The sequence below is a fragment of the Cololabis saira genome, chromosome 3 (assembly GCF_033807715.1).
Source record: "Cololabis saira isolate AMF1-May2022 chromosome 3, fColSai1.1, whole genome shotgun sequence".
In the NCBI taxonomy this organism is placed as follows: Eukaryota; Metazoa; Chordata; class Actinopteri; order Beloniformes; family Belonidae; genus Cololabis; species Cololabis saira.
The window spans coordinates 32,484,344-32,628,522 of record NC_084589.1 but is presented as its reverse complement, the minus strand read 5'-3'; the positions used below and the strand labels follow the sequence as shown (position 1 = coordinate 32,628,522).

The 144,179-nt window shown below is 38.9% G+C and overlaps 5 protein-coding genes across 5 annotated transcripts in view; 3 read left to right on the top strand and 2 right to left on the bottom strand.

Annotated features, from left to right (window-relative positions):
• The window catches only part of rspo1 (R-spondin 1), a 17,630-nt gene extending 5,833 nt beyond the window's left edge, over positions 1-11,797 (bottom strand). Inside the window, exons 1-5 of the mRNA XM_061718479.1 lie at positions 11,347-11,797; positions 6,610-7,247; positions 4,457-4,651; positions 1,924-2,067; positions 1,084-1,308 (exon numbers count right to left, since the gene is read on the bottom strand). Of these exons, the coding sequence (XP_061574463.1) occupies positions 1,084-1,308; positions 1,924-2,067; positions 4,457-4,651; positions 6,610-6,706 (661 nt within the window). The 5' untranslated portion in view covers positions 6,707-7,247; positions 11,347-11,797. The remainder of the gene's footprint in view (positions 1-1,083; positions 1,309-1,923; positions 2,068-4,456; positions 4,652-6,609; positions 7,248-11,346) is intronic.
• Positions 11,798-62,216: 50,419 nt separating this feature from the next.
• gnl2 (G protein nucleolar 2) lies at positions 62,217-80,484 on the top strand. Its single transcript, XM_061717275.1, has 16 exons — positions 62,217-62,408; positions 63,821-63,905; positions 64,017-64,111; positions 65,858-65,997; positions 67,193-67,377; positions 67,491-67,557; positions 69,747-69,905; positions 70,019-70,132; positions 74,095-74,223; positions 75,703-75,807; positions 76,767-76,925; positions 78,535-78,642; positions 78,760-79,229; positions 79,617-79,696; positions 79,826-79,905; positions 79,995-80,484. Exons 1-16 carry the CDS (start codon positions 62,345-62,347, stop codon positions 80,136-80,138), a joined length of 2,184 nt encoding a protein of 727 aa, XP_061573259.1. The 5' UTR covers positions 62,217-62,344; the 3' UTR covers positions 80,139-80,484.
• On the bottom strand, positions 80,054-84,712 carry dnali1 (dynein, axonemal, light intermediate chain 1). Its single transcript, XM_061717276.1, has 6 exons — positions 84,632-84,712; positions 82,882-83,015; positions 81,361-81,530; positions 81,027-81,205; positions 80,717-80,881; positions 80,054-80,609 (listed from the first exon to the last, which is right to left on the bottom strand). The coding sequence occupies exons 1-6, from the start codon at positions 84,710-84,712 to the stop codon at positions 80,577-80,579; spliced, it is 762 nt and encodes a 253-aa protein (XP_061573260.1). The 3' UTR covers positions 80,054-80,576.
• Positions 84,713-89,518: 4,806 nt separating this feature from the next.
• Positions 89,519-94,907, top strand: snip1 (Smad nuclear interacting protein). The gene is made up of 4 exons (XM_061717274.1): positions 89,519-89,803; positions 91,465-91,588; positions 93,545-94,098; positions 94,177-94,907. The coding sequence occupies exons 1-4, from the start codon at positions 89,658-89,660 to the stop codon at positions 94,433-94,435; spliced, it is 1,083 nt and encodes a 360-aa protein (XP_061573258.1). The 5' UTR covers positions 89,519-89,657; the 3' UTR covers positions 94,436-94,907.
• Positions 94,908-104,946: 10,039 nt separating this feature from the next.
• si:ch211-1i11.3 (mitogen-activated protein kinase kinase kinase 5) lies at positions 104,947-134,856 on the top strand. The gene is made up of 28 exons (XM_061717273.1): positions 104,947-105,388; positions 106,866-107,005; positions 107,535-107,722; positions 107,885-108,053; positions 108,931-109,037; positions 109,176-109,346; positions 109,560-109,672; positions 111,119-111,278; positions 111,424-111,574; positions 112,955-113,059; positions 113,250-113,299; positions 113,870-113,965; positions 121,751-121,835; positions 122,106-122,239; positions 123,459-123,586; positions 123,949-124,085; positions 124,181-124,286; positions 124,384-124,541; positions 127,369-127,570; positions 127,849-128,017; positions 128,382-128,547; positions 129,635-129,820; positions 129,910-130,015; positions 130,497-130,743; positions 130,958-131,070; positions 133,840-133,937; positions 134,044-134,120; positions 134,276-134,856. The coding sequence occupies exons 1-28, from the start codon at positions 105,034-105,036 to the stop codon at positions 134,370-134,372; spliced, it is 4,014 nt and encodes a 1,337-aa protein (XP_061573257.1). The 5' UTR covers positions 104,947-105,033; the 3' UTR covers positions 134,373-134,856.
• The last annotated feature ends 9,323 nt before the right edge of the window (positions 134,857-144,179 follow it).

The following is a 144,179-nucleotide window of genomic DNA, read 5'->3' as shown; positions in this document are numbered from 1 at the left end:
TGTCATACAGTATGTTGCAACATCTGCACCGTTGCCAGCAGTGTGCAAATATTGTTATGCAATGCTGCTGCTGCTGCGGCCGAAATCCCCTAAGCGTGCCACTGTCCAATAAAGACTGTAAATGGCTCGCATTTACAGATCTCCTGGCCCCCGTATAAAAAAGTACGCTTCTTGTTCTGGTGAAAATTGGGGGATTATGCAAAATAAATAGATATGTGAGGGAATTTAGATAACAACTAATTTGCTAATGGGTTTTAATTACTAATGATTCTATTGGAGTTCAAGTGAACTAATCACATAATATGAATTTAAAGTGTTAAACAGCTCTTCTATTTTCCTGTATTTATCCAGGCACCACTGCTGATAAATGTTTTATTTCTTTACCTCACCACTCAGGACCAAAATTTAAGAGCAAATGATCACGAACATTGTTGTTTTTGCTGCACTTTTCATTTAACTGGCCCTGCAGCACTTTGCCAGATTTGTCATTTAATGGCCTCCGCTACGAATGAGGCCAAGAGCGACTAATAAACTGTTGTGAAAGTTGATAATGGCCACTGACTGGTGCGAATGACTGTTAACCTGCTGGAGAGCAAACTGCTGTGTGGGTGAAGAAAGTCCAAGCAAACATGTCACGGCCGTGTAAACCTCCCGCTTCAGTGGTCTTCAGAACAAATAGCTTTTTCTGAGCTCTGATCCCAGGCCAGCTTCGCAACGCTTAATGTCCGCCCTTCATCTGCTTGGCTGGTGGATGAAGTTTATTGCTTAGATGTGGTAACGTCAAGCGATTCTGTATCCTCCCGTGTGCTCCGCCAAACCAAACCCAACCAACACACTCCAGGTCACAGACACACTCATGGGAATGTAAGCCTTTGAATATTGAGTAATTGGTCCATCGATCATCATATTAACCATGGAGGATCTTCCCAAAACACATGCATCTTCTTTTTGTTCACGTATCTGAACAATCACACCTCAAAGCAAAGCCTCAAACAACTTGTGGTTTATTTGCTTGTTTTAAACAATAGTCTCTATCAGCTATTATTTTCTCTTTAGTGAATCTGCGATTTGCATTCGTTTTACCTTTCGCACACGGCGTCTTTGGCACAGAGCACTTCCTCCTCTCGGTCTCTGGAGCGCAGGACTGTGTGGGTGTAAATGCAGAGGAAGGGTCCGGCCCCGGGGTCTGTGGAACGGGTACACGGACCCGGGACTGGGAGCCTTTCTTAAATCCACAGGTTTTGTTCTTCTTCATACAGGAACTCCACGGGCTCCACTCTCCCAGTTCACACTCCGAAGCACGCTGACCTGGTACAGGAAAGAAAAATAATCCAAAATAAGAATATATACACAGACAACTGAGGTGCTGGATGAATGGTCCACAGCTTCAGCATGCCACGGCCTCTTTATACTGTTTCCCTTTTTCACAGCTCCATAGGTTTGTGCTTGCGGATGGGCTGGTTCAATTTCAAAGGAGCCAAATGAACCACTAAAATACTTTATAAGGTGTTATGCCTTTAGGAGTCTGGAGAGTTTCATTCTTAATGCTGTAGTTTCTAACCACAACAGAAAAGCCAAAGGGATTCTGTTATTTTTCCAACGAGTGCACTTCCCGTCTTCTAAAACAAACAACCAGAAGTATAACGCTGATAAAATGAAGTGATAAGTGGAGTTTACATAAGCCGATCAGCCATAACAATATGACCAAAGATGGGTAGCGTGACTAAACACTGCTCATCGTGTCACGCCGCAATGTTCTTGCCAGGAAACGCTGCATCTGGGCAAGAAAGCATGACTTTATACATGGCATAACTTTGTCAGTTACCTCCACATTTATTCATACAGGGTCCAGATGACTTATTGCCAATATACCAGTTGCAGAAACATCCTTGGAAGGTCAATAGGAGGTTAAAGATCACTCACCGACACACTCCATGGTCTCGTTGGCAGTGAGTTGACCTGGGGGGCAGCTGACATAACATCGTCCACTGTGTGAATACAGGCCCTCCTTGCATTTTGTGCAAAAATTGCGATTGAAACATGCTTCACAATTGTCTATTTTACATTCTGAAAAACAAGGGAAAGACAAAAGGAAAGCAGGATCAAAATCAGTTTCTGTTCCTCAGATTTTATGACATAAACAAAGGCCTGACTAATCCTATAATGGAATATTCACTTTCCTCGATCAGAGTTCTGGAGCGATAGGGCAAAAGGAATTAAGTTTTCATTTCCAGTGTGAGCTTTATTAGTGATTAAACAATACAGCGTTTATGCAAAAAGGAGCCGCAGTCGTCTTTTAAAAACGCATGCGCCGGAGGCCTCTTTTTAGGCGTGTGATTGAGTACAGCCTGAACTCTCTTGGAGCTGTGGATTTCTCAAGAGTGGGTTTCTCCACACCTCAAACTCATTATAATCTCTGTCTTGAATCACAAACATCTTGAAATATGGTTAATTACAAACACCAAATGATACAAAACAGATATCTTAAAGGACTCCCAAAAGCTTAAATTTCATCATTAAAGACAGCTCCATATTCGCATAATTCATCACATGTGGCAGAAACTGAGGTGGAAATGTGTGTTTGTGCTTCAGTGTGGGAAACGTATTCACATCTATACTTCCTGCATTTATGTGCGCTAAACTTAATAGTGTCTACTCTGTAACTGGTCTGGTGCCAAGGTCAAAAATGATTTAACACTGGATCCCTCTGTGGGATCCTAGCATTCCTGTCTCTTGCTCCTAATTACAATTTTTAAGCTCTTGACAGCTAAATTTGACAGCGTTGATGTTTGTATCCATACACTGCAAGTAAAATGTTGCTAACAAGATGTTGCGGGATGACATGTATAAATACAGATGATTGGATAATAACACAGGTTAGCCACCGAAATGCTCTGAAAAGAAGTTACTGGTGAAATTCAAACTGCTTTGAAACAAACTGGGGCAGCGAATGAATGCTGAGAAAAGACACTAAAAATCAATTTCAATTAAATTCTGCTGATTCACCCTTGTCTAAATATAAATACCCAAAATGTGAAAATATTGCATAATTTAAGAAGTGTTATATGTTTTATGTGGACTTGTAGGATAGACATACTGTACACGGTGGGAAAAATGGGTTTAAATATTCAAAGATGATTGATAGGATTCAGTTGGATGAGAGGTTGTTGTGTCGCTTGATTTTGTTTCATGACCTTTTTACACCAGGATATACTTCTTTGTTGTGAGGACAAGGCGTATGAATGAATGTAATCGATCTCATCCAGTTTCTCAAAGTACCGCTGGCTGATGCTGGAATTTAGTTTCTCCTGGTACAATACCTTTCCTTGCAATCGTCACAAGATTTTGCTCAGTGTCGCAAAAATCAAACGAGGAACTCTTGTTTACTTGTATGGTGCGTTTTTTTGGTGTCTCTGTTTCTTCCTAGAATGTAACACCTGGTTGAAAGGGGGGGGAGGTCCATGTACACCTCAATTATCTAAATTAATGGCTTCCATTATTTATCTACTTCTTTTAATCTGATCAAAGCTGCTTGGAGACCATGATATAGATCATTTGTCCCAAAATGTGCGTTAAAATAAGAAAAATACTAAATCAAAGCCCAACAAATATGCCTTGTGGCCTCAGATGAACCCTGCACATGAGTGCCAAATGAAAAACACAGACATCCTCTCAAAAACCAGACAAATAACAACACATTAGAAATGTTTTTGTTGGGATTCTGCTCCAATCCTTATTTCTGCCCACACATAAGAGAAAACAGACAACAGACCAAGTTGCTGACACTTTTTGCCAAAAAGCACAGGACTCGTGCCACCAGAAAAAAAAAACAAAGTTTGTCAACTAACATAAAAGTGGCCACTACTTTGCACGGCTTCCAAATGAGCCAAACCTGGCGACCCATAATGAAGACCATTTCAGAGCTTGCATCCCCGCTGCGTAGTTAATATTTTGCTGCATTTTGTACTTTCAGTGGGTTAAGTAGCCACAAATTGAAGATGCCTGCTACTACGTAAAGACGAGAACATAAATTTACAGAGGAAAATTGATTCCGGGACAAATAGCAAAGACTTACGACGTCTCCCGTTGCTTTTAATCTTGCATTACACTATTTCCTGCCTGCTGTTTTGGACAATAATTTCTTGTGATCAAAACTTTCAGCAGATGGAAATAAGATACCAACTGTGTAGCAGACTGATAAAACTGATTTTGATGTTTTTTCTTTTTGCCAGTAGGTTGTTTGTGAGTTCCAGCGCTTCCATGAGAGATGTTACAGTCAGCAAACTTGTTTTTTGAGAGAAAAAAGTCAGTTGTACCCACTGTCATTGAAAGTTTATGTGCTGGTTAGAGTTGGAGCTCATTAATAACCACGACTACCGCAGGGTCATTCAACTCACTCACGCTTTCTGCGCCAGTTTCAATGGAAAAAAAAACAATATCATAAAATAAAACTTACGGGTGCATCGGTTATTGCCTTCAGGGTTCCTCATGCCGAAGTACCCCATAGGACAGGAGGCAAGACACACCCCAATCTGACGGATGTCATTGCGCTCCAGGAAGATGAAGAGCTTGGGTTTACATTTAATGCAGCCGTTGTACTCAGAGCATCGGTCACAGCCTTTGGGGCAAGATGGTGGCCCCTCAGTACTAACTGCGGAAACATAAGGTAAACAGAGAGAAAGGAACAGCCACAGTGAGGTAGGTAACAGAAAAACAAGGTATACCGTTGCTTAAAAAAAAAAAAAATTGCTTCCAACCACATATGAATTTTTAAGAGGAAACTAAAATAGGAGTTTTGCCTCTAAAAAGACAGTATTTTGTTCCTATTTTCACTGGAAGTCATAATCAAGCTAGCACTTTAACATTCAAATAAACAGTTAAAGGTTGCAGCATAATTTCTACAGTGTTTAGCTGGCTAAACATCTTTGTTTGAGCATTCACTCTTTGTTTACTTCCAACTGGTTGCGAGAGATCCTTAACAGGTTTTCTTGTGGAGAAACCTGGATAATTGTGGCTGGCAGTCGACCAAGAGTCATTCAGATTCAGGCGACTAAGATCAGGGTCAGACGGCTGCAACAGTGACGGACACGGTTGCAGTGAGGGCGGAGGAAGAGCTTTTATTTCAAGGTAAACCTGCAAACGCCGTCGTGAAAATGTTCCACACTTTCACATTTCCCTTTTCTGATCCCGGGCTCTGACACCAAATCCAATTCCACCGTCCCCCAAAACAAAATAAAGTAAAAAGGAGGCACACACCAGCAGTGATCTAAATAGTTTCTAGGAAATGTGTGTTAAAATGCACGTCCACTTCCTGGAAACTTGACCGAGACAAAAGCAACAGCCATCCGAGTTGGTTTACAGTCCTGTGTTCCATCAGCGCTGAATACAAATATACTCACACAGCAATCAATCTGGCGTCCGGCCTCTTACAGATAAGTCAGGAGGTAAAGGCATTAAAAAGACTCTTCCGTGAACAGATTACTCCACATTTGAGTAATAGTAACCAGCAGTAATGAGAACCAGCTCTTATTGCTCACCATCATGAATCACGAAACCATTTTTCACAATAGAGAACGTGATGCTGTAAACTGTTTTTAAAGAGTTTGTGATGTTGGAAACATAAGAACTATCTCCATGCTTCACTCCTTGATGTTAGCATGAAGCCGAATTCATACAGAGAGAAGAGAAAGCCAGAAGGAATGAGTATGAAATACTCATCAGGTAATCAATTACACTTAAGATGTAGAAGCTGTAAATTCAGACACAAATTAGCGCAGCATTGAGCATTGCTTTTTTTTGTTGGGGGGGGGGGGCTGACACTGCCTGCAGGAGTCGAATATGACCCAAATACTTCTGTCTCCATTACAGTGACACAAGATTAACGATGATAGCATCACTGAGCATTTCTGTATGTGCTGTAAAACTCCTGGATCTCTGATCTCGGTACCTGTTCTCTCCCAGTGTGTGTGATTTTAATAGAACCACATCTGTTACTGCGGCCAGACATGGTATTATTTGAATCCTGGCTCGGGGAGGTTGAGGCCAGTGTTGGCAGTGACTGAAAGCTCCTTGTGTGTATAGAAAGAATTATTTCAGAGCTGACAGAAACATCAGCGCTGAGGCTCTGAGGCCGGAGATATACTGCGAGTCGACCTCAGCACTGTCTTTGTGGTTGCGTGAGGTCAGAAAAATGCTTACAATAATATCAGCAGCATGATCCAAGTAAGAACTTAAACCTGTCAGGTATATGCCATATTATTGCACATAAAGAGCGGCGTTTTAAGAGCAAATGCATTAAAAGAAAAAAAAAAAAGGACTGTAAATAACCTTAATGCTCGTAAAGGTTTTACATACACGGGAATGAGACATAATCTCAAAAAAGGAAGAAAGATGAGCCAATCCGAGGGAAACACTGAACCTAGCATAACCCGCCTTGGAAAAACAAATAGGAATGATGGGAAACAAAACAAAATGTTATCTTTAATTTGCTTGTTAAATGTTTATAAGACGTCCACCACAGTGACTCAGACCGCAGAAATGAAAAGCAGCACTGCGAGCGATGGAAGGAAAAAAGAAGGAACAAGACAAATGAACAAAGTGCGAACTCACCCCGTCTCTGCCTTCTCGCCTTGGAGAGTTTGAGAACGTCGCTGTGACCCATGGAGCTGAGAAAGATCATTGTCAGCGCCACCAATCCCAGCTGCATAGTCCCTGCTGCCTTCCAGGCAATGCAAGTTCCCCCCCCGGCAACCAGATGGAACAGGTGGGGGGGTTCCCCTTCCTCTTGCGGGACAGGTGGATCCCTCTGCTGCTGATACTGATCCCTCGACTTCTCCCGCTGCACTTCTCTCCCGCTGCCTGTGTCTGTGTGTCTGTCCCTCCCCTCTCTGTGTCTTCCTAGACTGTTACTCGTCTCTAGAAGTCTGGGTAGCGGAGTGTGATGCTGTGATTGCACATCTGAACAAGTCGGAGGCACAGGAAGTCATTGTGCTGCCGGTGGCGCGAGCAAAGGGAGTAAACCTGGGAGGGGGGGGGGCGAGGGGGGTGTCGCAGGGTTGTGCAGTGAAGAGGAGGTGTGTTGAAGTTCTTCTGGGTCAACCCATGAAGCTCGGCAAGGGCTGGAAGGCACGTACGGGCCGCGTTGTTGTGTTGCTTGCGAGTCCTCGCAAAGATGTACGACGTTGAAGCAGCAGCCTTCAACGGATAATCACTCGCAACTTCAGATTTCTGCACGATGACACGGTGATCTACCGAGATAAAAAGGTCAAGGAAGAGAAAAAAGAAAGTTGACATGGTTTGCATCAAGGCTTTTACAAGGGAGATAAAGATGCCAAACTGAAACTATCATGGAATCAGCGCAAAGATGTACAGTAAAGATATTTCTTCACTTTCTTGCTGATAGTTTGAGAAACAGCTCAACACCTCTGACATGAACATCAGACTGATATAAATGTTATTCCGTTTGCCCAAATCAAAACTAGGAACAGTCTAAGTAACTGTTCCAGCTCCATGAAATGGTGAGGAAATGTGTCTGATATCACTGTTAAGGCTCACTCATGGGCACTTTTTTCTTTTCTTTAAATCCTACAAAAAAAGTCTTGTTGAAATGACAAGTTAGAGTCTTTTGTGAGATTTATTAGCCACTTATTGGTCAGGCGTAGGAATTCCCTCGGGTCTGCTAGTTAATTTACATCCTCATAGTTATAAAACTCCTCCAGATTACTGCACCTGGCAAAGAAAAAGCCCCAAACTACCCCCTTTTATAAAGATTTCAAGTATAATCTTTATACGATTTAACCTATTATTAAACATTAACTCAGCCATTACGCAGCTTTATTTTTGTCAAGTTAAAGAACTCCTACAAAAAGCCCCATCACCATACAAACTTAAATGTCAGTAAGAAATTAAATAATAGTAGGATCTATATTTTCCAAGATTTTTTTATCCAAGTTGAAGAGCATGCTAATGTGCGGTCAACAAGTTTAACCAGTGACATAAATTCTTTCCAAATGTGACAATGAAATGCAACTTTGCCCAAAAATGACATTTACTGTGGTATGATGCATACTTATACCCTTTGACATCCAAGGCTTCTGTAATCATGACTAGCTAAATTAAATGATCAGTTACATAACAAGGAAAACCAAATACCACAAAGGCTTCATGGCATTTCATGTCGACTAATTGAGCCTGTTCATTCTTTAGAAATACAGCGACTTGTCTAGGAAAAGCAACACAAGCTCAGACCGAAGCCTTTTGTCATATTTGGTGCGGAGATCTTTTTTAGATACTGTCATGCGCTGCCTGTATTTACAGCGCCTGTGTGAAAAGGACACACAGAACATGTTTGTATCTGAGCAATGGGAGGTCCTCCCTCGCAGCTCCAAAAAGAAAAATAGAACCATATTTGGCTGTTGAGTTGGTTGTGGCTCTGAATCACTCTGAGAACAATGCCATTTGGTGTTTCTAAACACTAAAAACAACTGCTACAATTGCATTCTCTGCTAAAATCAATCCATCCATTTTTCTATACCCACTTTTTGCTGTTCAGGATCACAGGGGGAGGTGGGGGGGAGTCGGGGCTGGAGCCTGTCCCGACTTCAAGCATAAATCCAAACGGATAAAAAAAATAATGTCAGATTTCAACACATTTCTCTTAACTCAGCTGGAGGGAGCCAGAATGTCATGGGGATGAGAATCCGGCACACAAGCACTATACTCACAACAGCTAACTTTGAATAATGTTGCCATTCCTTTCATATATATATATATATATATATATATATATATATATATATATATATATATATATATATATATATATATATATATATATATATATATATATATATATATAAAATTGTATTTTTTTTTGTATTCATTTATCTATTTATAGCTAAAAGTAAAAAAAAAACACTGCCGGAGCTAACTGGTTCCCAGTTGACGTTACATACAAAGTAAGAAAAGATTATTATTACAAAGTCGTGCTTAATCAATGAGAATGTCGTTACTGTAACTCTGACATCTGCTGAAGCCTTAATGAATGAAGAAAGTTACTGACTTTGGCTTTCCTAGTTCTGAAGATAAGAGCCAAAGTACAGTTCTTTTGAATTATTTGTAACTGCGTTAATCTTAAGCTTTAAAAAAAGAAGGGAAAAAAATGAATGACGCACATTCCCCCTGGAAGACTGGCACAGCCAGTCTTCTTCAGCACCTGTTTGTCTCTTGAATAAATGCCGATTCGATAACAGGACACGCAAAGTCTCTGGATCTGTCAGAGCCCAACCTTTCCAGCATTCAGTAACTTCAGATATGTGCCAGAGTCTTTCATAACCCAGCACTGCTGCAGCTCTGTGATACCTGCTGAAAGCCCACTGTGGACCATGTGCTCACACACAGTGGAAAGGTAGCAAGCAGAGCTGGACAAGCAGTCAGAGGAAGGCTGTTATCTTTTCTTAGTCCATCTACAATAGCAATATCTGTCCTGCAACAACAATAATTTCACCAGGCATCTGCCGGGGCAACCTGTGGGTTCTAAAAGTTATCCGTTTCCTAATTCATTTTAATTTCGTCTTTCCTCGCCAGTGAGCCACATCCAGCTGAGCCCAATGAAACTCAGCCCCGCTCATAAAAAAATCACAAGATTAAATTGCCTCCTTTGTAAGAGATAAGTTTAATTTATCAATTATTCAGATACTGAAAAGGAGCTCCCACTCTGGGGATTTGTTGAACTTGAAAAGGTGCGACAACTCTTGAGCTCAGAGCTGCAGATGTCTGGCGATAAACTTTATGCCCGTAACTAAACCATCTGCCATATCCAAGAGCTGAAAAAAGATTATCCATGTATATAACGCAACCCAAATTACTTCAGAAGGTTATGGAAAGGTGATGATAGTTGAATTTGTCATAATAAGTCGGAAAGGATCGGGCTGAGGTTTTATTCATGTCATGGCGTCTTTTTCCTCAGTTATTAACAACCGTGTTGCTGGAGGGCAGCATTCCCTCTTGTTATCTGCTACAATATAACAAGTTCAAATTCATCATGCATTCTTGGTTCAATTATATCTGTGCTAGCTGCCAAATGGTTATCAAAAGTACAATTATTACTTTGAAATTAGCACATTTTGCCCACAAAAAATGTATTTGCTTATATTATGAAATTGTAATATATATAATATAATATAATATAATATAATATAATATATCTATATATCTATATATCTATATATCTATATATATATATATATATATATATATATATATATATATATATATATATATATATATACATAATGCATGAAAAGGGTATTAAAATGAGTAGTCAGTGAGCTGATACGGCACAGCTCAGAGAGAAGAGCGCAGGTCAGTTTTCCCACAGAGACTTGCACATCATGCTAAATTACTGCCATGCTGGATTACACTGAGCTGCATCACACTGTTCTCCTGGCAGAAGGACAATCAGTTAAAGACTTCCACCTGTCCCCAGCCGAGCATCTCTGATGTTCACACTGTCCTGCTGCTTTTCTTAATCTCTTCCACTCTCTAACAAATCTACAGTGTGGAGGCCCAGAGGCAGAAGCGGGGCTCTGTTATATCTGTGCCTGTCTGCTCAAATAGAAACAAAATAACCAAATTAAAGTTAGTGGAAAAAATATTAAAAACTTGCATTTATATAGCCTGTATGTACAACTAGGTGTTAATACAATATATCAACAGGTGTATTTGTCATATATTGTTCGTTTTGTCTCAAAGTTTTGACATTTACACGTTCGATAGCCTGGCCCAGTTTTCTCTTTAGCATTTCTGAAGTGTTGTGTGTGCGTTGTATGTGCGTGTGTGTGTGTGTGTGTGTGTGTGTGTGTGTGTGTGTGTGTGGTGCGTGGGTATACACGTGTGTGTATATATATATATATATATATATATATATATATATATATATATATATATATATATATATATATATATATATATATATATATATATATATATATATATATATACATATATAGATAAATATACGTATATATACACACATATATATAAATAAGTATATATATATATATATATATATATATATATATATATAAATAAATACAGTGCAGTTCGTTTTAACCCCCGTTTTATTTTTGTATTTTAATTCTTACAACTTATAAATCATGAAAAAAAATGTTACAGATAAAGATCGGTGCCTAGTAATTCTACTGACTATTTAAAAAAAGAATAATAAATAATATAAAGAATATCACTCGCTAAAAACAACAACATCAACAATAATAATTCTCTTAATTACAGTTATTTCATTTTTTGTTAAGTTAAAGATTAAAAAAAAAAAAGCCATCGACTCACCTCCACATGAGAGTAGGTGAATAAAGCTGATCATTAAACAGTCGCTGCGCAGTTTCCTTTTTTATAAGGAGAAATCCGTTACATGTTTGGTTACATAGAACTCCTCCTACAGGATGCCCCCATGCAACTCTTCTCTTCTCATCTTTTAAACATTTTTATGATCCGCCACAGGAACGCTGCAACTCCCTACACGTAAGGATGCGCAAGTCAGAAAATGTGCGACGCATTAAAGCTGAGTTCGTCCGACACAGATGACACACTGGGAATAAAACTATATAGATGCAGCTGTATATTCCGGAGAAATTGGTCCCTCTGACTTCTTCTCCTCGTCCTCTTCAGCCGGGGACGGCTGCTGCCTCTGAATGTCGATGCGCCTTTTCAAGTCCACATTAGGACTCGAACTGCATCCAACTTAAGAAAGTAGCAATAAAGCCCTGACATTTGCATCCAAACTCCAGCACAGCCAGAGGGCATTGCTGGCCACACCCCTCCATACATTTTCACTGAGAGACCAAAAACCTGTGCTGGACTTGACTGCAGACGCGCTGAGAAAGAGCGCATTCACATCTGATACACTTTGACGGTATTTGGACGAGACCGTTCCTTGTTTCAGATCCTGAATTAGACCGTGATGAATGTAAAAAGGTGAGACCACAGGGATATCAATATGGATGCTTAAGGATGGTATTATCATAAAGCAAACACAGAAACCATCAGTCATATTTATTTCATCAGCATGTAATGTAATAAAACTCAATTGTATTTAGAGAAAAAAGTTAAAATTATATAAAACTCAATTGTATTTAGAGAAAAAAGTTAAAATTATATATATATATATATATATATATATATATATATATATATATATATATATATATATATACATATATATATATATATATATATATATATATGTATATATATGTATACATATATATGTATATAGAAATATTGATATAGATATTCTATATATATATAGATATATATATATATATAGATATATATATATAGATATCTATATATAGTAATATAGAGTACCCCGAGGTAATTAAAGAAATAAATAGATGGATAAACAGCTAAATTGACATATTAAACTCAGTTTAGGTAGGTGCATCTAATCACTTTGGAGTATCAGATCAATCCTAATTTCCTCATTATTCGACAGGGACCCATAAACAAGAATCCTTGGAAGCTCGTTTCGAGTGACGTTCCTTGTTTTGAGATGGGGACATTTATCAACTGTGTTACCACTAGAAGGACTACTGCACAAACACGTCCACTTACACTTATTCTGCTGATGGATTTATCTTGAGAACTAAGCTGCAGTGGAGGATGTTTGTTTTTTTGTCCTGTCGCCAAGAGATTAAAAGTGCTTGAAACCTGAAAAAAACAGCACATCACTTAATCTTTATGATGGCCAGGGATGCAGTTATGGAAACGGGGATGATAAGACGTAAACGAACTCACTCATGTGTATTATTGTTACAGGTATGAACGGATCCACAGTTTTTGAAACCCAGTGTGTTCTGGTGAATCGAATGTGCTGTTTCTAAAGTACCCCTTCAAGATCTGCTGTAGCAACAGAAGAAATAACTCTATATAGGATTAATGATGCAACGGTTGTACATTAAGAATATTAGTGACAGCCAGCGCTTTTTAAATGTCCAATTAGTCTTTATTGTGAACCGATTTTTTTGAACCACTTTGACTGCCCATTAAGTCAGGAGGACAGAGACTGCCAAGAGAAGGTCCGGGGGAGCCCTAAAACAGAGCCAGACAGTCTTTTGTATCCATTGTAAAACGCTTATGCATGAAAATATTGCAAAGACAACTTTATTGAGGTCATAATTTCTGTCATACCCTAAAAGCCAAGGGTAGTTATGCGTGATGTATTTCCTCCAGGGTAGACTGCAGAGCAGCCAGTTTTAAGAGCATCATGGGGATGAAATGATGACTAATGATAGGTTTATGACCCCTTCATTGTGACTGAGCAGGGTAGGGAGAACGTCAGTAAAAAGATATAAAAACCATCCTCATTTCCATCAACCAAAGGCAAACATGATTCCATCATCTCAAAAACTGTACACCAGGGAGAGCTGTTTTTTAAACCATACAATATATTTTGCAGTCAATCATTTAGAATAAACATTACACAGTTTGTCCCGTGATGGACTGGAGACTTGTCCAGGATGTGCCACATCTCTCAGATTGAGAGTTCCTTTCAGAAGGCAATGCAAATATAAAATGGGATATGTTTATCCTTTTTGAAGCAAAAAAGTAAAAAAAAGCCAGAAAACCAGTGAAATGCAGTCATTTTGTTTGTTTTTTTCCCTTAAGGGTAATGTGTACATCAAGTATTAGGAAGCCAATGCCAGTACTCGGTTCAAATAAGCAAGACCGCCAATCCAAACAGTAAATCAGACAATTGGTGTTGCATTTACTTTTGACATTGCTGATTTGTGGATAAAATGTCTTAATTTGTGTGAGGTTGTTGTTGTTCTTGTTGTTTTTGTTTGGGACAGAAGCCCAAGCCTCTCATACACCTCAGGCGGTAGGTAGCTAGAGTATAGTAAGAGTGTTGTTGTCTGACTCAATTTAAGAAGTTTGATGACCCTTGTTGACATTAATAACCAAATCTGTTCCCATCCAACCACCCATGGATATGCTGTACTCCAAGAATGTGAAGCTGCCTGTCATCCTCCAGGGTCTGAAGAGCACAAGGTATTACACTAACCACCACGTGTGACCAATTAATCAAAGAAATCTTTGATGCCTTAGATGCCACTTCACCAAAAACTATGTTTGGTTAACCTTGTCCAGAGGTGGTGTTGCTTCGTCCGGGCTTGCTGCCGTCTTGAACGGACCATCACACAGTGGAAATGCGTATCGTGGTCAGACAAATCAGTATTTCAGAGCTTTCCTGGAAGAGATGGATGTCATGTGTTCCAGACCCTTGACCACAAGGACCACTCCGACTCTTATCACCGACAATCCCAAAAGCCAGGTTCTTTGATGGCATGAGGTCGTATCGGTGCCCTTAGCAAACATCATGAACACTTTTGTGACGGAGCATTAATGCAGAAAAGTATGTTGACATTTTACTAAAACATAAGCCTTGCCTACAAGAAGAATTTTTTTTCCAGGGACATCTTTGCACTTTTCAACAAGACAATCCATAACTACACTCTGCTCACTTTACTTTACAACGGCATGACTGAGGAAGAGGAAGAGGAAGGTATGTGTCTCGGACCGACCCGCCTGCAGTCGCGATCTGTCCCCAATGGAGAAGTTTGAAATGAAAAATGTGAAATTCACAACCCTGTACTATTGTCCACCTGTGTTAGCAGGAGGTACGGGACAAAATAACAACCAAAAAGTTCCCTTGCTTGGTATCCTCAGTGCCACAAATGTGTTGCAGATCAGAAATGAAAACGTAAATGTGTATAACTAAATGAAACATCTAGAGGAGTTCAGGGGGGAAAAAACATTAAATATGTTGGGTTTGTAAGGACAGAAAAGCAATAAAAGTCCAAATGTATTTAAGAAGTGCTGCATTTTTTTTATTTGCAAACGTTTTAAACTTTTGGGTTGTATAACTGAAGTACTCTATGTTCTTTTCAATGTAGTATACATCATCAACATCCAACTTTTCATCACCTCTTCATGCTCTTTGAAGCTCAGAAATGTGGTGCATTAGTACATAAAACAGTCAGTACCACCTGTCACCAGCTGTCTTAATGCATCAAAATGATAGCCTAGAAGCATTTTATGTTTTGCAAATGAGTACTGTTTTCTATCTTTGAAGAAAAAATAATCAGATAGGCCAAATTTTGGTGGTGGCATGGTTATTTGGGGTTATTTGTAGCCGTGAGAAGATTCTTGGCTTAACTGTCAATTGGACCATTGTGTGTGTGTGTGTGTGTATGTGTGTGTGTGTGTGTGTGCGTGTGTTTGTGTGTGTTTCTTTTTTTTTTTCTCTCTCCAGGGTGCTTCTGTTACGTTTCATCACCCAAACTCCTGTGAGCTTGATAAGTTATTCAAAATATGTAGAGATAAGCATGACAGGTTGTTTGTTCCCATGTGCTGGTTGCTCTGAGACTGGCGAGCTGTCAAAGGTGCCCTCTTACCAGGGTTGGGGTGCGGCAGGTGTGAACAGAGATGTATATACATCATTTGGGGAATAATCTTTACTGATATGTTTATTGGATGCCATGAAAGTGGTGGAGAAAGGGTAGACATTAGCATCAGCTGACACTTACATTGTAGCATGTGCATAAAGTGTTGGATCCTAATATTTATTACATATGGGGCATAATTATGACATGATGTGATGTTGAAGGAGACAGTTCTGACTAAATTACTTTTGACTCAGTGACTGAGCAGATGCTCTCCACAGCTGGGCCCATTCACTTCTGTTGCAGCTGCCGGGCCTCTTTACAATACAAAGATGCCAAATACAAAATGGTGAGAGTTTAACAGTCATGACTAAACATTCATACCTCTAAAAGGCCTTTAAAGAATTTAGAGAACAATAATGGGTTCAGAGTCAGAACAGACAGAAAAGAAAAGAAAAGAAACTTTGTTCAGAACTGTAGTCTGTTTGTCTGCTTTTCTCTGCTATTGTGTCCACTCTATTGGAGTGTCAGAAGTGCTAAAACAAAAATAGAGCACAGAATTTTTGTACTTGACAAACAGCAGAAAACAGAAGTCTATGATTATACGTTGGAAATTCAAAATAAGAGAGTTTAATTACTGTTCGGCAACCTTATTTCATCTTTTAAGCAAGCAAAGAAATATATCCTGAACTGATGCCTGTTGTTTATGGTAGCACCAGTCTTTGTGTCTAACTTCTCTTGGTGAAATGCAGATGCACTGGTGCCTCCTGGGAGCACACAGACCGTTTGTGTTGATGGATGTAAGACTAAATATTGTAACCCAAGATCTTCAAACATTGCTGTGTTTGCAGATCGAGAACACATCTGTGATTTCACTCCGCATTTACATGGGGAGGACCATATGTGGATGAAACGGTGTCATGCTGCTAATGATGATTCGGAAACAAGATAGCCGTGTTTGTCATTTTGCGTAGATGATTGCAGTTATACCCACCCAAGAAATATAGACATGCTTCCTTTTTTCAGCTCAGAAGTAGACAGAAAAATATATCAAATATATCACCGGCTTTTGCTTTCTTTGGACGAAGGAAGAATTAATATTTGTTAATATGTCAATTTAACTGGTAATAAAATCCAGTGACTTTTCTCTTTTTTTTATTCTTTATATTTTCCAATTATTTCGAGAGTATTTTTCCCACTATTTAAAAAAGCAGCGACGGGAAGAAAAGTATCCAACTCAGTAGTTCGGTAGTTACTGTATGTCTGTATAGTTCACATCAAATCTATTATTTTAAGAATTTATTGAAAACTGACGGATGAATTTATGAAAGGTGTATAATTATTTCTGGATCACGCAGAGTTTGTTTTTTGTTGTTTTTTTTACAGGAAGTATTTTCAACTTACTGTTATAAATTATACTTATTTGAGTCGTATTTTATAACTAAAACATTTTTGAAAGGAAGCATTTTGCATGTAATTCTATGAGTTTGGTTTTAATCATATTTCTCCATTTAAACTACAGTCTATACTGTAATCCTACATCTGAAACTCTTTCATAGCTATGTTTACTGAAGAAGCAGACTTTTTCATTTTAGGGCCTGCAAAACCGTTATAGCCATCTTAGCAGAAATAAACAATATGCACACGGCGATTTATCAAGTGAATTTGTTCAACATTAACATTAAGAATACTTAAATAAAAGCCATCCTGTCAAGTGAACAGAAGATATATGTGTCTCAAATGTTATGGGAAGCCTTTTCTTTGAAACTCTTCCCACTACTTGAAAATAGAGATTGATCACACTTGAAACAACGAGCCAGGAGCGTTAACTGCAGCCAACATGTGTTTGCCATATTGGTCCTCAAATGAGCAACCGGAATATCACCTTATTTTTGTACACGCAAGCCATGTGGTTCCTTTGAAAGGATTTGCGATGTCAATCAGGCTTTAGTTTTTTACATGTGAGCCCACATACTGTGCATACTTTAATCACTCTGAAAGCCAATAAATGGTCATCATTTTCCATTTTGATCACATCCTCGCTTGAGAAATGTCAAATTCATATTGTGAAATTTTAAATAAGACGACTTTAAATTCTAGTCACAAGTGTTACAATTTCATGTCTTTCTCCATTTAAACACAAGAGGTCAGAACACGATACTGGCACACTAAATGTGCAAAAGAGCTCTTTGATATTGGGGGAAAAAAATACTTTGAAGACCTTTTATTTTATAAAAGAAGTCTTATGTATTTCAAATTCCCTTTTTGGAATATCTTCTCGAATAACAAAAATATTTTGTATTATTCTCACACAATGTGAAGCAGGTGAGCCGCATGTTCTGAAATTTCTTCCAAGATAAAGTCCCAAAGTAAACAAATTGAATTCTACTCACCACATAGGAAATCCAAATCGTCATCTGTTGTCTGATCTTGGTCCATATGATTTGAGTTACAGTGAAGACGGTAAAAGTAAGTTTTATTTTCAAGGCATGACCTAATGTTAGAGACAGTCTCGTATTATGAAGACTTCAGGCATTTGATCAATGGCTCAGAAAGTAAAACAGGCCTGCTGTGTGTTGAGGAAAATAACTTGGCTGCAACAGATCTTTCAGTCCAGATGTGAAAACTTATACTTTGTCAATATTCTGCTGAAACTTATTAATACTGCTTCTTTTTTGTTTTGTATGTTGTAATTGCTCGTAAACTAACTGGATATATGACCTTGGCGGCTTTAAACAATAGCAAAACCATATTCAGTATTTGTACTTCGTAATAGCTTCTCTGTATAGTGTTGTCCTTAAACTTAATTGTAACGCCGTCCTTGGATATCTGACGGAAAGCAATAAGATGATGAACATAATGTGCAAAGTAAAATCCAGTGTCTCCAAACCTTAATATAATCTGGAAGAAAGTAATTAAATCCAAGTTATGTGTTGGTAAAATTTATTTAGTCTGCCATATTGAGACAATACAACCAGTAGAGTTAGGAAATCAACTAGGCATGTACAGTTTTACAGCTACAACAGTTAAAAGTAAATTAGCGATTATTTGAATCCATGTAGAAAGAAAGGAATCACTTGAAATAACGCTTTTTGTCTCCTGATTCTGTGTCGTAGCCAACTATTTGCTTTATCGTAAATCTCTCACTAATCTGGTTTCCAGGCGAAGCAGCAAAGTTTTTCGGCTAACGGGCTAATCCCGTGAAATAGCATATTTTAGGACAAACCCTGACCTTCTTGTAACCCTAACCAAGCAGGTTTTGTTCCTGCATCCAACTAAGTACTTAAGTTGCCTAAACCCAACCAGTTTTGCTGTCCAAACCTCACCGCTAGAAAAATAACAGTCTCACACTAGATTCGCAAGAAACTCTAACCTCAGTCCACGGGGCAAAACTAAGTGAAATAACACATCTCAATTCAAAAGTTCAACTCAGGTTTGCAAAATGAAAGCATCGTGACTTATTCCTCCGCCATCCTTCATGTATATTACTGTAATATGTCTTGATAAGGCAGGGCGAAGTGTCAATGCCAGTGCAGCTACACCTTGTGTTTCACAGAGATACTTCTGGTTTGATTTAAAAAAAGAAGATGAAGCAGCGTTTGAAGGAATTATCTTGTACAAAGTGACAGTACCAGAAAGGAATACAGAAAAAGCTGAGTACCCTACATTGTCAAGTATTTTAGTAGCTGAAGCGACAGAGATTTTCCTCAGGAAAAAAATTTCTAAATTCTTATTAACGCAAACGGAAATAGAGCAAGAAAGATGGTGAATGGTGCAATTATATGCAGTACGGCAGAAACAGATGTCAGTGCCTTTTTAATGGGTGACAAATGTGCCTTTTAGCAAGGGTTAAACTGGGTTTGTTATGTGTGTGGGAAAGTTGGGAGGTAATGGGGCTCCACGGCTTCAAGGTTGTAACTGGTGTTTCGAACATGCGCGTCAGTGTGTGTGTGTGTGTGTGTCTGTGTGATCAGAGTCGCTCCAGAAATAGTTGGTAGTTTGCAAAGCTGCTATCACTAACCCTATACTCCACACAATCTTGCCAACTGGAATTGATTTATATTTTATTATATCATTATTATATCCTGGGCTGCAAACAGTATCCCATAAAATTTTAGTTGCTGCTTCTTCATAAATCTGGAAACCCTCTTTGAAAAAATAAACATATTATGAAGTTGCTTCAGTCATCAAGTTCCTTTCCTTCTCTTTGCTTTGCTCAGTTTTACATGTAATTCTGAATTTCAAACATTGAGAGGAAATAAATGTATAAAGCACACATTATCCACGTAAAAATGAGAGATTGAAAATGTTACAAAAAACAATATTAAAGTAAGTTGATGTTTTCTATACAGAGCAAAAAGGACAGACTGCATATTTGTTAATAAAAAATGTTATTTAATTGTAATCAGTAAATTGTATTCCCTTCACTGATCAATGTTAATTCAATGAATAAATAACCTTAATTATAATAAATAAATATGCTGGGAATTGATACAATCAAGATGAATCAGTTAAACATGTTGTAATTTACTCTGAGATTATATTCAAACCACAACATTACTGACAAAGTATTTTTAAATTATCTTGCTATAGATTTAGGTTTGAGTTTGCACGTCATTTAACAGTAAATGGAGGAAAGTGATCTCAAATCTATAGCTTTGAAGTTACAGTATCATTTTGTAAACATCCTTAAAGACATATCAGCAATCTTTAAGATGGATTGTTCATTTCTTACATCAGTGTATTTTCCTCAAGGTCTCCAATCTGCTCCATATAACTATTATCAAAGAAAAGTGATTGTATGGAGTTGTGTTTTTGAATTTCTTTGAGCCAGTTCAGGGTGTGGGCGTTCAGTGAAGCGGATGATTTCATGAAAACGGAGGCACCAGTGACCAGAAAGGAAACTGCTAACTCAACATATAATTTGTGTTCATTTGCCATCTTCATCTCTCAAGAACAATTAATTACTTTTTGTTCCTCTTGCGCCAAAAACAAAGAGAAAACAAAAGTAAATTTCACCTGATGACCCAGATTCTGGAGAAGCCAAATGTACAAGAGAAATGCTGCTTTACTTTCCTGGAGCCTATACCAGCTCTCTAGTGCACGCTCAACAGGTTCCCAGTCCTTCACAGATATAGGCAAGCAACCACACATGCTCACACTTATTGTTATGAGTATTTTAGAAATTGCCGTTAACCTGACATACATGTTTTTGGACTGTGGGGGGGAAGCTGGATTAGCTGGAAAAACACCCACACAAGCACGGGGAGAACATGCAGACTCCACACAGAAAAAGAAAGAGAGTTGAACCAGAAACCTTCTTGCTTTGGGGCAACAGTACTAATGTTCTGGCTTCCCTTAATACAAATGTGCATACTACTGCTCCCCTCAGTGCTGAAGAGTCATGTTCTCCTGCACAGGTGTAGATCATATGTCCTCGGATAGATGGAACTGGTCTTTGCTTAAAAGTGCAGTTTTGTTTTGTTTTGTTTTTGCCCAGACACTGGTGAAATGAGAACACATCGTGGGGCGCCTGTAATCACTGCTGGTTCTTCATGTTGGTCTGGAGTTTAGGATCCATTATGGTTTTTTTTCTTACTCTATGTGATCTGTAAATAAATACAGTGCTCTTGCAGAATCAAGACTGGCAGAGTCGGAGTGGAGGGCCAAGCCGGATCGGGTGTCATGTTTGCAAAAAGTCTGAAAACTGCTGCAACATATGTATATTGTTGAACAAATACAACATTAAGCATTGCAGAAAGACAAGTAGGCTACATGTCTTTGCTAGAGCTTAATGTATCAATTTTTGCAAATGTTAATCCGTCACTAATATCAGTATCAGTTAATCAGTTTTGTATTTATAAAACAGTTTTACTTTTTCCTACAAGGACAAAACATAAGTGTAATTTAAGTTTAATGAATGTGGCAAAAGATCAAACAGAAAATTTGTAGCTTTTTTTCCCTGTCAAACATTTTCCTTAAAGCAATGTTATTTTCTTGCCTCCACAACAGAAGCATACTGAGTGAAGCAGTGCGAGTAACTGCTCCTCTGGTGCACCAGTGTTTGAGCGACACATCCAAAGAGGCAAAGGTATTCTGAGGTGAGCGTGGTCATGAAGCTCAGCCTCATAAATCTGCTCTTGTGCTTTGGAAGGTGCACAAAAAGATTGATTTACATTATACAGGGAAACATAAAACAATAGCTTTCAGGGATTTCATACGAAATTGGGGAACACACAGCTAATCAGTGGTATCATTTACTACAATGATCGTAAAGAGAAACACATGAACAGACAGTTCCACTGCTGGCAGTTCCTGAGATTCCACACACTAAATCCTGTCACGGATTTTTTTGTTTTGTTTGGTTTTCATGGCCTCCATAAACCAACTTCAAACAGTACAAACTAATGAATATGATTATATTATATTTTTACTTTCTTCTTCAGACACTTTAAATGCACAATGTCATATTTAGTTTTTAAAAAACAAAGAACTGAGGTATCATTCAAACTCTTAAAGGTCAACCTTGACTAACTGACATGGATGGATTGGATGGATTCCTTGACAGGTCATGTGCAACAGTTAACAACCATTTATCCTAGGATCAAGTAGTATTACATGTTCTGTCTGTTGGTCAAAATGCTTCAGTAAACTGACTTTAAAATGTTACCTGCAAGTGACCGAGGAGCTATTCAGTTGAAAGTCTGTGGCCAAGATGTTGGTTACATTTTATAACATTGTATAATCAAATTACCATAACTATAAAACTAATTTGTCAGTAGAAATACAAGATTGTGGTAGACATATTGGATTGAGTTGTAATAATGTCAATAAATGAGTGTGCAATCTCTAGCCAAGCGTTGTTTTAACTGATTTTACAGATGATCAGACTGGAAATGCTGACATTTATTCTGTCAAGAGGAAAAACTGATTTGAGCCAATAATTTTTAGATTGATGTTGTTTCAATATGGTTCCAGACAGAGGAAGGAATTGGTTTTCCCTTATTTGCGCTGGTGTAAAAGGTTTTTACAACTTGATATAAAAAGAAAAGAAATTATAATTGGGTTTACTGGATCAAATATTTGATGAACAATGAAACCGGTCAGTGGCGACTTGTCTATTTAAACTGTGTGTAGCTGCTTATTGCTCAGATAAACTAATAGAGAGCTATCCAGCACGCGTAGTATTTACACTTATACACAGGTAAAGAGATTTGAGGCACAATTTTTCTTCTACTACGAGGTTCAACAGAGTTTAATTAGAAAAAAAAAAGTTTTGGTGGGCCTGTTTCCTTGGTTGCAGTCAGTTGTTAACATCCTTGTGCATTAATGTATCACTCCCTGACAGGTTGTTGTACCAATCACGTGTATTTAAAAAAAAAAATTCAAATTAGCCGACACGGCCCATAAACTTTGGTAGTGAGCTGTGAAAGTGAAAGTTATTCGCCAGAACTCTTTATCAGGCCAGTCTTATGATTGTAAATCCTAAATTGATCAGATTTGACTGTCATTTTCACTGTGGTTTTTAATTTTCCATGCCAAGTTGTAAATATAATCTTTTTCTAAACAGTCGATGGAGGGGTATCAGAAAGGGAGTCTAAAAGAATACTTTATTTTGTCCAAAGTAATGTAATAAATAGAAGAAAATGTATTGTATTTGAAAAGATATAACAAAGATTGTTTTATCTTTTGTGAAATGTATCAAATGGTTCCTAATCAGATTAAATAAAAATAATAATTTTACTTCTGCTTTAAATAAAACTGTTACACACAAGTAGCAATGTGATCAATATCATGAAGGCACCCACATTTGATTATGAGACCAAGATGGCTATGGAGTTGTTAATAACACCCTGCATCAACCAGTTTTTAAACTACTGAACTAAATGTCAAAAGCTCAACCCACATCGTGAGCAGAGGAAGTGAATTTAAGTAATGACACCACGATGAGTTGTGGGAGAATAATTGAATAGGCAATAAATAAACAAGAGAACTTGACACTTTAATAATTTGGAAGCAGCTACCCATTATTCCCAGAGTTAATGCACTTTAAAGCCTTTTTACTCTGATCACAAGACACCAACCAGCATGAGGTTTTTGAGTGCATTTGGAAAGTGTTCAGTCAGCATTCACTGCAAAGTCAAATGTCTGCGCAGTTGTCAAGAGTAAAGAGGGGTGATTTGAGTTATTTGAGCTTTCTGCAAGACAGGTGGCAGTTCATCTCAGTTCAAGCGTGTGGGCAAGTCTCTGCAGTCCATTCAACCATAATAGCTTAACAATCGCTGAAAATCGCACATATCAGTGATGTGTGGCCCATCACAGTTTGCAAGATAATGCCTTGCTTTCATGTAGTTTTAGCTTACAAGCCTGTTCCCTGGGAGGCCGCTCTGTGTGTACACTGCAGCCTCCAGAGCACTGAGGGTAAACACATACAGTACTACTGGCAGTGGGAAAGGATTTTATTTGGCTTGTTTTAATGGGTTCAACATCAACAGTTGTTTTACCAGAACACAACAATAAACAGAACAACAGAATGTCAAATAATATCTCTTTCAAATCTAATTGGAGCCTTCAGTGAAAACAATCCTCGATGTGCCAAGTATTTCAGCAACAAAACTTCTGCATTTACTTGAAGTCAAAATAAGAACCCAGATGAAATATAAACCAATGCAAGTCTCACTGTTACACTTTGCTTTAAACAAAGCAAACCTTAAAGGTAGGGTGAAAGCTTTTATGTGATTTCTAGCACAAAAGACTTGGTCACATTCAATCAATATCATCTCACCATCTGCTTGCTGCTCATGTCATGAGTACACTGTTAAACATATGTACAAAGAACCTAATCTCCATCATCTAGAAACAAGCAAAGTAGGGGTAATATGTCCCCCCCAAACCATTCACAGACATTGGGAGTCTCGGACTTGTGATGGGGTGTTTTCTTGTGGAGAAGCTAACTCTCCATGTTTGTTTGAGCTACGTGCACCAGACCAAAGATAATAGGGATTCTCCAGATCGTTATCAGCAACAAGTCTCAGAGGGGAAGTTAATTATGCATAAAAGTCAAACTCAAAAGTATATTGAGTTTTAATAGTGACAGATGCTGCTTTCAATATAATTTCTAGGAATATCAACACATTTTTTCAACAACCCAAAATTGCACACACATTATAAAGTTATAGGTGAGGAAGAGGGTATGGGTGTGGGACTGGCCTTCCTGGAATCCTGACTTAGAAAATGTGTCATGATGGCAAGAAGACAGGTTTGTTCATCTTCTATGAGTTTTTTTTTTTTTTTTTTTTAGATTGTTAAGGATTTATTTGTTTATTTACTAATTTTTCTTATTTGGGGAAATTCTGAGCCCAGCGTTTTCTCTGTTCAGACCACGGTTCCACTCGATTAAACCTCCTCAGTTCCTCTCTTCCTGTTGTTAATCCACCTGTCGTGCTTCTCCGTGCTGTCTCCAGTGTGTCTCAGCCTGCCCATTCAACCTTGACTGAATTTGTGGAGGATTTAGAAATGAAAAAAAATGTAACATCACCACATCCCCATACTGATTCACACCTTCAGACACGTTTGCTGGAGGTTTGACACGTTTTCCACTGTGGGGTTTAACAACTTGACTTCACCACAGCTATCACTCTTTTCTCCCCGCAGTCCCCCACCTCACCTCCTCCATGTCCTGCATGAATTACGCAGCTCCAGTCATGCCTCTTTTCTCTGACCAATATGGTTTATGTTTAACTCAACCACAATTCGCCTTCCACAGATGTACTGGAACTGTCCAGTGTTAATCACAAGAAAACATCCACTGTGGTGTAAGTAGGTCTGGCACCACTTCCACTTCAAACTTAAAAAAGAAAAGAATAACTTGCAATGCAAAGTGGCTGCCAAACTTAGAAGTCAAACAATTCAGTGTTTTGATTAAATGAAATGTATGTAATGACATTGATCATTTTCTACTGCATTTTATGTGACATATTTGTCTTTATGCATTTTTTATTATTATTCTTATGTGCACTTTTAAGTCTAATTTCTTGATTAGACAAAGGAGATTATTGTGGATTTTAGGAGGAGCTGGAATAAGTTAAACCGTATTTCCATCACGGGCGAAGTGGAGGTGGCGGAGGAGTAGAAATGCCTCGGTGTTCACCTGAACAAGAATGGACTGCAGAAGCAACACTGATGCTTACCACAAGAGGGGACAGAGTAGACTGTATTTCTTGTGGAAATCTGTTTAATTTGTTAATCACTTCCATGCACTACCCAAAATAAAAACTGTTTGTCAAAACTGATGTAATTTTCCGACCCCTGGAGGAAAATTACTAGACCCAGTGAAGAACATGAGATAACATGAGACAGTATAATCCATGTTTGAGAGAATTATAACATAAAGTTCATTTAGTCTTGGTCAAATAATTCTAGTTACAATATTTAGAGCTGGATAATTGACTTATAAAGTCGGTCGGGTGATAGTCATGAGCATCTGTGAGTTGAGGGAATACTGTCTTTCCAGCAGCGCACGGAAAAGAGCCAAAGACTGAATTTAAAGAGGAAAAAAAGGTTTCCCTCCAAATCCTCAATAGCATGTCTGGATGATGTCAGCGCAAAGTCATTGGATTTCCTTGCGTGACTTTACAAAATTGCAGTCAGTTATGAAACCTCCACCCCTCTGTTAGTTTGAACCTCAAGCAGAAGCCACAGGTCTGACACTCACCACGGCTCTGCGAGGAATGCCTGAGAACCGCTCGCATTAGTATTGAACTCAGGGAACACTGAGGACAGACATTATGGCTGTGGGAAGTGTGGAAATGTCCCCTTAAATAAGTGGATGCGCGAACACACATTTTTAAAAAGAAGCTTTTGTGAAGTCAATATCTGTGATCAGTATTTTTTTTTTCAACAGTTAGCTCCAGCAGTCATTTCACTTTTCAAATGACTGCTGGAGATTTTTCTTAAAATTAGATTTAAAACAAACGCATTTGAGCATGTAAATCTATCACATCCTAGATGTGATAGATTTCATTATGTTTATTTTAAATGAAAATTTGGTGTGATGTTTATCATTAGTTACTCCTCATTTGGTCAATGCCTGAAGTATGTCTCTGTCTGTAATCAGTTGTTGTGCATGTCTTTTACTTTTCAAGTGATCATCAAATTGTAAAAACCACTGACACTCCATAAAAAGAGGTCTGTATCCAGATGGTGAAAACATGTCTGCAGTTTAATGGGTTGAAACGTTTCACATACAGTATCACCAGTATCTTTGTTATGATAAACAGGTTCAGCTGAAATAATAGTTACATGCAGTGTTAAATGACCAGGAATTATTTATTGTAACTAATATGATGCTGAACAAGCTAAGTTGCACTTGTTATAAGGATTCTATCTCCCATCTTGGCTCGTCCAGCAACCAATTTTCCAATATTCACCCTCATTAGTTTCAATCCCACATAAAATTAGAACATTTTAGAGCAATTTAACTGAAAATCTTTTGTGTCTGTGGCTTTAGGCACATTTAAGTTTTGGCACAGTACACTATTTTGTTTCCTACAGGACTGGGCATCTACAGTTACGTTCTCTCTTCAGTATCCGCAATTTGGATGATATGACCAGTTCTGACTTCCAATACTGACAACTGCAGCTAAGATATAATAGCTTTATTCGAAATAGTCATAACCAAGTTTTCATATGTTTATTTGAAATCAAGGTTGGAAAATACTGGCAATATCTCCCTGATGCTTCCTCAGATGCTTCAATGCCATAGAACAACAGTGATCATCATGTTTTAAGTTGATTTTTTTTAAATACAAACAAGTGTCATAATAAGCTTTTGTTTTATGCCAGAGCCAAATGGTTTTCATATTTTCATGTTCAACAACTTAGTTTTCTTCTTGAGCTATGTCTAAAAGTATGTGCACCGCCTCCGTTTACGGGGCTTTTTGGTGAATTTGTGATTAATCTGGAAGTCAATCTTGGTCCTAGTATGCTGCATTTCACCATTTGAAGGACTTCTTGGAATCGGGTTGGAACACAAAAGTTGCTTTTTATTGTTATCATGCAGAGTAAATGTTTGAGAAAAAGTATATTGTGAGCCAAGTCATAATCATTTCTTGAACCAGATCTTTTTGGGGGCCAAAACAAATCAAATTCTGTTACCCAAACCAAATTTTTTTTTTTTTTGCCTTGACCTAACCAAACAGTGTGGGCTGAGAATTGGAGAAAAAAACGATGCCTGAAGCTACAGCTTTAGGCATTATTACCATAGTGATAATAATAACAATCATAAAAAGACCAGAGACTACAGCCTACTGTTGACTAACTACTGTATCAAAAGTAAGCTGTATGAATGCATAAGGCAGTTTGAGACTTGAGCTGTCACTCAGATCAAGTCTTAAACATTATTTAGTCTTATAACAAATATTTGCTATTGTTAATAAATCTAATGCTAATGCTTATCCATCCATCCATTATAGATACCCGCTATATCCTTTGCAGGGTCACGGGGGTCTGCTGGAGCCTATCCAGGCTCATTTTCAGGTGAGAGGTAGGGGTTACACCCTATATACAGTATATAAACAACCAGACACACTCACACTCACACCTACGGGCAATTTAGAATTACCAATTAACCTACTACACATGTTTTTGGACTGTGGGAGGAAACCGGAGTACCCGGAGGGAACCCACGCAAGCACGGGGAGAACATGCAAACTCCACACAGAAAGACCGGGCCAGGGAGTCGAACCGGAAACCTTCTTGCTGTGAGGCAACAGCGCTAAACACCATGCTTATCCAAAAATTAAAAAAAAAAAACATTTAAAGACACTCCTTGACTATGAAAATGTGGCCACTTATGCCCCCTTACTTAGAAACATCCTACATCTGCCACTAGTAGAAGTAGCAAGTGGTACAGTATGGCCATTGGATTTGAGGCTAAATGATTTATGTTGTGTGAATAAATGCTAAATTGACAGTTTCTTAGCCTAAGATCCAAATTTTATAAGCATTCAGCAGAAATTTGAGTCATTTTTATATTGAAATAGAAAGCTTTTGGCAGGCACCCGCTGTAGGAGCATAATTGCATGAAGGAAAGACCCAAATATTTAATTTCTCTGACCTCAGCTGTTCAACATAAGAAACACTTCCTCAGTCCACGCTTTGTTGATAATTTAGCGATAAGGAATAAATAATGGCCATGTGGAAATGACCCCACTTATGAATAAAACACCTCTACACATTGGCGAGGAAACTTTGACTCACTGTAACTCATTTCCCTTGATATGAAATGCAGTCCTTAGTTTGACTTAAATCACTCTTTTGTTGTAGGGTCATTTTACCCTTCCCTGACTGTTCTATCTTTTTCTGATCATCACTGACACCATGCAAGGTTTGACGTTCAGACATGTTTGACAGATTCGTCAATGCATACCAGCAGTTTTAGGTTTCAAGCTTTTCGAGTGTGGTTCAGACATAATGTTATTTAAGTAGCATTCCAGAGTTGTACGTTGTTGGCTCAAACTTCAAGAAAATGTTTCTCAAAATCACACGTCTGTTGAACCAGCACAGCACACGTAATAAACCATGAAATTACATTTAGCAGCCCTAAGTTGTTCCTTTTTGTCTATGGACATGATACAGTGCAGTGTCACTCAGTTTTCAAAGGGAAAACAGTCCCATGTGTTCTCACTGTACTGAGGCCATCCATTTCAGGATCTCTAAATTGCAACAAAGTTTGTCTTGAAGGGTTTGTGTTTCAGTTTTCGGTTCGACCAAAATCAAGTTTCTTTCATTTTAATGTTACACACATCTTTGACCAGGTCCAGGGCCAACACTGTGCAGTTTACCTGCCTGCTTCAGATACTTGACAACTTGTTAAGATTGTAAAGGTCATTAAGAGCACTCTCCAAAATAAACACATTTTTGTAAGTTAAGGCCTTCTCTTGGTTGGGCAAGAAACAGATGTCTGATCTGGCTGTAGAATCAAAAACATCTGAAGCAACTCTTTTAGCCTTAGGTCAATAAATATACCTCTCAACACATTTATATGAGAGGCCCCCAGGCACAGGATCCTCTTATGTGGTAGCCTGTTCCTGTAACCATGCAGAGTCATTAAAGACAATTGACTAATGAATATTGTCTGTGAATATTCCATCTGAATGAGTTGGTAGTAGTTTCTTTTTGAACTTTTATTTTATACTGTAAAAACGTCTGTACTGCCCATTCAGGTTTTAATAGCCATCTCTTAAGCAAGAGTAGAGTAATGGTGATGGTTCCTCTTATGTGTCTTTTTATTTGACATTTCTCCATCTTCAGTGATTTCAATTTGTCTCTCGAGTCCTTTAGAGGAGACGGACATGTCAAGTGGATTTTTGTTCATGTGCGCACACTGCTGTGATGTAAAGCCAATATGTGGACTGTCAGGACTGGTAGGTCTTTATGCTAGACATTTACAATTTTTCTTTACCTCAAGATGAGAGTTGCTCAAGGTTTAGAGGTTTAAACATGTACTTAAAAAAAAAAAACATTTAAAAGAGGTTTTTGAAGACAGGGATAATTTGGATAGGTCGGGTGCTACTGTTGATTCACACATGGGCAGCTAAGTGTGTTTATGTAAAACCAGATATCACCAGATTGTGTTTAGATGGGGAGGGGATCTGCATGTTTAGAATCAGAATGTGTTAGCCATTGAATCAGTGTGCGGTAAAACAGTTATTCAAAATTGTTTCATGAACACACTTAGGCTTACATATCCAGCACAGACATATGAACCCCCAACAGCCCTTTAACAAACACACCATATTCATCATGACAACTCATAACTGACCCTGAAAAAATTACTTTGATTTGATTTGCATGTGAGGTTATAAGGATGGGAAAAGAAAAGAGAAAGAAAGACTGACAAGATTAAGTTTCTCCCAAAGGGCTACAGAGTCAGTTAAGCTGTCTACAAATTGCTCACAGTCCAATAATTGAGTGTAAGAGCTGCAGTAAGAGACAGACCCTGTGGAGGATCAAATAACTGATGCTTAGGAAAAGAAATGTAGGATGCCAGTGAACCTTTGTTGACGAACCCAAAGTTCAGAATGTGAAACTAAAGATATAGCCCAGCCTGCAAATTCTTATAAATCAAATCTTGTGTCCTTTAAGTGAAAGTTTTGGAAAAGTATGCAGGAAAGATGCCATCAATGTGGTTGAACATAAGTTACACAACTTCTGAAGAACATTGATAAGTCCGGAAAAGCTGCAGCTTTGTTCTCCTGAAGTTCAATAACATATCATCAGCTCTTATGTTGTGTATGCTTGTATCAAAATATTGTGCGTTAATTACATTTTCCCAGTCTCAAATTGTCACATAATAAACACTTGATCAGGATCCTTGGGGTATCTGGCGCGCTGGGAACCTTTTCAGTATATTCTTTCAGCATGTAAGCTGGTCATTCACAACCACATCTTTTTATAACTGTCAAAACCCACATTTAAAGACTGAAAAACAAACTCTAACCAGGAGACCTGAATTCGTATCCCATGGGTGGAGGTTCAAAGTTTATTACTGTTATATGTATATTTTATGCTTTTCATTTTCAGCCTTTGTATGTGTTGGGAGACTTTGTGGTTTGGGTTATAAAGCATTCCTTTACATTTCACATACATTAGATGGCACTCTTCCCACTTCTGGAAAAGGTTTCTCCAATATATTTGAGGTTGCCTAAATCATTCTCATACCAGCACATCAATACTGGTTTCGGCACTGGTGTCCTAGAGCAGTTAAAATTGAATCAGATGCTAGTGGAGGATGCCTGACAGATTCCTGACAGATACTGTCAGAATAAGTGGACTGCAGCCTCAGTGGTTACTGACGCAAAAACTCAGGTGTGTAATGAGCTTGCCCATTACAGCAGCTAAGGTCATCAAGATAGTTAAAAAGCTCCATGGTGGCATGGCGCTTGGGAGGGGGGGGGGGGTCTGCCCTGAGCTCTGAATGCTCTGAATGTTGTAGGGGTGTTTAGATTTACATGCCTCAACAATGTTGCATGGACATCAAAGGTAGTCCCCTTCGATTAGTGCACTGGGTGGTAATTCCTCTTTTTGAGATGGGGCCCCAGAGTGTGTGCTCCAATTACAGAGGAATCACAGAGGAATGTGTCAGCTTCCCAGGTAAGGCCTCTGCGGCGGTGTTGGAGAGGAGAGTCTAGATGATAGTCGAACATCAGATTCAGGAGGGCAGATGCGGGTTCCATCCTGTCAGAGGAACAATGGACCAGCTCTATATTCTCTCTAGTGTCGTTGATGGGATATTGGAGTTTGCTCATCCAGTCCAAATGTGATTTGTAGACTTGGAGACTGGCTTTGTGTCAGGGTTTGACACTTCCCCCCAGTGTTTGTAACTTTCAGTTTCTGTCTTGCCCCGCCTGTGTCCCATCTGCCCTGATTGTGTCTGCACCTGTGTCTCGTCATGTCTCGTTATCCCTTCAGTATATCTTGTCTTGTCATTCCTTGGTTCCCGGTCGGTCCGTACTGTTCTCTCCTCCATGTCTCCTTGTAGTTTTTGTCTTGATCCTGGTTTTTGTGTTTTTTGATCCTGCTCTGCAGCGCCTTGTTTTTGCCTTTTTATGGATTAAATCCTTTTTGTTTTTGAGAACTCCTGACTCCAGCCTCCCTCTGTCTCCTGCACTTGGGTTCTGAACAAACCATATCATGACAGAACGGACACTGGGGGGAAGTGTCAAACCCTGACACTTTGACCATGTACCCAGGAGTATCTATATTACTGGAGCAAGAGTTTGGTCTGCATTGTTGGTAATAAGACAGATTCATTGAAGGGGAGAGTTGTACTCCATCAGGACTGCCCTTTGTCACTTATTCTGTTCATAACTTGCATGGACAGAATTTCTTAGCGCTAGTGAAGAGCAAAGCTAGTCTGGTTCTGTGGTGTTGGGATTTCATTTCTACTTTTTACAGATAATCGAGTCATCTTGTCATCATCGGGGGGGTACTTCAGCAGTCAGTGGAAAATTTGCAGCAGAGTGTGAAGCAGCAGGGATGACAATCAGCACCCTCAAATCTGACATCATGGTTCTCACTTGGTAAAGGGAGGAAAGGCTTCTCCAGGTTGGAAGTGAGATGCTGTCTCAGGTGGTGGAGTATCTTGTGGTCATGTTCACAGGGGAAGGAAGAAAAGACTGGGAGATTGACATCTGGACTGGTGGGGTATCTGCCTTAGTTTGGATACCAGTCTGTTGTGGTGTAGAGATTTAAGCCAAAAGACAGGTCTGTTTACTGGTCAATCATTGCTCTTACCTTCACCTATGCTCACAAACTGAGTAGTGACCAAAAGACCCAGACTGTGTTCACAAGCAGCTGAATGTCAATGTCAATGTCACCTTTATTTATATAGCACATATAGAGGCCTATAGCCAACTAAAGTGAACCATCATCAATAAAAACAACAAAAATTAAAATAACACAGATAACATCCAGTAGGGGTGGGTACTCATCCAAACGCCAAGGTGAACAAAAGGTTTTAAGACATGTTTGAAAAATGGGGAGACTATTAGCCGACCGCACAGAGAGGGGCAATGTGTTCCACAGCGTGGGATCCATAACTGCAAAAGTTCAATCTCTTCTGGTCTTCATGAGGGATCGAGGAACATCTAGAAACATCTGATCAGATGACTTAAGGGCTCTGGAGGGTTGGTGCACCTTAACAAGGTCAGATCAATAATATGGGGCCAGTCCATTCAAAGACTTACAAATAGAAGGATCTTAAAATCAATCCTGTACCTGTCCGGAAGCCAGTTAAGTGAGGAAAGCACCGGCATTATGTGTTCGCGTTTCTTTGACCCAGTTAGGAGACGAGCTGTTGTATTCTGTACAAGCTGCAGAAGGTTGAGTTCACACCGGCCAATGCCAACGTACAGCTGAAATAAGGCTAAAGGTGGCTGTGCTCTCTCCTCTAAAAGATAAAACAAGAAGTTCAATCATTTGTGATAGACTCGAAGTATAGCTGCTGCTCCTCCACATAAAGAGGAGCCAATTTAAGTGGTTTGGGCTTCTGGTGTGGAAGAATCTTGGTTGCCTCCTGGGGAGGTGTTTGAGCATGTCCAACTTGGAGGAGGCCTTGTGGCAGACCCAGGACATTCTGAAGAGATTGTATTTCTCGCCTGGCCTACGAATGTCTTGGGGTCCTCCCAGAAGAGTTGGAGGAGAAAGCTGGGGAAAGAGAGGGCTACGTCTCTCTATTTACGCCGCTGCCCCCACGACTCGAACCCAAGTAAGTGGAAGTTAATGTATTTGATACCGTGATGGAGCAAAGCAAGACACTAAGAGCAAATGTTTCAAGTTACCGTAGTTTGGCAATTTTAGTCCCAAGACAGTTGGTGGCACGGAATGTTAGCTGCACAATACTCTCATGGAAACATTAGGTTAGTTTGGTCTTTGTTTTAACTACATTTCAGTTTTTATTTTTTCCCTTTCACTTAACTTCTTGGTTATATTTTGCAAATGAGCAAGGCAGTGACAAAGAACAAGGTTACCACCGTAGAGCATCATGCAGACAACATTTGTCCATCTATTTATCCAGGCTTCTGCCTGCATCAGCTTTAGCAATGACACCCATGCCTCCATGTCCCCAGCCTCCAGCTCCTCCGGGGAATACCAACACTGGTAAAACAACCCGTCGAGAAATAAGATTCCTAAATATAGTCAAAACTGTCTTTTTTTCAAAAACAAAATATTTCTGCCAATAGGGTAAGAAAATCTTTCTTGCATAGGATGCTTAAAACTAGCAAAATAGTCCATACTTAATTTTTTCTTAAAACAAGGCATTTTTACTTTCTTAGAGATTAGTTTTTTCAGTGAAGGAGTTGGAGATATAATCTTTCCAGCATGCCCTGGGTCTCTTTTGAGGTCCACACCTGATCAAGCATGCCTGAAACACCTCCCCAGGTAGTCATCCTCCCCATATGCCCAAACCACCTCCATTGGTTCTTCTCAATGTGGGGGGTGGGGGGCAGCTCCTCTACTCCAAACCCCTCCCTCTCCAATCACCATCTGGATGAAACTCATTTCAGGTACTTGTCTCAGTCATTTCATTCTTTTGGTCACTACCTACATTTCATGACCACAGTTCAGAATAGGAACATTGATCGACCAACAGACTGACTAGTACCAACATAACTGGCAATAAGTTCAAGTACTCCCATCTGCAACTTCTTCGTGTCATCATGTTGTACTGAGGCTACTATGTTGCTCACTACCACGGTGGCAGGCGATGCATTTCACGCTTAGGTCTTCAGGGATGTCCAACTTAGTCAAACTAGTACCACCACACATGGCAGAAACTGGTAATTTGAGGCTGGATGGACCAAAGCTAGTGTCTTAGCACGCTAACTCTGCAGCTATCTCAGCAGCCAGTTACATATTTCAAATACATTTTTCTTCTCACTCTTTTGTTATGTCTAGGTTACTTAAAGGGGACCTATTATGAAAAACACATTTTTTCTTGCTTTAACATATATAAAGTGGTCTCCCCTCAGCCTGGCAACTCAGAGAAGGAGTAAAGCAACCAAATTCTGCAGTGTCTGTACAGCCGCCCGAACGTCACGACAGGAGCGATGCGTGAAACCGCGCCCACAACTAACTTGACCCGGCCGGAGCTTCTGCCATTTTTTCGTAACGGTGTATTGCGTCATTCCCTTCATCGTGTCAGGCAGCCAATCAGCACAGTGCCTCATTATCATAGCCGCCTGCCCACTCAGAATCCCACATAGAGAAGGAGGTTAGAAACAGGGAAGATAAAGACATGGCTCAGAGACTGAATTTCTAATTTATTTAGCAAAAACAATCAAAAGCTTGTTTTTAAGACATTCAAGGCCTGTTTAAAATAGGTATTAGATGCCATAATAGGTCCCTTTTAAGAATATGTTAACCTTGTTAATCTTGCACATTGCTCCTTTAATATTTGACACAAAGAGAACAAGTCTGTGACAAATTGGGAGAGAAAACCCGGATGTGGTCATAAATTAGACCAGAATTCAAATGACACCGCTTAATAATCTGATGAGACCAATAATAATTAGATTTTTTCAAATTAACGTACAACAGCTGTGGATGAGTTAAAAGATTTTGGTTGTGGGTTTTTTGTTGTTTTTTTTAAACACCTATTTAGATGAATTTACATTTGTGTGCGGTCACTGCATGGACGCTGGAATATCCGTTGGCAGTGCTGCAAGCCCCAAATCATTATATATTGCCCTCAAAAGCTTTGTGATCAGAGAGATTGGTTACATGCAACCCTGTACAGCAATCTCAATAAGTGGTTTAAACAGTTGTTCACAGACTGCACCAAAAGACATATTGTACACATTATTTGCGGTCATTACAGAACCCAGTGTTGTTCATGAAGTATCTACTTGACGATTTGTGAAGAGGCAGCAAGCATGCATTTATTTTGGTAAGCCAGTTCTGTCAATGAATGAATCTTGTTTAGGGTTCATGAGCAGATATAATCAATATAGAAGCTGATCAGAAGGAAATCAAAGAGGCTGAGACATTAGTGAAATCTCAGACACGCACACACAACAGAACAACAAACAGAACCTTGAAGTCGGTTTCTCAATAACCATCCCATCTGTTTCAAATGGACTGCTGATTTGTTTCTAAAGCTAACATTTAAGATTCTGTAAAGTGGTTTTGATAAAGCATTCTTAAATTTCACATTTGCAGATCCTTGAACAGAGTGGGCAGGGCAGTTTCTTAAGCTTCATCTGATCTGGTCAGAACAGAATTTTCAGGGAGTCTTTTTGCTTAGTCGTTTAACATCTTATTTTCACTGAACATCCATGTGTTATTTTATTGGTCGTGCTTGTTTGTCCCAAAGTTTGTGTTCATATTTAATGGATATTTTTTAACCCAGGGACTTGGTATAAACATAATATTCATCAAACAAGAGGAAAATCATGAATATTGGAACAAATCATAAAGGTGCAAGACTAGCTCAGTATTTTGAAAGCAGGGATGCACATTCCACAAATTCTCCAGTTTCAAATTCCTATAGATCACAGAGATGAAAATCACACATTTTATATGTGCTTCTAATTTTTCACGCTCTTCAGCTCTTTTATCTGATCCTTTCCAGATGTGGCTCAGGTCTACGGTGACCCTGAGGAGCAAAAACAAAAACAACAAAAAAGAAAAGGCAACAGCATTTCTTCCACTCCAACATCAAAGGACTGAACACAGCATTTCACAAAATGCAACCTCATTAGAAAAAGCACAATAGAATTTCACAAAACAAGGTAATGAAAAACAAAATAGAACAAAATATAGCCACAACAAGGAAAGAACATAGCTCCCTAAACTTCAATTATGTGGTTGATTTATCAAGTCCGAGCCAACTTGAAAGCAAGCAGGGCAGCCGACGAACCGTACCAGCTATCCAGGAGACCAAGCATCAGGGGTGGAGAACAGCCTCGTCCACGCCAGTCGCTTAAAACTTTTTTGCAAGCTGATATCCATGTGTTGTGTTTAAAAATGAGATAAAGCAGAACACATTTTTAGTTTATTTAGCAGATAAGATATATAACCTCAATTCCCCAAAAGTTTGGATGTTGTGTACAATGTAAATCGAAAACAAAACGCACTGATTTGTAAATCCCATAAACCCATATTTTATTCCCAATGGAACACGGACTACATAACAGATGTTGAAACTGAGGCATTAGACTATTTGTTTATTTTGAATTTGATGGCAGCAATGCATCTAAAAAAAAAACTAAAAAAAAACTCAAAAAACAGCGGCAAAAAGAGGCTGGAAAAGTAATTAGTAAAAAGCTACTGGAGGAGCATTTGACATCTAATTGGGTTGATTGTTAACAGGTCAGTAAGTTGACTATTAAAGGAGCATTTCAGAGAAGCAGGACCACTCAGGTGTAAATATTGGCAGAGGTTTACCAATCTATGGCAAACTGTGTGGACAAAAAAAGCAAACTGTAGAAAACCATGAGGAAAATGTTCCTCAACAAAAATTAGTTTAGACTTTGAAGCTCCATCCATTGAGTATGTATAATATCCTGAAAATATTCAGAGAATCAGGAGGATTCTCCGTGAGCAAGAGGCAAGGCTGAAGGTCAAAACTGGATCTAAATCTTTTGACTCTTAGGCAGCACTGCCTTAAAAACAGACATGATTCCTTACCAAAAACCATTGCATGGATTCAGGAACGCTCCGAGAGATCACGGTTAACACAGTTCACCATGCAATCCACAAATGAAACCTAAGGTTCTACCCTGCAAAGAAGAAGCCATCTAAAAAACACAATCCAGAAACGTTGCCATCCTCTCAGGGCCAAAGCTCAATTAAAATGTCCCGAGGCAAAATGGAAAACTGTTTTGTAGGCAGATGAAATTTGAAATTCCTTTTGGGAACCATGGACGCTGTGTACTGGCAGACTACACAGAACAGGATCGTCCAGCTTGCTTCCAGCGCTTACTTCAAATGTCAAGTCAAGTTAGTTTCTATAGCAAATTGTGCTGCACAGGTTAAAGGAAATTACAATCCCCCAAATCAAGTATAAAATGATTAAATTAAATGATTCAATATTTGTAATAACACAAAATAAAAGAATAAAAACACATCTGCTAAAATTGTAACTACGGTAATAGAAATCATGGTTTTATATTTTATATATACACACACACACACACACACACACACACACACACACACACACACACACACACACACACACACACACACACACACACACACACACACACACACACACACACACACACACACACACACACAATAAAAGGTCTCTGCCATCTCTGATGGTATGGGGTTGCACTAGTGCCTCGGGCATGAGCGGCTTACACATCTGGAAAGGCACCATCAATGCTGGAAAGTAGAGGCCTTGCATTTTTCAGCAAGATAATGCTAAAACACATACTGTATCCATCAAAACAGCATGGCTTTGCAGGAGAAGAATCCAGGTGTTGCACTGGCCTACCTGCAGTCCAGATTTTTCACCAATAGAAATCATTTATGCATCATGAAATGAAAAATCTGGCAATGCAGACCCGTTGAGCAGCTAGAATCTTGGATCAGATAAGAATGGGACATCTTCTTAAACTTCAGCAAGTGAGTTTCCTCACTTCCCAGTTACAACATTACAAACAGTTCTTAAAAGAAAAGGGGATGCTACACTATGTTAAACATCACCCAGTTACAAGCTTTTTTCATCAAATTCAAAATGGGCTAATGTTTTTCCATGAAATTGAAAGTTGTCTCAGTTTCAGCATCTGATATTTTGTTTATGTTCTATTGGGAATAAAATATCGGTTAATGAGATTTGCAAATTATTGAATTCTATCCTTGTTTACATTTGACAAAGTATCCTTTGGTGGAACTGGGGTTGTAGTTGATACACTCAACAGAATATTTGGCTGCACAACCTTTTAAGGCGATCACTACAATTATGGGATTTCTGTAACTCTCAATGAGACTTCTACATCTGTAGACAGGTATTTTTGGCCCATTCCTTGTGAGCAAACTGCCATAGCTGTATCAGGTTAGCCTTCTCCAGACTGTATGTTTCAGCGTTTCCCCCAGATGTTCAATACGATTAAGGTTTGGGGCCGAAAGAAGGCCACTTCACAATTGTCCAGTGTTTTGTTCTTAGCCAGTCTTGGGTGTTTTTAGCTTTCTGTTTTGTTCATTATCCTGCTGGAGGAGTCATGACCTGCAACTGAGACAAAGCTCTCCGACAGTGTGCTGCACACTTTGCTACAGAATGCCAATGATAGTCTTGAAATTTCATTGCACCTTACACAGATTCAAGATAACCTGTGCCGAACTCAGCAAAGCAGCCCCAGAACAGTGGTTAGAGTGTTCTTTTTGTTTTTCTTTTTTTTTTATGGCTCATTTTTGTGTCTGTGAACATAGAGCTGATGTGGCTTCCAGTGTTGTCTTATCTGTTCAAAGGACACTCTCCCAGAGACTTTGTGGCTTGTTAATATGCATTTAGTCAAATTCCAATCTTTTCTTTTTTTGGGGATTTGTTTTCAACGATGGATTTCTTCTTGGTCATCGACTTTGGCACAAACAGTAAAAACATGGGGTGATCTGACTCTGGAAGTATACCAACAGATGTGTCTGTGTGCAGCATTTTCTTTGTTAAAAGTGCATTGAGTTGGGTTGTAATTGTGTTATTTAGGAGATCATAGTGAAGTCAGTTATATTGGCATTATATGTTATGGGATAGTATATTTGGTCCTTTCTGTACATTGGTGTTGTCATCATTACATACTTAGGCTTTTTTTTAGTCTCTCAGATTTATACTACAGGGCTGTGCACATGTACTTTTAATATAGTCTTGAGAATCGTGTAAGACCAATCTCCTAAATGAATTAATCTAAATGTAATATATGTTTGTGATGCTTGACAGGACTTTTTAGAAGTTTTCCAAATTAAAATTTGGAATTTTTTTTAATTTTAATCACTTTTCAAGCATAGTAGTTTTTGATTAAAGCTTTTTCTTCACAGTGTCTTATTTCTTAATCTATATAAGTATTCGGGTGGCGTACCTAACCTATCCAAAGGGCATAGCAACCATTAAAGAGCACGTTCATTGCTTTCCGACATCAGATATTACTTACAGTTTTAAATCTTCCATGCTTGGTTTAATCTGAAGTGTTATTACATTTTATATTATTGGTTATTGTTTTTATAAATTATAAAAAATGTAGACAATGTATTTCAAAATCTACTACTTAATGAGTTTTATGAAAATATGCCAGTTCAAATGGACTCAATAAAGGACACATAAGGGCAGCTGAAATGTCGAAAAATAAAAATAAAAAATAAATAAAAAAATGAAATGTCGAGGGTAATGCTTCAGTTGCAGAGTGACTACTTTTCCTCAAGTATTAACAATGTATACTGTCTAAAATGTAAACCACTGTTTCCGCTTTCTAAAACCAGGCTCCCAGTTTGGAAAAGTGGAAGTAATGGTTGTGTGAAACAGAAAATTGTTTTTTAGCAAATGTTTTGAGTTTTTATGGGTGTGATGGGTGTGGGTATGCACCAGAAATAGGAAATGACATAAACCTGTCACAAATATCAGTTCTTGCTTGTTGTGGTTTTTGTCCAGTAAGGAGCAAGCACGATTGTCCCTTTGTGTTTTTGGAAAAGTGTTTTCTCTTGATATTTTGTTTTGTTTAGCGTTGTGTAATGTGGCTGGTGGTCATTATGTTTTCTCCTTTGTTGCTCCGTTTTATTATGTCTTTTTTGTTTGTTTCGTCTGCAGTTCAAGGCCACTGTACAATTAACATAGGAAGTATGAGCAAAGATGCACATACAGACACATAAACAGCTTTCATTCTCCACACTTGTATACAGTAAAGACGAATCTCCTCACCCTTTGCCCCATTTCTCTAGTTAAACTCTCAAAGATATGAACCACTAAAAGGACACCCACAAACACACAAGAACATGAGATTTGTGTTCATTGTTTTCCAGAAATGCTGTGGGATGCATAACTTTATTTTTTGTTTTAAAAATCATCAAAAGTGAACCAGGAAAATGATCCTTGCAGCAACTGACTGACCACAAGCTGCGCTGCCAGCATAATCACTGTCACGATCAATGCAAACAGGCCCTATCTTGATCAATTACAGAAAACCTCTGTGTTTACTGCTGCATTGTTCAAAAATGTTTTGTTTCACTAAACCCCTAGATCAAATGAATAGTGGCATGGTCAACTGCAATATGTCAGGGGGACGCTCATGGCAGCGAGGGAGCTCATGGCTACAGAGGAATGTTCTCATTCATAAAACACACGCTTGTGCTGCCACCGCTTTTGATGGAGTTCAACTGAGAACTGATATGATATTTTTTGAAAGGGTGTTTAATGGATGAGCACCATTATTGTTTTATTTAACATGTGAACTTACATGGGTGTAGGTTTTGTGTTTAAAAAAATGTAAAGGATACAGTTTTCCAAAAGGTATCCGTCGAAATTATAGACCAAAAAAAGCCTGGAAACCCTTCCGATTATTGCCACTCACTACTTTTGCAGCTCTGAGTAGGTGTCTGTTGTGTCTATTGTGCTGTATTATCGGCTTATAATCCTTTTCACATCAGACTTTGCATTGGGAAATTGTGGCATCAGCACAGAACATCACCATTCCTCTTGACCCTTTTGGCATGCTTTGCTCCCTGCAGGCTTCAGCCTAAACAGGTGTCTCTTTCTCAGAAAAAATGATAAAGCCACACTGCAGGACATGCAACCGAGGTATATTTTTTAAAAACACAAGCATATAAGGGTAAAAAAAATATATATATTAACATCTAGTACTTTGCATTAATTTGTCATGAAATGAGATCTGATGTTCATTTTAATCAACATCATAGTCAAATGCCATGTTGTAGATTGTGAGGTGATGACCCAAATGCAGGAGATAGCAGGTGGTCAGGAGTGTAGAAAAGTCCTTTATTTTGATTTTTAAAAAACCTACACAGGCAGGAATCCCAGAATGAATAAAGAGGACTCAAACAGAAATCAAAGGCACTCCAAAAGACGAGTGGCTAAAGCAGATGAACAGATAGGCATGAAAACAGATGTACCAGCAGGGACTAATGGAAAGACGATATATGCTCACAGGGCTGACCAGACACGGGTGCAAACAATTAGGATCAACGGGAGCAAAGAAGGTCCAACCAGAACTTAAGACAATCACCACCTATTATAGGTCTGTAACAGGCTTGTGCAGTATTCAGGAGAGATTTTTGACCATTCCTCTTTGGATAACTGTTTCAGCTGAGACACACTTGTAGAAAGTCGGGCATAAAGAGCTTTTTTGAGGTTGTTTCACAGCATCTCCATGATTAAGGTCTTGGGCATGACTGGGTCCCTTCAGGTGCTGGATTTTCTTTTTCTGAAGCAACTCTTTGGCATATTTAAAGATAAAAGGTCAAAGTTTGTTGTCAAGTTTGTTTATTGTCAATTCCACCACATGTACATACAGTGAAGACCCTTGATGCATATATATATATATATATATATATATATAGAGCCAAATCAAGGCCAAAAGTTTTGCTAATTTGAAAATAAAATTTGAACCTGAAAATTCTTTTTTTCAGTTTCAAATCTTTTTATTTCAGTTTCAAATCTTTTTTTCAGTTTCAAATCTTTTTTTTTCAGTTTCACGTCTTTTTTTTTCAGTTTCACATCTTTTTTTTTTCAATTTCACTTCTTTTTTTTTCAGTTTCACTTCTTTTTTTTCAGTTTCACTTCTTTTTTTTTCAGTTTCAATTTTTTTTTTCAGGTTCAGACTTTTGGCCCCGATCTGGCGTGGGGGGCGTGGCATCAACTGCCTCGATTTGGCTCCATATATATATATATACCAACCCCTAAATGCGGACATTTAAGAAAAATAAATACAAAATACAAATAGGAGCATGCAAAAGTAAACTGTGATGAAGTAAAATTAAAAAGTTAAACATTAAAAAGAGCATAGTCCTGATTGTTGTTCAGCTGAGCCTCAGTTGATGGACATCATCCTGTCAAAATCAGGCTTAAAAATCATTATAATCATTAAAATGACATGTTTGAATTAAAAAGATACAGCATGTTAATAGTTACAATAAATACAAAAGTATCATTTTGCTTGAGGAAAAAGATGATAGTCTGTACTGCACCCTCTCTAGTCTTCCTAAAAATGAGTCAATCTCCACTGACTCCCATGTTAAAATGTTGAACTTTAGAGCAGAAATAAACATATTTACAGCCTGGTTCATTTCACGGGGGAGGGGGGTTATGTACCACACAGGAGAGCTCGTATAAAGCAATACCTTTAGTTTAAATAATTGATTGACAGTTGGCTCAGCCAATGGCTAGCCGTTATCACGTCCTAGTCCATTTTGAAAAGTTCAATCTTACAGTTATGTAGCTTTTTTTTACCATCATAATCATAGTTTTCACGTCAAATAATGTACAGAATTTTTATATTATGCCCCCTTCAATCATGGTTTATAAAGGTAAAATAGTTTTTAATTTTGTCATGTACCAATGATTTATATATAAGCCTACATAAATCGACAACATATGCAATATTTTTTGTACAGAAGTTTAAAACAGTATTTCAGTATAAAATCTCTGAGAATTGTGTCTAGTTTTCCTAAATTAATGCAGCATCAATGCTCAGATACAGTATGTGTGAGGAGGAGTTCATGGCCAGGAAGATTTAGATGAATAGCCCTCCACCATTATTTCAAGCACACCTCAACCACTAACTGGAAGGTCTGTATACTCCACAACGGTACTCAGCTCTGACCAACAAGTTCAGTTACAGATACAAGTCAACACGCTACCATCACATCTGAACGCAGAGTCCCGTCACTGAGCACTCAGCAAGTGACACTTTAGAGACATATGTGCGCCCTCCAACGGATCCTGCTAAGTAGCCAGCAGACATTTTAGATGCTGATCGTGTGGAAACTGTGCAGCCAGGTCCTTTCACAGTCAGGCCTGAGTTTAATTTTCCAAAGGGACCAAATATAAGAAGATTTCATGCCAGCCCCCGGTTCAAAACTCTTCCAAATGGAGAGAAGATTAATAGAAGCTGGTACTCTCCACAGAACAATGCTGTGTTTTGCTTCGCATGCAAGCTTTTTAGTATGATGGCTACAAAGCTGACTGCAGAGGGCCACAGTGATTGGTCTAACATCAGTAGCAGTTTAAGGAGTCCTGAGTGTAGCCCAGAGCATACACAGCATGCTTAAGTGGAGAGAACTGGACAAAAAGAAGGACATAGCAATAGCTCAGGGGTCGGCAACCCGCGGCTCTAGAGCCGCATGCGGCTCTTTAGCACCGCCCTAGTGGCTCCTTGAGCTTTTTCAAAAATGTTTGACATTTTTTTTTCCTTTTTTTTTTTCTTTTTTCCTTTTTTCTTCTTTTTTTCTTCTCTTTTTTCCTATTTTTTTTCTTTTTCTTATTTTTTCCTTTTTTCTTCTTTTTTTTTCCTTTTTACTTTCTTTTTTAATCTCGACATTTTGACTTTTTTCTCGAAATTTTGACTTTTTTCTCGACATTTCGACTTTTTTTTCGAAATTGTACTTCAACATTAATCTCAACATTTAGACTTTTTTTCTCAAAATTTTGACTTTTTTCCTCGACATTTCAACTTTTTTCTCAACATTTCACCTTTTTCACAAACTTTTGACTATTTCCTCGACATTTCGACTGTTTTCTCAACTGTTTTTTCTCAAGATTGTACTTCAAAATTAATCTTGACATTTTGACTTTTTTCTCGACATTTTGACTTTTTTCTCGACATTTAGACTTTTTTCTCGAAGTGCATAATGAAAATGCATGCAGCATGTGTTGCCTTCGTTCTAAGGCTTATACAAGACTTTTCATGTTTTGCGGCTCCAGACATATTTGTGTTTTGTGTTTTTGGTCCAGTATGGCTCTTTCAACATTTTGGGTTGCCGACCCCTGCAATAGCTCATCAAGAGTTGACATTACTGGAGGTAGTAAAAAAAAAGGTAGTGAGATGTTCTTAAACCCTTAATCTCAATCACCCTCTCACTGGCTTCAAAGAAATTTGTCTTTTAGGGACTTTTCTGATCGCTTCAATGGCGCAGACAATGGCAGCTTCTTGAAAGAAGTACAGCGTAGGCACCATGTGACCTTGTAATGGAGAATCCCTTGGCAAATATAAAAGATGCCCACACACACTACCTTAGTCATGACGCATAAAAACAAGCTAGTACATATCATCTCCTCTGAAACATTACACACTATTTTGAGACAAATCCAGGAAGTAAAATATTTCTCCATCATTCTTGATTTTACTCCAGATGTAAGTCACAAGAAACAGATGTCCATCACAGTGCGCATTGTCTGTTTCCAGCTACAACCAGACATCAAAGAACACTTTCTAGGATATATGGATGTGGAGCAAACTACGGGCCTAAACCTGTCCGGTGTTGTCCTAGACAAGTTGAAGAAAATTGGCATTCCATTTGAAAATTGTCGAGTTTAGGCCCAAGACAAAGGAACCTGCAACATGAAAGGCAAGAAGCAAGGTGTTCATGGGTTTTGGATGGGAGAGCAGGCTTCAGAGTGTATCAGCTGTCCAGAATCAAACTAAAGAAGAAAGATATGCTCTCCTTGAGACCAGGGAGGCTATAAGTGATCCAGTGGCAAAAGTGCAGGCTCAAGCTCTTGCTGAGGAAGTGGCCTCATTTCGATTTTTTATTTGCTCTGTTGTGTGTTGGAACCTTTACCATCACAAACCAGGTGAACAGGCTTCTTCAATCCAGTTCCATGCACCTTGATATTGCTGTGAGGCTCATTGACCATGCCAAAATCAACATCTCCAAATACAGACAGTCTGGATTTCATGAGGCTGTGTAGGTTGCCAAAACTCTGTGAGGCCCTGAACATTTAACCAGAGCTTAAGAAGAAAAGACTCAAACACAAAAATGCAGTTTGCTTATGAAGCTGCTGATGAGCGCTTTGATGATGCCCTTAAAAAGCTTGAGGTTGACATTGATTGACCTGAGATGATGCAGGAAACCGTCTACCTTTCTCAACTACCACCACAAACAGCTGCCTCGGAAATTATGACATTTCGGGCATGACGATCAGCTTCTAGAGGTATATCCAAAAGGTGGATTGCTCTTGGAAATGCTCTGGCTGTCCCTGTCACAATTGTCTCTGTTGAGTGAAGCTTGTCAAAACTCAAGCTCATTAAAACATACCTGCATTCATCAATGGGGCAGGAATGTTTGAGTGCTATGGTTGTCATCAACATCAATGCTGAGGTGGCTCAGTCTGCATATCCTGGTGATTTTGCTGCCAGGAAAATGCAGACGTGTGCCTCTGTAGAGCCTGTCTGTTACAAACTTCCCATGCTCTCTTTGTAGAGATGGTATAATTCCTCTGTTGAGTAAATTCTATTGTGGTGTTATTTATACTGGATATTTACTGAAGAAAATTCAATTCAATATGAGGCTAGACCTAATACTTGAATACTTGGTACTGTGTTTATAAATTAGTCCTTTTAGTTTTTTTAATTATAGTGGTGGTATATATTTTATTTATTTCATGTTTGGTCTCATTTTTAATGCAAAATTAGCTTTAGTGTTTTATCAAGACTTTACCTGCTCCTCTTGTCGTATTATCAACTCAAAATATGAAGGTTTAGAAGGTATTTGGGAAATAATGAAAAGCAAACTGGCAAATACTAAATTATTTAGTTCAGCATTTTGAATGTTTTAAAATGATGTGATCAATTATAATTGTGTGATTAAGCGCATTGTTTGTCAGTTATTGTGACTTAAAATCAGATTATGTTTAATATCAAATTTAGGCAAAAATGCAGTTAATTCCAAATTGAGCGTTTTCATAAAAACATGGCATTTTAAACATAATAATAATAATAATAATAATAATAATAATAATAATAATAATAATAATAATAATAATAATAATAATAATAATAATAATAATAATAGTAATAATAATAATAATAATAATAATAATAATAATTATTATTATTATTATTATTATTATTATTATTATTATTATTATTATTATTATTATTATTATTATTATTATTATTATTATAACAATAACAACGATTTAAAATGTGTAATTTACATGAACTTGCTTCAAGTACTGTGGTTCCAAACATGTCCTTTTATTTTTTTCTAAGTGCTCAGTAGGTAGCTGCCACTATTTAGTTTTGTTTATTAATTTGGAAAATTAAAATCTCATCCATGAAACAGCCAAAATCAAAACAAACTTTCCGGTTGGTTTCATTTCAGACTTTAAACTTTGACTGATCAAAAAAAAATGCATGTCTTCATCAGGAAAACTTAAGATCTGTTGCTTTTCCTGCCACTTTTTAAAGGCAGACAGGTCTGTTCAAATACCAAAGAAAAATCACTTTACCGGCTTCAAAAGTTTTTTCAATGCACCAAAATGCTGAGAAAAGAGATATCCCAGCACTACTAGAGATAGTCTTTACACGAAAGAAGTGACTTTCTAATGAACTGTATTCCTTCACAGTGCCATCAGGAGAAACACAGACACAGAGCTGGCTTCGGGGAGACAGGAACTGTCAGCGGGAGGGTGAGGCTCTCAATCAGATTTCGCTGCCTGTTTGGTGAAGAGACAAATGTCTTCACCAGAGATTTTTTTGATCTTGTGTTCTCTTGCTAACATACTCTGTGACCACAAAGCAGAAATGCGGCCACAAACTTCTCAAAAATCGCATCCAAGATAGGGAGAGTGGAAATAGTGGTGTGGGGAAGCTCACATCCATCTACAGCAAACTTAATGGTGCAGAAATAATGGAATGTTTTTTAAAGTAGGTGAGGCATGAAAGGGACGATAAATAGGCTACCAGGCACTGGATTTGGAAAACGTTCAATGCAGCACTAGATTGGTGCAGAGCACAGAAGTGAGCTGAGTGTCTTCACCTCTTCTCATCCTCCAGACATAATCTTCCAGGCATACTCAATGCAGATTGACCTGAGTAACACCAAACCTCAGCAGATTTGTTTTTAACCCTGCACAGAAAGAGCATGGCATTGGTGCCAAATCTTTTGCTTTTGTCTGCCTGAAGACAAACACACACACACACACACACACACACACACACACACACACACACACACACACACACACACACACACACACACACACACACACACACACACACACACACACACAAATGTAGTCAGTTTGCCAAATAACTGGAGATGTAGGTTAGCTTGTCTAATTTACTGGTGCTCGTTTTCCTCTCCTTTTCTAAAGCTGCCTCAGTACCAGAACCACAGCCAACTTTTCTCTTCTCAAAAAGGTCAGGTCAGATTGAAACTATTCGACGAAAAAGGACAGGGCAATAAAAGAATTAAGGTCCTAACTGCTCTTGAGAAACGTGGAACTCTCCAACATTTTCACATAAACGTCATGGAAACAGTTTCATTTCTTCTTTTTTTATCATCTTTCCAATGAACCAAACCTACAGATGCCGAATTGGGTAGTTAATGAACAGGAATCTTTAAAGAGCAAAACCTAATTTGTCCAGTTCAGCAGACCCAGGGAGCGGAGTCAAACACAAAGATGAGTGTGGAGATGGAAAAAGGAGGGCTGGAGGGCACGGAGACTACACAGGAACTAATAATCCCTTCACAATGCTCTACGCGTCTGGGTTCCGATCTGCACCACAGAATCTGTCTATGGTCTGGAACATTCCTACAGTTTCAGGTTTAGTTCCTCCTGGAGACAGACTCAGGTTGGCTCTTTCTCCTAACTCCCCTGTTGAAGCCAATATTTCAGATCTCATATAGCTCGTGACAGGGGACCGGGAGACTAACAGCTTGTAATTTTCAGAACCACTTCTGAAAATAAGGACTACAGCCCCAGCTATTCAATTATCATGAAAGTGATGTTTTGTCCCCGTGTTAACTCTTAGGAATGTTATCTCAGGAGATAATCTTGTTAATCTGCCTGAATGCCAAAATATACACTGTTGCCCATAAAGTCTGAGTAAAACTTTTTTTTTTTTTTTTACATCTTCTCATTTAATGACTGTAAGTATTATTAAGAGTTTCAAAGTAATGTATGGCCGTAAGATGTGTAATTGGTGTCAACTGGTAATCAATGAAAGTTATATTATTATACAATGCATTATGGCAGTGTCTCTTTAGCAACAACAACAGAAACATGGGATTTTCCTGATCTTTATCAATCAGTTTTTATTCCCTTAGCATTACCGTGCAGTTTCTATTGGGTAAAGAGGCAAATTCCCAGTGACCCCCACCTCACCCCCACCCAGGTCTCCAAATCCAGAACTCGTCTAATGCAAAATGTCATGCATTTCACAAACTGTGGTGTTCATTTGCAGAAAAAAGAGAGCAAAAAACTTCTGTCAACAGGAGGTTGATGGCCAATTTTAGCGGTGCAAGATGGTAAATGAAACTTTCAGTTTAACAAAGCTGTACAGTCAAGGAACATTTACAACAAAAAATATGTCAAAACATTTTACATGGATCAATTCAATCCAAGTGAGTACAACCTAATTCACTCCAATCCTATTCCTATTTATTGCAATTCATTTTATCCAATTTATCCCTACAGAATCAAATTCTTTGAATGCAGATTCTGAGAATCTGCATTCAAAGTTTATATGATTCATATAATAATCAATTTACATAAAACGTCCCAGTTAAACGACTCAACAGACTGCACTGAAGCTTCCCTTTCGATGTTTTCCCTCACCATGAGCAAGCTGAGGAGACAGCAGAGAGGAATAACCTAATCAACAGGAATTTAAGAAGAAAAAAAATCACTCCGGCAGAGCTACACCCAGGGAGTTCAACCATCTGCCACCACGAGCTGGGGAGCTCCGCAAACACAAAGAAGATTAGTCGAGGAATCCTTGCCTATGAACACAAAAGAGAGCAACGTTAATTGCAATAATAATGATCGATAGGTACAGTAAGAGCCAGGACAGAGCCCAGTGCATCATGGGAGCTCTCCCAGCAGTCTCGGCCTACAGCAGCATAACCAAAAGGATGATTCAGGGCACCTGAGCCAGCCCTAACAAGCTTTATCAAAAAGTAAGTGTCAAGTCTTATCTTAGAGGTAAAGAGAGTCTGCATGATAGCTGATTCTTTAAAAGAGGGATATGATCACTGAAGGCTCTGTTTCCCATTTTGCTTTTAGCAACTCTCTGAGTCACATGTAAGCCTGCAATTTAAGAGCAAAGTGCTCTGTTGATTCATCCAAGAGAATCGCATAAAAGGAAGATTAGGTAGAACCTTTTTTCAATTTTTGATGTGTAATTAAATAAAGTATTGACCTGTGAGTGTATCCCTGCCTTTTACAAGGCTCCATCAGGTCCCTGTGACCCTAGGTAGGACGTAGCAGGTATAAATAATGAATGGATGGATGGATGGATGGATGGATGGATGGATGGATGGATGGATGGATGGATGGATGGATGGATGGATGGATGGATGGATAAAAAATGATGTGCATAATAGCACCCCCAGGAAATATGCTTTAGTGCTACATAAAGTGATTATCATGATTCTCATTGTAGTCAGGTTTCTCCTTCAAAGGCCTAATACTTAAAACCCAATGGCTTTGTATGGCAAGGATGCCTGGTCAGGGCAATAGCATATCAGCAACAGGAGAGGACACCATTTCTTAAGGACCAGGGGCCTCATGAACTTGTGTATCCCATTTTTCAAGCTCACCTGAAAAACTTTGGGTGGATTTATGGATTTGTGCTTACAGTGAACATTTCTGACCCAGGCTGAAAATGTGCTACCGCCAGGCAAATTCTGTCACTTGACAGTAACTATTTTAAAGCAGTGACACCCAAATTTGGAAGAAAAAAAAGTCGTGACATGTTTGAACACTTATTACGTAGGCTACACCTGAACGACGAAGGAAAATCATAATCTAAACTAATTTTGCCACATTTATCATACTATAAAATAATCACCAACCTATATCTCTCATTATGTTACGTGTAGATGTGAACACATATAAATGGGTGGTCGGTTGTGAGGCGCACAGACGTCCATCACATGAAATGAAATGAGCTCTCGTTCTCACTGAAAAGAAACCAGTTTCGATGATTATATTGATTAAGAACAAGTCACATAAGATAAGTTGTAAAATGAAAAGGTTATACAATAACATGCATTACATTTCCTATAGATGACTGGGTGAAGTCGCGCCTAATTGCGCAACTGTGGAAGATTTGGCACAACTAGAAGACACTGGAGAGTTTTAGGGAGCGTGTCTTCAGGGAGCACGCTGAGCTGCTGGTCCAGGACGGCTACTGGATTATCAGATGAATTAGGTTACCGAGGATCCTTCTGGATCTCTGCTGACCTTGGACCCAGCCACGCTCCGGTCACGAGCAACATGGACCTTTCAGCTGGAGCTGCTGACAGATCGGAACACCCAGATCCTTCAAATACATGCCATTACTGTGGCTGTACAGATACAAAGTAAAATACAATTTGCAGCTAAGAACCGGCTCCCGTATGTAGTCTTTAAAAAAAAAAAAACATTAAAAAAAAACTAACAAGTCACTGAAAGTTTGGTTGGTAAGATCTAAATAATGTTTTTCTTTGTATGTATATTTTCGGAGTCTTATATTCAGTTCCCTGCTGCTTTAGATGCCGCAGGTTGGAGTGTTTCTGGTGATGGAGGCCGGTCTCTCCATGTGGATGAAACACTTGATCCGCATCCACTCTTTTATGGTCTATTATTTCTTTATTGTATCCATTTAAACTAAATATCCTTCATTACGCATCTATGACGTGTACTGAGTTGCTGTTTCATTGTTTGAAAACGTTTTTCTCGGTTTTTACCTTCTGATAACAAATAGTCCTGCAGCAATAACAGCGAAGTTTGGTTGTTTTTATTAAAATGCAAGCGGAGTAAAGAGTGTCGTTTTCCCCCTATATCTTCATTAATGGTGTCAATTCTCAAAATAAAATAAAAAATGGACAAAGAATGTAACTACACTACAGCCATACATAAATATTCCCATAAACCCATACAACCCAATAAACCCGCAACCCGTTTCTGAGCACAAAACATAACAACAACACTTATAATGCTGTTAACACGACCACAGCACGCTACACTATTTTCTTTTATGATTTAAATCGGAGGAAATACCAGCAAATAAAGGATTTTTCCTGGCCTCAACTTCTGACAGCTGTCTCGAGCTCACAGCCGATTAATTTATTTTGTTTTTTTCACTTGCTTTTGCTACTTGCTTGATTGGATGAGCGCTTTTTTCCTGGACATTTTTACTCATTATCATATTCAAATTGTTCCGCTTGAGGGAAGAGACAGTGAGGAGTGTCGTGCTCACGCATCCACGTCCAATTACGCGTTGATTTTGACGTTCAGAGAAAACCTGCGTGGATTCGGGCTTACGCACGGTTTGATTTTTTATCAGATTTTTCTGTTTTTTATTATTGTTATCATTACTGTTATTATGTATTTATTTATTTTTGCATTGGCAATTTTTCTGCTCAAGGATTTAAGATGAAATCTACGCAGCGTTTGAACATGAGGCCCCTGACCTACTGGAAACAAACATTCTCACATCTTTTTCCACTTGTAACTCAAGAGGATATTAAGCATACTTCCGTTGGTCTTCAGTAAAACAAACATAGGTCGCTGTGTGCCAAGATGTCACGGGTGGATGCAATGGAAACAGAAGCAAACCAAACCATTAGGTCTGACCAATCTCACGTTTATAGAGTTCGGGTACACTGAATTTTTCCTGGATACAAGTGTGTAACATTTATAGATTAATGAACATGCTGCTGGTCTTTTATTGCCTTTGCTCTGAAAATGCTGAGCACAGTTGTCCTGCACGCACAGCAACAGAGCAAGAAGGCATCAAACCACAAGATGATGCTGTTTGATACGGTGCATAGCAACTTTGAACAAGCCTGTTAAAGGACACAAGAGGCATTTTTCGTTGACGTATAAAGACCACATACACCACTGCCATATGTAAAAAATATTGCCTGCATGCATGCAATGACAATTTGCGTGTAGGCATATTTTCAGACCACTGGGAGCTATCATTTATTTTTCTTCTCATTTTTATTCAACTTGCATGTAAAGACTTAAACTATGTGATTTAGACCCACCATGCAATTCAGCATAAAAACGTCTCTTGTTCTGAGTACACGTTTGGGTATGTTTGTCGTAGGGTAGAAGAGAGGTACTCTACAGCCAAACCACATTACTGGCCCATAGATAGGAATTCAGGAGCTAATTGGCCCAACATTTTACTTACTTTTGATTTTCGGTATTTGCCTTATTTCATCTTCTTCTGTGCATTTTGTACATTTCTGTTAATTAGTTTGACTGCAGCGACACTGGAATTGCAGTTGTTCCTACTGAAACGGGAACGTAGATTGAAAAGTTGTGACGTTGTTTCCATTTTTACCAAAGGATGTTAGCGTGAACTTTGTTTATGTGGGTGTAATAACTGATTTATTCTGCTTTCATGGGGGTCCAGGAGGACCTACCTCAAAGAGAATGATTGTTTAACGTGGCTATTAACCCTCTTTATCAGTAGTTTCTTGAGGCTGCGCCAAAGTAAAACTATGGCTAAACTTTAAGAGCCGAGTTCCTCGATATTGTCTTTGAACTGAAGCCTCTTATCCCCAGCCGCTCATCTTCATATATTTGAATGTCTCAGTGAAAGCTTAGAAAAAAACCACACTGGGAGTGAAGGAAGTTCCTCGCTCAAAGAGCCAGTGTTCTCACGAAGATCAGGATGGGAATGAGCGGAACAGAGCTTCTGCTCCTTTTCCCAGAGCATCTCATTCCTCTGCAGGCCAAGTCTACTGCTATGAGAAGTTCCAGGTGGTCTCTAGGCTGCCTTTGATCCCCACCAAGCAGGGTCCCTTGGACAGATCAGTCAGTGTAATCACTTGTGTTTCAGAGTACTCAGGGGACATAGCAGTACTTCATTTCCCTTTCATAGCATGACCTCAGCAGTGGCAGCCATAGCCTGGAGGTGACACAGACGTCTGTCCAAATAGGCTTCTCTGTTGTCCCTATCTAATCGAGAGGGCAGTAGATAAACACAAGAGACAAGCTGCCTCGGTGACCCACAGAAAAACAAGAGAGAGGGGATGCGGTGCCCGCTTCCAGTGAACACTATTTCAATTCAAATGGGGAAACGTGTTGGAAAGGAAAGAAGGAATATGGCATGCAGCCCATCCAAAACTGGCCATGCGACATTTATTTTTAGCCGATGCTCTAAGTTCACATGGCTGCCAACAAACCGGCCTGACAAACTAGACTCGATGTAGAAAACTGCGCTTGCATGAGGAACTGCCGTTGGTACGGTCAAGCTGATGATCCTAACCAGATGCATAGAGATGGTGCAAAGAAGGGCCTGAACTCGGCGGCAGCTCATCTTTAGACTCTGGAGCAGGAGGAGTGTGTTTGACTTGGACGAACAAGAAACAGAGCTGCTGCCAGTTTCTTTGAGCAAGTGCTCAAGCAGCAATTAAAATGGTTTGCTAGATCAAGATTAGACGAGGGCAAGCATTCTTTCATTCCGCCAAAGATTAGTATTAAATATCTGAGAAACTCTCAACACACACGTTTTTCTTAAAAGAGGGCAAGGATTTTATTGTTAAGTTAAACACGATCTTGCATTCCTCCGTTTCTTGGTGCATTTATAAGACAAGTAAGAAAGCATCAGCAACCGGAGAGATGGACAGGCTTCAACAACTCCCTTTTCTGTTTTTAACTCTGTGGATGACTTATCAATCCTGCTATTGAAACAGAACAAAAAAAAAAAAAAAAGCGTGTCTCTCTGGGTAAATCATTCGCAATTGTTGACTATTATAGCAGCTCCCAACATCCGTTCATTAAAATCTGTTCAGATTGTGGTTATTTAGACCTTTCAGAACTATGTACTGTAATAGCTCCCATATGCCTAGGAAGAGATATAAATCTTATCAGGCAAAAGTACTAACCAAGAGTGGGGTTTCTTTAATGGTTTCAGGTAACCAAAGGACTTCTTGTAAAACCCAATTTTTCCATAAACCACATTGAGCTACTAACTTAACCTGGAGGCCTCGTCATGAGATTCCCAAATGATGTTTTTTTCCTTCTAATAATAATAATAATAATAATAATTCATTTTATTTGGAGGCGCCTTTCACGACACCCAAGGTCACCTTACAGAATAAAAACACAAGAAATACAATTAAAAATACAATAAACATCCATACAAGCAACAAGACAAATAATAAACAGTAGACAAACAAACTGATGGGAAGTAGTGCGTGATGTCCGGTTATAGTGAATGGGCAAGTTTGAACAGGTGGGTTTTGAGTTGTGTTTTGAATGTGGTGATGGAGTCTATTTGTTTTATGTGTGGGGGGAGGGAGTTCCAGAGTCTGGGTGCCGAGCAGCTGAAAGCTCGGGCACCCATGCTGTTAAGGTGTGAGGTGGGAGTGTAAAGGAGTCCAGCAGAGGTTGAGCGGAGGGTGCGGGAGGGGGTGTAATCTTGCAGTAGGTCACAGAGGTAAGTGGGGGCTAGGTTGTGAAGGGCTTTGTGGGTGAGGAGGAGGTTTTTGTAAATGATACGGTATTGGACTGGGAGCCAGTGGAGTTGGATGAGGACGGGGGTGATGTGATCAGATGACTTGGTGCGGGTGATGATCCGGGCGGCCGAGTTCTGTATGAGTTGCAGTTTGTCGGTGAGTTTGGTTGGGAGGCCAGTGAGGAGGGCGTTGCAGTAATCAATACGGGATGTGATGAATGAGTGGACCAGGATTTCTGTGCTAATGAACATCAGTGAAGGTTAGTTGAAGTGATGAAGCACATTTGAACAAATTTCCTATAAATATTTCCTCATTTCTTTCTGTTGAGATTCTTAGTAACATCATAAGGCAGTAAATATTTTGGTCTCATATTTACATTATCACTCAAAGTGAAGTTCAAATTGACCTACGAGCCGGGTTCAGTGAGTGTGCTTGCTCTGAAGACTCTGGGAGTCCCATTTTCACCTTATTGTAGCTTATCTCAACCAAAACTGCTGGTTTACATGCCACAGATTAGCACTCATAAACACCATTCATTAGAGGGCTACGAAAGCGCCTCCCAAAGGTGCCTGCCAACAGATTATGCTTGATTAATGTGGTGTGAAACCTGCGGCTACGACAAGCTGTGAACGTAATAAGTGGAAGATTTTGGTTTGGTGCAAATAAACAGATGGGATATTAACATATTAGTGAAGCATATTCTGTTGAAAAACTTCATATTCCATCACTTCATCTTTGGCCGGATTTTTCCATCATTAGGTCTTCATTTGTCTCATGATTCACGGTTATTTTTTTCTTGTTAATGCCTTTTTTTGTTTTTGCCATTCACATCTCTTAAAATTGGCAATAACATCTCTTGATATAAATGAAGTGTGGATGTTATGTGATAACAACCGTTCCAAGAGTAAATGCTTTGCTCTTGAGTCGCAAAATCTTATGCAGTTTTTTAATATTTAAATGTACATATTGAAGGAAATGATTGTGGAATTTTCTTTTTTCATCATCAGGCAGTTGAAACCATTTGTTTTCCAAAGTTAGTTTGGTGCATAAATGTAACCAGTCATATTATTTTGCCTAAACCTAATCAGATATTGCCTATGCTAAAAGCAAAAGTAGCAACAACCTGAAAAATGAGAAATAAGAAGGCAAGAACTACTTCAGTTTAGAATCAAATTGATTCAAAGGTGACATAATAATCCTTTTTCCAAAAGTTGCCACAATTTCCTGAGCTCTCTGAAATATCTCAAACACTATTTGATCAAAATACCACAATAATATTGTACAAAAGTTTCCTTATTGACCATGTCTTTACATCTCTAGTCAACGTAGCTTCTTTTACGTGGTGTAGTCAGCAACTTGACTCCTCTCCACCGTAGTCTTAAAGATGTCTCCTTGGTTGGAGATAGAGTTGGAGATGCTGGATAATTGTACTCTGATCTGGAACTTCAAATATCCAAGTGTATCTTCCAAAGCACACAGAAAAGAGATAGAAAATAAATCTTTAAAGGTAGGGTAAGAAATTCTACACGATTTCTTATCCAGAACACGTTTTGTCACATTCAGAGAGTATCTGTTCACCAGCTGTACGACTAGCAAGTACACAGTAAAAAAAAAGAAAGTCTTCCAAAACTAAAAACAAACAGACTCGGGGCAGCCTGCCCCCCCACCCATAACAAACATTGCTCCAGCCAATCATCCACCGTGAAAAGGTTCTAGTTTGCGACGGTGTGTGTTTTCTCAGGGAGTACTGGAGGAGGAAAATAGAGAGGAGCTCACTCTGTGTTTTGTTGATGTTTATTTCCAATTTCAACCGACATAAAGTCATTCAGAAACCGGTTACTTCACTTTTAATGTTTTCCACTGGTGTTGCTCCACTATCACGCTGCCCCACCCCTGGAACAGAACATTGTTGAGTCTTTAAGCTACCTTTCTTATGAAAAGGAAGTTAAGTGTCCAACACAACAAAAAGCTGTCAGACGTTTCATTGCCATTATTTCACACGGGGGCAACACTTGATTTCCAAACATTATGTGCAATGGTATGTAATGCAATGTTAAATCAGTCATACTCATCTCACCTACTTCTGTGAGATTATTTTGGGTAAATATGAGATGAATAGTTACAAAAATTATTATATTTCTTACTACTTTCACCAATCACTAATGATTGTAATCATTATTCCTTTTCTAAACCAGAACAAAGAAGTTTTTTCCATCCGTTTTAATTAATTTGAAGGAATATCGAATTACTTTCAATAAGGGTCTTTTAGCTCTTGCAGTCCTGCATTCCTGCTATCAGCGAAAATCCCCTAAAATAACTTTGGACTCCCTTTACGGCTGCTCCCAAACAGCAACCTTGATTATCATCACAGAGGCAACCGGAGTTTCAAGGAAATAATGAGGCAAGATAAAATGAGAGCGTGATCGAGTAAGAGGTTGAACAAGAGTTGGGAGTTGTTCATGCTTCTACATCAAAATCAACGACATATGTTCACCATAGCGGGGAAAACCTGTGTCATAACCGCCACCGTAGCCTGACCTGTACCTCCTCAGACGAGATGGAGCTCCGCAGGAAAAGCCAACTATGATGTAGATCTATAGTTGTTACATTAAAGCATAAATCTCAAATCAAATCTTGCACAGTGTCACGAGAACAACTTAATTTCTCTGCCTATACGGGGGCCAGCTGAGTTAAAATTTTCATTGTAAAAATCTGAACATGTTGATGTTATTGTGTCATTGGCAGCAATCTTAAGAAAGAATTTGCGCTTGAAATGTTACACCAACACGGGGCCTGGGTTGGAACCGAGATAGGTGACAAAAGCCGTATGCATACTTGTACACCTGTACACATCTCCATCATTTCTACACCTCTGTTTCAAAGAATGGTGACTGAAAACAAAAGCTACTGAACTGGTTCTATGAGGACATGAGGAGCTAATGACTGTTGAGGGACCGTTACAATTACGATAATTAATACAACACAGAACAGAGGTTTTGGGATTATTGCAGCCATTTTTATTCTATTTTTTTCATGCTTTTGTGCGGTGACTCTAACCAAGTAAAGAAAAGCACATGGCACAGCTATCCCAGACCTTCAGTAGCCCTGCATTTGCACAGTGAAACACTCTAAGCAGAACTGCCGGCTTACTACTGCAAACACTCAACACACAGTGAGGCTATAAAGGGGAGCGCTCTTTAGGCCTTCATCAATTTTTCTTCTTTTGTTTAGTCAGGCCCACCAGAGTCTGTGCTCCATCATTTAGCTGGTGTTCCAGTTCTGACTCAAAGCAGAGGCTCTGCAAGTGCGCCAGGCTGACATATGATTCACAAATGCTCACATTTGCATGGGCCGCTGTAGGGCGCGTCAGTTTAGTTGCCGAAGTTGCTGAAATGTAGAGCAGCATTCATCACACTAAACCTCTTTGACGGATTTCTGTCTTACTGTGCTGTAGATGTAAAAACCCATACTGACTTTGCCCTCGGAAATCTTCTGCGTCTGGTATTTTTCACAGAGGGAAATGGGGAACGTGAGTGTAGCTTTTTAAAGCTGGTGTTTGAAATTCCTGCCACAGCATATTAAAATCCTTGCTGAACAACCTTGAGGAAGTAATAGCTTAATTAATTGTATTGTTTACAATGAAACTGTGTACTTTTTTGGTCTTGTGGTTTTTACAACCCTCTTCAAATTTATTACTGTTGTAAGCTTGTTAGATTTTCACAGTTTTCCCTGAAACAAATTTCTTTTAAAGCTCAGTATGGTTTTTTTTTCTCTCTTTGTATTTTATTCTCTTCTCATAATTAAGGAATCTTTTTGGTGCAATGCTTTATTGAACTGAGCAGGATCAAAGCAAGAATTGTGAATTTGTTTGTAGTGCTTGTAGTTAAATCATATAATAAATCAAACATCTATTCAGTTGTTATCCCAAGTTTAAAGCGCCTCACCTTTTGATGCTTTGTACACCATTACTCAGTTTAAGAGAATGTGTTATTTTTGTCGTTGGACATCTCATCGTTTACCTCATGTCAGAGGGAACTTTTTAAACTGAACACAAACTATCTGGAAGACACGGGATTAATGCTGAGGCATCAATCTGTGCAAGCCCCTGCCATAACCTTATTAAATGCAGGTGTTATGCTGCTGTCTGCTGATGGCCCACTGGGTTGTTGGTTACAAACTCTGAAGACATGTGGGCTGATTGAGCGTTTGCTTAAAAGATGGATCAGCACATGGCTCTATGTGCTGACGGACATAAAAAAGGCAAGATCTACCTGCCAAACTCCTCAGCCAAAAGAACCAGATCAGGCAAACATTTGAAATTTTCACACCATGTCATGAGTTTTTACAGTATCATTTTCAACCTTTTTCCTATTATGTGCGCCTATAATTTTTTGTGCTTTAGCATAAATTGGTTGCAAAATATTTATTTGCCATAGTTTATTTTTAAAGCCATGTGGTTTGTGTAACTATGAGAAAAGAACCAAGGAACAAACTGGTAAATGTGTCTCAAATGTGTGTGTCATATAATGATGCTGTTAGGAAATATTCAGCTCAGTTCGTTTTCCTTTCGCGTTTGAGCCTAATACAAACCCCATCAGCGGTTTTATTGTATAAAATTGCTTTTCAGCCTTGCAGCCTATTTTTTTTCTTCTTCTTAATCATTACGCAAACATATTTTGAAATGATTTCAGTTCTCAACCGGTCCACTCCTGCATTCATATGAGTCATGGGTGTCCTCTTTGCCGCTCTTCTTTGTGGCGGTTGTGCCTTGCTTAACTGAACAAGACATTTTAATGCAAATCACACGAAGAAGGTTAAGTGAAGTTCAGCCAATAAGTTGGCTTTGCAGCTGTAAAATGTACAACCACTGAATAAAAATGTGAGGAAAGACAAAATAAACCCCTTTGGCTATGTTCATTCTGATGAAAGATGACGGAGAGTGGAAAGTGTAAACTGGGTTTAGAGCCGCTTCTTCTTGAAGAGGTTAACTAGTGGTGGCTTTTTATGAGGGAAACTAAAGTTCCCGAGGGCAACAAAAACATCAATGTTATTTCCCTCTTTTGCAGAAAAGTAAAGCAAACAGTGCTGAGGATGAAGGTTTCTAACAGGCTGTCATGATGGATTTAAGATACATCGTTTGCATTGATGATTTATTCAATTTTAAGGCGTATTGAAACAAAAGTCTACTGCTACTGCATAAGACTGAAAATTAAAATTTTTAAAAGCAAACATCATATGTATTTAGATCTTAAGAACTTTAGAAATGTCATAGATGCAGGTTTTAAAAGAATTTGACAGCATTTCTTCATCTAGAGTAGTGTTTATTGCTTTGGATCGCTGATGAAGTCAATTCCATTTTCCTCTTTAAGAAAATGAACAGGGAACATTCCTCAGTTACTCTAATGCATAAACTATAAACTGAACCTGGATGACGTCTTTCCAGACTGGAGTTTTTACATACTTGCCCTAACCTGACTTTTAACCACGCTTGCATAACATACCTAATACTCTGTGGAAGCAGCAGCATCACAGCCAGGAAAACTTCCCTCTCATGCTTTCTGGTATCAGGGGTGCTGGGAGTTTTGTGTTAGTTACATTTGTTTGTGTGGTTGTTAGGAGTATATATTTCAGAAAATATACTTCTTGCTTTTTAAATCCCGATGGCCACAACTTAGATTCATAATAAATATTAAGTATTAACAACACATAGCAACATTTATTTGATTTATATTTGTATTTCCTACTTCAACTTTTTTGCAGGTGTTTTCTGTACAGTACCTCCAAGACAAATGTGTGAAAATGTTCAACACGAGTTTCACCTCTTGATCCTTTAAAACCATTTGTATCATATTTGCTACACCCTGATACATCCATTACTGTAAAAAAAAAAAGAAAGAAAAAAGACATGTTTGCAAACTAAATAAATAAATAATTTTGGGGGAAATGTTGTTTTTAGAAGATTTGATAAATATTTCAGACCCCGACGCCCCCAAAAAATTTAATTTTCTGGATATTTTTAATTTGTCCGGATTTAAAGGGTTTAGTTGGTTACTTTGGAACAGTATTTAGACCTTTTTGCAATAAGAAAAAAACTCAAGGTGTATTATTGTACAAAATTTTCTTATTTCCATATTATTTTGAAGTAAAAACTACAGAAAGCAGACACTCGGGTTTTGAAGAGTAAAATCAGTAGGAAAGCTGCTCTACATGTCCTATAGCCTACCATATGTAACAGGAACTGTGTTGCACCCTCTTCTGGAGAAAACTGATTATGCAAAGTTAGGATTGAAAAATTATAGCCTGATTTGGGAATTTATATTCATATATTTATTTTACTTTATTTTAATTGTCTGAATTTCATTGAGCTAGTGGATTTTATTCAAATCCTTGTTGTGAACCTACTTATACACTGCTAAAAACTTTATATATTTAAAGTATTTGTAGTTCTTCCAGTAGATATTAAAATTTATTTATAAAATAATTGCGGTATTGAGTCACATATATAAAGGTCCGTCTGAGTTTCTGTTTAGTTGTTAATTTTATTTCATTTTATTTTATTTTATTTTATTTTATTTTATTCGGGTTAGTCGATGACGTACTTCCTGTTTCCGGTCTCGGCACGGGAACACGTGCAGGGTTTCTCGAGCTGAAGAAAAAACAGTTTACAAACTTCAGCTTTTAGACGCTTTCGTCTTGTCGCCTGTTTTTCTTCTGTGGAAAGCTTTGCCGGACAAGTTGTCACCATGGTGAAGCCTCAGTTTAAGGGGAAAAGCTCGATAAACCCCTCGTCGTCCAGCAGCAACCCTGGTGAGCTAAAGCACCATTAGCCACGTTTGTTTACACCCGAGCTGGCTGATTATTCACTTCTCAAAGGGAAATAGTTGACATAAATACATTACACATGCAATATGCTGAACCGAGTCGCTACTATTGTGCTTTTTTTTAATCAAATCTAATTTGTGCGTTTGCTGTCACATTATCAGACATAAAATAAAATAAATGCCCTTTTAAATGTCTTCAGGACTTTAAATTATACAAATTAGATTAAATTAAATTAGACAACACTCATCTAGGCCCCTGAGTTGCTGAGAAATAAGAAAATAAAACATTGTTGCGAGGTTTTTTTTTTATTTTTTATTTATTTATTTCGATCATGTGCTCAATATGGTACACTCATTCATAACATGTAATCATTTGGATCGAAAAGGAGTAGGCTGAAGCTCTGAGCTTATAAATGCCTACCCTTTAACCTTCACATTATTATTATTTCAACTTTCTATAACAAATGCTTTCTAGCATTTCCACCCAAAAAAGAAGCAAACACAAAAAGAAAAATATATGTAACAACAGAGAACCAGTAAGAAAAGGAAAAATAAATAATAAATAGTCCTGATTAAAACAAGGACAAAAAGATCAGTAATTATTACCTGCATAATTCCATTCTCTCTCTTGCGTCTTATCCTTTAATCTTGTTGGTATTTACTAATCATGACGTGTTTTAAACTATTTTTGAACTGTATGATGTTTTTACTTTGTTGGTTGGAGGTTGATTTCATTTTTTTTGAGATTCATAGTTTTATTATCATTTTTCATCAAGACAAACAGCAAGGATCAACATCACACTGACAGAAAGAGCAACCCCTTAGGAAATTACATCAGCTCAAATCTAAATCCAATAGAATGAAAAAAGTTTATAATTTAGTTAGGAATATGTGAAAACAAACTGGAAAAAAGTAAAACAGATAAATAAAATAATAATAAAAAATAAATACATAAAATTGAGATGATTAACATTTATCGCAATGGTACACAAGGTTGAAGGGTTATGTATGAATTGGACTTCTGTCTAATCTCTCAATATAGGTTATCCACTTATTCCATTTTGACATATATAGGTCTACATTGTTCATAAGTCTGAACGTCCGCTTTTCCAAAGCTGCCAAGTGACCGATCTGGCTAGACCAGAGACTGACAGAGGCCTTCCATTCACATATGATTAGTTTGCGCCCCAGCATAAGGACTGTCTGGATCCACTCAGCATCTGGAGGGCAGACGCCTTGGATAGATGAAGGGTCACCCAAGATAATTAGATTTGGGCAGAAGGGGATTTTGTAGTTTACAATATGTTCAATGCGAGGTTGATTTAATAAACCATGTAAATATTGTCAACTGGCACCGTTTTGTTGATGGTGTTTTCAACAAACTCGTTCATGTTTCAGATCGAGTCAAGGGAGCTGGTGGCAACAACATGAGGGACCGAACCACTATCAAACGTCTGAATATGTACAGACAGAAAAAAAGATGGTAATTGATTATTCATATTTATGTTAATTTTTTCACATGCCCATTTGGATTTTTTTTACTTGAATTATGACAGCTGCTGTGTTCACGCTGATGCTGAGCTTCTTTCCCCAGTAATAAACAAGGAAAAGTCATCAGACCCCTACAGTTCCAGTCCACCGTCGCTCCAGGGACAGTGGCCAGAGTTGAACCCAACATCAAATGGTTTAGTGAGTACACACACTGTTGTCTGACGTTTTATAAAGTATGTGCTCTGCATCTCTGTGGCAAGGACATCCTTTACAATGTATAACGGTTGATGCTGTTTCTATTCAAACTACAATACTAATATTTTATTTTATATTACAAAGGGTAAACCATAGCTTTAGGTTTTCTGGCAATTCCCAAGGATCAAGAAGAAGATTTCTTTAATAAAGCATTTTATCTGAATGTGTTTATCATGTTTGTTTGTTTTTTCAAATGGAACAGCAGTGTGCTGTTTAACCCTGCTTTCACACTGAAAGCGCCATTCATTTTCTATGAAAACGTGCGTCGAGAAGCAGCCGGAGCAGCGCGTCAATTTGAAGTTGAAAAATCTGAATTTTATGCAAATGAGCAGCGGCGACGACGAGGCGTCGTCCAATCACACACCGGGATTCCCGAAGCGAGAAGCCTCAATGCAGATTGTACTTTTGTGTACACACAAAAGTACACTCATTCACATGCGTACAGGAGCAGAGCTGTGCACTAACAAACTTATTTTATCAGGAATTAATATATTTCATCGAGCAAACTGACATTTTTGCTGATTTGACTGCCGTTTTTACCTGAACTGCTCATCTGAAACACGTATGTGATGGTTGAGGAGCTGGATGGTCCGAATGATTTTATTTGCTACATTGATCCAACGCAAAATAATTAAAAACTGTGCTTATTAATCACAAAACACAGTTTAAACATCATGACCAAATTTGTTTGTCAGTGATCAGCGCAGACAGACTGCAGCTTCGCCTGAATTATGGTTCCGCGTTAAATCGACGGCGTACCCTACGCATGACACGGAACCATAAATCAGCCTTCACCGGAGCAATGACGGTTGATGTTGATCCGCAGCCCAAACTTGTTAAGGAGCACCAAACTCACTCTTATCTACGCGGAAATAACGCTAAAATATAAAGAAGGCGTCCCAAAGTGTGATCTATGGTGAAATAGGAAACTGAAGATGTGCACGCTATATGTGTAGACTATATACACTGTTCCCTCCACTTCTGCAGCGCAGCTTTAGCCCCGCCCACTGCAGCCATCGACAGTATATGCTGCTTTCAGTGTGAACGCACCAAGCAGCGAGATGCTGACGTCGGGAGATTTTTGATGCTTTCAGTGTGAACGCAGGATAACACTATATGAGAAATCAATAAAAGCAATTTGTACAATCCTAGCATTTTAGCACCATTATATTGTTCCTTAAATATGACACAGATATGATATAAACTCATGTCTTGTAAGAATGCGCACCTTGCACAAAAGTGATTTATCTGAATGGATAATAAATCATTATGGCATATTACATAAAATATATTGAAAAAATCTGAGCGATTGTCTCGGATTTTTCAAGTCCAAATGCAGTTAATGCCTAAGTCAAGTCCAAGGTAACAGTTCTCAAATCTGAGTCTAGACCTTAAAAGAAAATAAGGGCTCAAGTCACATTTGAGTCCTGGTCTCAAGTACTACAAGCCTGATCCCAAAAGGAACAATTCTTTACTTGCATCTAACCAAGATCATCAACTACATCTTCCTCTTATTGAAAATGTTATTAGTGCTTTGAAGGATCCAGTAAATTAAGAGTAACAGGGGATTGCCTTCTGAGCTGACTAAAGTATACAACCTGCACAGATGATTTGATGTTGTAAATGTGACAAGAAAATATAATATCATCCTCAAGTGATTAAGAGTTTTGTATTTGGTTCTGTATTCAGCAAATACTCGGGTCATCAAGCAGTCATCCCTCCAGAAGTTCCAGGAAGAGATGGGGGCAATCCAGAAAGATCCATATCGTGTGGTGATGAGACAAAGCAAACTACCAATGTCCCTCTTGCATGACAGAGTCAAAGCCCATGTGAGTATGAAGGCTATAAACACGTCCTGTTTTAAAAGGACTTTTTTTCTGTTTTTTGGGGGGATCCAGCTGTTGCTGGTTATTTTTCACAGACTTTTACAATCCTGTTATTCAAGTATTGACTTTTCCATCTATACTGGGGCTCTTTTTATTGATTGATTGTAACCAATTTCATTGGATATTAAGTGGTGCAGTAACTTTTAGGCTTACTTTAATCTCCATTCTCTACAGGATTTGTGTATGAGACAGTTCCCTCCCAATTGTAATTTTTGCAACTAATATCACCGTTACAGTTCCTTGTGTCTATGCGTGTAGTGAAGTCATTGATCAATTATCTTGTTTAAAAAAAGAGTGTTTTAAAAGAAGGAAAATATATTCTAAAAAGTACCAGTGAACTTTGTTTGCTTATTTCTGATGAAACCACTAAGCTGCCCCTAACCCACCGTTCACTACAATATTAATAGAAGTACGTCTCAATTGTTTTGCTTGTTTTGTCGATATACATTTAATTGAAATAGACCAATATATCGGCAGGAGATCAGAGAGGGTTGGTTCTTACTGGTGATCATCCACTGCAGCTGCTGTGGATGTCAGTAAATCCTTTTTACAAGGGTCAATGAATCACTTTTATTCCTGTCAGTAAGTTCTTCAGGATGACACAGTTAGCGGGAAACATATCTTTGAAGGAGATGTTTTTTGCTGTGGCTGTAGAATTCCCACAGATTACAATTTCTACAGCCTTAATGGATTAAATAACTGGGAAGAACAATAAGCCAAATGTTTGGAATAGAACACTTAATCCAACACTTCAGAACATCATATGGTTGAGTGTGACCCGTCCTTTTAGAGGCTAAGAGATTGAAAATAAAGCCAGAAGAGTATAAAGCCAGGTCGCTGTTATCTGTCACTAGTTGAACATATTTCTGGATGTGGCTGTTCTTACTTAATCTCCTTACAAAGAACATTAGATTTCTCCAGAATCTATCACCAATCGAAACTTATCCACAATTTTACCCCCGTGCATTTATATTGATTCTTTAAGCGAACGGCTGTATGAACTCTCCAGAAACAAACAAAAAAAGAAATCTTAAGAAAATAACACCACATTGACAATAGCTACTCCGGCTTTGTTTGGATTACTGGTAATATGCAAAGTACTCTGTGTGCTAAAATAAAGTTTCCTCTGCAACCTCAGAACTCCAAGGTACACATTTTAGACACAGAAGGTTTTGAGACCACGTTTGGACCTAAAGCTCAAAGAAAAAGGCCCAGTCTCATGGTGGGGGATGTGAAGGACCTCTTGGAGAAAGCGGAGGCTTCAGCACTAAGCTACAGTGCAGACAAAGACAAAGACCTGGAAACTGAGGACACGGGTGTCCGGTAAGATTCACATGCAATATTCTATTTATACAGTCTTCATTCACATTGTCAAGCTTTGTTGAAATTGTCTTATGTAAAGCTGATCATCTGTTTTTGTTCTTATTTTGCGACAGAGAGGAAGCACGTGAAGAGATTTTCAAGAAGGGTCAGTCCAAGAGGATCTGGGGAGAACTTTACAAGGTAAAGTCTTTAACTTCCTCTGTATGTTCTGTTCAAGGAGAATTATAATAGTTTCAAAGAACTAGAGCCTTATTTTAGATCAAAATAGTGATTAGGGATAAAAGTATTCACCATATGTCCAAATATTAAGCAAAAAACTATAACTATCAATTCATGTATCTAGGCCTGCAACAAATAATCAACTTTGTCGTCAAAAATCACTGACTCAAAGTCAATCAGTTGAAAACTAATTTGATAACAAAATTATTAAGTGGTTACCTCATCACGTCTGTTTCGTGCTGTGGATTAGAACTTACAACAATTATTAAAAGAATTAAAGCTGCAAGCAGCGATGAACGGGCCCTCGCACTCACGGCCACCGCCCCCCATAAGCATATCAGAAATGACACCACCCACGACTCTCTATGTCAAACCATTCAAAAGTTATAACAGAAAAAAGGGACAACCAATCAGAAGAAGGGGCGGGGCTAATTCAGGCCAATGAAGGTCAAGGACTCCATACAGAATCTGATGACACCACCAACGACTCTCTATGTCAAACCATTCCAAAGTTATAGCAGAAAATCGGGACAACCAATCAGAAGAAGGGGCGGGGCTTGCATGCAAAATTTGGTGACTTTTGGAGAACTATCAAATATGGACCAATCAGATGAAGGGGGGGCGCGCTTTTTGGCGTCTAGCGTCGCCACGGTAACACTTTTGAAAGAGAAAAGTAATGCGTGTAGTCGCAAGATGGAGACGCACATTTTGATGTATAACACACCTGGGTGCACGTTACGGTTCGGGCCGTATTAATTGCCGAAGGAATGGCATAAATTGCGCCAAAATCACACAATTAATTCAAAATGGCTGACTTCCTGTTCGGTTTCGGCCATGGCTCCAAGAGACTTTTCTTTAAGTTGCGACATGATAAAGGTGTGTACCGATTTTCGTGCATGTAGGTCAAACCGTATTGTGGGGCTTGAGGCACAAAGTTTTCCGGGGGGCGCTGTTGAGCCATTTTGCCACGCCCATTCATACAAACCATGAAATATCAAATGTATCGCCAGGCCTGCCTTGCATGCAAAATTTGGTGACTTTTGGGGAACTATCAAATATGGACCAATCAGATGAAGGGGGGGCGCGGTTTTTGGCATCCAGCGTCGCCACGGTAACACTTTGGAAAGAGAAAAGTAATGCGTGTAGTCGCAGGATGGAGACGCACATTTTGATGTATAACACACCTGGGTTCACGATACGGTTCGGGCCGTATTAATTCTCGAAGGAATGGCATATATTGCTCCAAAATTACGCGATTAATTCAGAATGTTCAAAATGGCCGACTTCCTGTTCGGTTTCGGCCATGGCGCCAAGAGACTTTTCTTTAAGTTGCGACATGATACAGGTGTGTACCGATTTTCGTTCATGTACGTCAAACCGTATTATGGGGCTTGAGGCGCAAAGTTTTTTCTGTCTGAACCAATCAGATGAAGGGGGGGCGCGCTTTTTGGCGTCTAGCGTCGCCACGGTAACGCTTTTGAAATAGAAAAGTAATGCGTGTGGTCGCAAGATGGAGACGCACATTTTGATGTATAACACACCTGGGTGCACGTTACGGTTCGGGCCGTATTAACTGCCGAAGGAAGGCATACATTTCGCCAAAATGACACGATTAATTCAAAATGGCCGACTTCCTGTTCGGTTTCGGCCATGTCGCCAATAGACTTTTCTTTAAGTTGCGCCATGATACAGGTGTGTACCGATTTTCGTGCATGTACGACAAACCGCATTGTGGGGCTTGAGGCACAAAGTTTTCAAGGGGGCGCTGTTGAGCCATTTTGCCACGCCCATTAATGCAAACCATTAAATATCAAATTTTTCGCCAGGCCCGACTTGCATGCAAAATTTGGTGACTTTTTGGGCACGTTTAGGGGGGCAAAAAGGCCTTCCTTTTGTCAGAACAGTACAGTCTCCATCACATTTCTGACTTACTTAATCATCCCACAATCATATTCATCGTTTCTTATATGGGAAGTCAGTTTCCTGGAAACAAGGCAGCTAAATGGTGATTTGCATTTTGGACAATGACGATCAATGGCCATTTCATTTTGATGTTCTGCATTTGAACCAGAGTGCATGGACAGCAATCATTAAATGTAGAGTAATGGACGGGAGTGGTGCATCCTCATTCTCCTGATTTACTGTAATAGGTCATTGACTCATCTGATGTCATCATCCAAGTGCTGGATGCCCGTGATCCCATGGGAACGCGCTCCAAGAGTATAGAGTCGTATATGAAGAAAGAAAAACCTTGGAAACATCTGATCTTTGTTCTCAACAAGTGTGACCTCATCCCCACTTGGGTTACGGTGAGATTTTACAACCAAGACACTTTTTTTTTTCTTTAACCATTCGACTTTGGGTCTTTTCTTGATATGACGTTCTGGGCCTGTCCTTTTGTGTTTGCTTGATTTCGAACCAGAAACGGTGGGTGGCTCTTTTGTCCCAAGAGAACCCGACTCTGGCCTTCCACGCCAGCCTCACCAACTCTTTTGGGAAGGGCTCCCTCATTCAGCTCCTCAGGCAGTTTGGCAAAGTAAGTACATTTCATCCAAAATGTCTTTTCTTTTTCTCGTAAGCAGTATTTACTTACAGATCCAATTTAAAAACAAGAAACCCAAGAAAATTAAGAAGTTAGGAACTAGATCTGAACCTTTAGTTAACAGATTGATGTACAAAGGAAATTCAGCATATTCGTCTAATTTAATTTACAAAATGCTCTACATACAAAACATTTTAAAAATGCATTAAAAAGTAAAACAGTTTAAAAGCAGAATTAAAGACAGAGAGACAAATTAAAAAGAATAAAACAAATGGGATGCAAGAAATATAAGTTCTAGTGCATTGTGGGAGATTACTGAAATGGAGCAGTAAATAAAAAGGTTTTCAACCTTGACTTGAAGCCATTTAGAGTTTCAGCAGCCGTGATGCATTCTGGGAGTTTGTTCCACAGATGAGGAGCATAAAAGCTAAACGATGCCTACCCGTGTTTGGTTCAAACTCTGGGTGTTGAAAGTAGGCGTGACCCTGACGACCTGAAGGATCTTGTTGGTCCATGATGGACCAGGAGCTCAGAGATGTATTTTGGACTGAGACCATTCAAAGATTTATAAACCAACAGCAGGATTTAAAAATCTATTCTGTGCCAAACAGGAGGCCAGTGTAAAGATCTAAGAACTGGAGTTATATGGTCAACTCTCTTGGTCTTAGTGAGGACTCGAGCAGCAGCATTCTGAACTAACTGCAGCCCTTTGATGGATTTTTTTTAGGGAGACCTGTGAGAGCAGCGTTACAGTAGTCCAGTCTAGTGAAGATAAAACCATGGCCAAGTTTTTCTAAGTCCTGTTGCGATATCATCCTTGATATGTTCTTTAGGTGATAATAGCTGATCACACTACTGTCTTAATGTGGATGTTAAAATGCAGTTCCAAGTCCAGAACCATTCCCAGATTTGTGGCCTGGCTATCAGTTTTTAGCTTTACTGCTTGTAGCTGAGTGCTGACTTTCAATCTCTCTTCCTTTACTCTCTGCTCCAAACACTATTATATCTGTTTTGTCTTTTATTTAACTGAATACAATCTAAATAAATGAGAAATTCAGCCTCTGAGCCATGTCTGCAGCATCCCAGTCTCTAACCTCCTTCTCTATGGGGGATTCTGAGTGGGCGGGGAGGCTATGATAATGAGCACTATGCTGATTGGCTGCCTGAATGACGCATAGCAGGAGAGGCACAACGTGTTGGTTTTTACAACTAATAACAGAGCAATTCGCATTGTCTAGCTCGAACAGACGCCCTCACGATACACAGCAACGAAAAAATGAGGCCAACCTATGTAAATTTGCAGGAGCAGAATCTGAACGGCTCGTAGAAGCCACATCACACTGGATGGCTCATCCCGGCGGCTGTACAGACACTGCAGAATTTGGTTGCTTTCCTCCTTCTCTGAATTGGCAGGCTGATGGGAGACCACTTTATATACCGTATTTTCGCGACCATAAGGCGCACATAAAATTTCTTTTTTTTTTTTTTTTAAATGTGCCGCGCGCCCAATGAAACGGTGCGCCGTATCTATTACCTGTATTACAGTAATGTAAGGTGGACGGCCACCATGAGAACGGTAAAGGGAGAAGGGGGCGTGTGAAGCACAGGCGGAAGAAATGAAAATTTAACATTTTCATGGAGGTCCGTCTTGGTGCTTTCCCTTCATGAAACGGGGCCAGCGCAGCAGCAGCGCCCGGCGGATTATATGGAAAAGATGGAGAGCTTCCGCTCATTCTGCAGCCGACACATCACGAACATGGACAGGTGCCGCTCACGTTAGGTGAATCACACGGTGGAGTTAACGGGGAACATCGCGGGGGGGGGGACCGGGACCCGGGACGCGGGACCAGCGCGGTCGGGATCCGCAGCAGCGTATGAAAAGTGTATTTACTCTTGTGCTTGCCTGCCACGCTGATGGACAGAAACTGCCGGCTATGGTGATTTTTAAAAGAAAAGCGTTGCCTAAACAGACTTTTCCAGCCAGAGTGAAATGAAAAGGGCTGGTGGCTGAGACAGGTTTATGTGCGGCGACCCGGTGGTTTTTTTTAATTCTTTAATGCGGAAACAGAAGATGAACCTTTGAAGGGTTTGATTGATGTGAAAAGTGAAATAAAATATCAAACTAACCTTTTATTTTTAAATAAGCACTCTTGTGTGTGTGTTCTGCAGCGCGTGTGTGTGTTTTGCGGTGCGCGTGTGCAGCTCTGTGTCTGTAGACGGCGCCTTTTGGGTCGGTGCGCCGTATGTGTGTTTTAAAATCCAAAAATGACACACAAAACTGAGGGTGCGCCTTTTCACACGGTGCGCCGAATGGTCGTGAAAATACGGTATGTTAAAGCAAGAGAAAACTTGTTTTTCATAATAGGTCCCCTTTAAACAACAGCTACCCCAAAATTGAACCTTGGGGAACTTCACATGTTCTTTTTTATTTTCTGTGTAATATCACCCTTACTTTTACTTTTACCGTTATTGCACTGGGATTCTGTGTCCATACATGTTGAAAACAAGATTTTACTATAGTTGTCCAATTTTCCTCATCATCATGCTCCATACTTTATCAGTAGGAGACGTACAGTTTCTGGACTGAAGGCAGGCTGGTCGAGCACTCACCAACACAGACAACCCAAGAACTGAAAAAACATCACATGGGACAGCTTATCAGTTAGTTTATCAAAGTTTATCAAACAACATGGCTTTCAGAGAATCAAAGAGTTGGACATTTTAAAGCAAAGGATTGTAGACTTTGAAGAAAGAGCAAGAGTTGGTGGGTTTTGTTGTGACTGCAGAGCAGTCGTGTGAAGACCTGGAAGACTGCAATGAAGCCAAAAACATATAAAAACCAGGAATATTCAGAGCTTTCATAAAGTCTGAATATAAATCGATATAAATTAAGAGGGTAAGTAGCACCAGGTGGTTTGCGAATAAAACTGGATCATCTGCGAATGTGACTGACTCTATGAAAGAAGTCGTTTTGCAGTTCGCTGGTCTGAAGCACCCAGTTGTTTTAGCGCGATTCCAAGAGGAAAGACAAAAGCAGGAATTTTAGGGGGAAAAACAGATTGATGCAGTACATCAATCTGAGAAAAGGTTGTAAGGACATTTCCAAGTAATTTGGAGTCCATAGTTTTATAGTTAGAAAGTTTATTCACAAGTGAAAAACCTCCAAGGCCGTTTCCAACCTTCCCAGAAATGGATATTGTGGAAAGTTCACACCAAGGACAGACCACGCAATGCACAGAAAAAAGGCAAAAGTCTCAAGTGGTACATGTCAGACTCCATAGGGCTCTGTTAGAATGTTAAATTTCATGACAGCTTAATTAGAAGAAGACTGTATGCTGTGTGGATTGCCAGGGGAGAGCTTCTTCTTTGAAAAGAACATGGAAGCATGACTGAGGTTTGTAAATTTACATCTGAATAAACCACAAGACATCTGGAACGATGTCTTTTGGACAAATGAGAGTTAAGTGGCAATGTTTGGCCAGAACGCACAGTGCCACGTTTGACAAAAGTCACACAGCATGTGAGCACAAATGCCTGATACAGGCTGAGACTTGGCTTAATTCTGTGGATATATGCCACAAATGTGTACGAAGTGTCTGTTATTTAAAAATAGCGGTTTGTATTTTTTCTTCTAAAACTATACTATTATAAGATGGGTCTAATTCATTTAGATCAGTCGTATCATGTAGTGGGCTAGGAATGAAACAAAAAAGCTCAGAAGAGTAAACATTTGATAGATTTTGAAATAAAAATGTACTGTAGTTAAAAAAAACCCTATACAATATACATTGTTTACATTTATTTGGAGAGAAAAAAATCTTGTTCAAATGATTTTTTTTTTCCTTCCTTGTTTTATTTCTGGTGGGAGCAGGAATCCATCTAACATTTCATACCTGACTCGAGGACAGAGTCTTGTTTAGAAATACAAGACTCAAGCTTTTTTTTGTGTCTCTCAGCTCCACACAGACAAGAAACAGATAAGTGTGGGTTTTATTGGCTATCCAAATGTGGGAAAGAGCTCCGTGATCAACACTCTGCGGTCCAAAAAGGTCTGCAACGTGGCACCCCTTGCTGGAGAAACAAAGGTAAGGTCATTATTGCACGTTCATATTTTCACATCTCCCTTGTGACCCAGTGAACAACCACAGAGCAACATGGCCATTGAATAGTCTGAGAAACCTCTAGTTCTACAAAGCAATCGATACGAGACAACAGTTTCTTGACTAATGTTAAGTTACAGATGGCAACATTAAATAAAGGTTTGTTTGAGTTTTTGTGTACTTGCACTTTCATGTTTTTCATCACTTAAACTTGGTGATTTAAAACCATAAACTCATTAGGAAAAGCCAGTAACAAATCAAGTAAGAATAGGTTTCTTTTTCCTCATAAACTAAAACCTTCCTTCAGACTCTTGAGACTAAAACGTGCTGTTTTACAACCAGAGTTACTCCCCCCTGCTGTCAGTTCAAGAAAATGCAGGTTAAAAGCAGTTCCAATGGTGTATTTTACATTTTTTATGCATTTTGTGGTTTTTCAGAATGATTTTGACGTAGTTAAACGTTTTACAGTTGCATGCTTGGCAGATTTAATGGATACTCTGAGTAAATGAGGGAACAAATGCCATGAAAAATGTAATATTTGACATTTACTACCTAATCGTCTATTGTTTAGGAAAGAGGTTGCAAATAAAGGGACCTGAGTTTATTATTGCATATTCATTATGCTAAAGGTAAGGCAACAGGAGCGTAGGTGGTCCTGGTTAATTTGCTTCCTCCCCGGGCAGAGATGGTGCTTTTTTTTCTTGTCTTATGTTTGGAAGGTTACATTTTCTTACTTATGTTACAATTCCCTACTTTGGTTCAATCATATTTAACTTCTATGCTATATTCCCTAGAACTCCTGGCACATTATCAAAGCATGTGTGCATTTATTGAATATCTAAATGTTTGTACGCCAACATAAAAAATTTAGTCTGGAAATGATTTTTGATGAGGTTTGATGTGGTGGGCAAGTGACAATAAATGAACGATACATGCTGCTTAATTTGTTTTTTTTTTGCAGCAGCAAAAGAGGTAATTAACTTTCAGCTCTTGACTTGAAAATCTAAGTTGAGACTGCGGCTCTTATCGTGTTTGGAATTATGCGAAGGTCAAAGGGAAAGTGAGGGGAAAATAACTTTCCTTTTATTAGCTTCTAAAAGTTGTTGAATTGGACCACAAGAGTAGGGAGATTTGCACACCTATCCAATGAATCTGACGGGCCTGTGGCCAGAACCCACCCACCCCACCGTGTCTTTAGCCCATGCTTGACATTTGTAGAAGCCAAATAAGCTCATGATCTGGAACACTGCTGAGACTTTTAATCCTTTATTTTTTACAGCATTTATGGAAGAATAGAGCTTTTCTGTGATGAGTTATTACAGTCCTTGATGCAGTTGATAAAGTCCTTGTTTTACCAAAACATAAATGTAACTTATCATTCTCTTTTCTATTCATCATAATAGTTTCTGGTCAATAAATACCAACATGGTCAAACTGATGGTGTTATTGTCCTTACTCTTGTAGGTGTGGCAGTACATCACTTTGATGAGGCGGATCTTCCTTATTGACTGCCCCGGCGTTGTCTACCCGTCAGAGGACAGTGAAACTGATATTGTACTGAAAGGAGTGGTGAGTCTCTTCTCCATGATTTATCTTTTTGATATCTCCTGTACGGTCTTGTTGAACAATAAAATGCAGCTAAGTGGGTGGTCTTTGTCCTCCTTATAACACTCAAACAGTAGTGTCAGACACTTAAGCACAATCCCCTGCAACATTATCGCATTATCTTAGGATAATGATTCACGTTTAATTTTAGTGTGTTTTAGGGCTGGGCGATATGGACCAAAAGTCATATCTCGATATTTTCTAGCTGAATGGCAATACTCGATATATATCTCTATTTTTTCTGTGCCATAATTGGGGTTTCCCCCAAAGCATTATAGCATAGCATCTCTGTTAACTTCATTTTTTTCTGAGGCAAACCCTTAAAAAAACTGTTTTAATACAAAGCCTCGTGCCAAATGTCACACAGGTACCTTTATTAACAGAGATCTGCACAATATCAAAATGTATAAAACAAATGAAATAAAAATAAACTGCCTGCATATATAGAATAAAAATGCTTCTTGAATAAAATAAAACGAATATCCCTTTCCTGCATAACAATTAAATTAAAATACACTGTGCAATTAATACAATGTAGACAGTAACAGGCAGACTTTTCCACTGAGGTTGACAGTTGTGCAAATAACAAAACATTTGTGCAAATCTCAAATAAAACATTCAAGTCAATTTGTCACAAAATAAGCTATATCAAAAAAAAAAAAAAAAAAAAAAAATTCTTTTAAATCGATATTAACGATATTGTCTCGTACCATATCGCGTTTGAAAATATATCGATATATATTAAAATCTCGATATATCGCCCAGCCCTAGTGTGTTTTGAGAGCAATAGAATTTTAATTTATGAAAAAAAGACAACAAAATGCTTCACTCTGCTCCAATTCTGATCCTGAGATTCCTTTGGTGGGATTGATGGTCTTGTGGTTAATTAGGTCACCTCACGTTGTATTCTCTTCTCCACAAAGGTCCAAGTGGAGAAGATCAAGAACCCAGAAGAGCATATCGCGGCAGTTCTAGAGCGAGCCAAGCCAGAGTACATTCAGAAGACCTACCGGATCCCTACGTGGAAAAATGATGAGGATTTTCTCGAGAAGCTGGCATTTCGTACTGGAAAACTTCTGAAGGTCTCTCTTTGATTCTCCTAATTAATGCATCATACAGTTGAAGGCTATTTTCTTACATTTAGAAAGCATCATTTAGGCACTGAGTTACTTTGTGCTGTTTCAACAGTCCATACTTGAATTTACTTAATGGTGATGATAAAAAACAAACAAAAAAAATGATTGAAATTAAGTCAATCCTGAAGATTAAAGAATCCTAAACTTACTATTATTGGATATCACATGATTGTTGACTACTCTTTGAAGTAATGCAGTATTCAAAATCATGTTGACTTATTCTTGTCCATAGTTCAGTTCAATTAAATTCAATTTTATTTATATAACATCTCTTGGTGCTTTCCAGAGACCCAGAACATGAACCCCCAAGCAATTATTACATAAACATTGGCAGGTAAAAACTCCCCTAGTGGGAGAAAAAACTTAAGCCAAACAGTGTAAAGGAAAAACTCTCCTTTAGGAGGGAAGAAACCTTGAGCAGGATCTGGATCATAGGGGGGGACCCTCCTGCTGAAGACCTGCAGGGTAGAGCAGGAAAAGGGAGATGGGAAAGAGAGAATGAAGAACAGAGAGATGAGAGGCACAGATATATCATCACAATACAAAAGATGTATTAATAATCTGCGAGCAAGAGAGCTAAGAGTTCTATGTACATATTACTGATTCATGGTTAGTTGCTGCACTACAGAGACGACTATATAAACAGATTTAGACAGCAGACACTGAGGGGGTCAGAGGGCGGGACTGCAGGTCAGGATGCAGCTCTGGAAGCTCTGGCCTGCAAACATGCACAGAAGAGAAAAGGAGGAACCAGACCAGCACAACAAACTACAACAACAATGACCACTTAAAATCCGCTTGTCTGTTAAAAGTCCCATATAACGCAACTTTGATCCCCTTACATATTGAGCACCACAATTGAGTTGTTTTACTTTGAACATGAATCATGACTCAAGAACTCTTTTGATCTGTTAGATTATCCATAAAATGTCTATTTCAATGTTTGTTCATGTGAACATGGTGAGCATGGCCTCCTCCTCTGCTCTCCTTCACTCTGCAGTTATTCGTTAGCTTCCTAAACTAATCAGATACATAAATGCATTTTTATTTTTTTTTTCAAATGGATTGCAGACAATTAGAATATGTTTCTCTTTTAACCAGAATTGTCCCTGACTGGCAGACCCCACATGGGTCTAGATGCACAGACCAGATTGATATGTACTTGGAGTTTAAAGGACCAATCTGCAAGTGGAATTAATACTCGCAAGTTGTTTGGAAGAAGAAAAAAAGTATATTCTACTTGAAAGTTGGGAAAAGGATAATAAAGAATCCATCTGAAACTATATAAATCACAAATTTTATATCTTAAAGTTGAAAATCCCAGACTTCTGGGTGGCACAGTGGTTGAAGCAAGCAGCCCAAATACTGAGGCTACAGTCCTGCAGCGGTCGCAGGTTCGAGTCCCGGCCTGCGGCCCTTTGCTGCACGTCGTACCCACTCTCTCTCTCTTTCCCTCTCTCTACCCCCTTCCTGTCTGCACCCCAAAAAAAGAGCCAAAAAAAGAAAAAATCTTTAAAAAAAAAAAGTTGAACATCCTTTTATCCATACTGTGCAGGGAGGTGAGCCAGATCTTTCCACAGTCTCCAAAATGGTGTTAAATGACTGGCAGAGGGGACGCATCCCATTCTTTGTGAAACCTCCTGGAGCTGAAGGAGATGAAGAGGTGAGATTTTTCTTTAAATACATTTTCTACTTGAGCTACAAAAAAAGTCCTTTTTTTTTTTTTCTCCCCACCACTCTGTGAACATTGTTCGACCCTCCATTTTTCTACTTTCTCAAGAGTGACAAACCATTGGCAGTGGAAGGACCACCAGGTGCAGTGGAGAGTGTAGAGGAGGAACAGCTGGACGATCAGGACACCGTCTCAGGAGAGCAACAGCAGCAGATGAAAATGCAGAAACAGAAGGAGCAAGTACAGGAGATCCTTGCTAACGTGCGACAAAACTTTGGCAAGATCAACGTGGCCCCAGAATTCATTGAAGAAGACTTGGATCCAGTTGAGATGCCTGACCTGGACATGTCTGAGTTTTCCGGTTCTGACGCTGAAGAAGATGAGAGCCAAGATGAAGATGAGCCCAGTGTTGAGCCGGTCAATGGAGAGACAGAGGTTTCAGAGGCCACAACCTCTCAAACCGAGGAAGGAAATGGCACCAAGAGTTCACGGACGGTCATACGTGAGCTTGACGATAAAATCGCAAAGTACAAGCAGTTCCTGGACAAAGCCAAATCCAAACGCTTCTCTGCAATCCGGTCAGTTCCTCAGCCCAAATTTCAAATATTTTCCTTGTCTTGTACAGTACACTTATTGCATTTATCCAGTAGAGAGATGTCGCTTGGCAGAGAGCTGGAATGCATATTAGATCACCCGAGCAAGCCATGCATAAAACCTCTGAGGCCTGGAGTTGTCATCTCGACTCTCATGAGTGGCCTATTTCCGTAATGCGTGTCATTGTGTTCTGCAGCTCATCTTGTTGAACTTCAGCCCACACATCCAGTAGCTAATTTAGATAACTGCTGTGTGGATAGTTTTAGCCTCATTTAATTCCAGATTTTAATAGAAAAAAAATTCCAGTGCTCTGTAATTGCTAAATCTTTTTTTTATTGCTTTCTCTTTTTTCCCCCCACTTTTTTCGACAGGATACCTAAGGCCCTTTCTGACAAAGCGATCACAGACATCAGAACTAAACAAGCACCGAAAAACAGCTGTCCGGTGACAGGTATGTCATTTTTATGTTCCGCTCACTGAGTCCCACATTTTTACTGATGTACTTTAATTCATGCAGTTTATATTTGTGTTGCAGTGTTCATATTTGACAACAAATATCTTAATCTGTCTTTGACTTTAGCTGAAAACCAGAGTAGTAAGAAGAGGAAAGCTGAGGAAGATGAGGAGTCCACACAACAGTCCAGACTGACATCTAAACAAGTACGCAGCACTTCTGTTCATGCTAATTGAAATGAATGGAGGGAGTGGTCTATTTTTAAATGTCTTCTTTTATTTCTCTTTTTCTCTAGAGAAGAGCATTGGAACGTGCCAACAAGGTGAAGAAAGTTGGTGCGCGTTTTTATGAAACACACAACGTAAAGAATAAGAACAAAAACAGAAAGATACCAGCATCAGCCACGCAGGGTCAGAGGGCAAAAAGATCAAAGCACTAATGAGATCGACATAAAAGAAACATCCATGCAAATATATGCAAGAAATGTTTATTTAATTTGACCAAAAAGGTTACTTTACTAGTGACAGGTTAAGAAAAAGAGTGACGCTCAGAGTTGAACTGTGTTTATCAGGGTGCCTTGTTGATATCTTCCTTAAACACAAGGAAATGACTGTATTCTCTTTTCACTTTTTCCACTTCAAACCAGAACTGTTTTGCAATAACATTTTGTTCATCAATTACTTGTGCACCGCTCTCTTGACATTCAAGAGATGTGTTCAGTTGTTGTTGATATAAGTGTACTTGTCATGTCATTCTCTCAAGAAAAATAAAATGTTCAGAATTCAGTTTTTGCTCATGTTAATTTGGCAGATATAGAAATAAGACAAATGTTTCAATAGCCTTGATGGGGAAGTGGCAATGGGCGCTTGGTGTGTTACTATGCTGGTGTAATTACTCCTTCCAGTTGTGCCTGAAAATAAAGACAAATGGGTGATTATCATATTTAGACAACTCGGCTAATGTAAGTACTAACTATCTCTTAAGTTTTTTTCCTATTGCATAATTATAAAATGTCACCTTGAGCTGTTGGTGGGATTTGTTCAAGGATTCATAGTCATGATTGTACTTCTTTTCGACCATTCGTCTCTTTTCAGCCTCTCTCTTTTCAATTGCATCACACAGAGCTTTCTGTTCATTTAGCTGCTTGATCAGATCTTGTTTCTCATCCTCCAGATCCGAAATCTAAGAATACAATGAAAGGCATTTTAAAGGCGCTATTATGAAGTATCTGTAAAGTGAGTAAATGGTGTGCTCTGCTGGACAAGTAGCTGAAGTACAGCATAACTGTTTCAGGAACTTTTTATTATTAATAATGCAATGCTCTTACTCTTTTTATCATGTCCTCCTTGCCCTGCTCAGCCAGTAGCGCTTGTCTCAGGCCAAAAGCTATGCCGCTCTCATACAGTGTTTGGTAGGTACCAATGGTCATTTGAATTTCATCTCTAACTTGCAACAACAGCAGACCTCTCTCACCACAGGTGACAGTAACCTGTCTGATAAGCTCATCTTAAAGAAATAGAAAAATGAATGTAAAAATGTGACTGAAAAAGAGAATCCATCCATGTACAGCTTAAAACTTGCTTAAATAGAAGTCTTTTAGGGACTATTCATCGTAACTACAGTGATCTCTGCCGTCTGCAGCATCTTAGCCACCTTCTTACCAAAACACTGGGAATAAAGCTCCCTGCGGATGGGGCAGATACCCATTCCTTTGCCCTGCTTCTCCTGCAGCTTCAATTCCAGGAGTTCTCCGAGGCTTTTAACTTCTGCTCTGGTACAAGGTGCACTGGACACTTTCTGCATCCATAGTTCATTCCCCCTTTTCCATTGCCTGTAGAATCAGATGTTCAGAAGTCTCAACTTGGCAAATAGAAAAACAGCCGCGTGATTAAGAAGGCACACGCTCTAACAATTTACAGGTTTTGCACAACAGGACATAATAAATACGTAGTTTAAAACTGGGTAAACACGGCATCAGATTAATATCAATATCTGGTGCTGCGGGTCATTATTTAACAAAAAGATAAAGTAATGCGTGTAAATGACTATATCTTTGCACAGCAAATTGATGATGGGAACAATTGCTTTCTAAAGTGATTGCTTGTCTCTTTCATACTTGACATTCTGTTAATACATCTTAATGTTCTGGACCAGAAAGACTCATTTTTTAAAGAAAAAACTTCCCAGGCACTTACCTTGTTCATTCAAGCACTGAGAGTGCACTCAATATTTCACACTGCTTCAGAATGACTGGTTTTTGTTTTAGTGTGTGTGTATATATATATATATATATATATGTGTGTGTGTGTGTGTGTGTGTGTGTGTGTGTGTGTGTGTGTATATATATATATATATATATATATATATATATATATATATATATGTGTGTGTGTGTATGTATATATATATATATATATACATATACACACACACACACACACACACACACACACACACACACATATGCATACAAGCAAGCCTTGAGCGCTAGAGAAACATGGGCCCAAATCTACTACACCAGACAGGATCCCAGGTGCAGGCTGTGCAAAGAGGCCGCTGAAACAGTCCAGTACCAACAGCAGGTAGCTGGTATAGTGTACAGAAATATCTGTACATTTTATAGACTGGAAACCCTTGGTGGCGATGGGAATTACCTCCCAAAGACATTGTGATCATGGATAAAAACATGATACATTTCGTTTATAAATTGCCTTTCATAGGACTAAGCAGCAGAGGAAAGCCTTTGAGATAGATGTAGTCATCTCCAATGATGGCAATATCACGAAAAAGGAACATGAGAAACTGAACAAATAGCAAGGCCTCAAGGAAGAGTTTGAGAAAGCCTGGAAAGTGAAGGCAAAAGCACTACCCGTGGTCATCAGAGCACTGGGCGCCATGTCCCCCACGCTGGAGAAGTGGCTACAGCAGATACCTGGAGAAACATCAGACATCTCTGTCCAGAAGAGAATCTTAGGAAGAGCTAAGATACTGTGCAGGACCCTCAAGCTGCCAGGGCTCTGGTAGAGGACCCGAGCTCAAGATGAACAGCCACCCACACTACCCAGGGGAGATGAGGGTGGGTAAGAAAGAGTATTTATATATTTTCCTTATGCACAAAATTTAATAACTGAAAATTGATTAGCATTTTTATATGGCTGTACTATAGAAATGTAAAGCTATACCTGGGTGGAAAGATGAAGTCTAGCAGTTCCTGGTTGGCAGTGGCAGCATCATGGGAGGATGACTTTTCTCTTAGAGGAGGTGGACTGGGCATCAAGTCACCATGTTGCTCAGAACTCACTCGTACAGGGCGTCCCTGCAAAGAAAAGCATTTAATTAAAGACACATGTTTGACCTACTTTAGTATAGCTGATTCATTTTAAATATACTGTGCTGTATGTATAGTTTTCTCCATTACATTAAAGCCCCTTGGAATTAAGCTCTGCTATTACAAATTCTGCTGTTACCATGGATGGATTGACAAAGGCCACTTTTCACATATATGTCAGCACATTTTGATTGATTGGTATTGGCTTAGGTCAAATTTTATAGTCTTGTGTTTGTGTCATTTTGTATGTCTTTCCAGGTTTGCATCTCTCATCATTTCATATCACTGGTGTACAGGTGTGTAAGACATTCAAAAAATGTTCTTGGTCCATACTGGCTGCAATTCCCACACAAAGTAAAACAATAATAAACTTCTACCTGTCCAAAGTAAATTGTTATTGTTGATTGTTGTACTGTTTTTTTTTTTGTGGAGTAACTTAATTTAATCTCGATTGAATGTGCAAAGTGCAATAACCAGGACAGTGCGATAACTTTGTACAATATTACACAACACTTTTTCTTTTTTTTTTGTATAGATGTCTTTATTGAGGGCTTTAAAAAAAAGAAATAAGATTTACAATAACAATATAATTATCAATATTTCCCCCCCCCCCTTTTTTAACTTTTCATAACATTAATTAAACCAAAATAAATTAATAATAATAAAAATAAAAAAACAACAGCACACCCTCTCCCCTTCCCTCCCTCATATTGTCAATAGATTACATCATTCAAAATTATTTAACATATGTCTATCAATACTAGAACAAAAATGAATAATAAATTAAATAATCAAATCCTGTGTAAACACATTCATTAATATAGTCGATGATTCAGATCATTAGTCCAATAAAGGCAAAAAATCCAAAAAAAGGTCCCCAAATAAGGTCAAAGTCTCTAGTTTTTTTTTCTAATGGAAAACAATATTTTTTCTGGAGTACTATATGATCCAAGTTCATTGATCCACTGTTTGGGTGCTGGGGGGTTTTCTGATTTCCAGTTTTTTAAAATACAATTTTTTGCCGCGGTGCCGGCAAGCAGAATGAAATACTTTTTATGATAAGTCATATTTAATGAACTGATATCTCCCAGTATCCAGACTTTAGGATCAAGAATATGGGATTTTAAAATGTCAGAAATTGTTTTGATCGCGTATTTCCAGAAAGCATCTATAATAGGACAGTTCCAGAGCATATGGAGTAGATTTCCAGTATTTATTTAGCATCTTTGGCACATGACACCTTTTCTAACTTATGGCACTGCATTTTCTATTTTTATTTTAGTTTTTACCTTTTACTTTTATTTTTATATTTATTTTTAATTTTCTTATCTTTTTATCTTTATGTGGGTGTTTGGCTTTTGGGGTGTTTGATCTGTAAATGACAGTGTTGAGTGTGTGAGATGGAGATGTTAATTTCGCCGAGGGAACCTCCCAAAGAGATTAATAAAGTCATCTGAATCTGAATCTGAATGTATCTTTTTTTTTTCTGAAAAAAAAACCCCCATACATTTCTTTATAGATTAACAAATATGTATTCACTACTCAATATATTTTGAAATACACTAGTCGGTTATGCTGTCATTTGTTACTTTGGTAAAACTCACCTTAGTTGGTTTTCCTTCAGTACCTGTTCTGACCAACACGGCATTTTCATATCTCAGGAGAGAGTCGGTTGCTTTAGACATTGTTTAGTTTTTTTGTAATTTAATGTAGCCTAATACACTTGATGCAGCTCTAAATTACTCAAATGTCGAGGCGAGATGGGAGTTTTCTGTTTGCGGTTGTGTTGTCATGGTAACAACGGACGGTTGATTTTTTTGACCGTTTTTTTTTTTCAGTTGATTTTAGCGACTTTTTATACGATAGGGATAAAATAAATGGTCAATCAAAAGCAAATTGTTTGACTTCGCTGTTTTGTCGAAGTTTATCGTGGACCACCAACGTTTTATAAATAAAACATGTTTACTTTAATAACTTTAGGTCATAGCGGAAGTTGATCCCCTTGTGCTTTTTGTAATGAATCTGAAGAATCAATTGATCATATGTTTTTATTGTGTCCTGTCTCACAGACGTTTTGGCGTGAAATTAGAAATTGGGTATCTTTAAAAATGTCATCCCAAAATTAGAAATCTCAAATATAATTTTTTACATACAGGACTGTCTCAGAAAATTAGAATATTGTGATAAAGTCCTTTATTTTCTGTAATGCAAAAATGTCATACATTCTGGATTCATTAAAAATCAACTGAAATATTGCAAGCCTTTTATTATTTTAATATTGCTGATCATGGCTTACAGCTTAAGAAAACTCAAATATCCTATCTAAAAAAAATAGAATATTCTGGGAATCTTAATCTTAAACTGTAAACCATAATCAGCAATATTAAAATAATAAAAGGCTTGCAATGTTTCAGTTGATTTGTAATGAATCCAGAATGTATGACATTTTAGTTTTTTTAATTGCATTACAGAAAATAAAGGACTTTATCACAATATTCAAATTTTCTGAGACAGTCCTATAGATACAATTGACAAATCAGTGTCTCTCTTGGTTAATGTCATTCTTTTACTGGCTAAATATAATATACACTGTTGTAAGTGGAGAAAAATTAAGCCCTCTTTCCAATGTTTTTTTTTTTTTTTTTTTTTTTTTTTTTTTTTGTACTTTATTTTTCTATGTGCCACACCATAGTGACGTTCAGTATAACAACAAAGAAAAACAACAACTAATATACATATATAGACATAAGACAGACACCAACCTCAACATATACACGGGAAAAAAAAAAAAAAAAAAAAAAAAATTAAAAAGGACATATCTAAACAACAAACACAAACAAAGCAAAGAGAGGCCTAACATGCCTTTAAATACCTTCTAACCCCCCTGTTACCTCCCTCCCCTATACATCCCTTACACTTCACTCTTTTATGTATTAGCCAAAATTCCTATTTTCACAAATCCTTATTTCCATTCTTATTTCATGAACACAATACAGCTAGAGGGAGAGAGACGCACCATGAGAGCAAGTAAGCAAACGAGCACATAACAGTGCCTCCAAAGATAAAAAGATAATAATAAAAATAAATAAATAAATAAAAATAAATAAATAAAAATAAATAAAAATTAAATTAAATTAAGTTAAAGGAAAACAAAAAAAAAAAAAAAAAAACATTAAGTGCTCCCCGTTCAGTTGTTGACTCCTCCATATTCATATTCATATTATTATTATTATTATTATTATTATTATTATACTCCTCCATATCCGTCAAGTAATCCATTGACCGCCTCAGTATTAAGAGTAGTAAGCTTTTAGGTGCATTTAGATCTCTTCATTTCTTATGCTATCTTAGCATTTCACCCCCATTTTTTTATATAGCTCTCCCACTTAGCCCACAGCATGTGTCTCATCCCAAGATTTCCTCTGATTTTACATGTTAACTGCTCCATTTCTTTTACTTGTTCCATTAAGTCTCGCCATTTCTCTAAAACTGGACTTGATTTCTGAAGCCAGTTTTTTGTTATGAGTTTAAGAGCTGTTATTCTTAAAATTCTTATAAGGTACTTATCCTCAGTTTTAACTATCTCTTTTGGCATTTTTCCTAACAAAGCAAACTCATAATCGATATTTAAGTCCAACTTCAAAATACAACAGATTTCTTTACCAATACTTGACCAATACATTTTCAGAATAGGACAGGACCAGAAGATGTGACTATAATTAGCATGGTTTTCACCACAATCCCGCCAACATTTTGATGTTACTGATTGCTGGAATTTAGCTTGTTGGACAGGTGTTAGAAAATATCTCATCTGAATCTTCCATGCATATTCTCGCCAGAACAGAGATGCAGTTGTTTTATGTGAGGATAAACTTATATCTTCCCAATCGGGTTCAGATATAATAAGATCGAGTTCTTCTTGCCAACTTATTTTTTGTCTCAATTCTTCTGGTTCGTCATCACTTTCTAAGATATTATATAATACCGATATATGATGTTTAACATTCACACTTTTATAGTTCTTAACTAAAAATTGAATCAAAGGATGAAAGTCTCTAATTGTTTTCTTCTGTATATCATTGTTTTCCAGATAACTTCTAACTTGTAAATAACCAAAGAAATGGGAGGATGGCAGACCATGTTCTTGTTGTAATAATGTAAATTCCACAATGCCCTTTTTATCTATTAACTGTCCGAATATACTCAATCCTTTTTTGCTCCAAATTTTAAATATACCCACTTCCTTGTTCGGTCTAAAGTCCGGATCTTTACTTATTTCTCTCAATAGTAACAGTTCATTTTGAATCTTTAGATCTCTTCTTACTTTATTCCAAGCAGTAAGTGTATTTTGAAACCATTTATTATCTATTTTTTGTTTTTTTGTTTTTGCTAAGAATGGAAGAAGTTTCCCCATCTCTCTACATTGAAACAGTTCTATAGACCTCCATTTTGCTTTTATATCATCATTTAGTAATGTTTGTAATGACTGTATTTGGGATGCATAAAAATAATTCTGCAAATTTGGGAGAGCCAGCCCCCCAAATCTTTTGGCCAATTTAAGTGTTTTCATTTTAACCCTCGGCTTTTTGCTGTTCCATATAAATTTAATTAACATTCGATCCCAACATCTAAACGTAACTGGACTAACATATAAGGGTAATGACTTAAATAGGAATAAAAATCTAGGGAGTATATTCATCCTGATAGTATCAATCTTTCCAAATAACGACAAAGGGACTAAACTCCACCTATTTAGATCCTGTTTGATTCTTATTTCAAGTTTATCATAGTTACACTTATATAATTGTTCTATATTCTTAGGTATTTCTATTCCTAAATATTTAATTTTCTCTCTATCCCATTTCCATGGGAATCCATTTTTTAACTCTATAGGAATGGGTTCTCCTAAGCTAATCGATTCACATTTTTGTATATTCAATTTATACCCAGATACTGCACTATAATCCTTAATATTAGTCATTAGAGCCGGAAGAGTTCTTTCTAATTTAGTTAAGTATAAAATAATGTCGTCTGCATACAATGCTAATTTATGGTGTGTACCTGCAATTTCTACCCCTTGTATTTCCTCATTCCTCCTGATACTAGCAGCTAGTGGTTCAATACATAAGGCAAAAATGAGTGGTGAGAGAGGGTCTCCCTGTCTCGTACCTCTTCTAAGTTCGAAGGAGCTTGATAGTGTTCCATTAGCTCTGACTTGTGCTTTTGATAGTCCATACATAGTCTGTAACCAAGAAATAAAAGTATCACTAAAACCAAAGCTTTGACAGGTCTCAAAAATAAAAGGCCAGGCCACTCTATCAAATGTTTTTTAAATGATTTCAAACGAGTTTTTTTTGTCTCTATAAAAAAAAAATTCAGTCAAATAACTTGGCAAAAAATTATATCAAATCATATCATATTAATTATATCAAAGTATCTTTTATTTTATATATATATATGTTAATCAGAGCCATTTGTCTATTTACTGTACAGTGAGCAAAAATAACCGAGTCAAATTCCCTGTCTTGTTTGACCTGACTTGGCCAATAAGCCTGATTATGATTATGATTATGGTTATGATTTAGATTTAATCTCTTTCTGAAATGTCGATGGTATTTGCCTTAAAATGCCTTAGGCCTACTGTTTTTTATTAATTTTATTTATGTTTACCTTATTGTTTGTGTGTATGTATCTTGTTCATGTTACCTCCCTAATTCTTATATTGTATTGTATTTCCTCCACAAGCAGTTTGTATAAATGTGTTTTTCAATAACCATGTCTACCTCATATTGCTGCATCTTTCACTTAAAAATTGTTTAAAACATATATATGTTAATAAGAGCTGTCATTTGTCTATTTACTTTACAGTGAGCGAAAATAACTGGAGTCAAAATCCCTGTCTTGTTTGACCTGACTTGGCCAAATAAACATGATTCTGATCCTTCTGATTCAAGTAACGAATCTGCGATCAGTATCGTGAAAAATATATATAATAAAATGTATATATGTATGTATATATATGTTATATATGTATATTATTTATAATTGCTCTGGTATATCATTTATTCATAAAGCTCAGGTATAATATGTAGAATGCTCAAGTATATTTAGATTTATAATGCTGAGGTATAGTATTGTTATTTTCATAAGTTAATAACAGGTATAATTTTTTTTTATAAAGTAATAAAGCTTGCTGTTATATCTTTTTCTTATTTTTATTTTCAAGCAAAATTGAAATAGAAACAAGGGGTAGGACCTCATAAGTTTTTTACTTCCTCCTACTCCTTTTCTTTTTTCGGGTATAAAGGTTTATTTCCCTTTGATTTTGTTTAATGACTGTTTATTTATATTATTTTTTTGTTGTTGTTTTGTGTAATTGTTTTTTTATGTATGCTCAAAATAAAGGTTTCAATAAAAAAAAGGTAATAGCGGAACTAATAATGAAAGAGGACAACTAGCACGTCGAGATAAATTGTCGACGGACCACAGGAAACGGAAGTGTGTGATTTCAGCACAACAGTAGTGAGAAGTTTGGCTTCGTCCTGAAACATCGTGTACTTTATTTAGTTTTGCTTTGATAACGATGTGCGTTTAGTCAAATAACGGCGGTGTTGTTGCAGGTGTTCGAGGATGGCCAAAGAGAAGCGACACAGAAGGAGGGAGTCTCCTGAGGTGAAGGTAAAGCAGGAGAAAGTGAGCCCGGGCAGGCCGGCGAGGTCCCGCCGCTCCAGGTCCAGATCCCCCGGAACCTCCAGCCCCCCGAGGAGGAGAAGCAGGTCACCCAACACCGTTTACTACTATTCACTCTGTCCGGGGCTTTAACATTTAATCTGCTCATTCTTTTTGTCTAACAAGAAACCCCTAAACACGTTCTCGCTGTCGCTGTCCTCTCTTATTCTCGTATTTATCTCCTCTATTATTTAATCTATAGTTTAGATTAGATTAGATGGTCCTTTATTCCTCCCTCAGAACCAGAATCAGGTTTATTGGCCAAGTCAGGTCAAACAAGACAGGGATTTTGATTGGTTATTTTCGCAAAGTAAATAGACAAATGACAGCTCTTATTAACATATATACGTTTTTAACAATTTCTAAGTGAAAGATGCAGCAGTATGAGGTAGACATGGTTATTGAAAAACACATTTATACAAACTGCTTGTGGAGGAAATAAAAATAGAACAAAATTAGGGAGGTAACATGAACAAGATACATACACACAAACAATAAGGTAAACATAAATAAAATTAATAAAAAAACAATAAGGCCTAAGGCATTTTAAGGCAAATGCCATCGACATTTCAAAGAGATTAAATCATAATCAGGCCAAGTCAGGTCAAACAAGACGGGGAATTTGACTTGGTTATTTTCGCTCACTGTACAGTAAATAGGCAAATGACAGCTCTTATTAACATGTATACAATTTAAAAAAAAAAAAAAAGAAAAAAAGGCATGTTTATTTGTATAGCACAATTCAACACGAGGTAATTCAAAGTGCTTTACATCAACATTAAAAGTGAAATGAAATAAAATAAGAAAAGAGGTAAAATAATAAAAAGCACTTTTCACCTTTTATTTTGATAGGTTTTACACTACCTATAATTCTATTCAACCTTAACTTAGTTCCTTCTAAATGTCAAATCATCATTCATTAAATTTTAAAAGATATTGTTTCAACTGAAACTTAAACCAATCTTTGCTACCTGCATGAGAAATATGAACTGGTATAGAGTTCCAGCCAACCATGGCTCTGTAAAAAAAAAAAAAAAAAGTTCTGTGAATCATACCTGTTCTAACCCTCGGTAGTATGAACCTCCTTTCTGATGTGATTCTTGTATTGTAACCATTGTGAGCAAAATGATAATATAATCTGTCCTACAGTTGTTTCGGAGATCGTGTCACCAGTATATTTCTCAGAAAATTTAACAAAGTATACGTAGACCTTTGTCTTATAGATAACCAGCCTAGATTCTTATGCATGCTGGACACATTAGACCTATAATGTGCATGTGTAGGCTATTTTTAACCGTTTATTGGTTTTAATTAGTTATTTATTTTATTTTGTGTGAAAGTGTTTTGTATGCAATGGTATTTATCTGTTTGTTTTTTAGCACTGACTGATGGCACTTTTTAAGTTCGTTGTTATATAACAATGACTAATAAAGATCTAATCTAATTATACCTGTCTGAGGAAAATACACACTAGCGCATGCTAAAAGATCATATATATTATAGTCACTTAAATGTTATGCAATGTGTGCAAGTGAATGCAGTTTTCTCACTCTTGGAGATGATCAGACAATCCAGCAACCGTTTGATGTTACAAGAAATAAACGGAGAAATTTTCCATCAATTTTGAGAATATTGCAGTTTTATAGGTTTGGCTATTAAAAATGTCCTTTCAAAGTTTGCTTAAGAGTCTCTTTTTCTCTTCATATAGGTCACCAGCCAGGCCGAGGGATCGCTCCCCAGGTAGAAGGGAACCCTCCCCCGCTAGACGAAGAAGCAAGTCTCCCAGAAACAGAAGAAGTCCTAATCGTGGCGGGGATGTCAGAGTAAAGCGGGTGATTAGGTTCAAAATTTCATACCAGCAGCTAAGAAGCAGTGCCAGGGCTGAAAATGGTTTCTGTTGTAAAACCTCATACATGCCATTCCCAACATGTTCCCTAAGCTCTCGTCTGACAAATATGTATTTATGACACTTGCAGATGCTATACACAACTTGGTACTTTAATGACAATGCCTATAATATACAAGTCAAAAATTATTAGCATTATTATGCCAATATGACTTACATTATTACACAAGGCAAAGATTATTAGGAAGCCCCAAATAAATGAATAATAAAATAAAAAACTCAGCTTCTGTGAGAGTGAGGAGAGGGTGTGTGAGTATCTGGCAAAAAAAAAAAGTGAAAAGTTGCCCTCAACTAAGCCATTACTTAGTTGAAAGCCTTGGAAATCGCCAGAATGGCACACACCTGCCGCCATGTAGAAGAATGGGCGGCATAGTGGACTGTGCTCACAATGCAAAACAGGTCTCACGTGGCCAACCCGGGATTTATCTAATAAAGAGTCATTAAAGGGCCATAATTTCCCCAAAGGGGACAAATATTTATATATTACACACACGCAGATTTAACCAGTCACACTTTGTTCAAACAGATTATGTAATTTAAACTCACAATGTGTAGATATTAAAAGTCTTTACCAATTTTTAGATTGATGACAAAAAAGCTTAATTCACACAGCCTGTCTCCCCAGTGATTTCCTGACTGCTGTCTTTTCATTAGTATGTCGCGAACTTTAGGAAAAGCACTTGAAAGGGAAAAGAAACAGTCTTACAATTTATTAAAAAAAAAAAAAAAAAAAAAAAAAAAAAAAATTCCCTCCAAAACGCATCAGGTCCGTATAGTATTTCAAAAGTAATCCAAGTCTCATTCATAGCATCATCATCTCTTCACATCCACAGATGTTACAGCTTTTACCAGCCATCACTAAAGATATGGCTCCAGTACCACACTTAGCTTCGGCAACAAGGGAAGTCGAGCCGGTCCTTAACAGCTTTTGAAATAACAAAAATACACAACTTTCTAAAGATGTGCAGTTGTGAGGTCACTATGTCTAAAACCTAACCCAACTCTATTTTTAGGTATTGTCCATTGATGTGCAAGCTTTTATTTTGTAGAGCCAACCCTAACCAGTAGCACCCTGCGACATTATACCTATTAGTATTCTCTCTTGTTGTAGACGGATAGATGGAGCTCCAGGAGCTGTTACTTGGCACGCCTCTGTCTACAAATGCTGACTCACTAATTCCCAGATCCCTGAGTCACTGTGTCAATATTTGTCAATTCAAACAATCATTAAAAGCCCAGACATCTAAACGGAACCACTGTTGCACACAAATGAACACTTGGGACTTGAAGTGAACACTTCCACGAGTTCTTGTATCAGCCAGCATGAACCTGTAGTTTCATACATCCGTCAGTCTGTTGGAGTTTGTTTACCTTCAACAGTTGACATTAGAAGGTGGAGCTCCTTCATTAAAGGCAGCTGTTGCTCTGACCCTGTGCTCTTTGCTCAACTTTGGCCTCCCGTTTTTTAAGTTTAAAATTTTTAGAACTGTATTCCAGATAATGTCATTTTTTTCACATTTCCTCTGAGAAAGTGGATTTTCTTCGTACAGAGGAAGCGGCTGGACACACTTGTTGAAAGATGCAAAACATTATTGGCTTTATTATAAAATTGTATAATACAGATTGCTGGAGCTGTAACTACAGTAAGTTGCTCATCAATGAATTTCCCTTCAGGGATTAATCAGATATTTTTGAATATGACTCAGTCATTTCTACCCACAGAACATGCCGGAATACCACTTTCCAATTTAGGTTGAATACAAGCAATTGCATATATCTTCTTTTATAGTATTGCTATGACTGTAACTTGTCTGTACCAGTTCTGACATTCACTCATTCGTGTAGTCATTTCTCTAAAATCCTTTGTTTCGATATGTCGCAGGAACGGGAAGAGCATAGAGGCACCGGCGACGAACGGAGACGAAGGAACGAACAAGCAGAGGAGAGGCGGAGCCGGTGGGAAACGGACAGGTCCCGGGACCGAGACCGGGACCGGGACCGGGGCGAGGAGAGGCATCGCGAACGAAGCGCCGCCGAGTCTCAACAAGCCGAGCGGCGGCAGCATGACGAGCGACGCAGGGAAAATCGGCAGCAGCGAGAGGAAAACCAAGAACATGACTTCGGAGGGTCCGAAGAGGAGGGGAACGGCTCAGGCGCCGCTGCCGTGGAGAAAGAGATGCCCAACTTCGAACTGTCAGGGGCGCTCACTGAAGACACCAACACCTTCCGGGGAGTGGTGATCAAGTACAATGAGCCGCCCGAGGCTCGGATCCCCAAACGCAGATGGCGATTGTACCCCTTTAAGAATGATGAACCCCTTCCAGTCATGTACATCCACAGACAGAGTGCCTACTTGATGGGACGGCAGAGAAAAATTGCAGACATCCCCATTGATCACCCATCCTGCTCCAAGCAACACGCAGTATTCCAGTACAGGTAGGAACACAGCCATCAGTTAAAGTTTTAGAAATACTGCTGACTCTAACCAGTGTGTGCCATTGTGTATTTTTGCAGACTGGTGGGGTACACGCGTGCAGACGGCACCAGCGGCCGCAGGGTACGGCCGTACATCATCGACCTGGGTTCAGGTAACGGCACCTACCTGAACAACCAGCGGATCGAGGCCCAGCGCTACTACGAGCTCAAAGAGAAGGACGTTCTCAAGTTCGGCTTCAGCAGCCGCGAGTACGTCCTGCTGCACGAGTTCTCAGATACCAGCGAGGTGGACGTGAAGCCAGAAGACGAGGACGAGGACGAGGGCCTCGACGAGTAAATCTGCCGGCAAAACTCATTCAGGTCAGATTACATCATCCAAATGTTAAAAGGGCTGTTTCTCCAGGGAACGCAGCGGCAAACTGAGCTGGTGTCTGTGCGGCTCAAAATAAAGGAACAAAGGTGTTTTTTTGTTTTTTGTGTAAATCGTGTAATTAAAGAACTCTCGCTTGTACCTGCCACACCTGTCTCTAAGTAGACCTCTTCTTCTCAGGTTTGTATGATGGATGTCAGTGCTCACATTACACAAGTGCTCGGTGTCAGATGAAGATATCTTACTAAATGTTGTTATATATTTTTGGATTAAAGCGCTGAGTAGAAAATATCTCATTTACGCTCATACATGACATTACATTACATTATTTGAATGTCATCTATTTTGTTAAATAAGCATTTCTTTTTCTCAAAGTATACTTTGAGAAAATGACTTTTGTAGTGCAAAAAAAGTAATTACTATTTCCTTTTTAGAGTTCCTTTTTGTTTATGACATTTTATTTGCATTCATTGTAAGTCATAAGTTTTGTACTGTAAATAAAAACAAAAAAAATTGACTTTGTATGATGTGTTGTGTTGTAGGGGGCTTCACTATTTTTTTTATTTTTTTTATTTACAATTTTTTTTTTTTATTACACATTAGGGCTGTTCGATTTTGCCCAAAAATAAAATCTCGATTTTCTTTCTCTCAAAATCCAATTTTCGATTACGATTATTTTGTGAATTGACAAAAGGCAAAGAAATGATTTCAAATATGCTGTTTTTTATCGAACATTTGCCCCATTGGGCTTTAAGTGCAAACTTTGCTCTTATCAAACCAAAAATGAATGAATAAAGTGCAAAACTCTGTAAAATAAGTTGAAAAAAGTTTTAAAAAATATAATAAAATATAAAGTTTTATCTCTGAAAAAAAAAAAATCAGCAAATCAGTACTTGCAAACATACAGTAAGTTATATTTCCAATTAAATAAAACAAGACATTTTCTAATTAAACTAAACTGGGTCTTTGCATGCTAAATAATAATGCAACCCATGAAGGAGGTAGAGGTGTGTAATGTCAGTCATTACATTTGCTATTCACATTTGCAAGTTTTTTGCAAGGAACACAAGCCGGTCTACCGCATCTGGTATTTCCATCAATCATTAATATGTGTGCAGACAAGGTAAAAAAAAAAAATTAAAAATCGATTTTACGATTTTCACGTTTTAACATCGTTCTAATTACATAATCGCGATTACGATTTAAAATCGATTAATCGAACAGCCCTATTACACATGAGAAAGTTTATAATTATACCTTTTTAAATTTGTTGCACTTTTCTTAAAGTATTTAAAAAATATCCCGCAACTTTCATGTTTAGATGGCCTTTATTATTTAATTGTAGACAATATCAACCCAAGATATTTCCCTTAGTCTTCTTTCTCAGTTAATAGACATCCATTTTTCATTTCATGCTAACTACATTGCCTAGAAGATGTTCCAGATCCTATTTTTCCTCCTAACACATTTTAAAGTGTCAGGTAAATGTCTGGATGGGCCTTTTCAGCTCAGGTTATTGGCACAAGGTGTCCATTTCTTTTTAAAAAAGATCATAAATGCAGATTTATCTGACTTCTCACTGGGCTCATCCAAGATGCCTCAGAGTCCTGAGAAATCCATGCTGCCTCTGGACAAGATTACCATAACTCTTTTATTTTGCACAGTAAAGTTTTAAGTGGCCTCTCTGAATTCCAAGTATGCATCGTACTGCTTGACATTTCACAAAGCAATCCCGTGCCCGGGAAGTTTTATCAGCTATTGATTAATGGCTGTTCTTGATTCAGCAGTGAGAGACAACTGCGATCCAGCTTGTGCTTGAATCCTTGAACTTTACTCTCTGAGATTCCTTAAAAAAATACAATATTTCGAACCACACAAGGAAAAATATGAAAATCTCTTCCAATCCTTTTTTTTAAATTTATCTATTATTGGCCTTAAATTTCCCTGTAAGTTTTACAATGTCCCTGTCTGAGCTGATACTTGAATGTGGTATTGGCCTGAAATGCATGAATAATTCATATTGTCAAATTAAATGAAGTTAAATATTGCAGGCAGGAATTTTGCCAGAGATTTTTTTTCCTCTTTCTTTTTATAAACCATTTTGCTTCTTGTTAAAAGTAAAGTATGCAGATGCACGGGGCCCGATTGTAGCCACTAGGGCGCCCCGAAGCACCAAGGTCATCCTCACTAAACAGTATTTGGGGAGAAATAAGATGACCAGTGTTCACTTCTAGCAACCTAAATTAGCACGTTTGCATGCTTCCCTGTGATGAGCTAAAATGCAGTCTCATGTGCAGCCTGTGTTGTGATCCAACATCCAACGCGTCTTCACTTATGCTTTTCTCGAGGTGACAAGAACAAGAGCAAGATTCGTTCTGGCAAAGACATTTCATACATCAAAAGAAACTCAAGTGCACAACTGCTGGAAGTCCTTGAAGGAGCCCTGGGGAACGAGAACAAATGTCTTTTGTGTCGGGCAGTAATGCTCCTTTCTGTTTTTGCCATGGGAACATTTTACATGGGAGGTGCTGTTCCACATCCTGTTGCTCCTCCGATGTGGCTCAGCTGAAGGAAGCGGGAGCCACGGCCGATCATGTTAGGACCAGGTGGAAGTCGGCAGTATAAAAAACTTGAGATTCACATGTCTGGTCAGTTTAAAGTGTGACAAATTCATGCATCACAACATAAGGTTTATTTTTTCTTGAATAATTTCAAAAATTGCGAAAAGAAAATAACTAAAGCCCATAGAAGTATTTACAACTTATACAACCCTAATTTAAAAAGAAGTTGGTACACTGAAATGTCAATAAAAACAGAATGCAATGATTTGTAAATCACACATTTGTATTCCCCCAACAGAGCATAAACAAAATATCAGATTTTGAAACTGAGACATTTTGTCATGTCATGGAAAACACAAGAGTCATTTTGAATTTCATAACAGCAACACACCTGAAACATGTTGGAACAGGGACAACAGAAGGCTGGAAAAGTGATTGGGAAACATTCAAAACAGATAGATAAATGACATTTATTTGCCTTTTGTACATTTGTTAAAGTACATAGGAATTCTTGTGCAGAGGACACTCCATAAGAAGTACAACCATAAGAAGGAGTAAACATTAAAAACTAAAACAACAATAAAAATGATAAAACAATAAATATCAGACGCTTTAAACTTCACCTAAGGATATTGTACGTTTCCCAGTTGATTGTCAATGAACAGAGGTAGATTGGTCAAGAGGACCGATGGTACTTTGCTTTTGCCATCAGTCTCACTGTAGCAGGGCCGTCTGATGAAGTGCAGCCGCTGCTGGGCCTTTTTCACCGTGGCAGTGGTGTTTGCAGACCAGCTTAGATTTCCCGCTAACTGAAGGCCAAGGAACCTGTAGCTGATCACTCTCTCCAACTCAGACCCCCTGATGTTAACGGGCTGCAGAGGGGGGGCTTTCTTCCTAAAGTCCATTATGAGTTCTTTGGTTTTGTCTTTGTTGAGGAGAAGGTCATTCTCCTCACCGTGAGCAAGCATGTCCTTGATTAGACCCCTGTACCCCGACTCGTCCCCACCTTTGATCAGACCCAGGATGGTTGTGTCATCATCCGCATACTTGATGATGACGGTGTCGTCTCGGGTGGAAACGCAGTTGCTGGTGTACAAGGTGAAGAGTTTAGGGCTTAGAAAGCAGCCCTGGAGACCCTGTGCTGACTAGGAGCTCAGCTTAAATCCTTCCTCCCATCTTCTCCACCTGTTCTGTCCATGAGGAAATCCAGAATCCAGTTACAGGTGGTGGCACATACCTGTCCAGTCTCCCGTTTTGGCTTGGAACCTACCGTATTTTACCTCTCTTTCCCGCCGTCCTCCCGTATTTTCCCCTAAATTTCCAGTTTTATAATATAATAATTTTTAAAAAGCATCCCTGTGCCTCTCCAACCTGAATTGTCACTGGCCTTGCAAGAACTGCCACTTGCTGTAGCCTGGGTGGCAGTTCTTGTGAGTTTAGTGCCAACAACGGGAACAGACTCGGAAAAACAAATCAGAGAGATGGATGGATGTAACCAGAGAGAAGGTATTTCTGGCAAAAAAAGTGAAAACTTCGTGTAAATATCTCTAAAAATGGGAAACCGAATTTACTTTCCTAAAGATGAGCAGGATGGGCGATGTTAGTGTCTCTCACGGGGCACAGAAACATGCGTCTGTGTCATCAATCAGTGAATGCCAGAGAACCACATGAGTGAAAATGTAAATGTTTCACTTGAAGACAATCAATGTGTATATAAACTGAAAATATTTAATATAAATAAATGTACTTTAATTCACTTTTGTGTTTTAATTTAGGCTCCATTTCATGAATACATAGGAATGTCAGGAATGTCATGGTCAACAAAGCTCGGCCTATCAAATTCTGGGCCCATAATTGTAGTTTGTCAGTGGTTGACAGATAGATATTTTAGATTTGTTGTACACCTGTCTTAAAATGTAATACTGGACCTCGGTTGGGCTGGTGGGACAGCAGGTGGCTGAACATTTTCCTTATTTTTAAATCCAAAACTTGACAGATATGGACAGCAGAGGTCATGTCAGTGAAATCTACGTGGAGTTTCAGTTTTGCTGGCAGGAGACCAAGATGAACCACCTTGGGCGCCTGAGCAAGGCCTTAACCCTAATTGCTGCATGGTGTGTGTGTCTCAAATATAAGTCGCTTTGGATAAAAGCATCTGCTAAATGACAGTAGTAGTAGTGATTGATTACTCTGAACATTTTTATTTTATTTTATTTTATTTAGCCTTTATTAGCTAGGTTAGTCCCATTGAGATCGGGGGTCTCTTTTATAAGAGGAAGGAGACCTGACCAAGATAGCAGCAACATAGTTACAGAATTAAAAGATAAAAAAACGAACAAACAAATAAATGAATTACATAAAAACAGAATTAATTAAAACACTTGCATACAGACAGTCTGAACTCCACTGTTTTCATCAGTGCTTTAAATTCAGTCTGAGTATGAGGTTTCGTAAATGCAGTTCGGATTGAAGTTTATCCCAAGCACCTGGTGCAGAAAACCTAACAGCTTTCTTCCCAAATTCCGTTCTTATTTTTGGAACAACCAAATGCAAAATGTCCATTGAGCAGAGATATTAACCTCCTTGTTTCCATGTTAAAAGATAAAGATAAATCAGAATGAATTTTACCCAGAATGGCTTTATTAATGAACATATTCCACAACATATACATGCGAAGACAATGAACAGATGCATTCATATACGCCACATCTCCGTATATGAATGCATCTGTTCATTGTCTTCGCATGTTGAATAATGTGTATCATGCCACACTGAGATTTATAACAAACTGTGGTTCTCTCACCCATCACTGTCTTCTCTACACTAAAGTTTTTTGTTTTTTTATTGAAACATAGATAGGCCTACAAACAAACAAGGCACATAATAGTCGTATCAGAATTACAAACTTTTGCCTTGGGTTGAGCAACATCAGTATTACAAAATATAAACTGAGAATCTAATTATCGTACAACATAAAATAAAATAAAAAAAAAAACTCACAAGGGCCATCTCATATTAAATATTAAACAGTTTAAGGGCTTTCTTTTCTTTAACAAGAATCAAGGACTTAATCAAGAGCTTTAGCTCATTTCTCCAATGGGTCAAACACGGTTTGGTTTTAAAATATCTACATTTGTGAATGAAGAACTTTCCCAATAACACCAAATTCTCTACACTAAAGTAAATTGGTCATCGTTACATGCTCGTCGCCTCAGTCATTGGTATATGTTCATTTATAAAGCCATTCTGGGTATGGCTAAAAACATTATTTTCCATTGTAGTAAAACCTGCTGGTGAACTTTAGACAGTTTCATGAGTAGTTTGGATATTTCAAAATCACATACTAATTAAAGCTGCAAGCAGCGATGAACGGGCCCTCGCACCCTTGTGCACGTTCAGGCGTGCTGCAGTGGAAGCGCTTGTATGACTTGCATGTAGATGTTTTCAGGCCTGGACATTTAGCGGATGACACCACCCACGACTCTTTATATCAAACCATTCAAAAGTTATGCCAGAAAAAAGGGACTATCAAATATCGACCAATCAGAAGAAGGGGCGGGGCTAATTTGAACCAATTATGTTCAAGGACTCAAAACTAAGTCCGATGACAACACCCACGAGTCAAAACCATTCAAAAGTTATACAGTAGCAAAAAGTAGGAACTATCAAATATGGACCAATCAGATGAAGGGGGGTCGCGCTTTTTGGCATCTAGCATTGCCACGGTAACGCTTTTGACTGAGAAAGGTAATGCGCGTCGTCGCAGGATTCAGACGCACATTTTGATGTATAACACACCTGGGTGCAAAATTACACGATTAATTCAAAATGGCCGACTTCCTGTTCGGTTTCGGCCATGGCGCCAAGAGACTTTTCTTTAAGTTGCGACATGATACAGGTGTGTACAGATTTTCGTGCATGTACGTCAAACCGTATTGTGGGGCTTGAGGCACGAAGTTTTCTAGGGGGCGCTGATGAGCCATTAGGCCACGCCCATTAATGCAAACCATTAAATATTACATTTTTCGCCAGGCCTGGCTTGCATGCAAAATTTGGTGACTTTTGGGGCACGTTTAGGGGGGCAAAAATATGATGGAGTATTAGGGCCAACTAAGACAAAAAAAAATTGAAATTACGAGAATAAAGTCATAATAATATGAGAATAAAGTCGTAGAATTACAAGAATAAAGTCATAATATTACGAGAATAAAGTCGTAATATTTTGAGAATAAAGTTGTAATATTACGAGAATAAAGTCATAATATTAAATTATAAATATATAAATATAACTTCACAAGATGCTCAATATTCCTCATTTTAACACAGGGAGAAGACTCATAAATTATATTCTCATAATATTACGACTTTATTCTCTTTATATTACGACTTTATTCTTGTAATGTTACGACTTTATTTTCGTAATGTTACGACTTTATTCTCGTAATATTACGACTTTATTCTCGTAATAATACGACTTTATTCTCATAACGTTACAACTTTATTCTCGTATTATTACGACTTTATTCTCATAAATTACAACTTTATTCTTGTAATATTACAACTTTATTCTCATAATATTACGACTTTATTCTCATAATATTACGACTTTATTCTACAAACCGGATACGGTTGAAGTTGGGAAATTGTGTAAAATGTAAATAAAAACAAAATACAATGATTTGACAATCCTTTTCAACCCATATTCAATTGAATACAGTACAAAGACATGTTTAATGCTCAAACTCATAAACTTTATTTTATTTTTCAAATAATAATTAACTTAGATTTCATGGCTGCAACACGTGCAGTAGAAGTTGGGAAAGGGCATGTTTACCACTTCGTTACATCACCTTTCCTTTTAATAACACTCAATAAACGTTTTGCAAGAGAGGAGACTAATTCTCTTAGCTTCTCATGTGGAATTCTTTCCCATTCTTGCTTGATGAACCGCTTCAGTTGTTCAACAGTCCGGGGTCTTCTCTGTCGTATTTTACGCTTCATAATGCGCCACACATTTTCAGTGGGAGACAGGTCTGGACTGCAAGCGGGCCAGGGGAGAACCTGGACTCTTTGGTGCAGGACCAGGAAACGGGCAGGTAGCATCTCTGCAGACGCCTCACACCCAGGACACAGTCTGTTTGAACTCCTCCCCTCTGGACGGCGCTACAGAGCACTGTACGCTAAAACCTGCAGACACAAGGACAGTTTCTTCCCCCAAGCTGTTGCTCTGATGAACTCTCACAACTAATAGTCTCAGAGACACCAACCAATCACGTGCAATAACAATAATAGCAGTTACATGCTGTAACAAGCATCTTCCGGCAATAATCATGTCTGCCTCACTCTACTGCACCTCTCACTTTCTTGTATTTTTTGTATAATTTTTTGTATAATTTGTTTTTGTATAATTGTATATGTTATTTTATTCATAGCTGTCATGTTTCTCTACCTCAAACTGCTGCACCTTAGTTGTTTATTTGTATATATGTCAACAAGTACCACATTTGTTTATTTACTGCCTAAAGAGCTAAATAACCAGAGTCAAATTCCTTGTTGGACAATGTTCGAACCTGGCCAATAAAGATGATTCTGATTCTGATTTTACTTCGAAGCCACGCTGTTGTAACATGTGCAGAATGTGGCTTGGCATTGTCTTGCTGAAATAAGCAGCGGCGTCCATGAAAAAGACGTCGCTTGGATGGCAGCATATGTCGCTCCAAAATCTGTATGTACTTTTCAGCATTTATGTTGCCTTCACAGAAATGTAAGTCCCCCATGCCATGGGAACTAATGCACCCCCAAACCATCACAGATGCTGCTTTTGAACTCTGCGTTGATAACAGTCCGGATGGTCCGCTTCCTCTTTGGTCCGGAGGACACGACGTCCAGTGTTTCCAAAAACAATTTGAAAAGTAGACTCCTCAGACCACAAAACACTTTTCCATTGTGCATCAGTCCATTTTACATGAGCTCGGGCCCAGATAACCCGGCGGCCTTTCTGGATGTTGTTCATAAACGGCTTTTGCTTTGCATGGTAGAGTTTGAACCCGCACTTACTGATGTAGTGACGAACTGTATTTACTGACAGTGGTTTTCTGAAGTTTTCCTGAGCCCATTTGGTGATATCCTTTACACACTCATGTGGGTTTTTAAGGCAGTGCCGTCTGAGGGATCGAAGGTCACGGTCATTCAGTCTTGGTTTCCGGCCGTGGCGCTTACGTGCAGTGATTTCACCAGATTCTCTGAACCTTTTGATGATATTATGGACCGTAGATGTTGAAATCCCTAAATTCCTTGCAATTTTGCTTTGAGAAATGTTGTCCTTAAACTGTTCAACTATTTTCTCACGCAGTTGTGGACAAAGTGGTGACCCTCACCCCATCCTTGCTTGTGAATGACTGAGCATGTTTGGGGAGGCTCCTTTTATACCCAATCATGGAACCCACCTGTTCCCAATTAGCCTGATCACATGTGGGATGTTCCAAATAGGTGTTTGATGAGCTTTTCTCAGCTTTCTCAGTATTTTTTGCCACCTTTCCCAACTTCTACTGGACGTGTTGCAGCCACGAAATTCTAAGTTAATTATTATTTGGCAAAAAACAATTAAGTTTATCAGTTTGAACATTAAATATGTTGTCTTTGTAGTGTATTCAATTGAATATAGGTTGAGAAGGATTTTCAAATCGTTGTATTTTGTTTTTATTTACATTTTACGCAATTTCTCAACTGCAACCGAATCCGGTTTGTATTACGACTTTATTCTCGCAACATTATGACTTTATTCTCGTAATGTTACGACTTTATTCTCATTATATTATGACTTTATTCTCGTAATTTCCACATTTTCTTTTGTCTTAGTTTGGCCCTAATACTCGGAAAAGTCTGAAAAATTAAAATAAAGAGAAAAAAAAATTTCTACAGATACAATAAGGCCTTCGCACTGTCAGTGCTCGGGGGCCTAATACAGGACTGTCTCAGAAAATTAGAATATTGTGATAAAGCCCGTATTTTCTGTAATGCAAAAATGTCATACATTCTGGATTCATTACAAATCAACTGAAATATTACAAGCCTTTTATTATTTTAATATTGCTGATCATGGGTTACAGCTTAAGAAAACTCAAATATCCTATCTCAAAAAATTAGAATATTCTGGGAATCTTAATCTTAAACTGTAAGCCATAATCAGCAATATTAAAATAATAAAAGGCTTGCAATATTTCAGTTGATTTGTAATGAATCCAGAATGTATGACATTTTTGTTTTTTTTAATTGCATTACAGAAAATAAAGGACTTTATCACAATATTCTAATTTTCTGAGACAGTCCTGTAGATACAATTGACAAATCAGTGTCTCTCTTGGTTAATGTCATTCTTTTACTGGCTAAATATAATATACCCTGTTGTAAGTGGAGAAAAATGAAGCCCTCTTTCCAATGTTTTTTAAATGATTTCAAACATTTTTTTTGTCTCTATAAAAAAAAAAAATCAGTCAAATAACTTGGCAAAAAAATATTATATATATATATATATATATATATATATATATATATATATATATATATATAAGTATATATAAGTATCTTTTATTTTATATATATATGTTAATCAGAGCCATTTGTCTATTTACTGTACAGTGAGCAAAAATAACTGAGTCAAATTCCCTGTCTTGTTTGACCTGACTTGGCCAATAAGCCTGATTATGATTATGGTTATGGTTTAATCTCTTTCTGAAGCCATAATCAGCAATATTAAAATAATAAAAGGCTAATTTTCTGAGACAGTCCTGTAATGACAGCAGAGGTCATGCCAGTGACATCTGGAGGAGTTTCGGTTCCGCGGCGGGCGGAGCGGAGCGGGAGGGAGGAGGGTCTAATGCAGGGAGTGCGTGGAAATGTGGCAAGAGCGCAGGCGACGGCGCACCTGGGGAGTCGCAGAGACGAGCAACTCCACCCTTGTCCTCCTCCATGTAAAGTTTTCATGTGAACTTAATAAGTGCGAGGATGTCCACCATGCGCGAACGCAGGCGCAGGAGCCTGCACGAGCTGAGGAGGAAGGAGCCGGTGTGGGTGTCCTCCGCGGCCGGGAGTCTGTGGCAGGACTCCCCGGGGCTGGAGCTGCAGCTGGCCGCCGCCGGAGCTCCGGGGAGGCAGCTCGTCTCCCCGCGCAGCCGGACCAGAGCCGTGTCCGTGGCGTACATCGTCAACGAGGACGCGTCCGTGCCGCACACGGAGGAGAACCTGTCCCTGAAGGCGCTGAAGGAAGCCTGCGCGGACGCGCACGCCTCCCTGGAGACCGTCTCGTATGAGAGGATCTCCCTGGGAAGCACCGCCGTCCTGGATAGTTTCTACAACGCGGGCAAGTGCGGGCTTGACGCGCCAGCGCAGCAGCAATGCTGCTGCTGCTGCTGCTGCTGAGTGCGCATTTTTACTTTAATAGTCCATGGGCCAGACCAGATATCAGTAACTCAAGGTGACAAAACTTGCTTATAGTTTTTGAAAAGATCCATGTCTTAAGTGATATTTTGGTATGATAACCCTTCCTGAGTTGCAGCTGGATCATAGTTATCGGAATGATCTTACCCACCCCCTTCAGAAAATTACATTTTAGATGCTGGTGCATATCCTGGTTTAGACTCATGTACAGGATATCTGTCAATGTTTCACAATATTGTCTTTGGTATCATTTTAAAGGGGACCTTTGAAGCATTCAATCAATCAATCAATCAATCTTTTTATTTAGACTCAGGTCCATTAAAAAAGACAAACAAACATACAACAATAATTAAAAAAGACAGTCATACCAGTGTTTCCACATAGCAGACTGGTATCTTACAGCACTGAGGACTGGGTTGGTTAACATCATAATAATGGCAATACAAGAGCTATTAAGTCGACATATGAATTTGAACATCAATCGCCTCAAAAGTGCATGAAAAGTGATAACATGTACTTTACAAAAGAGTTCACTTGCACTAGACCATCTTGGTTTCCCAAGCAAAATACGCAGACAATCGTTGTACGCAACCTGTAATTTATGGATGCTGGCCTTCTTAAATTTAATCCATAAGGGTGCAGTATAGAAAGGGGTACAGTAAGCCCTAAAAAGACCCACTTTCACCCTCTCTGAACACCAGGAAAATCTTCTGGTCAACAAATTAGCCTGCATATATAAAATACGGCGCTTTCTACTCATATCTTCGTCTATTCGTTCAAGCTAAGATGTGAATCTTTCTGACCAACATAGAGGTCACTGCAGCTCTTTAAACTATAAACAACACACATTTTTACACCATTTTTGCTTAAATGATATACTATCTTTTAGCCCTGTGTCATCTAGGAACAACAGAGACGCAAAATACAAAAACTGGAATGCTCACAGGACCATAAGGATTCAGGAAATGTATAACATCTTAGCTTGAATGAATGCTTAAAAGGTCCCCTTTAAAATGATACCAAAGTATTGTGAAACATTGACAGATATCCTGTACATGAGTGTAAACCAGGATATGCACCAGCATCTAAAATGTAATTTTCTGAAGGGGTTGGGTAAGATCATGAGCTGATAACTATGATACAGCTGCCACTCAGGAAGGGTTATCATACCAAAATATCATTTATAGACATGGATCTTTAAAAAAATCAAAAGTAAGTTTTGTCACCTGGAGTGGTACTGACAAGTGAAATTTTGGGTTCTGGCCCATGGACTATTAAAGCCTGAATTATGGTCCTGCGTTAAATCAACGCAGAGCCTATGCCGTACCCTACGGCGTAGGCTCTGCGTTGGTGTAACGCAGAACCATAAATCAGCCTTTACTTTAACATCTCTCCCTCAGATGTGGCGGTGGTGGAGATGAGCGACACTTTCTGCCAGCCGTCCCTTTTCTACCACCTTGGAGTGAGAGAGAGCTTCAGCATGAGCAACAACATCATTCTGTACTGCTACAAGCAGGACAGTGATCTGCTCGCTCTCAAGGTAACAGCCCATTCTTTAATGACCTTTCAACGAGAGCGCTCTAGTGCAATGTTTGGTAAAAAAGCAGAAGGATCTGACTTTGTTACAAATACTCACTGGAATATTTCCACTGAGCAGTTTTTTTTTTTTTTTAACCCTCTAAATGTATCACTGTTTCCTTTTTTGTGGTCATGTTTCGAGGGCACCTCAGGTCTCATTGAATTGATCCCGTTATGGAAACAAGCCAATGAATATTTTCAATATCTATCAATTGCCATCCTTATGACAGTTTATTTTCTTTATACGTTGTTATTATATAGATGATATTATATAATATCATAGAATTATTCTTTAGAAATATTCTTTGCTTTTAATCCTAATATTTTTGTTCAGCACTTATTTGAAATGGAAAAAAAAGATCAGATCATCATATTCTGCTAATTTAGAATAGTAATAATAAGCATTTTCTTAACACAGCTTTGATCCCAGGGGATAAAAAGACAACAAGATTGCACATGTGAAACCTGATGCATGCATCCTCTTCCTCTAGGAGCAGTGTGGAAGTTACACTTTCATCCCGTACGTGGTGTCACCTCAAGGCAAAGTGTTTGCCTGTGATGCAACAATGATGACTTGCCTGAAAGAGTTAATGCAGCCCAGTTTCCAGCTGGAGCCCCTGCTCACCCCGCTGGTGGAGAGACTGGTGCACCTGTTGAACAACATACACATTCAGTCCAGGTGAGCCACCCTCGGCTGGCCGATACCATCAGTCTTGTTTATACATGCTCGGGCTCATCTCGCTGCAATACAGCTTCCGTCTAGTGAGACATCACTTGACTGGTTTAATGAGGATTGTCATATTGTGAAATGGTGTGCTTTCCTCCGTGTCTACACTCACAGCGAGTACTTCCGGGAGTCGGTCAGGCATGAGATCCGTATGGCACGGGAGCGGTTCAGCGGCAAAGCCCTGAGCGAGGAGCTGAGCCGCATCCAGAAACGCCTGGACAGCGTGGATCTGCTCACGCCCGATATTGTGGTGAACCTGTTGATGTCCTACAGGGACGTTCAGGTGTGTTTGTGTGTTAAAACCTGCAGATAGAGCGCATGGTAAGACTGAGGGCTGTAGTTAGGGCTGTTCGATTTTGCCCAAAAATAAAATCTCGATTTTTTTTCTCTCAAAATCCGATTTTCGATTACGATTACGATTATTTTGTGAATTGACAAAAGGCAAAGAAATGATTTCAAATATGCTGTTTTTTTATTGAACATTTGCCCCATTGGGCTTTAAGTGCAAACTTTGCTCTTATTAAACCAAAAATGAATGACTAAAGTGCAAAACTCTGTAAAATAAGTTGAAAAAAAGTCTTAAAAAATATAATAAAATATAAAGTTTTATCTCTGAAAAAAAAAATCAGCACTTGCAAACATACAGTAAGTTATATTTCCAATTAAATAAAACAAGACATTTTCTAATTAAACTAAACTGGGTCTTTGCATGCTAAATAATAATGCAACCCATGAAGGAGGTAGAGGTGTGTAATGTCAGTCATTACATTTGCTATTCACATTTGCAAGTTTTTTGCAAGGAACACGAGCCGGTCTACCACATCTGGCAAGGTAAAAAAAAAAAAAAAAAGTGAAAAATCGATTTTACGATTTTCACGTTTTAACATCGTTCTAATTACATAATCGCGATTACGATTTAAAATCGATTAATCGAACAGCCCTAGCTGTAGTGTACGATTACTTTCTCCTCAGTACAATTTCAAAGTCTCATGAGATATTACTAAAGCTCATTAGTTTGCTTGACCCTGAAGAGGTCTGTTATTATTCTGTGGAGATTTTGAGTTTTTATAAATTAATGATATAATAAAATCTTTAATATATGTCAATTTGTAAACTGTGAGCACAGTCAACAAATTGTTATTCTGGTCTTTTTTTTCCAGGACTATGATGCTATGATCAAGCTGGTGGAGACTCTGAACAACCTGCCGATGTGTATGATAGCGAGGCACCAGAATATTAAGTTTCACTATATATTTGCTCTGAACAGGTACCCACATGTATTCCCTCTGCTTTTGAGCCATTTCAGTTTGCAGCTTTTATTTGCATATGCATCACTTGTGTGCAAGGTGGCCTTTCTCATGTCTCAGCATATCTAAGCTTCATCGGCGTGGATATTGTGCTTTAGGAGGAATCGCCCTGGAGACCGTGCAAAGGCTCTGGAGGCGATTCTGCCGATCGTGGAGTCGGGAAACAAGGTGGCGTCGGACGTGTACTGCCTGTGTGGGCGAATCTACAAAGACACGTTCCTGAGTTCGGGGTTCACCGACCAGCGCAGCAGAGACCAGGCCTGCTACTGGTACAGCCACTTTGTGTGTTTGTTCAACTCTGTCAAAGGCGTGAAAGGTGGCATTTGTCCGTGTTATGCTTTTAGGGTTATTCTTCCAGGCTACACCAAGTTAAACAGTAACTTTCATTGATGCTCGTCTTTCCAGTGTTTGTTTTTGTTGCTTTCCCAGTGCACTTTATACTCCCACTTTATGCTTCAGTTTATGTCTTGTTTTTCTCTCAGGTATGGAAAAGCTTTTGAGATGGAGCCAACTCTTCACTCTGGCATCAACAGCTTGGTCCTGCTGATGGCAGCTGGACACGAATTTGAGACTTCAATTGAGCTGCGCAAAATAGGTGCCAAAAAAAATCAAAGCAAAACACATTAGAAAAAAGAACTGCTTGTATAATTTTGGAGAAAATTTGGTTTACTTTTTGTAGAATTGTCAAATTATAATATCATATTATACAGTATTATATAACATTTATTGCATTTGATCCAGATGAGAGATTAAACATTTGTCTTAAATATAAAGCACTGTAAATATAGCACCTAAAACTATGAAAACATGCTAGATTTTTGGTGGTATTTCTGGCTCAGAAGATGAAGATGATTTTAATATAATTTATCATAAGCACTTTCACTAAACAAATGCAAAGGTAACAACAAGGAGTGAGCATTGGCTGCTTAGATTAAGATCTTTGTAGCTTATTTCATGTTAACCCAAGCGTTTCCAAGTACAGTACTGGAGCTTCATTTCCTGATACACGGCTTGACCCCAAAAAAACAAAAACAAAACAAAACATGGCATGCGTTTTCTGTGACATAATCTTGAAAAGACATTTATTTACACCCATAGTTAGATTAATAATAAAAAAACAACCTTGATGATGATGAGAGTTGGACTGCTGCGTATCCACTACGTCCCAAAAATTCCACTCTGTCATAACTTGAACCTGATGAATCCTGCTTTGTCGTCTTGTAAGATGCCTCTGGCATCATCTATTGACTGGAAAAACCTGGTCATTGAGTATATTCAGTTTGTCAACTGACCTCCCCTTTTCTTTTTCTTTTTTTTGGTGCATAAATCATTGCCGAATCTAAACCAGAGAAAATGAAGCAACCTTAGACCACGATACTGTTTCAACATGATTGGACAGTACAAGATCAGACTGCAAGACCATGTTGCATTTCTGCAGCGTCAAATCTTCCTGCTCCTTCGCAATTTGAAGCCTTTTTTTCTTTCAATCGGCACCACTGATCAGTGGTTTTCGTAATGCCACAGAGCTTTTATTCCTAATGACACGAATCTTCATTACACTACGTTTTAAGTGATCTCCAGTCACATTTAATGGTTCATCACCATCCATTAAGCCGTTCCAGCAATCTCCTTAATAGTTTCCTTTGATTGATGCAGACGAGTAATTTCACCCCTCTGAAACAGAGTAATATCTTTCTACAACCACAGGATGTGTTTTCCGACATGGTTGTTGTTAAGAAATGCGAAGCGGTGTAGCTTAAATGACTCTTTACCAGCTGAAACATGCAGATACTCTTCCCTATTTGATGAAATCAGGCCAGGTAGAGACTTTTTTGTGGTCAAGCGTTGTCATTTCCATAATGTTTCATGGCATGACCTTTTGAGACGACACTCATCCTTGGAATAGATCTCTTCATTCGAATCAGCTGTTATTGCACCCGTACCTGTGTAGGTGACCAATGTCTGTGAGTGCATAGTAACTACACTGTCTCAGCACCCTGGAAGATGAATAAGCTGTGCTTGTCATTATGCTCATGTCTAGGTGTGACCATAAGCACACTGCTTGGTAGAAAGGGTAGCTTGGAGAAGATGAAGGAATACTGGGATGTAGGTTTCTATCTGGGAGCGAACATCCTCGCTAGCGAACACAGGAAGGTCATTGAAGCTTCAGAGAAGCTGTACAGACTGAAGGCCCCTGTTTGGTGAGACCCGAACACATTCCTCGTCAGTGGCAATCACAGATCATTGCTTTGATTTTCCTGCTTTATAAGAGCGTATTTAAAGAATGCAGTTTTGTACCATCGAATGGTATGTCTGAGCTGATAATTACATTGGCGTTTCCTTCAGGTACGTGGCATCCATCATGGAGACGTACATCCTGTACCGTCAGTTTGCCAAGCTGCCTGAGGTGAGATCTCCCAAACAAGAAACCGTGGACTTCTGGATGGAGCTGCTTTTGCAAACTTGCAAACCCACCATCTCAACAGAATACTGTCCAGTAAGACAACAAAACACCTCACAAGACACCAGTAGGACCAATGTTTAGCCTCTCTGGATGATAGTATCTTTACAGTTGGGATTTCAGGGTCAAAAACAAACTTCCGCACCTGGGGCCTCATGTACAAAACGTGCGGCGCACAAAAAAACGTGCATACGCCACTTTCTACGCTCACGGTCGGAAATACAAAGAATGATTTGAACGTAGAAAGTTGCGGTCTTTCACGCACACACCAAGGCTGAGGTACGCACTTTTCTGAGGTTTTGTCCGTTGCCGACTCTCACTGGTGATGCAGTGAAGTGCAGAATATGAGGAAACGTTAAGTCAACAATAAGTTCACGACTACGTGAAGGACATGACAGTCCCCACATCACCAGATAATTTACACAAGAGTGGAGCTGCAACAATCTCACAATCAACCACATGATCTGAACATACAACTAAAGGCAGGAGCTCAACGATGGAACCCACAAATCCCGATGGCAGCTTTGGCTCCGTTAGAGGAACCTGCTGATGCATCAGATCACAGCGATCTGCTGGTCCAGGATCTGGACCAGCAGCTGGTTTAGGTACCAAGAGGATCCTTCTGGATCTCTGCCCTTAACTGGACCAGCTGCTCCGGCCAGATCCTAAAACATCCCATAAGAGAAACATTAAAATACATTTTGCAGCGATAAACCGGTTCTGTAAAGTTGTCTTTTAAAATAAAACTAAGATGTCACAAAAAGGTTGGTTGGTACGAACTGATGTGATTCAGCCATGATGAATAAAGTTTTTATTGAATGTTTAGGCAACTTTCTGATATCGAGTCGGCTACAGGTGCTGCAGGACTCCAGAAAGTGTTTCTCCGGTGATAGAGTACGGGACTAAGACCGGTCTCTCTCCTGTGGATGCAACACTCCGAGTTACAGCAACTTTGCTCTTTATTTCACACGTTTGCACCTCGATAATCCCCTTGGCAAAAGTTGTCTTTCTGCAGCGGAGGAATCAGATTGTGATGCTTCATGTTTTAAATATAAGTTTATATTGTTCATATTGGTTATGAGAGTGGTGATCACGGACATCCACAATGTATAAGACTCAATAAACGTGTTTTGAGGGAGGAGACAGGGGGGAGTTTTGTGCTCCCGCAGGTGCGCTCAAATCCACGCTGATTGGTATGTACAGAGCAACCTGCGTGGATTTGGGCGTACGCACAGTTTTGTACATCTGAATTTTTTTTTGAGTACGTGTAAATTCCACGCACGGTTTCACGTTGAAATCCACGCACTCTTTGTACATGAGGCCCCTGGATCCTGCCATTCGACGGTAATGGATGCCACGTGGGCTTTGCCAAACCTGACTAAAGACTGACGTTTACATTTTGGGTGGCTGTTGCAGGTGCTCATTCTGGAGCCCAGTAAACTCTTCCAACCAGCTGTCGTGAGTGTAAGCGAAGAAGATGAGAGTCGGACTGTTCAGCTGAGGCATGTCACATCTTTAAAGGTGGGAAACAGAGTCCAATCAAAGTGTGTTTCCTTTTTATGTGCGATACATTCAGTCTGTATAAAAAGAACTTAAAAAAACAAAGGCAAGACATGACACTCCTTCATGCATCAATGAATGCTTGCTCAAGACAGTGTGGATGTGGGTGTGTTCTTCTGCGTCACTTTTCGTTTCATATTTAATTCTGCAGAAAGGCTTGCACCAGTGGTGTTTCCCAGCATCTGCAATTCGAGGAGTGAGGTAAGGAGGAGCAAAAATATGTGCAAACGTTTCTCAGCTTTGTGTGTGTTTTAGCCTCGAGCAGAGCCAGGGGACCCAGAAAGATGAGTGGCTGTCCGGGAAAACCTTGGCCGGCTCTCGCATTTCTGTTCTCTCAGTCAAGTTTCAGACTTGTCTTCTTTCCGGTTTCTGCCCTTTTGTCTTGTCCCCTGTGGCCACTGGTCAGTATTTCCATGTTCTTAAAGTCCAAAAGTGTAAGTCTTGTCTGCCTAATTGCAGCTTTGGCAATTTAATGCAACTAACTAAAACGTTAATTTTTATAAAAGTTTAGTATCTTAGGGGAGATAAAGAAGAATCTTTCTACTAGAAATAATCTGACTTGCTTGATCAACCTGCTTCCCACACCCAACTGATCTAATGTTGACAATACAAACATTAGCTGCAAAAAAAATAGTTTTTAAAGGATGTAGACTATAATATGTCTGCATCCCTGTTTGTTTTCTCATTTGTATGCAGCAGAGTTTTTGATTTGCGTGCAGCTGATTCACACAAATAAACTGCATTTTCTCTGTTTAATTCATTCTGCCAAAGTGCGTCGAAGATTGATGAGCGTAGCTGCTTCCTGTACGTCCACTACAACTCAGATGACTTCCAGCTGTGTTTCCCCTCTGAGATTCATTGTAACGGGTGAGTCCCTATTGTGTGTTCAGGGTCACAGCAGGGCAGTGTGTGTACGTGTGTGTGTGTTTATGTGTTTGAGTTGCTTACTGACCACATGGCCAGCTGGTTGGATGAACGTAAACATTAACATCAATACGAGGCGGACGAAGATAACGGCAGAGTTTGAAGACTGAGCGCAGTAATGACTTATGAACATCAGCGTGAGGAAATTACTTCATATGAGTCATCCCTCGTTTTGCGCCCTCCCCCCCCAAAAAAAACCCAGAGGACAGAATCGTTTCGCTCTTACTTCAAATACACCATCTCTTGTGCAACCTAGCTCTGCAGATACACGCTATGACTTCTCCTCTCGCCTAAATATAAATTGGAGAGAAAGGTTCGCTTTGTTTGTTGTTTTTAAAATATATTAAAGGCTTTTTCCTTCTTTGAAATGCAAATTCCTGGTGAGGCGGGAATGTTTTAATTTGAAACTTCCAGAGAATCAGAAGTAGAACTGGAGCAGCCTCCACAGTTAATCAAGAAAGTATAATTAATTGAAGTCTTCAAGAGGGCAGATATAAAAGTAAGTTTTACAGCTCTAAAGTTACAAAATCAAAAGGACAAAGCACAGGGAGATATTTTGTAGTAAAGAAAATGGTCTCCCTGAACTGCCTTGCACTCTATAAACAAACTCTAAACAAGCCCTCACTGATATGACATTCCTTTCCTCAGGGCTTTGAAGTATTGCCTAATATGAGTCCTAAAAACAAAACCTCAAAGCTTTGCACGCTACGTAAGGGGAATGCAGACACTTTGATGTACCACAACAGGTAAAATGACATGAAGCCACAGCTTTATGCACAATTGGGGATCATTAGTTACAAAATAAAAATAAACTCAATAATTTAAACAATGCTACGTTATTAAACGACTTGACAACTTACTTGCAGATGCCATTTGCTCGTTTGATCCCAAGATATTTCAAATCTTTTCTGAACATCTGCTATGTTGCCTTCTGTTGTGATCATTTTGCTCCTCTTTGATGCCATTTTAGTGCTTTTTTTTTTCTCAGATGTATAATGCCGTAGCGGTGGATCAGTGAGTTGATGTTATTGCAAAAAGATATTTATGCTCACGTGAGATGTTTTTTTTTTGTTTTATTGACATGACAATGGAGATCTTTTGCACAGGAACTGATCTCATAACGTATCAAAAATATTCACACTCACCTTCGAACCGGCTCCCCTGGTTATGATGTAGCCGGCTCAACAAGACAAGTTATAGTCTCAAAGTAGTTCAAATAGTTGCTGCACCGGCCAAAAGTGTCCATGAGAAGGATGTGCATTGTTCAAATGCTGTCATTCATATATTTTTATTGACACTGCGTTAAAACCATTCTGTCAGAGCAAATTTATTCATCTGGATAAGTTCCAGGCAACATCTGAGCTAATGACATGCATTTTGGGCATTCAGTCAACACAGACCAGCTAGAACATGCAGCTCTTGAAAATTACGCTACACTTATGGCAAATTCTCATTATTTTAAATTAAGTTTCGCTGCACTTGAAAGCAGATGTTTGTCCACGTGTCTTTTCTCTAACAGAGCTAAGCTTGTTATACCATTGTTATTATTAGGGCCCGAGCACTGAAAGTGCGAGGACCCTATTGTATCTGTGATGTTTATTATTATTATTATTATTATTATTATTATTATTCTCGCCATAAATAAATTGCCTTTTTGGAGGCCTTAAAATGCTCAAAAACTCACCAAATTTTGCACACGCTTCCAGAGTCGCGTAAAATTACGTATTTTATGGGCGACAGGCATGGGTCAAAAAGGATTAGGCTCTATAGCGCCACCTATTTTATGTTTTTGACGAGCCCCACAATATGGTTTGACTTACAGCAATGACCTTTATGTGTCTATTATATCAGACAAAGCCCTACAAAAAAGTCTCTTGGACCCATGCTCTAAGTTACACAGGAAGTCCGTCATTTTGAACAGAAAATGTCATTTTTCATGAATTATGGTCATTTCCAGGCCTTGTACTTTAACGAACTCCTCCTAGAGATTTTATCAGATTGGCTCACAACTTGGTTTGTACAATCTAGACACATGGCCGACGCTAAATTGCGAAGCTTTTACGTTTTTAGCAGAGGGCTTGACCGTAGTGATCCGGCGAAGTTTGGGGTCATTTTTAAGGCTCGCCATGAAACACCAATTGGCTGTAATTCAGCAATACATGATTTGATGTGGTTGAAAACGTATGTGCATGATTGTAGGCTGAGCCTGAAGACATCTATGGTGGAATATTCAGGATCGGTTGTAGCGCCACCTGTTGGCACCAGGAATTGTCATGTCTTCTAGTATGCATCTGTGCTCAAAGGGAGATGAGCGGATGGATCTCAAAGTTGGTCAGATAAATAGGTAAGACATTGACGATGGCTGACAGAGAAAACTGTAAGTTTTTCTCAAAGGGCGTCGCTGTCAGAGGTTGTCAAATTTCGGTGTCTCGCCATGAACATAAAAGTTGTTTTAACTTTCAAATACTTGGTCCAAATTGACCCAAAATCAATACATTTAATCAGGCTTCCATTCTGATATCCATTCTATATTTGGGACAGTTTGTCACCGACTTTATTCAAAATATGAACTCATTTTGAAATAAATCTTTACTTTGTCATGCAATGTCGAATTAACTTCTAACTTCGTAAAAATATTGTTGAAAATAATATGATTTGAGCATTGTATGTGCAAGAGGCGATTTATAATGAATGTTTTGAGTTGGATTAGAAGCATGAAGCTGTCTGCGGGCCGCGTGCGCGCAGACCGCGGGAACGCGCAGCCGCAGCTCCTGGAAGCTGCCGGGGGCGGGGCGGGGGACGGGGGTTGTTGCAACTTGCAGCAACATGTGGAGTCACGCCGTCACGTCACGTAAGTTGTATTGTGGTTTTTTAATGCGTGTTGCAATTATTTTATTTTATTATATTATTATATTATTATTGAGCTTCCATCCGCGATCCCGATCAGGAGCGCGCGGCCGCGCGCGGCCACGCGCAGAGCCGAGAGCCAGTTTCTGCCCATTTCTGCAGCTTTGCCAAAAAATGCTACCTAAAGGTTTTCCACCTTTGTAGAGCCACAACTTTACTGTGTTTTACTCCCTAAACCACTTCCTTTCACCCCCAAGTGGTCCTTGTCTCTTGCCAGGCCGTCATTGTAAATAAGAATGTTCTTAATGACCTGCCTGGTTAAATAAAGGCGAATGACTGAATGAATATCAAATAAAGCCATAGAATTGTTGTTTTTTTTCTCTTTATCGTATAATGTTCACAAAGTGTAATGCATTCATGTCATGGGTCGTGTATTTTGAAGGATCAAATAATCAACATCCCATTATCCATTTTACATCGTGCAAGAAATGATGCAAACTTTGAAAATCGACTGTGCGCATGCGCAGAACCCAAACGTAGCATTTTTTCGGCAGGGAGCAGAAATTGGCAGAACACCGGCTGGGACGGACCTGATGCTCTGATGCGACAGGTCTCTGCTCACACTGACTGTACGTTCATACACGGACGTAATATGGGGGGGGGGACATGTATCCTGCACTTTTTCAAAAGGCAGTTTTGGTCCCCTGCAGTTTTTACCGTCCAAAAACAATGTTACGCTATATTAAATGGAGACAGGTCAGCACTAGGACCAAGCGGAAAACGGCCGCTCAAGCTGAAGCCTGTTGTTTGGTCTGCCTGGGTCACGTCAGCTAGACGGATTTTAAGAATAAGAATAAGAATTACTTTATTAATCCCCAAAGGGACATTCCTTTGTATGGCAGCTCATCTACTGTACCATTTGCAGAAGAGAAGCTCTTCTGAATATCTCTTGGATGAGTTGATTATGTTGAAATGTTAATAGATAACCCTTCTGTGGTCTTTTGGTCAAATTGACCCATATTCACTTTTCTTTTATATCAAAAATATGATTTTCTTCCATATAACTGCCTCTGTTACACTAATTTCAAATAAAATTGATGATCACTACCAGAGCTGGTAGAGTAGCCAAAAATTGTACTCAAGTAAAAGTACTGTTACTTCAGAATAATATGACTCAAGTAGAAGTAAAAAGTAGTCATCCAAATAATTACTTGAGTAAAAGTAAAAAAGTACTTGGTGAAAAAACTACTCAAGTACTGAGTAACTGTTGAGTAACGTCTGATTTATTTTTTTAACACACCCATTCAAAAAGACAAAAGTACAAAATAATCACCTTCAGGCAAATTAAAATCAATAAAATAATAAAATAAATTAAAATTAATAAAAAAATGAAAAATAGCTTAAATTAAAATAAGCGTAAAGTAAATTCAAGAACTTTAATAAATAATAAAATAACAGAATAAAAAAATAAATTAAGCACCAGTAGCACAAAATTTCAAGCCTTTGTACTTTTCTTTTTCAACCAGGCAGAACTAGAACAAACATGAACTCATAGAAACTCTGTGTGTGTTTGAGTCTGTGTAAATGTGACAAAACATGCAAAAACAAACCTTTTTCCCAAAGAATCACTCAGTGATGTCATGAGATTGACGCGTACACGGATAAAAAGGATAAAAGAAAAGTAACAGCTCAATGTAGCTTAATGTAGCGGAGTAAGAGGAACAGTTTGTCCTTCACAAATCTACTCAAGTAAAAGTAAAAAGTACAGTTATCCAAAACTACTCCTAAAAGTACAAAATTTCCCAAAACTTACTCAAGTAAATGTAACGGAGTAAATGTAACTCGTTACTACCCACCTCTGATCACTACTTGCATTGAATTATGGATATTTTATTCAATTTCTCCTCTCCTGTGATATTCAATTTGACCCACCAACCACTGGCTGGTGCTGGGTGGTGGTCCAAACATTTTAAATGATTTCATTTCATTTTCACATATACCCGTCTGTGATAATCCATCAATTTATATGCCTCTGAGTTTAACTATAGTCAAAAAAAATTCAGAATTTCGGCTTATCTTTATCTATCTCAAAAATGAGCTATGATTTTATGTAAATAAGGTCTATTGACCATTCATTCCAAAAATAAGTGTAAAATTGGTGGTAATGAGTTGGAGTGAAGTTGACTAACAAGGTGAAACACAGAATTGGGTGATAATTAAAGCTACATGCTTTACAACCAGTAAAACCACAAAGGGAACAGTAAACTTAAAAGTAACAATAGAAAACTAGAAGAACTACTAGAAAACACAGTGAACTGAAAGAGTTTGAGTTTTCTTTTTTTTTTTTTTTTTACCTTGTCTGCACACATATTAATGATTGAAACAAGAGGAAAATTGGTTCAAAACGAGCCGGCAATGGCACAGTGTCTGCCCGGCTTTAAACAGAACCGCAGCCAGTACTCGAGTTGTAAAAAAAAATCAGGGGGGATGGTGGATTTTATCATATGGGGACAGATAATTTGTTCTGATTACAAATATTATAATATATTACAAATAATAGCAGTGACCAAAACACCTGCAGAAATACTGCAGGAATGACATAGCAGCAGTTAAATGCAGCCTTCTGTAAGCTTTAAATATCCACTGGGCTTACATCAAATACATCAAAACACAACAATAAAAAACACTTTTCTGAACTTATCAATATGCATCTGTCTTTCACAGGATAAGTAAAATGGATCACTGCAAAAACTCAAAATCTTAACAAAAATATTTGTCTTATTTCTAGTGAAAATGTCTCATTTTAGTAAAAAAAACCTCATTACACTTAAAACAAGACTCATCACTGGAAAAAAAACACCATTTTCATCTGTTTCACCTGTTCACCTGTTTTCACTTAAAATAAGTAGAAAAATCTGCCAGTGGAACCAGATTTTTTTGCTTGTAATGAGAAGATAAATCTTGTTTAATTTTATTTTTTTTTTACATTTATCGTATTTTTAATATTCTCTTTTTGGGGGGGTCTGGAAGGAGGGGCGTTGGCCATGAGTGCGAGGGCCCGTTCATCGCTGCTTGCAGCTTTAATTGTTATTGTTATACCATTGCTGTCTATTGTTCTCTATTGTAGTATTATAGTAAAGTAATGATAATGTAATACTATGGATTATAATAACTTCTATTATTACATACACACATAGTAGCACAACTAAATGCTCTGCGTTTGTTCTGTTTTCTTTTGTTTGCTTTGATTTGTTCTGTTTTTGACTATATTTATATATACATATCATTGAGTATTATATCACTATATTGAATAGTTATTAAAGTAGGTGTGTTTGGTTATGTGTGTTTTATAAGTAAGCTTACTGAAACTCTTGTTATATGTAAGAATGTATGTAAGATTCAGGGGTAGGACTCGATAAGTGTTTACTTCAATCTTATTCCGTTTCGAACATGTTGGCGGATCCGTGAGGTCTGCCCAAGTGCTGTCTTGCCTTCTGTCTACAAACATATATATATATATATATATATATATATATGTATATATATATATATATATATATATATATATATATATATATATATATATATATATATATATATATATATATATATATATATATATATATATATATATATATATATACACAGTGGGGAGAACAAGTATTTGATACACTGCCGATTTTGCAGGTTTTCCCACTTGCAAAGCATGTAGAAGTCTGTAATTTTCATCATAGGTTCTCTTCAACTGTGAGTGATGGAATCTAACAAAAAATCCAGAAAATCACATTGTATGATTTTTAAGTCATTCATTTGCATTTTATTGCATGACATAAGTATTTGATACATTAGAAAAACAGAACTTAATATTTGGTACAGAAACCTTTGTTTGCAATTACAGAGATCAGACGTTTCCTGTAGTTCTCTAATCCCTGCTGCAGTGTGTGCAAACCTGGTCAAGAACTACAGGAAACGATCTCTGTAATTGCAAACAAAGGTTTCTGTACCAAATATTAAGTTCTGTTTTTCTGATGTATCAAATACTTATGTCATGCAATAAAATGCAAATTAATTGCTTAAAAATCATACAATGGGATTTTCTGGATTTTTTAGATTCTGTCAATCACAGTTGAAGAGAACCTATGATAAAAATTACAGACTTCTACATGCTTTGCAAGTGGGAAAACCTGCAAAATCGGCAGCGTATCAAATACTTGTTCTCCCCACTGTATATATATATTTTTTTTTACTTTTTTTTTTTTTACTTTTTTGTATTCTTTATTTAACATGCATGGTCGAAATAAAATCTTCAAATCAAAAAATCTAATCAAATCAAAATCAAGCTGAAGCACTGATAGCAGGACACGATGCAACCAGCCGTATCAGGCAGACCTCAGACTGGCCAAAGTGGTGGCAGTGCTTTGTGATAGGTGCATGTGACTTGCAAGGCAGTGGTGCAGAGCTGTTGCAGAACCACTTTCAAGCCCTGACGAATCACTGAAACAACACCATGCATGTGAAAACAGCTCACAGACGTTGGCTGGTACTTCTTTGTGCCTTCAGCAAATTGAAGTGGTGGCAAAGATAAATGATCCTGCAGTTGGGGCGAGGCCTCTCTCCTGCAAGGCACTTCAGCGGATATTTTTCCCGCTTGCTTGATTTAAAAAAAAAAACAACTTGTTTTTGTTTTAGTCTCTTTAAAATTGTCACTGTGAGATTTTAAAACGGAGTAAATCTGGCAGAATGTGTCTAACCTGACACTTTTAGCATTTTCCTTATTTCCTCCGAGTGAAAAACTGGCCGGGATCACCAGCATGACTCGTCTTGATACCCAGTCCTCATTCTCACCTACATTAACATGGTTTTTCACTGTTCTCTCGCTAGTTTCTGCGAGCTGGTGAACTCCCTGCTTCAGCAGGCTGACGAGCCTCCTCAGGACCCAGAACATCTACCTAAGGGAATACTTGAGGTCAGTCCATCATCTCTGATGCCATGTGTGCTCTATTTTAAGTCTCTTTTGCTTTGAAAGCTACAGAAAAAAGCTCTAAATCAGGAGGAAAAGAAAATTCTCAAGCACAGTCACTCCTGGCACATTCTGTAACTTTTTCCACGTAATTTAACTTTATATGAAATTGTGAGAAAGCAGAATTCCTTTAATCTCTTTCACTGCTTGCCTGTGAAAACTCCCTCACAATCCTGATTGCTCCAGTCCCTCCATCCCCTTCTTCTCCTCCTGCAGTACATCTATGAGACCAATGAAAAGGGGGACAAAGCGGTTCTGGGGAAAGGGACGTATGGCGTGGTGTACGCCGGGAGGGACCTGAGCAACCAAGTTCGCATCGCCATCAAGGAGATTCCCGAGAAGGACAGCACGTAAGAGAAAGTTGAGCGTTTCCCACGTCGATCTTGTTTCTTCAATGCCCTTGAGTGTAAAGTGTTTTCCAGAGGTCACGCTCACCAGCTCAGACAGATTCCCACTGCTGCACAGGAATCTTGGGAGTGATGGATGAGGGCTTGAGACTTGTTATTTTTGGTTTACTGCTGTATAATGGGCCTTAATCTCGACTGAGGTTTGTGTTCAGATACAGTGTAAACAAGCCTGATACATGTGTTTGCTAGATAAGATATTATTCCTATGTCACTGCAAATCTGATGAGGGAATTATGTCATTACAGCAATGACAGAACGAGTATGATTTTGCATTTATATACCAGCACAGTGGATTGGAAATGAACATGTGACTTTCAGCTTTGATTTAGGAGGTTTAAAAAGAAATATGGTACTTAGAGCTATTTTAAACAAAATACTGCCATGTTTAAGAGCTCAAAAACATTTGGAAAAAGTTGCATAATTGTACATATCATCATCAGAATTAGCACTTGGATAAAAATCCCTGGGAGGCCCCTGGAGGTCACCAGATGTCTGAGTTTGCTGATGCAGATGCTTTGCCATCCCTTCACCACAGCCACCTTCAGTCGCTGCTTGTTTCTGGGCCTTTCTGCCTCCAGTTTGTCCAGAGTAACTGAAAAGCTGCTCTGTTGGCTTGAGATTGGACAACTGACGTGGCCATTTAAGAGTCTTCTATTTCTCTGCCTACAGAATGTCTCGAGCTGCTTTGAGCTTTGACTTGAGCTGCTGCACAGTATGTTTAGGGTCATTATTCATCTGCGTTTTGAAGCGGCGTGCACTCGTCAGTTTTGTAGCATTTGGCTGAGTGTGGGGAGAGAGTGTAGCCCTCTACGCCTCAGACCTCACCTATCAGCAATTGTGAGCCCGTATATCCCCGCGCCATAATGCCACCTCCACCATGCCTGACCTTTCCTCCTCCATACTTTTCTCCTTCCATCATTTTAATAGAAGCTAATCTCGGTTTCATCTCTCCAAAGAATCTTTTTGCAATGCAGTGTTAAGAGATCTTAGAAGTTTGTAATCATCCGGTTTGATGACTTAACTTGCTGGATATGAATCTGCTGATGATTTCCTGGAATATTATCATTTGTTTTGAAATAATTAAGAAAAACTATCAGCAATGAAGTTGTATTGTTAAAATTAAGACTCTGTGTATTACCGTTGCTGTTTTTGTGCTGCACAGGTACTCCCAGCCCCTTCATGAGGAGATAGCTCTGCACAAGAGGTTAAAGCACAGAAATATTGTGCAGTATCTTGGCTCTGTCAGTCAGGATGGTTTCATCAAGATCTTCATGGAAGAAGTACCAGGAGGTATAAATGTTCATTATTCTCAGTTGACAGTGATATCAATTCTCTGGGGTGGTTATGACGAGGTTTTTATGATCAGTATAGCAACTTGAGCATCAGGAAATTCCTGTGTTCAGATGAGTAATTGCATCATGTATCATCTACTGCAATCATTTGTAATTCTGCGGTTTCCTCCAAACACTTCCTCTTTACTAAGGAAAATTATGTAATGATCAAAAACAGAGCACTCGAATGATTTCATTGGACGCGTAAACAATTCATATTTATTTCTTTGCTGGTCACTCCGGAAGTGGATTTAACGTTCTGCTCATGTCTGCAAGAAACAGCCTTTGTACAACAGAAGAAAAATAAATTCTTACTTTTAGGGAGCTTGTCGTCTCTTCTGCGCTCTAAATGGGGTCCTCTGAAAGACAACGAAGCTACCGTCACCTTCTACACCAAACAGATCCTGGAAGGACTGAAATACCTTCATGACAATCAGATCGTCCACAGAGACATTAAGGTGAGTGGAGCCCCGTGTTACTCTCATGTTCTGGAGTATTATTTGCCTTTTTTTGGTGGCACCGTTTAGTAGTGGTTGTTTTATCTCTGCTTCAGGGGGACAATGTGCTCATCAACACGTACAGTGGAGTGTTGAAGATCTCTGACTTTGGAACCTCTAAGCGGTTAGCAGGAATTAACCCCTGCACGGAGACGTTTGCAGGTGAGACGCTGACCTTTACGACTCTGCTCACAGTATTTTATACGAGAACTGGCTGCATTAGGTGCATTTAATGTCTGTTGTGGTGAATTTTCAACAGGAACTCTTCAGTACATGGCCCCGGAGATTATAGACCAAGGACCTCGAGGTTATGGGAAGCCAGCGGATATCTGGTCTTTGGGGTGCACTATCATAGAAATGGCCACGGGCAAAACACCCTTCCATGAGCTTGGAAGTCCGCAGGCAGCCATGTTCAAGGTAAACAAGGGAGAGCCGTGTTTATGTAAATGTAGTCAGGTAGAGATGGAGGAGGGGGAAATTTGGTAATCAAAAAAGTTTGGTATCCCGTGTCCTCGAGTGTTTGGGTTAGTCGGAGTCATGTTGAACAAGAAAGGCGGGACCAGGCGCTGCAGGAATGAATGAAAAGATGCACAGCAAGTCAGCCATGCCACACAAGTTGTTGTACTGAGGCCCCGTTTACACGGAGCAAAAACGGAGGGGTTTTCATGCGTTTTGGCCGTTCGTTTACACGAAAACGCAGCTCAAAGTCACCAAAAACGATCATTTCTGAAAACTCCGGCCAAAGTGGAGATTTTCAAAGCTCAGTTTTCACGTTTGTGTCTAAACAGAGGAAAACTGAGATTTAGGCTTCAGAACGTCACATTATGCAACAGAAACGTCACCAGTGTCATGTGTGCGACCTGTGTTTACAATTTGTTTGGCCACCGTCAATATTTTCTTGTATTTTACCTGTTTTATATCAATTTTTTTATATTAAGTCACACTTAAAAGTAACTCCACTTCTCTGTCACTCCAAACGAAAGACTCTCGTTCCGTCTTGGAAGTAAAGCCTGAATTATGGTCCCGCGTTAAATCGACACAGAGCCTACGGCGTAGGGTACGCGGCGATGTGCGCCGTACGGTGTGCGTTGCCGCGTACCCTACGCCGTAGGCTCTGCGTTGGTGTAACGCAGAACCACAAATCAGCCTTAACTGGAAGTTACACGTGTCATTTGTTGATGTTTTTTCCAGGATTCTGATTGGCTGGCATGACGTTATTTAATGCGGATTCGTGTAAATGAAGAGATTTTGAAAACGATCTTGTGTAAACGATGGAATTTTTCAAAACGTAGAGGGGGAAATATCCGTTTTTGTAAATACCGGGCTATGTGTAAACGGGGCCTAAATGTGACTATTTGTGAGGTCACCACCCTCCTCGCCAGTGATTGGTCGGGGGGCGGGGCCGTCAAACGTTTGAATCAGGAAGCGGGAGTCAGCGCGAGGCGGCTCGCAGCGATTTTATTATACAGCACAAACGTCTGTTTGGTGATCCAACTCTGAGGTGCAGATGTTCATAAACCTGGGGGCTGTAGAGAAAATTAAAAAAGGGATGTAGACGGGCTGTTTTTTCCCGGCTCCAGCTGATTTCTCATCTGCGCCGACACAAACAAAGGTGCTGCGCAATCGAGTACGTCACAGCAGCTTCACCCCAACCCCCCCCACTTCTCCCCTGGCAGTGGAAAAACACGGGTGGAGCCGCGCTGCGCCGAGCCGGGCTGAAGCGAGACTAGTGAAAAAGTGCCATAATAACACCGGTTTTAGATAAATCTATCTATCTATCTATCTATCTATCTATCTATCTATCTATCTATCTATCTATCTATCTATCTATCTATCTATCTATCTATCTATCTATCTATCTATCTATCTATCTATCTATCTATCTATCTATCTATCTATCTATCTATCTATCTATCTATCTATCTATCTATCTATCTATCTATCTATCTATCTATCTATCTATCTATCTATCTATCTATCTATCTATCTATCTATCTATCTATCTATCTATCTATCTATCTATCTATCTATCTATCTATCTATCTATCTATCTATCTATCTATCTATCTATCTATCTATCTATCTATCTATCTATCTATCGAGACTATAGGTGTACCAGATTGTCCATCACACGCAGCTTTTGCAGCTTCATTGTTTGCGCGATATCCTCCTGCCAGAATAAACAGACTCACAAACCTGCTCCACCTCTCCCTGCTTTCCTTCAAGGTTCATCGTGTCTGGTATAATTTCCTCAATATATTCTGGTAAGAAGAGGTGGAAATGATCCACACTGTTGCATAGCATCATTATTAGGTTTGCCAGTCTTGCTCTTCCTCCACTGTCCAGGGAAGATGGACGCCTGACTGGAATGTCTCCTCAGGAGCTTGTTCCTCAGGGATTCATATCCTCATTGACTAGTCATTCTCGTAGGAGTTTTGCTCAAATCAGTGTTGTCTTCCATTTCCGTTGCATCGTCCTCTATTTCCTGTTCAATTTCAGTATCATCATCATTTCATCCAAAAATATGCTATCACTCGATTGCCTGCCTTGTATGTTCACAGAGCAAAAGGGTAGCGAGGCAGAAAAGATGTCCATGTTTTTAAAACGATGTTATGGGTGTGGTTTGCATACCAAGTTACCTCGAAACACAAGAAAGTTCAGTCAGTTCCCATAACTACGTGCAGTTTATTTGGGAGGTATTTTCCACCTACGGTCAGGGTTGACGCACAAAAAATAAAAAAAGAGACTCCCAGGTTCTCAAGGGAGGGAGGGAGAGACTCAGAGGCTCAGATCATAGGCCACAGGGGATCCAGCAGGTGTGGGTGTAAAAATATCAATAATTAGAGCCGCACCAATCGATCAGCTGTGGACCGGAGTCAGCTGATTTTTGTCTGATCGGCCATAACCAGAATCAGCCAATACTGGATGCTGATATCGATCCATAGCTGGTCGATACAGAGTTCAACATTTTTATTCTACTGGGAACATTTTTTCCACAGTCTGAAAGGCAAAAACTAACACATGGTAGAACAATAAGCAGAACATTTGAGACATAAAGCTTAACCCAACATTTAAAACATTGCTGTGCTGATTTTGCTCCAACGAAAGTCAGGAGTATGTATGCAGTAGATTCTTAATCTACAAGAGAAAGTTTGTATCCACAGATTAGACCTTTAAGAAAAGAAAACTTCTATCAGTGGGTCTCCATCAATCTTTTTTTTTTTTTTTTAATTATCCCATCAAGGTTGGCATGTTTAAGATTCACCCCAAAGTTCCAGAGTGTATGTCCGACGAGGCCAAGTGCTTCATCATGAACTGTTTCGTGCCAAACCCAGATGACAGAGCCACGGCTGCAGAGCTGCTGAAGGACACTTTCCTCAGGTCGTCCCCCAGGAAGAAGGCCAAGGCCTCACAAGACCTGGTACCTAAAGATACAGATATTAACGGTGAGGTTTCAGCCTACTTCAGATTCAAACACGTCTTTTTCTGCCATTTTTGTTGTGTTATTTATACAAGTCCTTTTTTCTCTGGAAATATTCTGCAGTTTAATCATCTCCCGCCTTTGTATCATAGTCAGAAGACTTTCTCAATGCCTATATATGTTTTATTCTTTGAATCTTCCGTCAAATTTCTTGTTATTGTCACCGTCATGACGTCTGTGTGGTAACCGCTGGTCTTAAGACTGGGTCAAAGTCACTAAACACGGTGTCTCTGGGTTTTGCAGCTGACTACCAGCGCAGTCTGTCTGTGCCCGTCTCCATCCTTGTGGAGGACACCGATTCGTACTCCAGCTCCATTGACCTGTCTAACTCTCTGGACCTGAGGAGGCACATGTCCGCTCTCACAGCAGTCGAAATCTCAGAGAGCCCGCCCGGTACCAACAGCTTCCTGTCGTGAGTGAGATTATTACTCTCTGCAGAAAATCTGTTTTTTGCATGTGATTGTTGTGCCACATTTGTGTCAAACCACACTGAAGTTTCAGTCTGACATGCAGGTGAAGTTACATCCTTCTCCTAAATGTCAGTTGCATCAAACTCTTTCTTAAAGAAAGATGCTGACATTAAAATATGTTCAATGTCACAGATGCCATATAACTGTGTATACATTTTAAACCTGTCAAGTCTGACATAAATTACTTTATTTCCTCATCTTGTGATTTTTTTTTTTTTTTTTTATATCGGTACACTCACTTTTTTTTTTCCATCTGCATTTGCTGAATTGCTTTAATTTCTAACTCAATTGCTCCCTGCTGTGCAGAACCCCAGACGACTCTTCATCAGACATGAGCAGTCCGATGCCAACAGAGGAAAATATTGGTCTTTTTATGCTGCAAAAAGATAGTGAGAGGAGAGCGACACTGCACCGAGTTCTCACTGACTACATCAGTCTTGTTGTCTCCAACATACAGGAGTCTGTGCCTCAGGTGGGTGAAGAGCCGTCGAAGCCCCAGGTCAAGACTGAACTGAACTTATTTTTAAATATATATATATTTTTATCCCGATTTCCCATTTTATCACCCAGTCCTGGGCATTGCTCTCCCTCTACCAACCCCAGGAGGGCCCTGCACTGAGCCCAGTTCTCCTCCTTACTTGAGGAGTGAACAGGCTGCTTCTTTTCCCCAGACAGGGTGGGGCTTCTCTGGCCGGATGTAACACGTGGAAGGATCACGTTATTCCGGACAGATCCCTCCCACCCCATCTGGCCAGAGGGTCCAGTGTATAACCCAGGACTGCTTACCAGGACTTAGCTACGCAAGGGAACACAGGGAGAACATGTAGACTGAACTAATTGTTTTGCTATTTACGTGGCACATTTAGGATCGTCTTTAAAATTCTTCGTTTGGTTGCTGAAATAAGACATATTATAAACTCTCACGTTGAAACTGTTTTCAAAGGTTTTAATGGAACATTGGTGAAATGTTTTTAATAGAATATCACAGGGATGCAGAACAAAATCTCCCTTATAAACCATTTTCTTGCACCTTAATTCACAACAGGTAGTTTTAAGGTGGTGGAGCATCTCAATTAAGCTCCACCCCCTATCTTCTGAAGGGTGTGCTTTTTCTGAACCGGGCATCGCCCACTTCACTAGGGGTGAAGTGACTGCAGAAAGATGTGAAACTGGGGGGAGATAAAGATGGCGTCAGTGATGCCACAGTGTCTCAGTGAACACCGTCCACATTTTACAGACCTGGGCCGCCTTAAAAAAAAAAGCTTAATGGTATTTTTCAGCTGGTAGTCATTTCAGACACCTAAATACACGGTGTCAAGAACACAAGAATATCTTTTTTTAATAATATTTCCCTTTTAATGTTTTAGAAACACTGTTTATTTGTTTATTTTAACGGTTATCTATATAATATTGTTAACTGAATTACATCAGGTATAGCTTTAACATGTATTTGAAGACCAGGATGAAGTTGGAATCCACTAATTTACTGCTGAGTTGATTTGTCTAAATATGTCCAAAAAAGTGACACGTAACCCTTTTTTTAAATCTCTTTTTAAAAGTATGCAGAGAGACGATCAATCACTGCAGACCACATCATCACACTCATTACGTGCTTGCGAGACAACATCCGCTCTCCAGACAGAAAACAGCTGACCAGTGGCCTCCTGGACCTGCGCTCCACCCTGTTATCTCAAGCAGTACCGGTGAACAGCCTGCAGGCGGTGCTCTTTAACTTCCAGGATGCTGTAAGTTACTTATGAGTGAGCTGTTGTGCAGGAGTAACACCTTTGGGAATCAGTGGCCTTCTATTTGCATCTGTTTGCTTCGTATGTAGGTGAAGAAGGTGCTGAAACAACAGCAGGTCAAGCCTCACTGGATGTTTGCCCTGGATAACCTGCTCAGACAGGCCGTGCAGGACGCCATAACCGTCCTCCTACCAGGTAGAGATGTCATATACACTATACTTGGACACACATACAGGTCATTTAATTGGTTGAATCTCTTAAGACGTTCATTATGCCATAAAATCCACACGCTGAGCCTCATTTAAATGCTACGGCATCTGTGGCATTAGTGCTGACTATGCACATCATCAGCATTTTCCAATGCCTACAGGATTTTATATTGGTATCTTGATCGTGGTTTTAATTGACTCAGATGTGGTCAATAATCACCTGTCATGCAGTAGAACAGGAGGATCGTATAATAAAAAGGTGGACCGAAACTCTGCAGAATCAGCATGATGCCATCAGGTCAATATGCAATAAAATCTCTTAGAAATTATTTAAGCACCATGAATAAATAAGGAGATCCTGGAGGTAAAAACGTTACTCAGCCTGGTTTAAGCCAAATGCGTCCACTAATGTTGTTGCATTTGATTGATTAATTTGATTTGTTTGTTTGCTTGCTTCTGCCTCTCAGAACTGAAGCTCCATTTGCAATCCTCCTTTGAAATTGAGGACAGCACTCCAGAGGAGCAGCCCGCTGACCCAGACACTCCTGTAGTTCTCGTCCCTGACCAGCTGATGGCGCCAGCAGATGAACAGCAGCCAGGACACGTGAATGACATTGCGCCAGCGGCCCGCACCCCCCCTTCTGCTGATTTCACCCCCAACAGAAACTGTCCCCTCAGTGAGAACCTGAGAGACATGCGAATAGAGACCAGGAGGTAAAGTTTCAGCTCCCTTCTCCATCATATTGTTGGTGAGGAAGCTACCAATGACAAAAACTCCTATCTGACATTTAGACTCTTATTTAAACACGGTTTTAGAAATGTGCAAAAACATAACCCCAGCAATCCTTTAACAGTTCAAATGTGTGAAACAGAATTTAGATTTGCCCTGTTTTCTGCTCAGCTGACGGCTGCTTGTGTTGTTCTCCAGACTTCTGAGTCAGCTGAGTGAGAAGGAGCAGGAATACCAGGAGCTGCTCAGGAATAGCGTCCAGAAGAAACAGGACAGGATAGATGCGTTGAGGACAGCGTCTGTGGTTGAGGGTAAAGTTCATTTAATAACCAAATTTGTTAAATCAATCGAGATACAATCAGTGTTGCTGTTATTCAAACAAGGTAAATGTAAGTTAACAACATATCTTTAAGATTTTTTTTTATTTCTTAAAAATGGGTTCCAAGATCTCTCGTTAGCTAAATCCTCCAACAATGCATTAGCTAAGGATTTGTTCTTTTAATATTTAGAGCACCACTTACCATCGCAGAAGAGGGAAATGCAGGAAAAAAACAATTCATTTTCATGATGAATTTGGGTTTGCGTTGTGATGAACAGACGATAAGTCAGCCCAAGTTGCAAGGAGACGTTAACATAAGCTATTGTATGTGGAGAAACCACCGTTAGTATTCTGGCCAAACAACTAGCAACAAAAGACATTTGCCTGGGATGAAATGTCACTGAATACAAACAAATGCCAAAAGTCCTGTGTACGTGTGTGTTTGTAAGTCTCATTTAAACATGTATAATTCATTTACCCCCAAAAATAGAGTGGTGATAACGTAGGAGCAGAGTTACGGGAGGAGGGCAGGATGTGACCGGCACCATATTAGCATATTCACAGTTCACATCCACTGAATGAAGGGAAGCGTCTACTTAAGACTTTGTAAGAGGTGTTTTTTTGGCAAAAACTTCAAAATATACAACTTTGAGGGAACAGTTCTAAGGGGACTAATAACGGCTGCAGTGTGACTTTTTATTGTAATGATCTGTTGTCTTGAGGGCTTACAGTGGTTAATCAGCAAGGGGAAAGAAGAAGGGCTGGTCCCCTGATACGGGCAGCGGGAATGACAGTCCTTTATTTAGAGGCGTAAAAGAGTTTCTTCTTCAGTGTTTTAATTAAATTAACGCTGCGTTTGATGACATTATCAAACTCTTTGGAATCCCTAGTCTTTGGCCTAGAAAATCATCTGAACATTGATTTCCTGACTCAGACGAAGCTTCTCGACCTTTATTTCACACATTTAAAGTCTTTACCTCAAAGGGCAAATTTGACTTTTTTAATCCAGTAACGCACAAGATTAAGAGCCTTTAGTTTCATTTTAGTTCATTAAGCTTCAGTTAAGTGAGCTAAATAACTATTGAACAAAGCAACAAAGCAAAACTGCACCCCCCCCCCAAGTTTGTGTGAAGAACCGATAGCCTGAATATGACTTTAAGGGTTTCCCAAATGCACCATCATTAAATCAGCTCTGTAGTTTTCAGATGATATGTATTTTTTTATTATTTCTTATACAAATACTCTCACTCGTGCTGTGTTACCTCACAGTAAGAAAGCGAGAAGGTTCCTGGTTTGCATCCCCACTGGATTGTTGCTGTGTGGTGTTTAATGTGCTTGTGTGGGGTTCTGGGAACTCCAGTCTCCTCCCACAGATTCTGAATTGATAAATGGATTGAGAGCAAACGGTTGTGGTTGTTTGTGTGCATGTGGACCCGTGATGGGCTGGAGACCTGTCTTATCGTGTACCCCTCCCTACTTTTGGCTCAGAGACAAGGGGAATAGGCTCTGGCAGATTCCCGTGACCCTGGATAGGATGAGGCAGGAACAGATAAGGGAGCCAAAAATCTGAAACACTCGAATATAGTCAGTCCATTTTACTTTGTACATGAAAGTTAAGACTAGTTAGACACTTACTTTGGTCTTGTGAAGCCGTTCATTTGCTACACACTAATTCAGGGTCATTCTGGGGTAATAAGCAGTACAAGCTGCAGCATGAACAGTCTTAACAAGCGCTCTGTAGGGAGGACTAGTTCACTCAATAATTGTAGCCAAGCCAACAGTTTCTTCAGTTCCTACCACACCTCATTTTGAGGATTAACTCTGCTCGACTGGTTTTTATCTGAGGCGTAGGCCGTCAGACCAGCAGCAAATATGCTAAAACTGGACTAGTTAGTTTGGATAATGATTATTCAGTTCTGGCTGCAGGAAACACAGCAAATGTTCTCATTATGTGTAACATTAACATGTCTTAACACTGCATGAATGTAGTCTGGGCAGAGGTGTCAAAAGTATTCACATTCATTACTCAGGTAGAAGTATAGATACTAGAGTTTAAAAATACTCCTGTAGAAGTTGAAGTTCAACTCAAGTTTTTTACTCAAGTAAAAGTATAAAAGTACTGGTTTCAAAACTACTTAAAGTATAAAAGTAAAAGTAATGAAAGGGGGAAAAAGCCATTAAGGACAAAAGCCATTGAAAATGAATGCATCTTAGTATAATGCAAATATATTAAAGAACCATATATGTGTACTATTAAGCATTAACATGTGTTTCAGAGAGCAGAAGATATGATGACTAGTTGCCTATAAGTATTGTAATGGTGCAAAAAGTCAAACTTCAGAGGCATGTTATCATTTATCCTAACCTTTATTGGAATGTACATCCAAGTTTAGTTGCAGGAATCTGAGGGCAACGGATGTAAGAACAAAACTGGACAAGAACATCTGAAACAACCACAACCAAATTCACTCTATCCGGATGGAGCAATTTAATTGGATAGTTTTTTTTTAAAGGCCGAAATGAAATAGAGTAACGAGGCTGTTTTTAAAATGTAAGGAGTAAAAAGTACAGATAATTGCGTGAAAATGTAAGGAGTAAAAGTAAAAAGTCGTCTGAAAAATAATTACTCCAGTGAAGTATAGATAACCAAAATTTCTACTTAAGTAAGGTAACGAAGTATTTGTACTTCGTTACTTGACACCTCTGAGTCTGGGTCAGGGTCAGACAGAACCTAATGGTTGCACGGTCTTGTACTTTAAAGATGGAGACTTGGCCTCACAGAAGAGCTCTCATCCAGAGACGAAGGCTTTGGTGCGGTGGCTCAAGTCTATTCCCGTGGATCAAGACACCATTGATCAGGTAGCCAGCCGAAGCTCGGCAGTGCATCTCCTTCTTTTTATGCGTCCCCGAGGCTGGTTGACGTTACTCATCTGTTAATCCTCGCTTGTTTGATCCTGTTCTGCAGTTAGTCTCCCACAAATTCACCTTGGACTGTCTCCTCTGCATGGCCTCCAGGGATGACTTGATGTACTGCGGATTAAGGTGAGCTACTGTACCTTGACACATCACACTCACCCACTCTGTCCAGGCAGAGCCAACAAGGCATCAAGAAGAACAAAGAATCCATTGCTAATTGAGATAAAGTGTTTGTAAGTTTGTATTTAAATGCTTACATCTGTGTGAAAATGATTTTGCAGAGGCGGCATGCTGTGTCGAATCTGGGCAGCCATCACCGCTCGCCGGAAGAGCCATCTGAGCACGCACAGCGAGGACTGCGAGGACACTGTTCTTTAGCGATGTCGTGCATCGCGGGATGGGTTTATTGACAGGCTGGCCCTGTGTGATCCGGAGGGGCAGAGGCCCCGCTGCTGCTGGGAGATATTTAAACCAGAACAGCTTTTGGTTACCTTTTTAACTTTAAATGCATTTCTACTTCTTTTTAAGATACTGACAATTTGTTCCAGTTTTTGTACATGTTAGGTATAGGCTCAGCAATGTTTTATACATTTTCTCAGGGTGTTGGCATTGGGGACTCATTATGTCTTCACAAAAAGTTGTCTGAAGTTTAATCTGCTGTGAAACAAACAAAATGAACTACTTTATTTCAAATGTGTCTTCCAGTGTCACTGCTCACTGTGTTTTACTAAGAAAACTAAGCAGGTTTAGAGTTTGTAGGGGCCATTTGAGATTTTGCATTCTGAGGAAAATATGGTTGTTTTTTTTACAACACACTCTTATTAAAATGCATTTCTTTAATAAAGAGGACCATTTCATCTCTCAGACTGGTTATCTGTATGAAGCCATTCATTGGTGACAGGAGGGAGTGATGTTAGATGGAAGAAGTGATGAAACAATGAGCCGTCTTTAAATTCCACATGTGCTTCCTCATCTGTTTTCACAATGTTGACATCTCCTTGGAAACCGGGGCATGGGCTGTGAGTGGATTTACAATGTGTGTGGTTAAGTACAGTGCGTTTTCCCACTTTTGGTAATTCTTAGTGCAAGCTCGTCTTGTTTGTTTTCTTTTTTTTCAACTGAGATGAAGTTTATTTTAGATATTAGATTTTAGGTGTGAAGGCAAAACTCATAATCAGATTATTGAGGAATGAATTTAGCAGACCAGAGTTATTCAAATTATGTAACAATCCAACATCACTGATAGTTTTTTTTTCTTTAGTGTGTCAACAGTGTGTTTTGATCCCACTCGTCCTGTGGCAGATAAGGGGATGTTCATTACATTATTACAACAAGCCTCCCAGACGCCTGTGAAACACCTCATCCGTGTTAACGCTAGTCTTTGTCAGACAGGATGTGACTTCATTGAAAACACGGGTTCGGCTCATGGTAACAAAGGTCCTCACCAGTGTGAGTAATGTTCTGCAGTTTGAGTGCAAAATGCTTGAGAATTCTGGGAAAACTACAATTTTTTGGGGAGGAAGTTTCAGGACCCTTCTTGAAAAGTTAGCTCTTTACTAACATCTTAAGACTTCTATGTTAGTTGGTCAAATGTTTGAAACACTTGACAAGAAAAGGGTCGTCTAATCAACGGAAGCATTTATAATTTTTTTTAAGGATTTCTTATGGATTTGACATGAAACAACAGAGATTCAATTTGCTGCTAATGAGACGCTCTAAACACAAAACGACCTTCAGAACCTCAAGTTGAGGGTTAAGATAATTCAGTCCGATGTTTGGTGGGTGTACTGCAAATGGATTAAATATTATTACAGGCTCGCCTGGAAGACACAAAAACTGTTTATAATGATCCACCAACATCAAGGCAGGTGGAAGAAACGTGGTGTCATGTGTCCAAAGTGTCTTTTTCCACAACATGGGAGGTTTCTTAAATGTGTGCTTCTAAACCGTCTGTATTTACGTTCATCAAGGTGTCTCTTGTTTGCAGAGTTTGGGGATGATGCATCTATTTTATTGCTCTGTGTTGATGTGAAGATGTTTTCCTTCTCAATCATCCACTTTGGTTGTGTTTGGCGTCTTCCAGGCCTTTTGATGTGGTTCATCTCCCCAGAGCTTTCCTTATTCAGAATGTGCCAACTGTTGATTTCACCACACTGAGGATTTAGATTTATGTTTTTTCATTCCAATGACGACTTCCTTCGTGGTCTTGGAGATCTGCTTGGACTTCATATTGATAGTGATACTTTCTTCCTTGAGCCCCTAAAAAAAAAAGAGGTACTTTACTTAAAATGACTGTTGTTCCTAAACAGTAAATTCATTTTTTTATCATAGGTAATTAAAGCTGAAGGTCTACGTCTAGTTTTTTGTATTGTATCCCTTTGGTATTCTGTTCAAAGCCTGCCACGCATACTTCAAATCTTAGGAAATTAAGTATAAAATTTGATTAAGAAATTGTTTTCCTAAGGGAAGGAAGTCAATAACTGGAAAGGCCAGAAAACATTCAAATAAACTAGCTTAATTACCGTACATAAATATGAAATCTCACAGAAATAGTATGATTTTCTCAAAAATACAAAGGAAAAAGCTATTGTGCAACTCATCCAAGAAAAACATTAAGTTAAACGTGCTAAACCATTTACACAGTTAGTGGGACAAATGTGTTTATCCTAGATATCAACAGATTCTGACCGCAGCAGATATTTTGACAATGAAAAAAGTGAAAAGGAATTTAACAACCAGACCACAGTCCAAAGCAACTCTCCTGGTTTTAGCGACTCTTGCAGGGCCTTCACTTGAACATCCGTTGAAATCTGTGAGGAAATCTGAAACATGCTGTTGATGCAAGCTACATTAACTATATTGCCTAGGACTATAATCAAATTTGCAAGGAGGAGGCAGAGTATATTCCCACCGAAATGCTATTAAAGTCTGTTCACTGCTCCTGAATGTACTTAGTTTTTCTTCAGTATCGCACCGATCAAAGGAGACAAAACCAGTTCCCACCAGTACTTTTATACGTTTACATACATTATATTATTGCTATCCCTCGCTAATTAAAAGCCTCTATAGCTCAGGAACAGCAGCAGTTCCTACAATAGATCATTCAAACTTGGCATTACACCTTTATGACATGTTCTAGTAGTTCAGCACAATAAGATTTGACTCTTGTTTCTATTTATGGTGTCAGAAGTAAAATTGATACTCAAATATTATCAGCTAAATTCAGTTTTCCATTAACCTTGTCCTCACGCACCAACCCCCCCCCTGTTTACTGATCATTTGAGTAATCAATTAATTGGAAAGAAGAACAAGCGTTCTTGATACATTAAATGATAAAAACAACACAAAGCATATCTTTACTTTTGAATCTCTTTGTATTGATGATGAATATGGTGAAAAATAAGATAATTTCTCTCATATATGCATGTAAAACTTTGTTGGCAAGTTTCTGAGTCTGTTTATTTCCAGATAATTTGACATTAAGTGCCCGGTAAGAGTAACATGCTGTTAACTGGCAGTCACTGGACCTTACTGAAACAGCCAGCAGCTGTCATCTCATTTCCTGTTGGCGATAGTTGCAAGGAATCTGAGCGCAACCCCCTGAGTGTCTCATATTCTAATGAGCTTTGCAACTTAGGAGCATTAATATTGTTCAGCAAGCAGGATGCAAACTATTAGCTTATATCTGATAAGATATAAGCCCCAAGTCTGGGACCTGCTAACTCCTGCCAGCGGTTGTATTTATCCTCCTTTCATTGCTCCTCTTTTATTTTCAGCATATTCTCCTTTTTTGAGCATTTAAGGGGGATCTGGCTTTATTTGTCTCAGCTCCTCCTTGTGGAGCTTAAATCCCCTCGTCTCTGTTCTTCAGTCTGGAGGTGGAGTTAAACCACTGATAGCCAAATAATGAGGACTGCTGTCAGGGGGATTTGGTCGGGCTCTTTAGGGAGGGGGATTAAGGCCACCACAAGGGGGACGCCCAAAACCCCAGGGATTACAAAAACCTCACCCTCTTTCTTTGTGAGCCCTCAAAGGACAGGTGACCCCGGTATCTTTGGCTCCGTTTCTGTCAAACTGCATGAAAGCTACACGTCTACCATCAACGGGTTTACAGCACATAACAGACTTTTACAGCTGCCTTTAAATGTCAGTCATGTCTGTAAGAGCTGCAATACTTTCTAATGTATATTTGACTGCAGAGATTACAACCAAATTACTCTGCTTCTCTTACTCACGCCTGTGTACAGTGTTTGCATATCAGTTTCACTCTCATACAGTGCAGTATGGTCACATGACCAGTTACACGCACATTCTTTGCACTGCTGTCGCACTCTTGAGTTTTAATTACTCGTTTGCGTCCCAGAATGTTTAAGTATTCATTTATATGCATTTTTTTTCCCATCATTCACAGATTTTAAAGAGGATTTCTTTTTTTTAACCAAATTGGTTAGTGCTTTTGAGTTATTTGAATTCCTCAGGAGCATTTTATATCTTCTTGACCCTCAGGGACCGGAAAGAACCATTTTACAAGCAATTAACTGGAGGCCAATAGCATCATCTCCCCTGCTCCTCTCTTCATCCAAAAGAGCAGTCTGTAGGGAACAGCCACTCCACTTTTAGACAAGACAAACAAAACAGCTGCCGGCTCTTTGTGTGTCACTGTGATGGTTCCAGCTGGGCAGACGTGTCTTCTCACCAGATCTGTGTACAGTTAATCCTGGCTGTAATCTAAGGGACTTGAATTATGAATTAATCCTGTGTAAGGTTATGTGTTGGTTGGGGTGTGTTGCAACGCAGTGCTGGCTGTCGACCTCGAGACCTTTGACCCATCGTTAATCTCTGTTGTGTTTGTGTCACCCCAACAGCAGCTCGCTCACATGACACTGATTCAGTATTTTGAGTGATTGGATGATTGTTTGACCTTTGGAGCGTTCCAGAGATCACAGAGAAAACCTTTGCTGTAAATCTGCTACCTCAAGAGGCTGAAAGAACGAGATCACAGACAGAAGGAAGAATGCACTCGCCCTTAGAGATAGTTGAGAAGTCGGGTCATTCAGGACTGACTCCACATCCAGATGAGCCAGCTGAGGTGATTCAGACACCTGACTAGGACAGGTTTCCAGGAGAGGTGTTTTGGACCCTCTGAAAAGGGAGGACATGCTAAAAAGAAGAATCTATATCTCTCGTCTAGCTTAGGAACGCCTTGTCCAGGGGCGAAAATCCCGTTTCATAGTTGGGGGGGACAATAAACAGTAAAATTTTAGAGTTTAAATCCAGTGGGGGACAAGGAATAAAAGTTTTAGCCTTCCTATAATACAGCATTTTGACATTTTCATCTCTATCTCGCAAACAGGCAGAAGACCTTTCTTAGAGCAATACAAAACAATGCTATTAGGTGGAAGGTGGCAATAATATGGCACATCTGACATAATACACTGCAAAAACCCAAAATCTTAACAAGAATATTTGTCTTATTTCTAGTTAAAATGTCTAATTTTTAGTTAAAAAAAATCTCATTACACTTAAAACAAGACTCATCACTGGAAAAAAAAACAACAATTTTCACCTGTTTCAAGTAGATTTTCACTTAAAATAAGTACAAAAATCTGCCAGTGGAACAAGATTTTTTTGCTTGTAATGAGAAGATAAATCTTGTTCCAATGGCAGATTTTTCTACTTATTTCAAGTGAAAATTTACTTGAAACAGGTGAAAATTGTTGTTTTTTTCCAGTGATGAGTCTTGTTTTAAGTGTAATGAGATTTTACTGTTTATTATTATGTTCGATTTCGGTTTCGGCCACAAATTTTCATTTTGGTGCATCACTACTAAATACTACTGCATTGTTCCAAAATTATTAATTCTGTCTCAAATTATTCTAGGGGGGGACAGCTTTACTAATGGGGGGGACTTGTCCCCCCTGTCCCCCCCGGGATTTTTGCCCCTGGCCTTGTCGTCCACCCAAAGGATCTGGAAGAGATGGCCAGGAGAGGAGGTTCAGGTCTTTCTCCTTAGACTACCACACTTACAAGCCAAAACCAAATGGGCAGAAGTAAATAAATAGTTTTAAAATGCAGTATACTGTATTGTGTTGGTTGAAAAAAGAAACCAAAATCCTCCAATTACCATTTAGTACACGTAATAGAGTCGTCACCATTTTTAGCCATTTTGCTGTCCTAATAGGCCTTGCATTGAGAATTATCATACCTTATTCACTGCACTAATTGCATCCCACAATGCATCATGAAAAGTCATGTACAATCAAGCTATGGCCACTACTTTAGCCTGGAATGAGCCGTTAAACTTTATCTTTGCAGCAGTGATGACACAGTGAACGTGGCTAAAACGACTTCTCTAGTTGTGTCTGAAAGTGGATTTTGTTGCTGAGCTCAGTTCATAATTCCCTTCATAATTCCTCCATGTTACATTTTGTTTTGACAATCTGACAATGCTAATTAGCTTATAAGTTTCCACATCTTGGTGCACTTAAAATATAATTGTTATTTATTATGATCATTTATCTGTCATTTCTGCCTGTTTCATTTCTAAATAATAATAATAATTATAGCACATTTACATGTTTTCCTTTCATAAAGGCCCCATTTGTGGTAACTGGTAGTCCGTTGAACCTCACTGAAGCTCAGAATAAGTAGTGGAAGTTTCCCCTTTTACAAATGCATCTAGAGGTCAAGGAAAGGCACTCCCACCCTCTCATTCCTGTTTTCTTTTTCTCTTTTTTTAATTCTTTTACTTTTTTTTCTGTCCGGGCTATTTCCCCCCTCTCCTCATTGTGGGTTGTCATGGAAATAAAAGCCCATGGAGGTGGGGGGGGGGGCTCTATTATTGAAGCAGTTGAGGGATTGGTAGTGGGCTGGGAGTCGCGAAATGGAGCGATTCATGCACTCATAAACAGAGAGTGCGGTGGAGCAGAAGGGAGGTGGAGGGGCTGTGGGGGGGTGATGGAGAAAGAGACAACGAAAAGGAGAATAGTGAGGGGCCCCGGGGGTGAGCAGAGGGAAGAGCCAACTCCACGTGTTTTGGCCCTGTTTCTAAGTGATAGCACATTTCAGACCATTACGTCATGGCTCTCTGCTGTTTGAGTCTTTCTCTGAAGACAGAAAAATTAGCTCCTCGTACAGTAGCTCCACCTGTTGTTAAAGAGGCCAGAAAAAACTGCTCAGAGAATAACATTCCGATTGTTTTTGCCTTTATCTTCAAATGAAAAACAAGAGAAACTAAATGAAAGTAATGTAACTGACAGGGAGCCGAGTCAGTGAGCCATTTGATTTAATATTTAAAAGCACCAAACTTTGAATAAGAACGATTCCGATGGTGAAATTCAGATAATAATACCTCCCGTGGTTTTAGAAGAACTTCTGCTGAGTTCGAAAAAGTCCCTCTTTTTATGAGGTTTAACCATTACATGAGACTTGGAAATGAAAACCAAGTCAAGTCTCCGTGTCTGCCAGTGTGGCTCCCACTGCTGTTTTTTTTTTTCTGAGTTCTTCTCTCTAAACTCTTCGTAGTTATGGGAGTGCTGGTGTTTTACTGGGTGTTGCAGTGGTTAGCTCACAGCAAGAGTCCTGAACTGTGGCATCATTAAATGGGCGGGGTGCAGTTTTATCCCTGAACTTTAACAAACCAGAGGATTCCCTGATTAAGCAGCTTACTTTGAGCTGACACTGAATAACAAAGGACTGGAAGGACTGATCTGTTTGACTTCAACTTCATTTTTAAACACCAGTTTGGAGTTTTTGATTCAAGTCTCCTATACTTGTTTAGGACCTTTAAAGTATCACAGTTCAGCATCGAATTACTCAAGATGCCTGGACTTCCTCCCACTCTCCGAACACATGCATGACAGACGAATCTCCCACTCTTAATTGTTATTGCATGTGAATGAATTGAATGACTCTCTATCTCTTTCCGTCTCTCACCCCGGAGACGTCTGTCACCAGAGTGATGTGATGTGCCGTTGCTTCAGCACATTAATCAAGTACAAACACTTCAGAAGTGACTCCATTTCAGTCGAGTCATGGCCAGCCTTCCCCTTGCCAGCCCTCCTCTCCTGCTTGAGATGCTACATTTGCTGGGGGCAGATATTGTGGACTCAGTAGTCTATACCACAGGCTGGGGCAATGCTCTCTGGGGACATTCTGAGCATTCCTGCTATTGTTATTGCATTATTGAGGATGAGGGTTACCCTTGCCATTCACAGCAGCTGACCTCTAGACTGAGTGGCGATGGCAGTGGTGACTGTGTGAAATTTTAAAAGCTCTTTCTTTGATAATTTGGTATTGCTTTAATGCTCACTGTATATCAATTTTGTTTGAAATTCATATATTTGAGTACAGTCTGATCTGTGAATGAAATGTACTTCCAGTTGTTAAACAGACTATAATGGCATAAATGCACATCCTGTTTTTGTCCCTACTGAATGCAACCCGCTCAATTAGAGCGGTTTAGAATAACTTTGATATTTTGCATTGCTAACCTTCTGCTCTTGTTTGACTGTACCTCTGCCCTTTTCAGGTGCAGAAGTTGTTTTGGGTCTTACTGAAACAGCCCAGTGCTCAAAGATGCAGAAAGGAAGAGACACAACTCAGCTTAATTCTTGCAGTTTCTATTGTTCTACATAATCTCCTAGTGGGTTTCGACTCCCTCTTATTATCCTTTGATCTTCTCCCCCTATCGTTTGCTCTCTCTCTCCCTCTTTTTCCAGTTGTTCCTTTTTTGTTTTCAGATGCAAGTATACTAATGCAATCACTTTCCTCCCCTGGTGATTTCTGTTTACTGTCTTATTCGCAGTCTTCTCACTTAATGGCCCTCTGTCAATAAACGAACTGATCTCTGCGATCAAAGGCATCTTAAGGAAAGAAGGGTGCGCCTGTCTTTGTGCGGCATGGATGGTTCTCTTCGGTTAAGTATGAAATGCAACTGCAGCTTTGAGATGAAGCCCCATCTTAAGTGCAGAGGGATGAATAGGGAACAAGGGGCTCCTCCACTTCCTGTGTGCAGTGAGGTCATCTAAGAGAAACGGGATCAAACATTTCTTCCAGAACAACAAATGAAAAAGGAGGACAGAGGAGAGGAAAAGGATATAAATGTCCAACGGGGCATTGCAGTTTCTGTCTAAAGAACTTTTTGAAGTTATGGAATATTTTTGCATGTCTAAGGTGGAGATAATGGTGGCGCGATTAGCTACTTCTGATAGTTTTATCTGTCATCTAACTACGGATGGCTCATTAGCAGCACACTGATGTTTTATATATAGCAGCATGCCTCCTGACAATGAGGTATGCTTTCATCTCCAACCCTTCAATTTTCCTATCAGACTGCTGCAGAAACACCAGCTCTACTGTCTGGAGCACGGCTCCTGTGAAGCTACTTTCCGTTTGGCTAAAGTGCAAAATATTGAGATAGTCAAAACAGTCAGATCAAAAATAAATTTTTTGCTCAAATTTATGGATGAATTGCCATGAATTGTTTGGCAGCTTGATTTCATTTTGGTTTTTGAAGATGTTTCACTGCTTATCCAAAGTTTCACATATTTCCTACAAGGTCATTACAGTCGATCAAAACTGGCGGGAATCAGTAACAATAGAACGCTCACTTTGAGGGTTGATCAGAGGAAAAGTTTCACTTGGACTCAAAAACAAGTCTAAAGAGATGCAAAGTCAATATGCTGATTTAACAGGAAGTACTGTCTGAAATAACTGAATTTTTTAAAGACTTTTGAGTTATCTTGAGACTTTTCCATACAAGGAGATGCTATGAAATGTATTTTTTTAAATCATTACACATAGGCTATATTTTTTGGCATTGTCGCAGTTGTACAAAAAAAATACACAAAAGGAACAAGATCAACTTAAATTTGCTATGTCATATAAGGATAAAAATATTGTATCTATTTTGTGATTTTGATTCTGTTTCAGATGAAGTCGTTGATCTTTCATTGAAAGAAGCTCTTATTTAGCATCTCATTGATTTAAAGGAGGTGGAAACTTGACTAGTTCATTCAACTGAATATCAAACTTATCTATGATTCAATTACAGTTAGACTTGTGATGGGAATCTCCCAAGAACAACTCGGAGCAATGGCAGGTGCAAAGAGCCTTTTTAAACACAGACATTTAATACGTATTGATATGGTTTTATTTTTTTATTCTTAAAGACATCCAACCACA

Bases quoted from the DNA above. Each gene is read 5' to 3' on its own strand.
- gnl2 (XM_061717275.1), top strand. From the start codon at position 62,345: ATGGTGAAGCCTCAGTTTAAGGGGAAAAGCTCGATAAACCCCTCGTCG. The intron at 62,409-63,820 runs GTGAGCTAAAGC...TTCATGTTTCAG, and splicing joins GTCGTCCAGCAGCAACCCTG to ATCGAGTCAAGGGAGCTGGT. The intron at 76,926-78,534 runs GTCTCTCTTTGA...CATACTGTGCAG, and splicing joins GTACTGGAAAACTTCTGAAG to GGAGGTGAGCCAGATCTTTC.
- dnali1 (XM_061717276.1), bottom strand. From the start codon at position 84,712: ATGTCTAAAGCAACCGACTCTCTCCTGAGATATGAAAATGCCGTGTTG. The intron at 83,016-84,631 runs GTGAGTTTTACC...TTTTCTTTGCAG, and splicing joins CTGAAGGAAAACCAACTAAG to GGACGCCCTGTACGAGTGAG. The intron at 80,882-81,026 runs GTAAGAGCATTG...TTGTATTCTTAG, and splicing joins AGGAGGACATGATAAAAAGA to ATTTCGGATCTGGAGGATGA.
- snip1 (XM_061717274.1), top strand. From the start codon at position 89,658: ATGGCCAAAGAGAAGCGACACAGAAGGAGGGAGTCTCCTGAGGTGAAG. The intron at 91,589-93,544 runs GTGATTAGGTTC...GATATGTCGCAG, and splicing joins GGGATGTCAGAGTAAAGCGG to GAACGGGAAGAGCATAGAGG. The intron at 94,099-94,176 runs GTAGGAACACAG...GTATTTTTGCAG, and splicing joins CACGCAGTATTCCAGTACAG to ACTGGTGGGGTACACGCGTG.
- si:ch211-1i11.3 (XM_061717273.1), top strand. From the start codon at position 105,034: ATGTCCACCATGCGCGAACGCAGGCGCAGGAGCCTGCACGAGCTGAGG. The intron at 113,300-113,869 runs GTAAGGAGGAGC...ATTCTGCCAAAG, and splicing joins TCTGCAATTCGAGGAGTGAG to TGCGTCGAAGATTGATGAGC. The intron at 131,071-133,839 runs GTAAAGTTCATT...TGTACTTTAAAG, and splicing joins GACAGCGTCTGTGGTTGAGG to ATGGAGACTTGGCCTCACAG.